At 45.6% G+C, this 144,179-nt stretch overlaps 1 protein-coding gene across 1 annotated transcript; it reads right to left on the bottom strand.

Annotated features, from left to right (window-relative positions):
• Positions 1 to 57,636: 57,636 nt before the first annotated feature.
• On the bottom strand, positions 57,637 to 124,993 carry LOC142591465 (uncharacterized). The gene is made up of 10 exons (XM_075703792.1): positions 124,897 to 124,993; positions 120,058 to 120,161; positions 110,387 to 110,630; positions 109,532 to 109,739; positions 107,747 to 107,909; positions 104,287 to 104,399; positions 86,064 to 86,226; positions 69,939 to 70,130; positions 60,510 to 60,647; positions 57,637 to 57,831 (listed from the first exon to the last, which is right to left on the bottom strand). The coding sequence occupies exons 2-10, from the start codon at positions 120,148 to 120,150 to the stop codon at positions 57,637 to 57,639; spliced, it is 1,509 nt and encodes a 502-aa protein (XP_075559907.1). The 5' UTR covers positions 120,151 to 120,161; positions 124,897 to 124,993.
• Between the last annotated feature and the right edge of the window lie 19,186 nt (positions 124,994 to 144,179).

Raw genomic sequence — 144,179 nt, 5'->3', positions numbered from 1 at the left:
TACGCTTCCCTTCCCTTGGGATCCAGTCCGTAACCCTTGATGACCATCGGTTATCTCCCCTCCTCATTACATGTCCTGCCCATGCCCATTTCTTTTTCTTGATTTCAACTAAGATGTCATTAACTCGCGTTTGTTCCCTCACCCAATCTGCTCTTTTCTTATCCCTTAACGTTACACCTATCATTTTTCTTTCCATAGCTCGTTGTGTCGTCCTCAATTTGAGTAGAACCCTTTTAGTAAGCCTCCAGGTTTCTGCCCCGTAGGTGAGTACTGGTAAGACACAGCTATTATATACTTTTCTCTTGAGGGATAATGGCAACCTGCTGTTCATGATTTGGGAATGCCTGCCAAACGCACCCCAGCCCATTCTTATTCTTCTGATTATTTCCGTCTCATGATCCGGATCCGCCGTCACTACCTGCCCTAAGTAGATGTATTCCCTTACGACTTCCAGTGCCTCGCTGCCTATTGTAAATTGCTGTTCTCTCCCGAGACTGTTAAGCATTACTTTAGTTTTCTGCAGATTAATTTTTAGACCCACTCTTCTGCTTTGCCTCTCCAGGTCAGTGAGCATGCATTGCAATTGGTCCCCTGAGTTACTAAGCAAGGCAATATCATCAGCGAATCGCAAATTACTAAGGTATTCTCCATTAACTTTTATCCCCAATTCTTCCCAATCCAGGTCTCTGAATACCTCCTGTAAACACGCTGTGAATAGCATTGGAGATATCGTATCTCCCTGCCTGACGCCTTTCTGTATTGGGATTTTGTTGCTTGCTTTATGGAGGACTACGGTGGCTTTGGAGCCGTTATAGATATCTTCCAGTATTTTTACATATCGCTCATCTACACCCTGATTCCGTAATGCCTCCATGACTGCTGAGGTTTCGACTGAATCAAACGCTTTCTCGTAATCAATGAAAGCTATATATAAGGGTTGGTTATATTCTGCACATTTCTCTATCACTTGATTGATAGTGTGAATATGGTCTATTGTTGAGTAGCCTTTACGGAATCCTGCCTGGTCCTTTGGTTGACAGAAGTCTAAGGTGTTCCTGATTCTATTTGCAATTACCTTAGTAAATACTTTGTAGGCAACGGACAGTAAGCTGATCGGTCTATAATTTTTCAAGTCTTTGGCGTCCCCTTTCTTATGGATTAGGATTATGTTAGCTTTCTTCCAAGATTGCGGTACGCTCGAGGTCATGAGGCATTGCGTATACAAGGTGGCCAGTTTCTCTAGAACAATCTGTCCACCATCCTTCAACAAATCTGCTGTTACCTGATCCTCCCCAGCTGCCTTCCCCCTTTGCATATCTCTTAAGGCTTTCTTTACTTCTTCCGGCGTTACCTTGGGGATTTCGAATTCCTCTAGACTATTTTCTCTTCCATTATCGTCGTGGATGCCACTGGTACTGTATAAATCTCTATAGAACTCCTCAGCCACTTGAACTATCTCATCCATATTAGTAATGATATTGCCGGCTTTGTCTCTTAACGCATACATCTGATTCTTGCCAATTCCTAGTTTCTTCTTCACTGTTTTTAGGCTTCCTCCGTTCCTGAGCGCATGTTCAATTCTATCCATATTATACTTCCTTATGTCAGCTGTCTTACGCTTGTTGATTAACTTCGAAAGTTCTGCAAGTTCTATTCTAGCTGTAGGGTTAGATGCTTTCATACATTGGCGTTTCTTGATCAGATCTTTCGTCTCCTGCGATAGTTTGCTGGTATCCTGTCTAACGGAGTTACCACCGACTTCTATTGCACACTCCTTAATGATGCCCACAAGATTGTCGTTCATTACTTCAACACTAAGGTCCTCTTCCTGAGTTAAAGCCGAATACCTGTTCTGTAGCTTGATCTGGAATTCCTCTATTTTCCCTCTTACCGCTAACTCATTGATCGGCTTCTTATGTACCAGTTTCTTCCGTTCCCTCCTCAGGTCTAGGACCGTGATTCAAATCCCGGTGCCGCGCAATTCTCCACCGGGAAATACAAAAAAAAAACCGTGTGTTGAGAAAATTGCACAAACAGGCCTGGAGTGCGGCCTGATCCCGGTGACCAGAACCGGTAACGCACTCTCTCACCAGAGCAGGATTGGCCACCCTGGTGCAGTACTTGGCCACAACCTCCTATATGAATACAACAATCAAACCCCGGCCCTCAGTCCCCAGCAGCCGCGAAGCAACTGACCACGGCGGCGGTCAGATCTGTAACGCTGCAGAGGGTGCTAAGAATACCTGGCTCCGGACAGGCCGCCATTGAAATCTGAACCTGGCAACGTTTAACGCTAGAACGCTATCTAGTGAGGCGAGTCTAGCAGTGTTATTGGAGGAATTAGAGGGTAGTAAATGGGATATAATAGGGCTCAGTGAGGTTAGGAGGACAAAAGAAGCATATACAGTGCTAAAAAGCGGGCATGTACTGTGTTACAGGGGCTTAGCGGAGAGACGAGAACTAGGAGTCGGATTCCTGATTAATAAGGAAATAGCTGGGAACATACAGGAATTCTATAGCATTAACGAGAGGGTGGCAGGTCTTGTTGTGAAACTTAATAAGAGGTACAAATTGAAGGTGGTACAAGTCTATGCCCCTACATGCAGTCATGATGACCAGGAAGTCGAAAGCTTTTATGAAGACGTGGAATCGGCGATGGGTAAAGTCAAAACAAAATACACTATACTGATGGGCGACTTTAATGCCAAGGTAGGCAAGAAGCAGGCTGGAGACAAGGCAGTGGGTGAATATGGCATAGGCACTAGGAATAGCAGGGGAGAGTTATTAGTAGAGTTTGCGGAACAGAATAATATGAGGATAATGAATACCTTCTTCCGCAAGCGAGATAGCCGAAAGTGGACGTGGAGGAGCCCGAACGGCGAGACTAGAAATGAAATAGACTTCATACTCTGCGCTAACCCTGGCATCATACAAGATGTGGACGTGCTCGGCAAGGTGCGCTGCAGTGACCACAGGATGGTAAGAACTCGAATTAGCCTAGACCTGACGAGGGAACGGAAGAAACGTGTCAATGCCCCCTCTTAAAAAAGCATTGACCCGACGCTGCCAAAAAACGAAAGTATAAACAAATACGCCGGCAGCAAAGAATCAAAATAAGGAAGTTCGTCAGTATGCGTAAAAGGGTCTAAGAGGCACCGCGTGGACCACTTCAGATCGTGCGCGGCGCTGCAGTCAATGCGAAATGCTGGCTGGCACGACCTCATAGTCCAGTTCGCGAATATGTCGGATGATCTTGTCGGAAGCTCAACGAAAGCGGCGAACATAGTTGGAGATCGTCGAAAATGTAATTAGCGTGTCAAGCGTGTCGGCTTTTATACATCAGTCGTTGAATGTTCTAGAGTAATCGCTGGGACCCGCGTATCTTCTAGCGCATCTAGCGTATGGCGACGATGGCGTGACGATAATGGCATCACGAAGTCCGTATGGCAACGCCAGCGTGATCATCTCGTCATTACGAAAACGATAAGGCGACGACTGCAGATGACAATGACGTGAAGACGAAGTCCCACCAAGAGTCAGACGATGAAGTCAGGACGATAATGAAGGAACAACCATGACTGCATCACTGACACTACGAACGTAAAGCACAGCGACTATGGCACGACGACAGTATGACATATCGTGACGACGATGGCATGACGCGCAACGAATTATGAAGGTGGAATGACGACGATGAATTGTGATTCCACCAAGATATCTAATAATTTGGGCATTAGCTAATGACTAGTGGCTCACGCCATTAGGTAACTTGGTCCATTTGATCGGAGTAAAAGGCGTCCTGACGAGAGCATCACGGCAGTTACACGACCAAGCTAGAGTAACGATGACTTATTGACCACAGTAATGTCACCATGATGGTTGACAAGAAATTCATGACCACTGTATGACGACAATGGTGGGACAACGATACGTCAAAACGCTGCCATGATGGCACCCAGAAGCTGGGATGGCGACGATGGAAGGACGACGACGGAATCGTGAACATGAGCATGAAGAAACCTGGCAGACTACTTGTGCCACAGGATCGTCGTAAGAGGCTGGATAGATGGATCGATAGACAAGCATCAAATGCCTGAAGTAGACAAAGAAAGCGAATTCCATCAACTTTGTACCCTTTGCATTTCTTGGTTTCTTTGTTGGTCTCAGTTTCGCACACCCTCCGGCCCCCCTCATATGTGTATATATATATATATATATATATATATATATATATAGAGAGAGAGAGAGAGAGAGAGAGAGAAGGGGAACCAAGGAGAACCCCAATTTTATTACTCACATTTATGAAGCCAAAACACAAACACACCAAGGACCACACAGGTGATAGTACTTGTACTAAATGAATTATAGCAATGATAAATTCATCGGAATGAAAGTGGATGAGACAGGAAATGCCCATCGGCGGGATGCGAACTCGCGCCTTTGCATTCCGCGTGCCATGCTGCTACCCCTTGAACTAAAGCGGCGAAGTTCTCCGATCAAGCTTAAGGGGTATTTATGTTTTATTACTAAAATGTTAGCCAGCGCCATCCCTCGCAAACCTTGGCGGCCGGTGTGGAACGTCCTTTCTGCCGCAGGCGGTGCGAGTACCTGATCTATTTGGAGGATAGCAACAGGTAAGTAAACCCCCACATGCTACCTGAAGGCATCAATGTTGCCGCATTCTGGACCCTCAATTGCTAGGCTCCATTGACCGTTGAATAATGGGAGGATACAATTGACGTATGAATAATAAAAGTCAGCTCCTCGGTCCTCTTTCATCTGGTTCAATATATTATGAGGGTCTCGAATAAGCGGCGAAGAAGCAGCTTTGCTGCTTTCTTCACCGTCAATACTACGTGACATCCAGTGGAGGTGCATTGCGTTCACGCACCGGACGCCCCCAACAAGCTGTCATCCACGACTCCGAAGAGGATACCAACGTCGCCAAGGACCACCGAGGTAACCGCAGGCTGCAAAGGCTAACCCCGAAGCACGGACTTTTGCTTAAAGGGACACTAAAGCGAAACAATAAATCAGTTTAGACTAATGAAGCATTGTTTGCGAACCCTGCAGGCAGTCATTTCAAAAAATAGTTCGATTATTAGATGAGAAAATGAAAGTCCAAATATCAGTATTCGAATTTCGCGCCGAAACCCAGGCGCCGGTACGTCAGCGTGACGTCAAGGATTCCAAAGTATGTTTTCGCATTTGGGCCGCGTTGGCTGAATAAGGTTCCCGAAACTTGCCATATTTAATATTTGGTTCATTTAGAACACAATGTAGTCAATGTGTACCGCTGTGTATAGTTAGTAGGCTCTAGAAGATGCCATAAAGAAACAATATGTCACAGCCCCCAGGTGCGGGACCTTAAGTAGGCGTCGCCACCCATATGTCGTTCTTGGGCTTTTTCTGGCTTACCAAACGTCTTATTCTTGCAAGAGTGGTGTTTTTGGTGTTGTAGAACGGTAATTTCCTGAAGCAGAAGGAATAATTTTTCACTTTAGTGTCCCTTTAAGATGACTAGGAAGATGGTGGCCAAGTCAACAACCCCAAAATCAAACCCAGCGTCAGCCATCGTTCTTTAACAACACAGAGAGCCACATACCTTCCGTCGAGCTTCGTCGTGCGATCTGGAAACCTGGCACAAGTCTTTCAAAGAATCTCAGCCTTCATCTGGACCTCTGAGGATAAGCTACGCCACGTGTACTTCTTCTTGGAAGATGCCGCGTGGACATTGTTTTAAGAAGTGGGGTATATACCCTTACAACGCGGCACCTGTTTTGCAGTAGCTTCCCTGGGAAATTCATGGGAATCGTTTGGAAAGAAAGGACTGAAGCTATATTAGAAGCCCAAGTGGAGCTACCTAACGACACCATTGCAACCTTTACGGAAGAAATGAGCCGTCTGTTACACCACGCCAATCCGGAAATATCCGAGTAGAAGAAAGTCCACCTACGCATGCGTGGTGTAAAGCAATAACTTTTCGCCGTATTGACACGAAGCCGACCGAAGCCCATCGAGGAATTTCTTTGCCAGGCCACCAGCTTCAAGAAAACACTTGAAATGTAGAACCGACAGTTCGTCCGCCACACGAACTGAAGAAGCTACGTCGGAGTTCAATCACTGGGCACCGCGTGACTATCAGAGTGGTCGTGCGGCAAGAGCTTAAGTAGTTTTTCCCTTCATAAAAGCCTCAAGTGGCTTCGAATGTCGACGTTGCAAGCGAGGACATACAACGGTCACTCGGAGTCCCTCAATCGCCATAGCATCTGCTAGAAACGATGACGTACCCTGCCGTAGACGGCCACCCCGCTTCCTCTCCGCGGCCGCGCCAGGGCCCGGTAACACCGCAGTTCTGCCGTCCTCCACTGCTGCCGCCTGCACGCTAACCTGTCACCGCGCCCTGCCGGCCAAGAAGACTTACATTTGGCGCGCCCCTGACCCCTGTTCGCTGTTACCACTGGGGAGAAGCGGGCCACGTATACCATCGATGTTCATACTGCGACAGGGGTCAACGAGGGTTCGCCGTCAGAGCGCCACTTCCACAGCTTGGCGAGCGGCCGCGTGACATCGCCGACTACATTGCCGGAACACAGTGGAAACCCCGATGACCTTCGCGTTCGCAGTCTCGAGGACGGTACCTGTCGCCACAGCGCTGACCATACACTTGTCCAGCCCGAGGCCAGACCGTGAGCCACTATACGAAAAACAATAATCAGAAACCAATGGAGGTGCGGTTGCTGTACGTCGAAATAAAGAAGATCCGCTGCCACCAACAATGAGGCTTCAATATCTATTTCGCCGACGCAGCAACGACACGCCTTCATCCAGAGGAAGCCTGGAACCCAAGGATACACCGACAAAAGACGACCTGACCAGCCTCGGGTCAACGCGATGCAGCCGTAATCTGACGCCAAGACCTAACTACAAAGGAAGACAAAGAATCTCGACGTGCTTCTCGACGGCCACGAAATCACTGCGCTTGTAGACACTGGAGCCGGCTACTACGTCATCAGTGGATTATTCGCCGCCAAGGTGGAAGTCAGTCCTACATTGGATCGTCCTCAAATTCGGACCCCCCAGCTAGACCATACCTCTGAACGCTGACTGGAATCGCGCGGGAAGAATTACAGTCATGTACTTCCTCAACCAACATGGCGCAATCATCCACCTGAGGTCGAAGTCGTAACACCGTCCACAGGCCGAGCGATACCGACAGAGAGGACTTCCACTGAGTGTGCCTTAAGTACACTTGAGGACCAAGTCAGCATCCCAACTCACTCCACCATCGTCTTTTCAGTTGGCAGCGAACCACCTGTACATGTATAAGGCGTCATCGAGGGCGACCAGCCTCTGCTGCTCAACCGCGCAATTTGCGTCACAAGAGAGATCGCTCGACTGCACGGATTAAAAGCGAAAGTGATGCTGACAAATTTAAGCCAGCATTTAAAGCGCATCAACGAGAGCATGACGATATCATACATCTAGGAAATTTTGGAAACCAGCAATGCGTTCGTCCTCTCGGATCCTGCTACACCTACCTCGATGACCATAGTTCCTGCACCAGACTCAGATATAAATCCAAGTCTCTCTGTAAGTAAGCAGTAACTGCTCAGAAATCTTCCTCGACGACACTAAGACTGATTTTCGACGTCATCGATGATTCTACAAACACCACTTGCAAAGCATCGCATATTATCCGAAGAGTGCGCTCGACAACTCCGCAAGAGCCCTTACCAAGTTTAAACGTTGGAATGGGAAGCTATAAGGCAACAAGTCGAAGAAATACTGCGGGACAACATCATCCAATCATGAAAAAGCCCGATCAGGCTGTTGAAAGTCGTCAGCTGCTTTCACGCGTTGTGTTTGCTAGCGAAGTGAAATGACTGGTCAGGACGCCCGGCGTGGTGGAGCCTCAGTCTACTCGGATATATAATTGTAATCTGCAAGTCCGGACGAAAGCACTCTGATGACGTCCGCGTGTCTCGCACTCACATGGAGCCACCACCCCAAGACGACCAAGACGAGGACATGTTTAGATACAAAAAAGCAGGTGATTGCCGAGCAGCAGCGAGCGGACTCTGAGCTCTGAAACATTGCTGAGTACTTGTGCAAGGCAAATCCGACTTTATCCCGAGGGTGTTTATGTGCGGATTGTCTTGGTGTTTTTTTAAACAACGTCCTAGTAATGAACAACTTTTCGCCAGCCCACGCAAATTAGCACCTCTGTCTTCCCGTAGCCCTACGGTTAGATGTCCTGCACGCTTTCCACACTAACACAGCTAGGCACCTCGGGTTTTCCCGTAAGCTCGCAAGAACACAAGACAAGCACTTTTGGCCACGCATTACCGCCGAGGTCGCTTGTTATGTGAAGTGATGTCGTGAGTGCCAGCGACGTAAGACACAACCAACAAGGCCGGTGGAATTTCTACAGCCGATCGAGCCTCCTTCAAATCATTTTAGCAGATAGGGATGGATTTGTTGGTGCCCTTTCTGACGTCAACATCTGAAAAGAAGTAGATCGTCGTGGCTGCTGACTAGCTTACCCGTTAAGCCGAAACGAAAGCTCTGCATAAAGGTGCTGCAGCCAAAGTGGCGAAGTTCTTCGTTGAGAACACCCTGCTGGAACATGGTGCCCCAGAAGCTCTCATCATCGACAGAGGAACGACCTGTGCTGCAGAGCACAACCAAACCATATTTAAATGCAGCCAGTTAAGCCACAAGAGGACAACTGCCTAGAACCCCTAGACGGATGGTCTTACGGAGCGGCTGAACAGGGCCCTCACCGGCAAGCTTGTAATTTAAGTCGACGTCGAGCACAAGACGTGTGATGCAGTCTTTCCGCACGTAAGCTTCCCTTACAACAAGGGGCTGCAATAAACAACACCTATCATGCTGTGCAAGATAGTTTACGGCAAAGACCGAACGGCTCTACGCTATGCCGCTGGGCGTCACTGACAAACATAATATCGATGTTGCCGCGTGTAAGCGCGCCGAAGAAGCCCGACAGCTCGCCCGCCTGCAAGTGAAAACCAGAAGACCCGCAGCCGGTACTACAATTTACGATGACGCGACGTGTAATACAAGACCGGCGACCGTGCTTGGGTTTGGACTGCGATTCGATGACGAGGACTTAGCGGGAAGCTGTTACGAAGCTAGTCCGTGCCTGCAAGATAATCCGACGTATCAGGGCGCTTGAATATGAGGTCATGCTATACCACATTTCGCAATCACAGCGGCGCCGAGCATGACCTGAAATCGTCAAAGTGGAGCGTCTTCAGCCTTCCTACGCCCGCTGATGAATTTGGAGACTTACTTTTTTCTTATTTTCTTGTTTTTTTAATTAGAAAGCATGCCCTTAGGCATAATACAAAAGATGTTAAATATACACGAACAGATACGACTCGGGCAGAAATCTAGGAGTGAACCAGGATGCGGTCCATGAATCCAACATTAAAGGTTGGGTGGGCGGCCAGGCCCAAGGCCTGTTGCCCGGAGGTGGCGGAGACGTCTTAGATGAAGTCCTGGGCACGTCCATAATACGTGTGTCACTGTCACATTTTGGATTTCTGTGTTGCGAAATGAGCACGATGAGCCGTAAGGACCATGGTGCTGTCGTGGCGAGAGAGCGGTCACAGACGGGGAGAGCGCGACCCCGACACGTAGCCTCCTCAACGTAACCTCCTCTCGGCGGTTTAACCCACCAGGGAGGTCTGACCCACACGGAGGTATGAGAGCTCGTGTGGTACGTGGGAGGTTTTCCTTTTCCTGGATCAGTCGTCCAAAGGCGTCTTCAGGAAGATGTGGAGGTGGGTATGTTGTAATCTGTGGGTGGGTTCCCATATATGCTTCAAGGAGACCCGGCAGGGCTGCTCGAGGCACCCACTGGTCGCGTATGAAGATATTCGTAGTGGCAGCAAGACGGCGAATGCTATCTGAGAATTGAGTGGACCGAGATACCCTATGTATGTCGTGGATGGCTTGAGTAGAGCCTATGCGAATGATGAGTTGAGAGTATCGAGCATCTTCAACAGTAGGTAGCAACGCGACCAAGCCCTCTCGTATGGCAGCAAGCTCATCAAGGTAGGCCGGTGGTGCAGGATCGGCAACATATGAGCCCGTCTGGCCTTCCTTTGGTATCAATGGACACATGAGAGCTGTCTCAATCATGGTGCCATTAACACTGGCATCAGTGTATGCTACAAGAGTCGCATCGTCTTGATTGTCATCCGCGCGATGAAAGCGGGAAACATGTGCATTCGCCTGACGAGGAACTGGGCTATACAGACGACCAAGAGGCTTATTGTCACTTAATTGGACCCATTTCCACGGAGCTACATTGGGTCTCGTAGATGCTGGATTGTCGATTTCGTGTCCCATGGACTGGGCCAGTGAAGCAGCCGAGCAGAAATATGATGGCTTTAGGGCGCGCACGCATCGGCGTTGGTGTACGAGTTAGTAAATAGTGTTGAGTTGGGACTCGGCCTGTAGGGTTGGCAACGGAGTGAGACGTGGTAGTCCCGTTATGGGCCGCATGGCTTCGTTATTAATGGCCTCAAAGCGAGCCCATTGTGCCTTCGTGAGATGACGAAACTGGGCTGTGTAGACGAGTCGTGGTTGCAATGCAGAACGTACAAGAAGGCGAGCCATGTTGGTGCTCGCTCCGCCAGATTTCTTCGCAATCCGACGTATCAACTGTATCGTTTCTGTGGCATGTTACTTTGCATTCTTGACCCATGGTCCCGCAGATCCGGAGGAATCCATTTCAAGGCCGAGTACACAGAGAGTTGAAGCCTCGTGTAATAGTTGCTGATCCAGCGTTAACTGAAGAGGCCGGAGTGCCAGAAGACGGCGCCCATACTTGTTCGCTACTGACATGTACGTCGTCTTGTCCTTGGAAATATCAAAGCCTATCTGAGCACACCAGTTGTGCGTCATGTTTAGGGCCTCTTGGAGCGCTTGTTTTTGGCGGCGGATTTCAGGATTAGCTGACCAGACAGTGATGTCATCCGCGTACATTATGTACTGTGCGTTATGTATCGTGGCTAGCTTCCAAGCTAGTGGAAGGAGAGCAATATAGGAAAGGGCTGGTGCGAGCACAGGTCCTTGTGGGACACCCCGATGTGCGACGAACTGACCTGCTGCTTGGCCAGCCACGCGAATGGAGAAGGCGCGAGCGCACAGGAAGGCTTCGACGAGTGTGCAGACACGGCTAGGGAACTGAAGCCAATCGAGAATTCCGACAATTGGTTCGTGACTCACATGGCCCTACGCTTTACGAATATCCATTGCTAGAGTCGTGCGAATTCTTCGGGAGTGGCCTCCGATGAGAACCATAGAAGACAGGTACGCAAGGCCCTCGCAAGGCCATTCTCTGCGCCTTGATAAGCACGAACCCGATTTGCCCAGGATGATACCATGAGCACCTCTCGAGCTACCTTGTAATACGTGTCGCGAGCATACGCTCCATCCTCTTGCCTAACGTTGAGGTTAGTGCTATTGGGCGCATATGAGCGATATTATCTTGGGGTTTTCCGGGTTTGGGAATAAGCATCATTTCTTCATGCCACCAAGAATCGGGAATAACTCCTGTAGCCCAAGCTTCGTTTATGGCCCGCCACAGCACTGCGAGAACCTTGCCTTCCGTGTTTTTATAATAAAAAGTTCTACGGTATGCCATCCAGTCCTGGTGCCTTGCATGGCTTCGACAGGTCTATTGCCGCTAAAGATTCCGCCATAGTGAAGACAGCTTTTATACCCTCGATGTCGGAGAGCGTAGGCGGCGTGCATGCGTCCGCGGGAAGGCAGTTTTGAACAACGAAGGGAGGCGGTGCTGTGTCCAAAGCCGGAAAAAAGGTGTGGGCGACAGTTTCTGCGAATATTACTGGTGTCTGGCCCGATGCTATCAGGGCGCAGCCTGCGGGCTCTGGAGGGCGCCGACCACGTTCCACTACTCGGAAGATGCGCCAAATGGAGGCATTGGACGACGAAGGACCGAGAGAAGAGCACCAGTCCATCCAGCGGCCACGTTCTAAGCGGTGTTGCGCCACTAAGTTGAGCGTTCTAAGTAAGGCGTTGGGCCTCTAAGCGAAGGGTATTTGGTGCAGGGTCGCGTTGTGATGCATGTTCTGCTTGGTGGCGCGACGGCCAGAGACGCAGAAGTTGCAAATCAGAAGCGGTTCGCGATTCATCAACTCACAACGTACGTGTCGCCTCAACTAATGCCGCCTTAAGACAATGGGACGGGTCCAGAACGAAGTTGGATACATTGCTTTCTTATAGCGCCCTGTATCGATCCCAGTCCACCACTCGACATAGCCGGCGGAGACGGCCTGTTCCGCCCGAAGATAAGCCAAGGTGAATCGGATGAGGGTCGCTACCCAGCAGTCAGGTTCACATGACCACGAGGCGGTCGTCCTTCCTAGCCACCAAGCCCGGTGAGAGTGGCGGCGCGCGAGGGTGGTCACGCCGACGAGTAGGCACTGACATTATTAAGCAGGGTGAATTGGGCGTCCATAAATGTTTCCAGCACACATGTACCACGCCCACTGGAAATAGCGGATCCCGATGTGATGTGGAGCGCATTAAAATCTCCTGCAATCATAATGGGGCAACTAGGATGTTTCTGTCGTAGGTGCGCCAGCCAGCCGAGACTCAACCGAGCCGTGCGACCGCTGTAGGGGCGGGCATAGTACGAAACGATGATATCGTCCGTGCGTTGGAGACGAACCAATACGGCCACGACTTCTTGCCATAGAGTAACCGTGAAAGATGAACGCGAGTCTGATGAAGAGTGCATCTTAGATACGCTGCAGCCTTTCCTGGAGGGACGTCGGGCGTAGCACTCCTACGATCCAGCATTGAAGGCGATGAGTATGCCACAAATCCTGGAATGGGTGGCAGGCCGTTGGATTCTTGAAGCAGTAGAGCCCAAACACGCAGCTTCTCATATTTGAGACGCTGAAGCAGCTCTCCGACCTTCCCGCGATGCCACGACAGTTCCACTGTAAGATGCCTTCTGGCACACTTGAAGACGTAGCAGCCATCATAGATTAAGATTGGCGGGTAGAACCGAGATGAGATGCTGGAGCTGTTGCGCAACGAAGCGCAGGAGTTCTTGGTGAAAGAGGTTTCGACACAGATGCCGGGTTAGGCATATGAGGACTAGACGTCGACGGCGAATGCGACGGCCGCGCTCCGTCATGACGACGCCGGAGCATTGTACGGCGTTCCTTGAGATGCTGGATTTCCTTTTCAAAGTTGGCCAGGCGAGCATGGATCTCGAACTCTTCGTCTACCAAAGAAAGCGGCGCTTCATCTATCGACTGTGACGCCCGTTGCCGTCGTGAAGTCGACGACCTAACAGCTGCGCTATAGGTACGAGTGGCAGCATCACTTGTCGCTGTACTTGCTACTGTCACCTTGCTAGCATCCTCTTCCAGCGAGGCCAGAACGGCGTAACGGTTGTACACCGGGAATTGTTTCATTGATGGATCTCGAGGGGTCCTTGCTGGCTGTCGAGAATGGCGTTGTCGAGCCTTCTTAGCGGCGTTCAACTTCGTAGGACACGTCGTGGAAGTGATGTCATGTCATTTGTTTCGCATAGGCAGCATCTAAACGATGCTGATCGTTCGGGCTCCATGGTGTCGTCCTTGGGTGGTTAAGGGCAGGATGATTTCATGTGCCCCTGTCTAAAGCAAGAGTAGCAGTACACAGGGGAAGGCTTGAACGGAGTGGGCACACTACACAGCCGTAATACAGGATACGTTCCAGTGGAGAATTAAGACCTGCAAGCGTGAGTAGGTACGTACGACCGCTGCCTAGGTAGCGATCAGCCACGATTTTGTGTGTGGGACACAATAGTTCCTGCAGGAGCCTCTGGGGTTCTTCGTCAAGGTGAACGCAATTAACCACGTAGCGTCTTAAATCGGTACCAATGGCGAGGTACGCCTGAACTGGAGGGACACATTCTTCCGAGACTTGTATTTGTTGCAGTTCTTCAAGTTTATAAACCAGTGCCATAGCAGACACCCATACTGAGACCGTATTAGTGGGTTCGTGTAGAGCAAAACCTTGAAATCGGGAAGTCTCGAGGCAGGCGTCCAGGGTCGCTTGAATGATACGGTTGCGCAGAGTGGACATGTCATATCTAGCACGAGGCTTGATAACCACTTTGTACCACGATGTTGTTGGCGACTCCGGAGACGTGCGTGTCGGTCGTGCGGGCAGGCCTTGTGATGAGCGAGGTCCTTTCGGGGCTGCTAGAGCTACATTTTCATTCGATGGAAGGCCAGTAGCTTCCTTCGTTCTGTTGGCCGAGGTGTGCGCCACGACAGCAGGGCTGTTCTGCTCCATGTTGGTGGTATCCATGCTCATGGTACCGCCTTCGCACGTCGCGCTTGTCCCCACGAAGGAGACGCTCCTGACTTGGATGGCAGTTGCATCGGGAATGTTCTGATGCTTTCGACGCAGCGGACAGCAGCTTGGATGCTCCGCGCCGACACATTGAGTGCCGCGGGGGCACTCGCACTCTCGAAGCCGTGCAAGAACTCGAGTTGCACAACGCAGTTGGAGGATGTAGATGACGACAGGCCTTGCAGATAGGCGCCAGTAGTAATTACAAACCGCCAAAGCGGTCCATAAACAACAGAGTTCCAGTAGCGGGGAAAAAGAAACAGCAAACGGGGCGAAAATCCGGAGCTACGGAAAAACACGTCCGAGCGGAACGAGCGCTCTCGTGTTTTTTTTTATTACGTGCAGTTTTGTTTTGGCTTTCGTGTTTGTAGCATCGAGGTGATTAATTTTTAAGAGGGGGATATTGACATGTGTACTTGTTTGTCGGTTGAGATCATTCACCATCTAACATATGTTATCGCTCAGCTCATGGACGCGCCTGCAGGTATCAGAAGTGTTCTGAATGACATAGATGGTTCTGTCCGTTGTATTTTGCCACCGAACCTTATGTAACCTGAGTGCATGTCTGCGCGACGCCAACTGCGGGGTACTTTGTGAAAGACACGCGGGCAGCAGCGATTACTCTTGACTTCGGTGACTCATGTAAAAATCCTACGCGCTTGACCAGCCTGACCAGCTGACCTGCTAGCTCATCAGCTATCGTTGTTCGTTGAGTGTAGCCTGTTTTTGAGGGCACAGGATCGCCCAATAGGATCCAAGTTTCGTCATTCATAGTTTTGCGGCTGTCAGCACCGTCACTACTACGTGACCACATATATACACACACACACACACACACACACATATATATATATATATATATATATATATATATATATATATATATATATATATATATATATAGCATGAACAGACGGCACTATGGTACGTACGCGGCAACGTAGCATTTGTTGGCTTTGGTGTCGGTGGCGGTAGCGGTGGAGGTTGGGTAATTGTCGGTTTCCTGGTTTGTGGCATTGGTGCTGTTGCGGTGGCCTTTTGCGTCGATGGTCGCAATGGTGGCGGTCGGGTAACCTTCGCTTTCGTGGTTTGCGCCGTTGGTGCTCCTCGGGTGGCCTTTGGCGTTGATGGTTGCTGTGGTGGCGGTGGGACCATCTTTGGTTTCGTGGTTTGCGGCGTTGGTGCTCTTCGGGTGACCTTGGGCGTCGATGGTTGCTGTGGTGGCGGTGGGACCATCTTCGGTTTGGCGGTTTGCGGCGTTGGTGCTCCTCCGCTGATCTTTGTCGTCGATGGTTGCTGTGGTGGCGGTGAGGCAATCTTCGGTTTCGGGGTTTGCGGCGTTGGTGCTAGTCGGGTGGCCTTTGGCTTCGATGGTTGCAGTGGTGGCGGTGGGGAAATCTTGGGTTTCGTGGTTTGCGGCGTTCGCGCTCGTCGGGTGGCCTTTGGCGTCGATGGTTGCAGTGGTGGCGATGGGGCAATCTTCGGTTTCGTGGTTTGCGGCGTTGGCGCTCGTCGGGTGGCCTTTGGCGTCGATGGTTGCAGTGGTGGCGGTGGAGCAATCTTCGGTTTCGTGGTTTGCGGCGTTGGTGCTCCTCGGGTGGCCTTTGGCTTCGATGGTTTCCGTGGCGGTGGGGTAGTCTTCGGTTTTGTGGCTCGCGGTGCTGGTGCTCCTCGGTTTGGCGTCAGTGGTTGGAGTGGTGGTGGCCGGGTAACCATTGGTGTGGCAGGTAGTTGCGGCTGGGGAACTGGCGTGGTCTTCGGCGTTCGTAGACTTGGGGACTGGTGCACACCCGGTATATGTGGGGCCGGAGGTACGGTTGGCGACCGATGGTGGTTGGTCTCTGAATCTCGCTGGCCCGCAGGCGGCTGTCTTGAGGCTGATCTCGCAGCAGTTGGTCTCTGCAGAGGAGGCCGATTTTGAGGAGAAATTGTGAATCATCATCATGACAACGAAAGGTATGTTTATAATCAATTTTTTGGCACCGAAGGACGAAGTCCTCTCCCATAGGCATGGTACTTTGGTCGCGCACCAGCTCACATCACATCTTTACTGCCTGCAAATAATCTAATTCAACCACTGCATCCAGATCGCGTACCTCCGCGACTTCGCTTGTCTACTGTTGCAACACAATTTATCATTCTAACATTACCACCTAATCATTGCCCTTTTTACATGCCCTTTGTTAATCTAGCTTTTCCCTAATATAAGTCCCGCTTGCTCGCTAATATACACCGCTGTTTGCCTATCCCATAACGATGAAAAATTATTGTCATTCAATTTTTGACATAGATTGTGACTTAGCACGACTCCCAGAAAATAAAGAAACGGTTATAATACGGGTATACACATAGCAATAAGATGCAGCATTGTGTCTCAGGCTTAAATATGAATGCTCGCAAAGTGGCGGAAACAATGCAAGAATTTCATATCTACATTAACCGCATACTATCAATAACACTACGAAAATGTTGCGGAAATGATAGATAATTAGGTAAAAAATTTTATATGCAATGTGAACACTTCACACTTAGGAAATATCTTATTAGATCACATACGGTGAATAACCCTCAATACGCCGTGTTTGAAACCGATATAACTTCTCTTCAATTGGGTTATAAACACCATTTCTGAGATAGGAAAGCGAAATTTTGATGATTATATAGTTTGCAGTCCGGAAACTTTTTAATCGTTGTGAGGCTTTCTCTTCATTCAATCACAGTATTTCCATGCTTTTTATATATGTATTCTTCAGTGCGAAGAATTGAATCAATGCTCAGTCTTAGCAAGTTTTACCCATTTCCGATATTTCTGTGTGTCTATAGTAGACGAGTTATTCCCTTTTACCTGTCATATTTCTCATTACATATCTCGAACAGAAAAAGATGCGGCCCTTGTGGGCGGCTAATGAGATTACACGTCCTCCTCGCGAGACGTAGGTGTGGGCTTCGTGGCGAAGCTTATAGTTTAGCATAGAACAACTTCAGCTGTGTGCTTGTACTCTGGATTGAAAGCTGAAGGCCTATTGGGCCGTCTTTTTTTCTACTTTCACCAAATGGGCAGTGCTCAATGACACCAACCAGGTATTTCAGTTTTGATTGATGTGGTCAAAAGCTGTCGGGATTCAGGTGTACGGCTTTATGAGCAAACTCACCGGCTCTCGTGGAATGCTCTTGGTCGTTACACCGCTGCTGGACCCTCCCGAACCACCAACATGTTCGTAAGAAGTTACTGACCCATGAGGACGGTCTTCATCGTCGTCATCAAGTTCACTGTCGCCTTCATAAAAGCAAAAGTAAGATCATCCAGTACAAACTGAGCCACTCAATCGTGATTCACGAATGCACTCAGATATTCGCATTCACAAAGCCTTCTATTGAAATTATTCATAGATTTGCCTTAGTGTATGGAGTTTGAGGGACATGCACTGGTGAGGACAAAATATTGCTTACATGGCAGTGAGGTAAGGTGCCCGTCAGCGACACCTGAAGGATGTCGCCTGTTGTGCACTTGGCAGCAGGTCTGTCCCCTTGATAGGATCTTACCATTTCAATAATTTACAAACAAACTTAAGCATCTTCCCCATAAGGTTTGTCTAGCGTGTCTCTGAATTTAACACTTTCTAAAGCAAAAATTGCGGCAAAACACATATGACGATGAATGTCGACGGCACCGCGTTAGATTTAAATTAATAGTCCAGAGCAACGTACGGCACTGTTGAAAACGTCTATGTATGAGGCGTTTACTGTGGCGGGACTCGTATTTCGCATTGCCCTACGAAAAATCGGAGCAAGTGGTGACTGCGACGCCTGTGCATTGCCTCTGACATCCGTGGCGCGCTCGTGCGCGGCAAACGCTAAGCAGTGCATCTTTGGACATCCGGTCTCCGGTCTCACGCTTCTTTATGGATATGGTGCGCCATCTAGTAGCGCTACCGAGAAGTCCACGCGCGGCCTCCACGACAACATGCGTGGCGCACCGATTCCTGAGAACCCTGAGAAGCGTTCCCTCACTTGTCACACACTGAGAGAAAGACACAGAGAGAAACGCAGAACACTTTATTGAAAACCCTTGCTGGGTACAAGGGAGGCGGGTGACCGGAAAACTAGCCCCACCCGAGTCGCCGTTTATCTCGCCGCGGCCAGACCCTGAGTCTTGGCGGCGTCGCCGCCAGCTGCACTAGTAATCTATGCAGCGGTGCTCCTATTTGACACTTCCCACTGCACACGCACGCTTTCTTGCGGCGCTTCCGCAACGTCTGCACAAGCTGCGGGTGAAATTGCACTGAGGACGGGAGAAATATTAGAATTGAAAAACAAGGTCTTTTTAGGGGACTTCAGAGTGATGTAGTGCATCAAGAAATCCGGTTATCTCGTAACCACTTGTAGATGCCGTATGAACATGAAGTTCTTAATAAATGATGCCCCGTCGTGCTGACAAGACGGAGAAAGAGTCAGTAAAAATGAATATAATAAGAAAACTACTATCTTTGGCTTAAATACGGTGGAATACGAGCATGTATTTACGTCGCCCTTTACTGCGCCACCGTCAAGTGCTATTTAACTCAACTGCCGCGTCCTCCGCAAGATTAGGCCGAATAGCTGAGTTCTCATCTGAGGCTGGAGCTGGTTGCCTGCAGAAACAACATAGTGGAGCAAATATGCGCAGCTCGATGAGGCAGCTTTATGCTATAACAAAAATCAGGAGGCCACTCAGCACATCCTATTAGAATGCAAAGGGATCCAGTCAGTGACACCCGTAGGTGATGTACACCTCCCAGAAGCACTTGCACTTTATTTGTTCGGAAGAACTAACTGTTCAGCAGTCAGAATAAGCTTCGGATTAAGGATTCAGGTTATTGATGGGAAGGGAAATTAGGGAGGAGATTGATACGGCCGAATCCGTTGCAAGCATAGGTACCAGTAAAAAACAGATGAAGAAGTTTTGCAAAGTAGAATAAAATATTAAAGAGATGTACTCAAAAATGCTAGAATGGAAGGCATGTAGAGCATGCATCAGTAACTCAAGCATGTAAGCGACTATTTGTCATGGCCCCGTTTCAAAGGGATGTCGATAAATCATGATCGTCATCATCGGCCGGGTGTTCAATGCGCACGCGGCACCCCGCATGGTGGAAAAAAAGTTCAAGCGCATTGACGCCTCCTCAGCTTGCTCTGAGGAGAGCTTAGTGGGAGAAGCTCGTCTGTGCATGCCTGTGGGCTGCAGTACATGAGCGCGTGGGCCTTGACACATCTCTATCGGCAGCGCGGTAACTCACTGTGTGTGAGAGCTTCGTAGCGGCATTATGCTGCCGTGTTGCAGGAGAGCTGTGTCGATCCTGGAGAGAAGAAAGGCAAGCACACAGAGGCGGCGGGCGCTATACGGGCCGTTGAGAGCGCCGACGTGCGTGAAGCTAGTCTCGCTGAACCACGCGCCAACGACGCCAAGAAGGCGGCAGATCCTCGCGACACCCGTCTCATGCAAACTCGTAATTAGTACGGGAATGCCAGGAACGTCAGGTCGTCATGCAGCGTTTGCAGGTCCTCCATGGAGGTGATTGGAGTCGCCGAACACGTACGCGTAGCTGCAGACACATCTGAAGAGAGTCTACAGCGTTGTAGTCAGCTAGGTTGCGTATTCTAATTGCGCGTGAATTATGATACAAGGAAATAGGGATAAGATACAAAATAAACTAAACGCACCGATAGAATATATATATATATATATATATATATATATATATATATATATATATATATATATATGCTACTCTAAAATAAGGAGCAGTGCAGCTGTGGCTAAGCGAGAGAGAACGACGACAAGAGAGAAAAACCTTGTTTCGGTGCTCGATCGGCTGTAATAGCTCTCGCTGCTCTATCGTTCTAGTCGCGAACGTTTACTGCCCAAAGTGCGTCGCGACATTTGGTGGCAGGTGCAGGACATTTTGCAAACCTGCAACTCCGTAGCCGGACGATCCCTGTCACAAATATCCATGCCTGAGGAAACTAGTCATATCGATTCACCCCAGGCGCCGCCTGCGGTCGTCTGTCCTGGTGCGCCACGCCAACGGGATACTTCCATATTAAATGGCACTGACGATCATGACGTAGAGGACTGGCTGTCATCGTACAACCGGGTGAGTGCCCCTAACAAATGGACTGAAGCTGACGGGCTTAGTTACGTACCATTCTACCTTTCCGGGGTCGCCAATCTTTGGTTGCGAAACCATGAGGCTGACTTTTACACCTGGACAGCATTCCGAACGACACTTCAAGAAGTCTTCGGTCGCCCTGCTGTGCGCAAACTTCGGGCTGAACAGCTACGCAGTCGTGCCTAACAAAAGGGCGAAACCTTCACGAGCTACATTCAATATGTAGTGGACATTTGACGGAGTATGAACCCAGATATGACCGAAGATCACAACGTCAAAAACATCTTGAAAGGCACAGAAGATGACGCCTTCCAAATGCTCTTGGCAAATAATCGTCAGACGGTCAACGTCCTCATAACGCTTTCTCTCACTCCGGACGTCATGCTTTCAGCTCTGAGTGATGGTGTCAGTGCCACTCCTTGCAGTTCAGCAATCTTCGGCCAAATCAAGCAGTTTGTACGACAAGAAGTGGCACGCAAACTGTCTCTTCTGGCAGTCAGTCCTGCGTCAGACTCGCCCTCGTTACCCGATCTCCGTCAGGTGATACAAGAACACCGTACCACTTTCTCATCAACCGCTTCCTACGCCTGTTCCACTTATGTACGCTGCCGTTGTCGCGAATCCAAGGCCTCCGTCTGCAGCTATTCAATCCAGACTTACCAGCGCCTTTCCCTCACCTTCGCAAGCAGCTGCAACATATGCACCCACAAGCAGCTACTGGCCGCCACAACAGCCCGTACACCCAACTCGCCAATATTTGTATCAGTCTCCACCCGCTGTTCTCAATTCATGGCGCACCCATTTCAACCGGCCTATCTGTTATTCGTGCGGCCTACCTGGACATGTTGCACGGCCTTGCCGCTGGCGCGGATGGTGTCCTCCAGATTCTCCTAAGGCAGAAAGCAAAGGTTTCGACTCTGCGTCCCGTTCCGCTACTGCCGCTCGGCGCTTCGAAGCCTCGTCTCCTGCTTGCCGAACCTTCAATACCCGTCAGTCTCCCCCCCCCCTCCGTCGGCGTTCTCTGTCGCCGCTTATCCGCCGCGAGAGGAAAATCCGAGAGGAAAACTAAGGACCACAGTTCCAGAGGCAAGAACTGCCATCAACGAACTCCTCAAGACCTCATTTATTTCCTGCGAACCTCGTTGAAGTTTATGCAGAAAACATTGCCGTTCAGAAGAGGGGGCCCCGCTAACATATCAAAACGAAACGCCACGTAACGACAAGCGCGAGAGAAGTTTGAAACGGAACACCTCGGCCTGTCGGGGCAGCTACGGATACGGCACGCTTTACCTGGCGAACGACTACCGCTATCTGCCCAGTCAGGATTTCTTGCGGCGAGCCATCATTCAAATTTTCCTCCACACTTCCTTACGAGGCATTGCCTTCTGACAAGCAGCGGGTCATGTTTGGCCTCAATACTGCCTAGATCAACATATTGAAGTTGCTGGCTGCCTCATATTGCGTGCGATATTAAAGAGTCTTAAAAAAAATGGCTGTGCGGTAAAGTATGACTGCCTCCGAAATTTCCACTTATACAACAGCGTCCCAGGCACTAATAATAAAGAGAATCAATATTAGCTAATTATTCTCGTGAAGCTCAAGTAGTTTACGGAAAAGTATACACCTTACCTAGAAACTTGTATGACTCAAACACCATGTTCGCGGAACTCATTACATATTTATAAAAAATCTTGTTTTGCCTAATAAACGCATCTTTTATGCTTGAGTAGCATTTAAGCATTTACATTGGCTTAGCTTGACTTCTCTTTTCTCTAAAACCTACTTCTCTTTATTGCAGAGATACCTATGCATGTAACTATATTGAGATATTCTCTGCTTTTTTTCCGAAAATACTGTAAGCGGTTCTCCCTTATCTCAACCGCTGACCAGACAATGCTTCCGGAAACGCTTTTCTGCACTTCTGAAAAGTGGGCGTTCCCTACAGTTCTTGCTGGACGAGTATGTTGGATTTCTCCAGCATTTTTTAGTCACCCCCGGATATTTGCATAAGTCGGTTCATGCCTAATCCAGCTTGGCCTCAGATATACAGGTACAGACTGGACTCTGTGTTATTCCACAGCTTTATTTCTGCTGATTTCTTTCTCGCCCTATTTGTAACTTTCCAACTACTTCTTTGTTTGCTTCTTTCGGTTCATAATTACCGCTTTTTTTTTCTCGCATTTTATTTTGATGACTGCGAGCCTATATATGTACTTTCAGTACGGAGGTGCTTCGTTGCCAGCTTCACAGCCCTCTTGTTTCATTTGGCGCCGAAGGTGTTTATGTACACATACTTTTGCACTTCAGCCGTTAATTTCTTTTCATTATTATTCACGGGCATTTCTACAAATCAAAATTTACTCTGTACTTTTTTTTCACAACACTCACAACGTATGTCACTCCATGCACACTACCTGAACTGTGGTTTTACCATAAGCTTCGAATGTTAATCTGCCCACCGACAATTGTTAACCCTAAAAACCTGTCAAGACATGTAATATTAGGCACAGACTGGCCCTTGCGAACGCTGACTTTGACACCATTATTCCGTTTAAAGATTCCTTGCACCTACTCATAGTAAAGGCAGCCACAAAGGGCTGTATGCCTGACTGCAGCACTACTGCACTTTATTTTCATGCTCAAAAGATTTTGGTGCATGTCTGTGTAGGTTGTTTTCTTGCTTCAGCTACGCATCCAGGTATATATATTAGCTGAATTTGGGTGCGAGTTCCTGTCAGCACCTTTCAAAACTCGGAAGCTCCCACATGGCGCGCTTCTGCTGCGCCACTGGAACGTCTTGTACACAGCTTGAAAGGAAAAACGGATGTTATCACATTGCACGAAGCCGGGGCTCCGGATGCAGGGTACAGCATTTTTTTTCGGGGTTATGCTAAACCCTCGTGGACCCCTTGCAAGGCCAGTAGTGAGTGTTTATCATTACTCAGTTAATTAGGCGACGCGCCTCTTAATTGTAATTAAACATAGAACAATTTTGCGTTTATTTAATCTACAATCAGAAAAGAGAATGAGTGCAAGTTACGATGCGTCTGACTTGTCAGCTGGCGCTCTTGCTCTGTCAATTTCACACTAAATGCGACACTAACTGCACGTTCTTTCTGTGTTAGTATTTGCGAAATGTGGAAGTTCCCATGCAAGGAAAGCACTAAACCGAATCCAAACAAGGTATGGTATGCACCAGCACTGGTATTGCTTCCCTTGCACAGTATCTCGCCACGTTTTCTATGGCGTCTTCTGCGTAAATGGGTCCACGCAACTTTAAGACATTAACTCCGTCATTCATTTCCTAACGGCGATTTTCTTGCAAAAACTTTTTTCGGCGGACCTGAAGAAAGGCGATACAAGTATAAGTTACTATATGCGGCGAGACGTGCTTCTATGGTGTGAACTTGAATTTAGGTTACAGATTGGGCTGAAATGCCTATTCCATAACATTTTTGTTTTTTCTACCCTGCCAGTACCAGCGCAAAAGTAATCATCAAGGTATGAGACAGAACACGGGTTTCCGCTTCGCTTTGTTCATTTATTGCTGCTATTACATTCAAAAATATGTTACTTTACTGTTGCGGAGGCAGTTCATTCCAAAAAGAATATCGCACACCTCGCGTGCTCGCAGCTACCTGGGTAAAGTACGTACGGTAAGAGTGTCCTTGCTCAAAACACAAGTATTTGTAGATCTACACAATATCCAAAGCATGGCGTGCCGCTTTGAGGATACAAATGAAAAGATTAATAAAAGCGTCCGTCCCAGTTCGCACGTGGTTAAAGAAATCATAACGGGTATAACTGTGAGAAAGAATGCACAAATAAAGCGGTTTAGCTCTACACGATACGTGACACGTTAAGCTACGAGCACAAGCGCAAGTTCTCAGAGATACCACGATAGACATGACCAGAGATCAACATTGAGACGCACCTTCTTTGCTTACCACGCTGCAGCGTAGTATTAAATTAATGACCCCGTGGCTTAGATGCGAGAACTAGACTTTCAGAACGCAAAACATTGTAAGCGCATCCGGCAAGTTAATCCTTTGGCGTCATCTGACGGATGGACTGCAAATCTCTTTCACTGGCCCTGTGCATGTCGTCTCTGTAACCTCCTTGCAGCGGGAAGGTAAAGTGGTAATCTCAATATTACTTAAGAAAAGTTCCTAATACCTCATCCTCTGAGTGAGATGAAGTGCAGTGATGACGATTTAAACATTTTTTCAGCACAAGACAAGGGGAAATGAAAGCAGGCAATCTTGACCGTATGGCTGCAATCATGTTATATATTCCCGGTAAGCATCAGCAGTTTCCACGGCAGTCGAGGATAATGTACGCCCTTGTGCAGGGTACATAACACACCAGCTGACCCGGTAGCCTATTGATCCCCACGCGAAGTTCACACGCTGTAAAATGAACAAGTAGTCCGAAGGATGCTACTGCTAAGGCGACACGTAAATCCTGTAGGACTTATGAAGGCGGTATTTGGTACGGCTAAATATTGGCTTGGTAACGTGGTGCCCCAATGCAAGGTCTCCTTGGCGTATTGGAGTCATGATTCATATGATCCCCCTGTCATTATTCCGATATCCTGATGTCCTTAGCGTAAAGCTAAACCACTTTATATAAAATATAAACAAGATAGAAAATCTCAGTGAGATGGACGCTTGACCTGATGCAAAGGACGTTGGTGCAAATATTTCAATAAAGGCAGTTGTCAGGCCAAGTCACCTTGTCGGAATTTTGTCTCGTGCGGTATTTCTTGTTCAAAAACCGTTAATCTCTGCAATTAAGGTGGGGCCTTGAAATTCCCCCAATCGTAACCTCATCTTAAGCTTCCGTTATGTGCTCATGCTCGCAATGCATGTGCCAGCCTCACAGACCAGTATCATAGCTAAGAAAAATCCAATGAGTTTTATCCCGAGTGGCGACCACTGGCACCGTTTTATCTTTCTTCCCTACATGGTGGCGATTCGGCTGATGTTAAAGACGTAGCGTGGCCACGACGGCGGTACCGCCTGACGATGCGAACAACGCGGTACGCACCAGCCTCACAGCGACGATGGATGGACAGAGCAAAACCCATTTGCAACTTTTAACTGCTAGCTGTGGCAGTAAATTAAAAGCAGTAAATATAGGCGGATACACGCGGAAGCATTAAGGAGCAATGAAAAGGCAGGAACTTACTAACAAACACCTGCAGCGAGATCAATATTACACACAAGATCAGGCCGAAGAACAGTAAAGCACATGCGAGCAGGAACACCGGGCCCCAGTCGTCACCGTCGCGTTCACTGTAAAGAGGAGGAGGGTAAAACGGTCTTATGATGCATATTTTTCCTTCTCCATGCCCAGGAATTTTTCGCATTGTCATTACGGCAATCTGTTGAATTCCACAGGCTTGCACCAGCGTATTTGAAAGCGCAGTAGTTAATACCCATCGAGTTAAACCATCTTAAGAGCTCAGTGATAGGAGTGTTTTGGTGAGGACCAAACGACTGCTTATACGGAGAATTATGCATTGAATAAGCACCATAAATCCACATGATATTAAAAGGATTTAGCCTCTATTCAAGGTAGAAGCTTGTTGAAACTATTAAGATCTTTTAAAAATAAATGTAAGAAAAAATGCTGCCCATTTAGTTACGCTGCGGAATTTCGGTGAAGCAGAGCAGAAACGAAGGAACAATGCGTAAAATTCATGTGCATAACTAACCTGTTGTCGAATAAGCGTAGGATAAAACACAAGGTTTCTGGACAATGCAACAACACTCAACATCACGTTGTCCATTGTCTCTGTAGTCTGTAGTTGACGGTAATTGTTTATGTTGCTTGAAGTTTTAAACAGCCGGAAAGAGAACAAGTCAATGGAAGTAGAATTCGACATACGGTTAAAGAGCCTGAAGCATTGAAGTGAAAAAAATTCAAGTAAAGTTCTATTGAAACATCGAAGTAAGGGTATTTCACGCAAGTCCAATAAAACAATACCTGACTCTGAGTTCATTAGTTACTATAGCCATTGCTACAGTATGCTCGTGGCTCATTTTCTTTTATAATCTAGTCATTTCATCATCCTTTTCTTAAACTGAGCAACACAATCCAAATCGCCAAAGGCAATTTTCTTCCCAGACTTTTGAGATTGCTCATTGCCTCTGTGCGTCATGCTCTGAGCTAAAAACTAACAAAACTGTGGCATCAGTCTTCTTGAGCATAAATAAAGAGCAGAAATATTTTTTGTAACGGAGAAAAATCTTACAAGCTCAGAAATCACTCTGACTTGACAGAACACTCATCGCGTCAAACACTGGCAAACATTTTGAAATGGATATAACAGTAAGATGGAGAGAAAGTCTTACGTGGCCATAAATCACCCGGACCTTACACAAACGTCACTGTGTAGAGCACGCGGACATACTTGGAAATCCATTTAATCATAACATAAGCAATCAACAGACCCTACAAAAGTTATCTGTGCGCTCAGCATAGAACATAAGCCGTAATCTAGACTATTTCAAGGTTAAAATTGTATGCTATCACGCACTTATACAGCAACGTTATCAAGTGCTTTATCGTTTTAGCACCCCTTAGATAAAATATTATAGGAAAGAGGTCACTGCGAGCCCTACATGTTAAAATATTTTTTAGGCATCCTTTCTACCAAGGCGAACTTTCTCGAAGAAATTTTTGAGCTTGTAGAACGTAGTGACTTTTTTACAGCTGTGTAGTGACTTTTTTACACCTGTGTAAGAAGGTCTCGGGTAAAATTTGAGAAACTATGCAAGTTTCGGACTGAGGTCGCTTTGCACTACGGAGCAAGAAACTGAAAACTCCTTTGTATACTCAACACTGCAGCCTATGTCATTGGAACGTGCCTATATTTAAATAATTTAGGTATTTGTCTTTAACCAGTGCTAAGTACTATTTCATATGCTCCTGTTAAAGAGAAGTCTGAAGCGACTTTGCCTCTTTAGGTAATCTGTGGCGTTTAACATCAAATTAACACAGTGTCTGTTTGAAATATTGTAGCGGAGCGCTGGACACTTGCTAAGGCCGCATGTTTACTTCGCACGGGTTCGCACCACGGCAAACGAGCATTATTTTTGCCCGAAAACTGTGCCCTGGCTGCCGCTGCTGAGGAGTCAAACACTCGTCCATGTGCTCAGCAGGAAAACAGTGCCTCTGTTGCGAAGTTAAGAAGTTACGTGCGAAGCTGGAATATTCTCTATAGAAGTACGCAGATCCTGCCAGGTTCGTTTTGCTTCCTTCTATTATTTCGATTCATCACACTCACGTTTCGAATATACTGTAGAAAAAAAGACCGCTTCAACTACCTCCATTTACACATACCTTGCGGTAGCCGACACGTTTCCTCATCGCATTACAGTTACGTCTTTCGCCGTCGTTCGTGCTGTTCCCTTCTTTCTTATTGCCTAGTGCCTTAATCAAGTCCACCACTTCTGGTCTGCTTTGCCCATAGCATTCGTCAAATTCATATCGAGCAACACCACCATATTTCTGTCACTAGCGTTGCTCTTATGATTTTTCTACTGCATTGCTCCTGGTGAGGTAATTCGTGAATTACAGAAGCTCTTTGCAATCCAAGTTTGAGCCCATTAGGTTACCACTGGCAGAATGCACTGACTGAATAGTTTTCTTTTAGTGGTCATCGGTAAAATACCGCTCGTGAGTGTCAGTTGTGGACGAAATATTTTTGTTAAGTGAATCAATACATAAATAATAAGTCAATAATACATAAATGAAAAGAATATTTTTCTGATATACAAAAACCAATGCAAAATATGAGCCATTAACTGAATCAACCTACCTGCTGGTCCAGTAAATTTATTTACATACGCACAGAGCCGGTGTGTCAACATGTTAAGTCATTAAGGCGTTAGGATATTTGACAGACAGTCTAAGTAAAACCAGAAGAAAACTAAATACAAATTGTTTGTCTCTTGGAAGGCTGCGGTGACATTACGCATGCTTTGAGGCACTGATGACGTACGGAAGTTTATAGGAGGCCAATTTTTCTTTTTCTTATTTATGTTACCCAATTGCGGCCGACAAGTACAAATCATAGGCAAATTGTCCATGCGGCCTCAAATGTGGTGTTATGCGCCTCAAAAATGACTAGATTGAGGAAGAATGCTATAGCAGCATTTTGTAGGAGATAAGAATGCAGTGTTTTTAACCTTCGCACCCTTCTGTAGGAGATAAGAATGCAGTGTTTTTAACCTTCGCACCCTTCTCATTTACCTGCTAGCATATACATATGCAATAGATTGGTGATTCTATAACTCATTGATTTACGCCAACCATGAACCTCGATATTAAGCCATAACAATTTATGTAACGCTAAGTTTCAAATTTTCCGATATAAATTCAACCTAACAAAATCAATTAATGATGTGCTATGCGATAATGAGTTTACCTGTTTTCTTTAACTGACCATTTAGCCTTTCTTGCGAAATGAAGCAATATGTAATAAATAAAAAGGTTGTAATGTAATTCTACATCCACTTCAACTCCGTGAAAAAACAGTGTTCCCGATCACATTGGCTTTACACTAGGGGCGGATATATTGCACACGGCACACTATCACGTAACTTATTACGTGAGGACGATGACGTCGGGCTCTTAAATTTTTGACAGCACTAAACTCGGGATTCGCACACATTTTATGAGGTGCTATATCTGGGATCACCTTAAATATTACACTGCACTATTTTAGGTATCGACCCACATGTTCCCGTATGATGACCTGTCTAGTTGGGAATGATTTCTGTGGTCTTGAGTGCTAAAATTAGTAGGAACCAATAACAGAGATAGCAATGTTCAACGTTGTGCATGGGCTCCTCGGACGGTATTCGAAGCATTCGTGAGTGCTTTATCTTGGTGCGACGCAACTGTTCAGGCGACTCCTCCTGGATTGAAGTAGGAGCGGCCTGTCAGCTACGAGACATCTTATAAGAAAAATAACCACAATCTTTTCTGATCAAAATCTAATACTTCGCACTTCACCGTGCGATCGATGATCCATCTGCTTTATACTATATTTTCTGCCTTCGCGTTATGTTTCTACTTTTGTTATTTCCTGTGATAACTGTTAGCAATGTGTTCTTTTTCTTGGTGAAGAACATTTCTGTGTTTCACTTATTTTTGGTATAACTACATGAGAGAAGGTCCCCGTAAAGGCCTGTGTTCTGGTACCTCCTCCTGTACCGTCACAAATGCGTTCTTCATATATGCAAGAAATATGTAAATAAATTTGAAGCGCTGACGTTATCAGTGGCGCGAGTAAAATTGCACTCATCGCACTTCGACAGTGCACGAGGTGAGAACTATGGTATTTGATAAAAGCGCCAAGCGTCTCTACTCACTGAATTCCATGCGAGAAATGCCTACGTATCATCAGGCGACACGCTTTTGTGGCGTAACGGCTAGGGCCGTGTAATATTGTGCAAGCAGTATTGTGTTTCAATGCCGCTGATGGTTACTTTCTTTATGTTTATCTATGACCCTATTTTGAGTATATTTACATACACATATATATCTGAGACGTCATGGTAACAAGTGGTCCCAGGAGCCCACAAACAGCAACAAATATCGACGAACGTAATTAGGCTGTACTATCCCCGGGACGGGCCCAAGGAAAAGACTTGAAAAATATCCGATAACTAAAAGTGATTGCATCTTGACAGAAGGACTTCATCTTAATAATGTACTGCATAAACCATCCTCAATGATTATGCGAGTCAATCATTTTTTTTTATTTCCTCGTGGCACAAAGCCCGAACAAACTCAAGTCCTCCCGACGAAATGCTCGCTTGAGTACCGTCACATGCTAGAGACACGACATGCTGACGGACCTATGATCGCAACCACAGGCGGCCGCAGAGGCTACACGTTGCGCCAAATTTATCTTCGACAAAGTGCTTTCGCAAACATCGCGTCTCCGAAGAGACTGTTCCCTCCTCCGCTTCTCTTTCATTTGATACTTTCGAGGGTCCACATGCTGTGCCCATAGAGTTTATCACTATACTACCTAGAGGGAAATCTCGCCCTGCTGCGCTGTGGAATGCATGGGAGTGCCGGCATATTGTGACTTCGGATTGTTCTCGGCGAGCCAGCACACCTTGGAGATGCGCTTGGCTGGCACCGTTCCATCTGTCACAATGATTAATTTTCTACTAAAACAGCGAGTGAAAAGCTGTTTAAGCTTTATTGTTATACAAAAACATTTTTCTTTAATTATTAGGGCTTGTCATTGTACGTACAATCATATGAAAGGTCAAAAAATATCAGTGGGCCGCTAAAGTTGGACAAGCGACTACGGGATTCGAGCTCGCTATGGCACAGTTTCTCGTATGTTCTTGCTTTTCTTGGCATGATTATGCATCGTAGGTTAGTCCAGTGCAAGATGTATTATGCATCAATTAAAGCCTTTTGTGAAGATTTTACTTGATGAACGTATTATTTGGGCAGTCATGGTCGCTATAACGTAAAACTATTCCAAACTTCTCTATACGAATTCTGCAATCAGCCCTCCGCGACTGGTCAAAAGCTTTTTTGGACCCCCCCCCCCCCCGACTTCACATGTCTGTCACGCGACGTCATGAAAACTGCGATAGCTCCCCATCTTATTTGACTTGTACACACAGAATTTGCATGATTTGACCGAGCAAAAAAAATAGTTATTTCTCATTCGACGCCTTTGCGCCATTGGCCCTCGGCTATTGGTCAAATGTTTTTGAGCTGCGCCCTCTTCAACTGTCTGAACCGCAATACTCCCCTCGTCAATGTTACGTGTACGCATTAAAGATGCATTAATATGCCGAACAAGACAATTTTCTTGTGAATAGCCGCAGGCTGCCCCGTTCCGAAAGGAATAAAAGATGGCTGCCACCGTTTGCTTAGGCACTGGCTACTCGCACCTGCCGTGTAACGTTTTCGAGCACTTTCGGCACGTTTACGACATCGTTCTGCCAACTCTCCTTTGCTGAGGATCCGTTTTCGCGTAATCCTTAGGCTTCTGTTTCAAACCGCCACGGTTTTCGACTAGCCACCGCAAGATAAGTAAGGGAAAGCGGACCAACCGAAGGTGGCAGCACCACCCTCCTCATCTGGTTATGTATTTTCAGTGTAGTGGCTCGGCCCCATCGAATCCCTTCACACTTTAGCGGGCTTCTCGCCTCTTGTCAGCCAATTAAATAAGACAAGCCGCTCAGTGTAGGCAATGTTATTCATTGTTCAAGCAAAGAAAAGTGACCTACTATGAACGAGGACAGCGTGTGATTGGCCTGTTAAGACAACCCTGCGGGAGACCACCCTAGGCTTCCGTCGGCGGTTACGGAAGTTTGACGTCAGGAGATTGGAACAAAAACATATTGGAATAGCTTTACTTTATAGGGGCCAATATCTACGCTTTAGACGAAGCCTTGTGCAACGCCTGCCAACAGAAGCCTCGTAGACTCATACATCATCATTCGCATGACAGTACAGTGCGTCTTCCATAGACAATGGCTCCAAATTGTTCTCTAGGTGTAATAGCGAGAAACTGTTTGGCTGTGCCTGGAAGCAGAGGCCAACCACGCCTAGTCTGCTCGGGAGCAGTAATATATATATATATATATATATATATATATATATATATATATATATATATATATATATATATATATATATGTGTGTGTGTGTGTGTGTGTGTGTGTCTTGTGAAGAGGGAGGAGCGGTATTTTTTTAACCATTCAGGTTGCACGGCACTCCCACACCGGCGCGTGTTCCAAGGAGAGGACGCGCAAAGCCAGTAACGGCGTGCGAGTGGGCACATTGGAAAGCGCGCATCGACGACAAACTCTGTAACCTTGGGCGGCTGCGCATTTGACTTTGGCTCGGCGTGGGAGAAAATTCACGATTCGCATTTAAAAGAGAACATTTCACTGGTAATGCGAATTCCGTGTGAACTCGCCTCATAAATCCTTACCTCTGCCTTATTTCTAAAAAACAAGAATTCGAAAGCGAGTTGAGTGTTAAACTTTCGTGCGCAGAAGAAACTGTTTTATATTTGGCTCTCCATTACATAGGTGTGCAATAGATGTATGCAGTATGAAGACGTTAGGTGGAAGCCACGACGCAACGACTCTTCTTGATGCGCAAGAAAGAATTACGTACGAGTTATTGCCTGATAATTTTACGCTTATATGCTAAATGGTATGCATATGATAATACCACAATCGTTACCGCATGTTACGCGACATTACTGTGACACAATCTGATGGACCAAGCACACATAATTGATAACTTTTGGTAGCATGAGACACTTCAACACAAAAAGTGCTTATGCTTCTATGTTTATATTCCTGTTCTCGCAAAGTAGGTCTAAGAATGGGTATATTTGATGCCGATCGAAACTTACGTTTTAACATAAACATGATACCTTAAAATAATTCTTGCTGTGCGAACACTTTGAAAAGTCATACGGCGCAATTTTGCTGGAACAGGTAACTGCTATCAACAAAACTGGCTGGCATTATATATACTCGAGAATATGTTTAGATTCTGTTTTCTATGCCGGAGACATAGTATGGTGAACAATAGTACCCAGTAAATATCAAAAACACAAAAGCGAGAAGGCTACTTCGTATTGATCCACGGCTACAGGCAACAAAATGTTGATTATGATTTACGGATTATATAGCACAATGGCCACATATGGAAAGAGCACCATACAAAAGGTGATGAGTTGCCAATGTAAAAATTCGTTTCTGAAGGGCAGTTGTAACATGACTGTAAAAACGCCAAAGGGTTAACGCTGTGATGGGCGTAAAATGGGTAAATATTCAGACAATCACAGTGACTAGTGATTGGTGCGATTACAACACGTTAGATTAAAACGAAATTTTACATCTATTGTGTGTGCAACAGTAGCATGAGAATCTCGCCATAGCCCTTGAACGCAAGGGCTGGGAGCAACATGCGTGCAAAAACAAGTGCAGCAGCACCCTCTAGCGGAAGGATGTGCTACGACTATCTTTGGCTGAAAACTCACGATGTACCTAAATACCTGAAACTAAGTCCCTATGCAAAATGACCCAATGTCGAGAAAATCACCGGGTAGAGGAAAAGGTGTTACCGGTATACCAGGGCAAAGAACATTTCTTCTTCGTTGACCGTCTACCTCAGAACATTCGAACAGGAAGTGAAGGAGCGTGAGAGTCTCGCCACACCTATCACAAACAGAATGTTCCATTTGTCGTAAAGAGGCATGAGTGAATGTCATACGTGTGACCTATCCTGGAACGGCAGAAAATAACCTGAGTTGAGTTTTTGGCATTGATGGCCAATTTGCCCCGCCAGGTTAATAATATGAAGTTTATAATGCGTTTCAGTGCCCCGCGCACATTTTAATGAGACCTCAGTTTCTTGAGTAGGAAGGGCTTTAAATCCTTTCAAAGTGAGCCATGGAATAATTAATAAGGTTTTGTAATTATTGATGTGGATGTATGCTCGTGAAGCATGTTACTCTCGATGCCTCTGTTGCCGGGCGCACAGCACCATATGAGGCTTTTATGAGACGCGTAGAAACCACGGAGTAATAAATAAAGTGGTGTAAAAAACAATTTTGTTGAATTGTAGATATATGAGGGCACAAAGTTCAAAGAAATGCATTTGTGTGGGTACCTATGGAGCTTTATTTGTAACTCCTAATAAAGACGTGCCACATTTTATGGAAAGCCACTGCTCCGGTGGCTGAGCCATTAGAAGATATTCAAGATGTGGAACAGTCATTGCTGCACTGAGGTTCTACACATGCAGTGAAAAGAGTTCTTGCAATGGTGGAAGCTTATCGATAAGTATGGAACATGTCATATCGTTTTATGATTTTGTAGCAAGGATGTTAAAGATTAGAGTACGCTTTCAGAAAGTACATGATACTGTAGTAGGACAATAGCACCTGGAGTAAACGCTCATTAGATTCTACATGGAGACTTTCACAGGGCTAGTTCAGAAGGTTGATGTGGCCAGAAGGATGCCTAAATGATGAACAAGGTCTGTCATTTGTATGGAACTTGGTGTAGCATACTGACACACCTCAGCCCGGTCATCTATACGCGATTCTGGAAGTTTTGTAGATACTTATGAAGCAGTTTACATCCCGGTCCCAACATGTCTGCATTCGAATTTCCATTACCTTCACTATTTTAAGTATTTTGCTCGAGGTATTTCATGAAGAGGAGGCAACTTAATTTAGAATCGAATATGACGCCTAAGATCATCTTTGTACACAAAATTGTACTGTTCTTGTAGTTCGAATGAGAGATCAGAGAGCAGCCTTCTCTGTGTGAAAGAGAAATGACAGAGGGGCTTTGATGTGTGTTCAGCTCGAATTCATTTTTCCTTGGCCCACTTGAATTCATCAGCCCAAGCTGAACTTCCCTTGGACAACTTCAAGGTTACAGGATTTCAAACCTAGTCTATCTGGAGAAGGCGGACAAAGACCCCGACGGGCAAGTGGCGGAGGGTGATCAGTGCGGTCCACTGACGCGCCTCATTCGCATACAATTTGATGTGAAAGACTGTGCATCTTTATTTTGCTTGCTGGAACAAAATATTTTATTTCACTTTCAATGTAGATCTTATCTATTTTTGTGTTTCAGAAACTCGAGAAAATGCTGGATGGTCGCCCCCACAGTTCTCGCTGCGTGGCGTGCCAGAACTTAATGTAATGATTGCTGTGACCCCACTTTGCACAGGTGAGTTGACATAAGCAGCTTTTGGAGCCGTGGCCACACTTTAAGAACTTGAAACACCAACGACGGTTAGGAATGTAGGATGTTACACGAGATTTAGCATAGCTTGTCTTGAGGGTCTGTGGTAGTACACTGGAGCTAATGTTGTAATCAGATGTCTTGTTGAAATGTTGTTCTCATTGATAATTTTGATATTCTTTACATCAATGACATTTTCATTCTTTCAGCAGTCCAATAATTCTGCATTGGCATGTTTTATATCAAGTCTGCAGATGAGATCGCACCTCGCACTTTTCAGGACGTATTCTGGTGTTAATGTTGTTGGGAAGTCGGCAAAGGCTGTAAGTATTGCGAGCTTTACGTTTGGAGCTTGTGACAAACCTCAAGGAGGAATCGACTGGGGTGGTGATATGGGCTCGGTGGTCGGTATGCTGCGCTATGCAGATACCTCGGAAGGAGGAGGTCACCGCTTTATATGTAGCTAACATGATAGCCTGGTTAAATTGTGCCACTCAAAGACTTTGCCACAAGGAAAGTTGTTATAAGTGTCACTGCTGTTTGATGTTTCGCTCTGTGCATAACGTGGCACTGTGGAAAACATTATTTCTTTTGAAACAAATATTTTATGGAGCCTTCAATCCGGTAGCAAGGCGAAATATGCTCAGCGCATATTAGTTGTAATTGTTTTGTCAGCGAAGGCGGCCATGCACTACGGAGTCCGACAAGGCGATGCGAAAAGTTTGACAGGGTAATGACTTGCACACACCAGCCGTGCAACACTGCTGTTATCCAATGCGCCATTCTCAAGACTGGTTATACCGCACCAAGTTAACCTAAGCCACCTGAGCAAGACAAGAAAAGTGGGAAGGAATAAGACACGACAGAAAGGTAAGTTCATAAAAGAGTAAAGGATTCGGGAGAGGGACAGGCAAGGGCGCCACCGATTTCCCTCGGGTGGGTCAGTTCAGTGGTGCCGTCTACGTGAAGACGAGACTAAAGGGTGCTGTTGCCTCCGACAAAGGGCCTTCAGACCAAAGCACTCAGCATCAAATCTACTCCCAGGATCAACTTTTCCCCAGAAATGGCTAAGCCATGCATGGCTACAATTGGGAAGGTCCAATTTCCATGTGCTCAGGTCCCCTGTGTCGCTACACACAACACGCCTACAGAAACACACATTTCTACGGGGCTCAAAACAGAGATAATTACCGAAACCCAAGACTAACGTTCGTGTATTTTTGTCCAACATATCGGCCGCCCATTCAATGCTGCCTCTGGAAAAACTGAGGCCACTTTAAATCCCACAAGGCAAAAAAAGTCAGTACCATTCGAGAGTAGCTGCTTAGCGCACGAGACATAGGTGACCCAGAATATTGAACATAGGTACGGACATATTTTATTGTCTTAATCTGTGGTCACAGTGGCGATATAGGTACGCAAGGACACTCGCGTATCACCTCTGTCATTAAATGTGTCTATCACGTCAGACAATGAATGGCTCTTACCCCAGTAAATGTGGCCTCCCCCTTAGGACGACAGAAGAAAGGTGAAATTCTACGCTGAAATTATGAGCGGCAAAGGAGCCAACTGTGGACAATGACGACGCTCGAACCATTGCTAAGACTATAGTTTTTAGCACAACGGTGCCAGCTGTGGAAATGGACAACGACGTCTGCTAACGCGAGAGGAGCTGTACAAGCGCGTTTGCCCGGTTGTGGCTGATAGTTTTTTAACTGTTCTTTCTGAAAAAGCTGTGCAAAACATTCTTTCAAAAACATCTATTATTCCACTTGTGCCTGCAACCTCTTTCGGTCCCATGTGTGACAAAAGGTAGTTCAAGGTTGCGTTGCAGGTCTCCGAGTCCACAGGGGTATGTGCCATTGAGCTTGGACCCTTCTTGCACAAACCCCAGGATCGGCCCACATAATGTTTTATTTTTGTGAACATCTCGGACACATTTTTTTTCCACATCCTAGCCATAGACAGCTTCGCTGGGAAAGGCGCGTATCGCGGCGTGTACAAGGCTGGTCGCCTCAAACGTTACTAACCTACCACCTGTATTCAAAATATAAGCGAAGAGCGCTTCATGTTCATTGGCTAGGAATTACGAAAAAATCGGCAAGCCTGAATATAACTGCACGTTTCATGCAATAGGTATAAAATAATTCATTTACTTAAGGAAATCCACACGGGTAAAAAAGACCCAGTGGTGAAGCCCAACTTTCTTCCTACTAACGCCTCGACACCATGACAAAAGGACATATAAATTTACGGGTTCGGTATTACAACGCCGTCGCGTGTCACTAACGGGAGCCAGGAAGAGAACATCGATACGCATGTCAACTTACCACAATGTCGCGTTCCAATGTCGCGCAATGAGCGTTAAGCAACAAATGCTACAATAAAGCTTTCACACTGAAGAAACCAAACTCACCTGTTCCTAATTCTGATTGTAGCGACTCTGAAATAGCAAAAAAGAGCATATTTTCCTCCGACATGATTACTCGTTTCCTTCCCTCAGAAGAATTTCAGTATATTTGACCGCATGCATACGTCTCTGGCTTCTCTATGCTAAACAAGGTGCAGTAATTTACGGCGGTTGTGATTTTAATTTCGGATTAAACGCTCCTTTACCCTCCATCGCACTGACTCGCGCACCTTACGTTTAAAGAAACGGTAAGGCGAGCATACTCTTCATTTACGTAGAAATCATTACAGATATTGTTATATGGCAGTAGTAAATGTTGTGCGTCCTTAAGAAATATGATAAGGTCAATTTACAATACCTATGCATGCTCTTGTTACCTATGGAAATTATTAAAATGTTATGATGTCCACCCTTACTTATGTGGTGATTGATGTTGACAGTGGCATCCGCAAAGCGTTAATTGTCATTAAAATAAAGTTTCAATTAGCAGCGTAATTCTCGAACTATAAGCGCCCTCGGGTTTTTAGTTTACGGAGACCACGCTGATAAACTTTAATGAACTTTACACAGTGACATGTCCTTTTTACTCAAGCAAGCAGAAATAGAAATAAAAATGGAAAGGTAAGGCAAGCTCAGCTATGCGATGTGGGGACCTATCAGGGTGCCCCGCCACTCAGCTGTGAAGGCGCATCAAGAATAACTACCATAAAAACAAATACTTGGGAAGTAGGCTATGTGGAGGAAATTAAGCAACGAACGTGCATGAAAAACATTTGCGCAAAATCTAAGTGGTGTATTATGGTTTCATTACTAAAGTATTTCTTCCAAAAATGCACTTTGTTCGGACTGCGATGCAGTTTGTCTAGCAGGTTTGCAAGGCTATTTTCTATGTCTTAATACCAATGTTTATTTCCGAACATAAAGTTATTTTTAAGGTGCATGTTTCGTATTTATGAATAAGTGTGCTCCAAATAAAAACTTGATTCGAAGCCTCAATGTTACCGTAAGTTTGCTGTCCTTATACTGGAGTTCAAGAAGCAGAGACTATGTATTGTAAGGCCCCGCTGCTTCGTTCTCAGTGTCCTCTCGCTTATATTCTGGAATAAAATTGTCAAACGTTTGAAGAATTACCACCCAATTGATGGCACTATTCCAAATTAAGCAGGCACAAGTGGGAACGTCCTTTGCGATATCATCACACACTGTCACTATAGATTATGCACAATGTTTCGCAAAGTGACTGACAGTGAAAGGTGAATATTGCGGATGTTGAAAAGGAGCACAAAACAAGAATTGAGACAATATACATGCCAAAATTAGTGAGCAGCAGCTGGCATTCATTGCATGGGCAACATTGAGGCTGGCTTTTTGTCAGAAAGATACCCGAAGGAGAATCTCCAGACGGATGAAGAATGGATTAGCTACTCTGTGGACTGTGACATGCAAGGAGACGTTCTGTATCTAGGAGTGCATCGACGTTGCAAGAAGTCTTAATAAAGGCTCACAGAGAATGAGGCAGCCAAAATTAGCTCGACTGATATTTATGAGTGGCTCCGGTTCTTTCCCGACGTAAAAAATTGACCAGTCACGATTAGGCACTTTGATTTGATATTGTAACCGCAAGGCTCCTAAATTATTCTCCTGGCAGCACTCACATACCTTTCAGGTTCTCTTCTTTCAGTCAGCACTCATGCTATCAGACGGTGCATGGAGTATTAGGTTCACTAGAAATATTTAGCTACCTTCATGGCCGTACTGTGAAAACTTCGCGCATTAGGTTATAAATTCTTGCGCTCTAATATAATCTACTATAATATTTAATAGGTGCCGGAAGCTAATAAATTAGTTGCCACAGCTGCCGTCAAGCGCTTGGGCACAAAAGGATCCTATAAATTTAATAGTGAAAGCCCTCAGAACGGCATGACGTCATTAAACAGAACAAGCAATATTGACAGTTTACTTGTTTATCTTTATGCGATGACCGCGTTTCACCACCTAACAGATATTTCACAGCGTAGGGCACGCCTGCATGTATAGGAAGTTTCGGGAACGTTATCGATGATTGTATCCGCTGTCTGTGGTCACCGAACCATGTGTAATCTGATTTCATGTATGCGCGACGCGAATGGTGTAGAACTTCCTGGAAGACATGCGCGTACCAGCGATTATTTTGGAACCTTCGATAACGGATCTATAAAAGCCGACGTGCTTGACCCGCTGATCAGATTTTCGACGTTTGCTGACAATGAGCGCTGGTATTGCTGTACTTTGAGTGTAGCTTGCTTTTGAGCGTACAGGTTCGCCCAATAAGGCACTAGCTTCGTCGTTCACAGTTTCGCTGCTTTTTTCAACGTCACTATCACATGACAAAATAATGTTTTTTTTAAAGCTTTCGAACAGAAACAAGTTTGTGATAATTGCCAGCTTAGTTTATAGTAAAGGAAGACACCCAGAAGAGTTCAATAGCTGAAGTTGCGCGCACAACGGTGAATTTTTTTATCACTGGAACTTCCTACATTGTCTAAATACAAGGTCCTCAAAGTCACACGAAAAGTAATTTTATTTCGACTGACAACATTATCTATGTAAATGCTTCAAGTACAGGAGGTTTGTGCAGACTGGTGCACGCAATTTTGGCGAAGAAGCAGTTAAGCCAACTCATAATAAATAACAAGAATTTAAAAAAAAGGAAAGCTGCGATTTTTTATATTTTAAGATAGGCACAAAAGAACAATCGCATTTCAATACAACATCATTGTATTAAAAATTCTCAAGCATTTATGTTCCGAGACACTCACCATAAAGTATATGAATCGGAACGCCTTTTTTCAATTCAGAGGTGGGAATCTACAAAAGTACGAAGCACCCATTTGACCAGTCTTGCATTTGTGAGGCAAAAGCAGTAGAGCTGATGTTATTTGGTCCTCGTGGCCTCATTACTGGCGTGCTAGGGGAAATCAGGTACGTCATATAAAGCATGGTTGGGGAGATTTCAGTTTTGCTTTGGAATTCTCAACTACGAATACCTAATCAGCCTTTGAGCGTTGAAATTGGTGGTGAATATCGCAAAACACAAATGGTTTAGAAATAACAAATGGAGTTGATTTCCAAAATGTTTGTCGTGCAGTTTCTAATGCAAACATTTACTAAAATCCCAAAATTAGGAAACTTTCCAAACTATGGTCACATTTCTATTTGCTGGCTCTACTTAAAGAGGTTATGTCCGTAACCATCATACGAGCAGGATTGGCGTACTTAGAGTAGTTCTTTTTACACTTACTGATGTTTTAAATATGGTGGACTCAAAATACTGGCATAATAATTTGCGCTGTATATAATGTTTTAGAACTCCTAATGTCACTAAGTAATTTAAGATGCATTTCAAAATTATAGAAAACCAAGGTAAGAGCTTAGAGTTACGAGGATCACTGAACACAAAACCTATGAAATAAACAAGTCAGCTTCGTGCTGTTCTAATATGGATACTTACCTTCCAAGAGTTCACTGCTTGGGTCATCTGAATCTTAAATAAAGAAACAGCACATTGAAAATCTTCTCACAGCGCATACTTTGGGGAGGAGAACAAATAAAAGACGGTATTTATGCTTATTTTTTTTGAAAGCAAGAAAATGTACGTCTACGAGCTTTACAACCCAATGATTCCATATTTAATATTGAAAAAAATACAGTTAGTTAAGAAAAAGTTCGAACGCCTTCAAGGGCGAATATAATTCTTTGCAGATTTTTGAGAAAATACGACAAAAACGTATACAATATTAAGAAAAATTTTACATAAGCGAAATAAATACAGGATAAGTGGAGAACTCTAGAATATTTTCTCTCTCTATGTGTTTTGCACTGTATTAAACTTGTATTGCTTGAAACAGTGTTCATTCCAGAATTGAAATAAAGCTTTCTCAACATTTGCGCAAATGGTAAAAGCTTTATCAGGCACTGTTTAGATTCTTTCATCCGAAGCAACCTTCTCTGCTTGAATAGTTAGGTTCTCTCTACACCTAAATCTCGGGTTGACGAGATGGGTTATATTGAAATAATAGACATAACGAGATGACTGCAATTCCTCTTGAATTTCCTATAGAGATCCATTTATTGAAAACCTCATTTTAACGCAAAAAAAAATCATCGTGCCCATCAATATAAGAAACCAGATTCTTCTCCAAAACAAATAAAACCGACATTTGCGCACAGAACATATCCATGTCCGCAGAATTCCGCACTCTTTCGAAGCGGCAGTTCCGTATTACGGCGTTGAATGCGCTGTCGAGCATCACTGGTTCCATCACTGGTTTCTGCAATGTTCATGTTTCATATTCTTTCAAGTTCAGCAATAGTCAGCAATCTTTCGGTGTCTTTCTCTGACGTGAGCGCTTTTCAGTGTGAAACACAAGAAAGAAGCGGTTGCACAGTTTGAGACATTACTAGCTTGAAAACACGAGTCCAACTTATTTAACGTTGTTTTTGGATACGACGGGAAATACAAATTTATTGTGAATCTTTGAGTCCGTGTCTAAGGCAAATTAAAGTAATATATTCCGTATCGAAAAGCAGGTACTTTGTTATAGCAAAACATGTCAAGGAATCTAGATGTTATCCCAGCTCTCATGACACAACTTTGCCATGACAAAAGTGTTTTTCGTAGCAGCATAGGAAAAATATTCATCTCTGGAATGGGCAAAAGCTTACAATATCTGAAGAATTTAAATGGCATAAAGATGAGATAACTTTAAAGAATGATCATCTTCTGAAAGTTATGCCTTTGCATAAAAAACAGCCTTATGAACATTTTGCCCTGATTATTATACATTTCGAATTTCATTATACACACGAACTATTAAGAAATCAGCGTGGAAACTATGTAAATAGTTTTCAATAATAAATTAGTATTACAAAACTACGAAAACATGGCTGCTGAGTAAATCGACACAACACATTTCAAACACCTACAGCGCTATAAAAAACCGCGGTCGTCCTGACCTGCCATTATTTTGCAAAATAATCCTTCTCTGGTCGCACATACATTTTATGCTATGAGTAGACAGTTATAAATAATGATGCTTCGCGATTCCCTCGACGGCCAACAACGCGGCAGAGCTTGCCTAAACCAAAAGAGAAATGCACAGACGAAAAAATTGCTTTTTTGTATCCGCACATTCAGCTCCAGTCGCCTCACCGGCTTTTGCCTGTGTGCACTTTCGTCCAACCAGTTTCTCTTTCACACGCATAAACATGTCTAACATACGTATGTTAGTGGTGCTATTGCTGACACATATATAAATATAGGTGTGTGTATGTCTGTGTGTGCGGGACTCGTGAGTTTTATGGCGTGAAGGGAAACAACGAATACAACCTGGGATATATCGTTAGCGACAGCACATTCCTGACAAAATAACTAAGATTACACAACGGCCTTTGTGCTCGTTTTGATGACCTTTACGGTCTTCCTTATGTGGGCAATGTTAGCTTTTACTTAGAGACTGGCGCGTCGTAGTCGGTTGAAGAGCAGGAAAAACAAATAGCGTTTGTGATTGCATATGGGATATCTTCATCCATAAGCACCACTACTCATTCACTCAAAGCACAAGAACATGACGTTTACATGAACACATGACGTTTACATGAACGCAACAGATGCCTATCATACCAACTTTTAACGTGGTAATTCGCTAGAAAGGTGTATCTCGTCTAATGTGTCAAACAACGGTAATTCGAGATGGAGAATGCGCATTTCAAAGGCCCATGTAAACAGAAATGCATCGTATAAGCAATTTAGGGAAAGCATTCGCCTCGCACTGACACCCGGCCAATAAACAGGTGGGGGCCGCTGCCGCAGCGCTGGAGATAAACAAAAATGGCGGGTTAAGAAGAAGGCTGTGCGCCATTTTATTCACGTTATGTATGTGGGAATGGTGAAGTCTTTGTGTATAATTCCCCGATGATTCTGAGACTCTCTAATGCGAAATTTGAGCGCAGCTCCATGCGTGTTTTCATTTCGCGAGGTATTCGCTGGCGCGGGCAATCGTCTCGTGCGGCGCATTGCAAAGGAGATGTTAGGCGCGACTGGCTCGCTAATCGGTAGTTCGTGAGAGGCAGCGTGTGTGACGCGTGGGCACGGTTTACAGCAGCCACCGCACACAGCTCCGCTCACGCAGCGCTTTGTTTCCATATATGATAACGGTAGACATATTCACGCAGGTCATCGGTGAACAGACGACGGCGTGCTACTCTGGCGCCAGATCGTAGCGGTCGCCGCCATAGAGCCTGTCTTCAGAGGCACTACGCTTTGGTCACCGCTTTTGCCGAGCCCTCCCCCGCCGCCTGCCGCCTCATGGTTCCGCTGCACTCTCGCCCTCGGCTTTCCTCCTCGCAGTCTCTTCGCTATCGCCGTCTTTGATCCCCCGCTGCGTTCCGCGTTCGCTCTTTCATCCTTCGCTGTGCTCGTTCGCTCGGTTAGGCTGGCACCCGTACTCTACGCAGGAACGGGCAACAAAGAGCTGCGTTCTCAAATGACATAAACATCGCTGAGTTGCTTGATTCACGTCATTAACGTAGTCAAGTCCGCTTGGAGGTAAAAGGAGCCGAGATGGCTGCGCTCGACTACCACTAGGGCATAGCAACCACTGCTGACACGCTTGGAAATGTTGTTATTCCAATATCATACGGTACGTTACCGCAAGATATACGTCGCGTAAGTTGTCCACGGGGACAAGTGAAGAAAAACCTGAGGAATATGGGCGTGTCGCTGCGGTTATTTTTGGTGCATTTCACAACGCGACAGCAATAGCAAGCTTATCAGTAGTAAGAGCGTTAACCTTTTAATTTGACAATATGTGACGGTAACTTGCTAGACAAGAAAAGGTGCATTCATGTAAATGTTCGCGTAGGAGTCTACGCGATACGATAAATTAATACGATACACTTTTACCATGCCTACGTAAACGCCGCTATAGGCACATGACATTACTCCACGTTTTCAAGTTGTGTCGCACCCCGTCTTTTCCTCTCCCATTTAAGGCGACATCGTGCTAACTAATACTCTTGTCTGAAGACAAGAGCTTGCACTAAGAAGTTAAAATTGCCTGTTTTGGAGATTGCCGATTTTTTTTACGATGCCTAATCCGATTTCACGCTCTCCTAGAGAAAAACTGACTAGAGCTGAAATGCTTGAGTTACCTGTATTCTACTTCCTTCCTAAATTATTACGAGTTTTCTATAAATAAAAAGGGACCTTCTTAGAACACCATGATGCCACGCCGTCATAAGTTTAGCAGGTGTTTAATCAATAGCTCGACCAAACGCCATCTGCTACCATAAAAGCATCACAGTAGTTGAACAGGCAAACTGACAGTCCCTTATTTTAGGAGCAGTCTATTACGCAAGAAAACGGTACCTAACCGAATACAGATTCTCCAACTATAACGTAATAGAAAGCCGTACAATGTTGTTCTGCCGATGAGCAGGTGCTTCCATGTTTAGAAATGCTATACGCACAAGAAAAAATAAACTTGGACTAAATGCGTCATCTTCTTATTGGCAAACTTAAAGCTAGTATATATATATATTGGGCCATATCATGCCCTTGTAAGGAAGTAGGAAATTGCAATCAGCCATCAGTCTTCGTTCACTATACGCAAGTATGTACCGGTTAGGCATACCACAGTGCGTTGCTGCGCGTCTCCTGCTTGCTACTTCCACCTTTACAATACTGTGACCGTTAACTATAGCTAACGGCATGAACTACAACCAAATATATTTAAGGAAATTTGTCTACAAATAACTCCTTTTCTGTTGTGTATATGGAGGAGCGTCCCAGCGAGCCCAAAGCTGCATAGCCGCGCCCTCCGCACTAACACATTGACGGCATCAGCTTCACCTGCAGTTCTACTGCTACGCAAACACGTCAATCTCACTAAAGCAATAGAAAAGAGTATACTTTACTGCTCGAGAATGGTCACTTCACCGGATTCTATCTTTGCAGTTTGGTTTATGCCCTGCGATTAAGCTTACTTGTTAGGAGCAAGACAGAGCGTCTGCAAATGCTGTAAAAATCTCCTCACCCATGTTTTAGATTCCGACGGCTGAGAGCGGTCCCAAGGGTTTGAAGAATCTTCGCTTCGAGAGGCGACCAAACGATCGGTAGCGCTGACGGTCTTCTTCTTCTTCTCCTACTACTTCAAGCAGGCAGTGCTCGCTCAAGCCACATCTAAAGGCTAATCAACCCATGTAGTGCACGTTGGCTGAGATTGTTTTATCCGTGCAGTGGCAGCAGTGGGTTCGCGGTTCACTAATAGTCGCGCGGTGATTTAGGAGGCTATGTTATTTGCAACGCCACGATCAACTTCGCTACTCAGTGCCCAATATTCCACAATCTTAGCGAAGAAGAAAGAAACTCTGATTGAAAAATGAATTCACCTACTAAACATAGAAATAACCAGAACGCTTTAGTGATTGCGCACCTTCAAAAAATTTTACTGCACACTAACAAATTGATATTGTCACGTGGTAGCGGCAGTCAAGAACATATTTGCAGAACTGCGAATGGCGAAACTAACTCTTTATTGGGCGAACCTGTGCGCCGAAAGACAGGCTACACTCAAAGCACATCGATAGCGGCCAACACAGATGGAGATGGTCGAAAATTTTGCTCTGTGGGTCAAGCGCGTCGGCTTTTAAGCCCGATTAATCGAAGGCTCCAGGGTAATCGCTGTTCTCCGCAGGTCTTCGAGAATGACTACAGAATTTGCGTCGCGGATACAATCAGATTACAGAAAGTGCAGTGACAACAGACTACGGATAGAACCATCGATAACACTCGAGAAACTTCCTATTCATGCTGGCGCATCCTGCGCTAAGCGATAACATTTACCATTTCTTAGTGTCTTAAAACCGGTCACCTGAGAAGGAAACACACGTGTCAATATCAAGTTGCAAATGTGCTAATATCATACGTATAGCGTAGACGAGGCGAAAGAGGAAACTTTGATTCTTTTAAAAATGTTTTCCTAACTGCCTAGAACAAGATACGAACTTGAATTTTTCAGATTGTTGCAGGCTATTGTAGTTGGTATCGTTGTCGTCACCCGCTAAGGCTAGCCAGCTCTTGCAGAATGCGAAACGTGATCTTTTTGAGCAACTTTATGAACAATCATCAATTGGTCAATACTCTACTCAAGAAGTTTATCGTTAATCTCGTTTAAAAAACGCCAACATAAGAAATGAGATGAGCTTATAACACCGTGTTTTAAAGTATTGTTTGCAGTCAATTGAGGTCTCAGAAGTGTATTCTTGCTATGTAGGCACATGTACTTTTGCATTTACCTGCGGTTTTTTCTTTAATACATTCAACATAAACCGTATTTCCCATAAAAAACAGCTTGTAGCGATGGTTTATTTCTTAAAATGCAAAGCTTTGCACTGCTGGGGACGATAAACCCGTGCATCACGAGAAAAGAAAAATTATTCCGCTAGTTCTACGCGAACTGGTCATCTACAGGGACTCATCTTGCGGCCCACTTCCAGTTCACACTGCCTATCTACCGGGCCAGGTGATCGTGCGTAAAAAAAACGACGGAACGTTGTACAATTTTGTCACATTTTAAGAATTATAATCGCAGCGAGAACTATTTGGGATCTGTCTTCATCCTCACCACCCTTGACACAAGCGATGTTGGCAGGTAAAGAAATAAGGCAATGGCCACAAACTACAAAGCCGTAGTATAGGCGGGAACGATCGCTCATTTACTTGTTTACGCGTTGACGGATCGCCGAAATGTTCCACTTGTCGTACATTTGCACAAATCATTACACCGTCGGTCTCAGCAGCCGGGTGCTCTAAACATAAGGTCACGATAGCGCGCACGTACTTCTTTCGTTCCAGAGTCAGCCGTCTTCTAGCAACGCTTGGCGCATAGTTCAGGTTCAGTTTCCTGTTTTCTGCCCTCGTGGCACCTCAAGCTTTGAGGCAATGTGTTAGATAGCAAAGCCTTACGGATTAAACCTCGTTGATTGGCGCTCTTCCGAGCTTGCCGGTGAAAAACGTCGCGAAGGGGTGTATTCCGGATCGCTCACGCTACTCACCTTTTTAATCGTAGCCACTAATGTTAGGTAGAAACTATATGATGTTATTCCACCTATATTATCGAGCCGGGTTGATGACATTTTAACAGTTGTTAGAGGGAGTACAACTATCACCGTCGTTTTAGCATAGACCACGTGGCATAGTTAAGTACATGTGATTGCGTAACACTTAGTCAATATAGCCAGTCGCAGCCAGTACATGCATCATCATGACTCCCCCTTGTTTATGGAGGTAAACGTGTTTATCTACATGTGCCTGACCTGAAATGATTGTTCGTGTAATCAGCAGGCATAGCTATAGTATGTGTCAAAGCATTAGGAAAGATGTTGCGTTCCGAACTGAATTGGCAATGTTAAAATGACTGACACAGAATCTAGGATAACTGAATCGATATGGCCAACGTTTATGGCCCCACTGGCTACGACACTCAAATCTAATATAGTGCCGTGCGACTGCCACAAAGCGGCACCCTGCCGCGACACTAGCCGCCTCGGTCTCGTCCGCGCCGCGACGGAGGGACTCGTCACTGGTTTGATCGTTTTCTTGAAAGCATTTTAATGGAAAAAAGGTCGTCATTCAGCAGAGCGTTAGGATTCAGGCTGGGTAACAACTCATCGTATTGCTCCACATCCACGGTTTACTACAGTGCCAACACTGTATGGTATTCACAGTATACACGGATAATTTTCTATGGTAATAAAGGGAAAGTTGTCGGGGTGGAAATTTGCGCTTGTATTACTACGCGAAGATGTGCAGCAGCGTTTGATAGCGCAATTGGTTTCTAGGAACAGATACTCTCCCATAGCAGGGGTTAGCCATTCATAACGGCACAACCAACAAAGAAAAAAGAAATTGAGGCCACAATATGATGTAATGTCGTGCACGAAGGACGACATCCCCAAATAAACGAAAGAACTCGTGATCTGAAACGGAGACGCCTAACCATCGATGCCACGGTTGGTACCCTTGTCGAGGTGAAGGATAACAGTGATCGGCTGGAATATTTCGATGAATGTTCGAGCAACTGGCCCTTCATCTTTGTCGCAGCAGTCAATGGGCGCTCCTTGTGGCGCACGTGCCTGACAATAACCACAGCCACGTTGTCAAGGTTTGCTCACTACCTGCGTCTCTCAGAGTCCTAAATGGATCCTGAGGCACCGCTACAGGATACAGCATCAGTGTGCTGCTTCGAAGGTCGCCGTCAACACGACAACCATGTGGTGTGTGTGGCAATTTGGTGCCAACCAGGTACATGCAAGCCTTGGTCGTCCTCGAAAGCGCATCTACGAACGTTGTCCAGGTGTGCACAGTGCAACCAGACCTTGAACTCACCGTTGCATTTGTTTGTTGTGGATCATTTTCTCTCTTTGTTACCGCTGCACAGTTGGTGCTCTATCTCACTACTCTTACTGAAGTGCGGCCGTGAAGGACTCGTCCAATGTTTCTCGTGAAAGACGCCAACATGCAAGCAAACAACGCCGTTCTCTTGAACGAGGTTCAGCAACCATCGATGCTGCAACTCGCCATTCTGCCGGCATGAGTCATCAAATGCTAGGGTAACTCTGTTGTACATCGTCTTCGATAACGAAAATTTGAGCCGAAACAGGAGGTATAAAACTACTCAACTTAGCGATCACGATGGTGTCAATGCTACTCTAAAATTAAAGGCGTTACGACTGAACTGGTCCACAACGTATTTTCTCCTCTCCCACAAATGACAACGCTTAAAGATGCTCGCCATTGCTGTGAATTCTCACGCGCCACCGTACATGCCCCGTCTGTGAAATGAGCCAGATTCCAGCTCCGTGGAGAAGCCACTGAGCTGGGAATGGGAAGCGAGCGTTGGAGGAGGATGGTGCCTGGAGGTGGACGGGAGGACCGTGTGTCTGAGCGGGCGGAGGAGGGTAGGCGGAGGCGCGCTTGGTTCATCTCCTTTGGCTTTAGCTGCGGACTCTGTGTGCACTTTGGATGCACCGGGTTCGACTGGCGATCGAAAGAGAGAGCACCGAGAGTGATGGATGGAGCAGCAGCGCAAGCGGCGGAAGGATGAGCACCAGTCGACTGATCCCCAAGTAGTGTGTAAGCGTTGCGCACGACCTGAAGAACAGCAAAATGCGCGGGCTAGGGTGCCCAGGAGACTTCCGAAGAACGTGCTGCGCGGCTTGCGACAATGCGGGTGCGTCAGGCGAGACTCATTGCTTAGAAAGCCCAGAGTAGGGTGAAGCCCCCTCCAAGTCATGTCATCGTTCCTAATAGCACTTAAAACTTTATAAAAATCGTAAAACGGGCATCACATACGAAATAAAATATCAGCTTCAAGAATTAAACAGCAACACTTTCACACACTCAAAGCATTTCTTAAGCATTGTGCGTCAAATGCACCAAAATGGAAAAAAGCACCCATTACACTTGTGCGTAAGCCGCGTTCAGGAAGAGAAAGGCAGCTGTAATTTTTTTTTTCTTTTCTTCACCCGAAGGCTGTAGTATTCGTCACTTTGTCCAATGTAAAATGCCTTTGAGCCTTCCGGCTATAAAAAGAAAACGAGGAATCGTGGCAAAACCGATCTCATAACGAATATCGACGCTACGCTGTTCTTTATTGAAGCGGCGTAGCGACACACCATGCTGTGGCCGCAGAGCACACAACGTGCTGCGCCATCTCACGGCCGCACCGTGATGTGCCGGCATGGCTAGCGCGTTAAAGAAATTCTCACAAGATTCCCAGAGTATATACGAGGCAGGCTTGGTTGTGCGATGCACTGGGGTTAATTATTAGTTTTTTTTTGTAACTGATGAGCAGCACATAGCCAATCACCCAAGTTGGCGTCAAAGGGGTTCACGGAGGAATGGCTAACACCCAGTGGCACATACTAAAAGATCCATGTTCGCGTCAATGAGGCGGGTTTGTGAGCGCCACATACCAAGTGGCTTATTACAAGTGATATAAGCTGGCGTGATAAAGGTTCATTAAAGCGCCGCGGTACACCCAGTGACTAAGCTTAGCGTAGAAGAGGTCCATTGAACAGTGGCACATACTCACTAACACTTACCCAATGACCTTTGTTAGTCCGACTGTTTATTATTATGTACCCAGTTCCATCCGCGCAACAAACCGCAACTGTAATCAAATGACCATGGACTACGCCATGAGCCAAGTAGTGGATAATGGTTAGACAGTCAGCCATACAGCCTCCTTACTTTGGGCGATGTTCCTGGAGAATGCTAATCGCAACAGAGGTTATATACAGGCATAGTGTCGTTCATATCGCCATGGTGATCTTATGAAACGTTGCCACATGCCCAGTGCAACACCGCTGGTTTCCTCCAGGAGAGCGGATAAGCAGGCCAGTTGGCATACATTCGTGGTTGTTCGGAAGCACATACACACGCAACGAAGAAGAAGGAGACACAACGAGCGCAGACTGGAACACAATTTTATTCACACGAGGAACGAATACGTGAGAACTCATGGAGAGGAGGACACAAAAGGAAAGGGATAATGGGCACCTACAATATGTGCCATCCTGAAACGACATTTGAGACTATAACGGAGATATCGAAGGTAAACTGCTGTCACTGTCTTTTGTTTCCTGAGACGGAAAGCTCCAACAACCTGCCTACTTTGCGAGTTCTGACTGGGGTACAGCACCGAAGTACGCGGGCATTCCGGAATACACCCACATTTTGTGCAAGCAGCACAGAAATGCGGACCCGGTGCAGCCTTAAGCGAATTGGTGTGATAGCACAGGCACACTTTCAAAGGGAGTCCACCTTGCCCAAGGACCTCTGTATCTTGATTCCTTATCAATTGCAGAGCAATTGCCGCAGCAATTTATTTTATATTTCATTTTCCGTCAGCGCTTGTTTTTAGTGTAATTTTCCTTACTGAAATACGTCCGCCTTTCCATGTTCTCACATGTATTTATTCCTAGTAAGAATAACATTTAGTTCCAGCCTGTGCTAGTTGTGTCTCGTTCTCCTTCCTTGTGTTTGTTTACAGGTCCAAACAACTAAGAATAAATTTTCTGCAGAGCAACACAGTTGACTTTGCGGGAAGTTAAGTTCCTTCTGTGAATATACAATATATTCCAGATTTTATCAAATCCCCACCCACCGCTTCTTGTGGCTCAGATGGCGCTTGTGCCGACAAACAACGAACCCATTGACAAGCATATTCAGTAGTAGGAATGAAGAAAAAAGGCTTTTTTGACATTAGTTACGCTCTGTTATGATACGGGAGCCCACTCCTTGCAGAAGCACGTCAAATGACTCAGTTCACATCAGGACAGGTCAGCCTCGCTGCTCCAAAGGTCTCCGCTTTCTATGCCGTCGTCTTCCCTGGGAGACTAGACAAGGGATTCTCATGACTGTACTGCGGTCAATCACAATTGTCCAATCGATAGCGGTATAACGCCCAGGATGTGACACCGTTCCTCCGAACACTGCTTCCAATGGTATGAAATAGGCGACCGTGTATCAACCTGGGAATCCAAGGTTGGCGCCGTTCTTGGATAGGCGTCGACTTGGTCCTTTTCAGGCTGTTCGGTACTGGTAAAGGGGCCTTTTCTGGACCCGTTAACAATCGGTGTCAACGCTGCGTTGAATTCTCAACAGGCGCTGATGAATGGATGAGGTTGCCTCGTCGGAAACGTCTAATGAATCGTCTGGGCCGTGTTGAGGCGTAAAAGACACATCCGTCGCCAAGAGATGTGACCAGAAGGTAACCATCTGTCAGGTTGCCTAAAGCGTCGACGTTTCCCCGTGGTCTCGGGAATTGTCCTAGAAGTGATAGCTTATGTCACACTTCATCTTGAGGGGAAAGCCCTCGCTATATTGTCGCCTTCTCCCTGATAATATACAAGCATAAACACACTCTGGTCCGTGTGCCTTTGCGATATGCCTACTAGACTCTATGCCCCCTGCATCGATTTACAAATTTTTAACCCTTTCACTGTCTTACTCCTCTTTTTTCGTGGTCGGCTATCGACAAGACAGAAATATGTTGCCTATCTCAATAATACCGACAGCGATTCGTACAAAACACGTTTCTGAAGAAATACCGTGGGTTCATTGCTTAAAATCCTGCCTCCGGGCGCCTGAATTCTCTCTCGCTGCCATTCCTTCACTTGACCTCGAATTCCTGCAAAGTCAGACTCTATCTAGGCAGTCTCACTCTTTTTCCTGACATTTGCTTAAGCAATTCAAGAGGGCAATGGTCGCTTTCTACCGTCAATTTCGTGTCTTCAATATAGTATACCAGCCTTTGAACGGTCCATATAGTGCTAAAACACTCTTTCTACGAGGTGCTAAACGCCATTTCTCGCCGCGTCAGTTATCGACTGAGGTATAGCACAGGATGCTCTCAAAAGCGTTCGTTAAGTTGGTCAAGGACGACATCAAGGCCATGTTCGCTGGCGTCACGCCAGACAATGAGTCTTCGGCAAAAGTCTGGTGAGACAAGCACTGGTCGTAAAAACAAGGCTTCCTACTCAAAACAATCCTCAGATTCCGAATAAGGCTCCACAAGTCTTCTACTTTTGTGCAACTCGCGCACTAATATTTTCTTATTTTAGAGAAATAACAAAGAAAAAATTGGAGGACGCTTAAGCTTCGCCTTCAAGAGTGGAACGCGACAGCGTTCCCGTCGACCCGCCAAGGGGTGTAAGACAATGGGCTACGGCGCAGCGACTACGCGCCCCGCATCGGACGCGGTGAGCGTCGAGCAACGCAGCGTTCGGCGCGACAACGAAATGTGCGCCTGAGCAAGCGACGCACGCCTGAGCCTTAGAAACAGCTCGTTTCTAAGGCAACACCGCGTTCACTAGAGGCGCTTTTGTACCGCTTTGAAGCATCGAATTTGTGGCTCAGTGGTAACGTCTCCGTCTCACACTCCGGAGACCCTGGTTCGATTCCCACCCAGCCCATCTTAGAAGTTGCTTTTTATTTATGAAGTGCCTGCCGTGATTTATCGCTCACGGCCAACGCCGCGGACGCCGACGCCGACACCGACACCGACGACACCGGCTTTTCTGCGACACGAGCTCCTTAACGCTATCGCGTTAAAACAAAGCGTAAATGACGCGCTCGAAATTAAACGAAAATTGGGGTGTATTTCTAAGTACTTCCACGCAGGCTCTAAGCGATACTCAGAACACTATTGTCTTATCAATATACCTGCGAGACACGCACAGACGCCTTGCTTCTCTGTGTCCGAGCAAACCACGCCTTACAGCAACAGTACAAACTCTTCCTAAATTGCTCGGTTAAACAATGGCTCCGCTAACTAACGCGTTATTCTCCTAAATAAAAAACGTCGCGACCACTTATGAAAAGTGAACTCAGACTCAAGGACGCCACTACAGACCTTCAAGCAAAAACCTAGACTTGGCGGTGCAAGCGTATCTCACGAAAAAAAAATGAAGCTTAACTGCTTCAAAGAAAGAACGCCATATCGATAAAACTAAGTTTTAAAAAATTATGTGCGCGCAAACTTTCTCTTTCAGAATGTTAGTGAGCTACTAAAGCAATAAACCTAAACAAAGCTCATAACTATATTACCGAAACGATCTCTCGAGCACAAAGCGTGTAACTTGACACTATAATCAAAGAAACAAGCAGCACAACACGTACACCACGTTTAATTCTGAACACGCTACGACTGCGTCATATCTTTGAGCAGTACAGGAGGAGGACGTTGTTTGTACGCTCTTGTCAAATTTGTAAACTGCGTAAATACAAAGGGCGCAAAAGGCATTGCCCAAGCTAGAGACGTCAGATACCTTCGTTCTGTCAGCATGTCTTTTTGGCATTGGTTTGCGAATTCACTGCCTGGTATGGCCACTTTGCATCGCGCTTAAGGCCGCGCTCTGCCGGCTCATACAGGTTGCACCTCAAAAGGAGCCCAACGTGGGGGAACATGAGTGCCCCCTGGCTTTTGTCGTCGTGCGTGCCGATCGTCGCTTTCTTTTCTTCCTCGTCTTGCGGCTCGGACACGCACTGACCTGAAACCTTCCAAGCGAAAAACCCGGTTTTCTCTTTCGCAACGGTGGATGGACGCATGGAAAAAACTTTATTGAGGTCCATCGGAACATGCACTAGCACGTAGCGGGCCGCTCCCACGTCGGGACGGAAAGAACTAGCCTCGCCGCCGCGTCGCGGGCCAATTGCACTGCCCAAAGGTGGGCTTCGAAATTGGGACTGTGCAGGGCAGCCTCCTACGATGGCCACCTCTTTTAGCGTTTTTCGATTTACTCTGGCGCGTTACCATCTCTACTGCATTCCTGAATTTGCGACACCTTTTTCTTTTAGCACGCTATCTGCTACAAGTTTTCGAGCATCTTTTCTTTCTTCCCTTTGGCAACTCCTCAGCCAGATCAACTTCCCGAAATTTTATCGGCGAAATCGGAAAGATTTCCTCCTTCAGTTTAATTACGTCTCCTGATCTAGCTGTTTTGTCTTGTTTCTTGGCACTGTGTTCGTCGTCGTAAATCAGCGCCGCACTTTCTTCATTAATTTTTGTGGGGGAAATCGGAAATATTTGCTCCTCCAACTTAAATACTTCTCCGGAGCTAGCTTTCTCATGCTTTGTTCTTGTGGTTGGTTGCCCCCGAGGGCAAGATTGCAACCGTGGAGAAGGCTTTTGATCTTACAGGGAGCTACGGGTCTGTCACTGGAAACCATGATTTGCCATATGCTCATCGGCCAGCAGTGCAGCGCTCTTTGCATGCACACCTTCCAGCCCGTCCTTTACAGAAAGGCGCGTGTTATCCGTCATGGTCTCGTTAAATCGCTCTAAGCAGTTTAAATGGCCCGTTTACTGACGTTATCCGCACCAGGTCCTTTCACCCACTCTGCAAAATTATCCTTCGGGCGTCACGCAAACGCGACAAAGCTCTCAGTAGACTTCGTTTTGCTCTTGAAATCTCCTCCAAAATTCCTTTGCAGAGAGCCTTTGTTTTGCGAACAAACTTGGGCTTACTTAGCTGTACACGCCTGCCTCGAGTGCACTCAGTAAAGTTACAACTTGCGACGCTCCTCCTGGCTGATACTCAAGGAACTTCTCCGGCCAAGTGTGCTGGTGAAATAATCACATCTCACAAATCCATTCAAAATTAATCAGGTAGAGACCGATTTCGTCGCCCGCTTTGTACGGCTAAACCAAGCTCGCAATTTCCACGCTTTCAGTATGTGGCGGCGCCGCATCTTCCTTGCGTGCTGATCTCCCTTGCTCTAGTATTATTTTCGCCCGCTCAATTTCTGCCCGCTTTTGTTACATCTCTTCCTGCCCCTTCTCTTTCTTGTTGTGTTCCTTCTTTTCCTCCGTGCCTTCTTATTCAAGACTGATCATTTCAAAGGCATCCGTGAGCTCGTCCTGTAACTCGTCCGTCTAACTGCTTTTTGCTGCTCCTCATTCAAGTTTGCTCGAGTCGTTAAAGACTCCACTGTAAACGGTTCTGCCTTACTGAGCCACGAAAAGGAGTGCTGCTGATCCCGGATCCACAGAAGTCACTCTTCCGCCCACAGTTTACCTCGAGCACCCAAGGTTCGTCTCTCTCAGCGCCACGTTCACACGTCTGCCGATTGCAGATCGCGGGGACAGCCTCTTGCGGCTCTTCCGTAAAGCTTCCTCGAGTCGTGCAAGACTCCATGCAGTTACTGCGACGGTTGTGCCTGCCTGAGCCACCTAGAGGACCTCTGCTGATTCCGGATCCACGGAAGTTACTTTTCCGTCTACGGCTTACATCTTGCTTGCGAAGATGGCCAGGTCCGTCGATCCCAGATGGTGAAGGACTGCCTTGTTGATCATACGGCTTTCAACCAGTTTGGTTTATCTCGAGGTGGTTTTGGGCCAAGAATCCACCAAGCACATCGACGAGTACGTACAGCAGTGGGCACGAAAGAAAAGGGATTTATTTCACATTAGTTACACCGGCTTCTGGAACGCACGTCCATCGCATGCAGGAGCATATTAACCGCGTTACGTAACATCAGGACACGGCATCCTCACTGCTTGGATGGTATCCGTTTTTGATCCCGTCTTCTTCCCTGGCCGACTAGACTAGGGAATCTGATGACTATATCGCGGCCAATCACAATCATCCAATCAGTCGCAATATCCCGCCAAGGATTTCACGCCGTTCCTTCAAACTCCGCCTCCGATGGTATGGAATAGGTTACCGTATAGCAACCTGGAAAGTCAAGGCCGGCGCCGTTTTTCGTTAGTCGTCGACTCAGCCTTTTGCAGGGTTAGTTGAGTCTGTAAGTACACGTAGAGGCGCCTTTTGTGGCCCCGTCAACAATCGGTGTCAGCGATGCGTTGACTTCTGCATAGGCACTGAAGAATGAGCGGGGTTGCTTTGTGCCAAACGGCGAATTATTGTCCTTGGCCATGTTCATATGTAAGATCCTGCACTCAGGCGTTAGAAAAAGTAATTCGTCGAGGTGTGAACTTTAAAGATTTTTCTTATGCGCCAGCATCAAGCAATGTCTTCTAGTCGACCAAAGAAATTAATAGGAAGGTCATAACTTATCCGTCACTCAGCTGGCCGGTTTTTGCGGAATGATTCAGTGGTATGAAATCAAGAACATGTACTGCAAAAAAAGAAGAAAAATTATTTACGCTATCATGGTTTCTACTCGTGCGAAATGGGTTGTTCCATTTTGCTATGTATATGAGCTAGCAAGAGATACAGATTGCAAAATAATCAAAATACTGAATATTACATGTGCCAGAACGTAAGCTTTAATCACTGAAACTACTCTTGAGCATAAAGATTATTTCTGTGTACCACACTAAGCAGGGAGGCATTCGTACGGCGCCATGCGAGGGTACATGTTGATAACTTCGGCGAGAAACCTGAGATACTTGGTGCGAGCGTATGAACCTGGCATCCAGGGCTTGCAATTGCTGGGAGCGTAATCATAGTTGACGTCATAAACAGCGATGGTGTAGTCATATGTGTCGTGGTTGTACTTCTCGGCACAGAACTGCATGGACGAGAGCACAGAGCACAGTTACCCTATGCGCGTTTTTTAATGAAAACGTACGCATATTTATATGCTCCTCATTCTACGAGAAGGTGATGAATTCGCAATAAGGCACGGATACTCTACAACGGACCTCAATCAAATGGTAAAGGAACGCACGCACACCTTCCCCCTTCCACATACATATCACGGATGTACACACGCTCTCTCTCACACACACATAAACAAACACCAATATACACACATACACACATGTTCCAAAGAAAAGTCAACCGGCAAGCGCTACACAAATCTTTATTCCGCGACGCCATGATGGGATATTTCTCCAATGTGTGCACATGACCAGCTGTACTATCATAAAAAAGCTCCAAACATTCATTGATAATGACCTTCTAATACATGCCTCAAGAAATACAGGTTTTTTCAAGTAAAATATAGAACATGGCAAAGTAACTATACGCAAGCCTTCGCAAAGTGACACTTGCACTGAATGAATCATCAGTCAAGTGCGACGTTCTCCATTCGAAAAAAAGAATTGTTCGCTCCCCCGTAAGCGATGCAGATGTATACATGAAACGACAACCGGGAAGTGTAGTGCATGTAGTGCATGTTCGTAACGGCAAACCCCACAATACTACACTGCACCATGCCATGCTGTGTACTGTTCCATATGCAATCTTTCCAGCCAGGAGAAAACAGAATGAAGGAAGCACGGCAGGCAGCGAAAGACGCCAGGGAGACTGAGCCCAGCTGGAAAAAGAAAAGCGCCTGAAAGAGCCGCGACGAAATGTCTCAGCAAGTCTGGATTCTTGCTCCGTGATCCCGACGCCGCCACTGAGGAAAGGGCTGGCTTCACGGAGTGTTCACTTGTCAAGGCTGGCTGCGTGACGTAATGCATTCTCCTAACTTTCTGCTTCTCTTATGAAGGCCAGGCAGCGCTTCTAGACGCCTCCGGCGCCACGCACCACAGCGGTGAAGGCAGTAGATCTGCAGCAAATTCCGGATCCAAGATTTGAAGCGTATGGTGTCCTGTATCGGCCTTTTGAACGTCGCTATCGGAAATGACAAAACTTCAGCTTACTATAAGTTACAGCTTGATTGATATTGTGAACAAACATAAGAAGGAATTCTGAAGCAATATTTTTTAAACCTTGTTTGGGACTAACAAGAGTACGTAATGTGGTCCTGTACAAACGGTGGGAGGACCTCGTTTTATTCTCGAAGCTTGTCCGGATGCTCCTGTTTGACTCCCACGATAACGGCTGTGGTTTTTGGCTCAAGGTCACTTGAAGGTCATCGACAGCAGCAGCTAAAAAGTATTTCAAGCTAATACACCTATGGGTTTCCTGCATACATTCGCGCTATATTCGGGGGGATAAATCATTTCTCGCTAACGAAGCAAAAGCGTTGCTGGTGCATTCCGCTTCGTTCGTTCTCTACGCTTTGTCCTTTGCTGCGCGCGTGTGTATGCGCTCCTTCATTACGCCACGCATACATCTACTAGGATCCTGCGAAGTTCCTGTAAGAGCTGCTTGCTCTCACGAGCATCGGACCTGAACGGGCGGTGATCGAAATAGGGGGCACTGATGTTGTGAAAGGCAAGTTTGGGAACGGGTTGTTTATGGTGCTCCTGGTTATTTGCACCATCTCTTGCTGTAAGAGGGACTAGTAACTGCTGTCAGACTTCGTTACCCGTGGACTACTTCGAGGTGTGCAACGGTTTAGCAAGGTGCAGCGACATAAGTGACACTTGAAAAATGGTGATAGTTTAGGGCAGCGTCTTGCTTCGTTGTTTTCGTCAAAAGTTGTACAATATTTTTCGTTTTCTTTGCCGATGTTAAAATGACAATAGGCGTTGTGATGGCATGGCTGTCAACGTAATTTCTTCAATTGGAACAGTTGCGGTGAAATAGCAAGTTTTGAAATTCACTGTTCTGTGTTTCGCTTGTTTAATATAGAATCTACACTATATTTTACGTATCACAATTAGCATGGTCCAAAAAGATGCACTTGATGATGATGATGTGTGGTGTTTAATGGTGCAAGGGCCAATTGTGGCCAAAGAGCACCAGAGCAATGTTAATAATGCTCTGAAATGGTGCTACGTAAGGTGTTTAATGTAGTATGGCTGTAAATGGACTTAATATTACCGCAAAATGTTTAAAACAATGCAATAAATGTAGGATCGTGTACGCATTGAGGAGTTAAATGTTTCAGAGTTGACGGTATTCAGATGTAAACAAGATGAGAACAGCGCCTGTGAATAGTCATGCGATTGTCTCAGTTGGTGGATATTTATGCAAGGCTGGAGGGTCTCCAGAATAATCAAACACCTGCTGATCAGGTGCAGTGAGACCGATGACAACTATGAGATTATAGCATTCTTTCCTTCCATGTAAAAGGCAGGGCTGCAAACCGATCATTCATGACTTCGTGCCTTGCTGGCGCGGAAATTTCAAGGTGCGGTCAACGCCATAGTCTCGATAATAACTAATACTGTTTTATCACCCACTCTTGTATTAATCTTTCTTCTCAATGCTGTAGAAGCACCATCAAATATTGCATTTCAGCCTAAACTTCCTTTCGAGTACACCTTTAGGGGCTCCCTTTCTACCTCGTTTTCAAACAGACTGAATGCTTATTGGCGTGAGATATATCGACTTTCTCTATTTGCTCACCCTTTCATCTAGGCTCCACATACTTTCAAAAACGAGCGTTTTCTTTCTCCCTCGAGACTTATCATATGTAGCCGCATGTAAGTCAGCGTACTGTATCTCCATGTGTTTCAAGTATGCCGAATCTGATTCGTTGCAAACCTGGAAGAAAATATAAAATATAACGTCACTGGTAAAACAAAAACTGCAGTTATTGCACCGCAAAACATTATCATTACAAAAAATATTGTATTTTGTATGGCCCACATAAATATCCGTCTTTCGCAAGATCACAAAAGCTACTACAGAAGTGTCCTTCACTCTGCAAAGCACGAATTGTTCAACGGCATTGAGTCATTCTCGTTCTAATATGCATGATTCTTTTAGATCATACAGCTTTTCAATAAGAAGTGTAAATGCAGAAAAGGTGGCATACCTAAAGGGGAATTCCTAGGCGAGTCAGAGACACCTTGCGGACAAGTTACGTGAGCTTCAGAAGACAAATGAAGAGAATTTATTAAAGTCCCTTTAGTACTGCTTTTGGAGCCGTTCCTTATGTAGTTAATTTCGATGCACTACCATTTTGTCGCAGTTTTTTTAAATCCTGAAAGTCGCATAAACTGGATGTACTCCTCATTTAATTTCAACGGTAAATTCAGGCTATATTGTAGCCTACCGACATGGTAGCACAGAAAAGGCAGGCCCGCCATCATATAAGACGGAAACTTCCCGTGACAAAACGCCCGGCGTCGTTCGAAACTGAACCTTTCGGCCAGTCACAGCAAAAAGTGATACGGCGAGTTTTTCTTCGCAAGCATATGTGGCTTGTGGAGTGTCACTATTTGCCACGATATGAAACCATTCAAGTATCATCCTACACATCGTGAAAAAGCGTTTCCCTTTGGTGTAGCAGAGGGACATGCTCAGTTATGATATAGTCACGTGCTAGTTACGGTCAAGAACACAGTTAACAACATTGAGGGATGAAACTACCTCTTCATTGGGCGACCCTGTGCCCAGAAAAGCAAGTGACACTCGAAACGGAATGATAGCCCCGACAACAACCGGAGATGGTCGAGAATCTCATCTACCTGTCAAGCACAATTCACGTCGCCCATAGAAGGAGATTACACAAGATTACACAAGGAACAACAAACAGAACAGTCGTAAACGTTCGGGTAAGTTCAAAACATGCAGGCGCGTCTTGCGCTCAGCGGTAACATTAAGCTCTTAGTGGTCGAAATGAAGTGCCCGAGAAAAGGGTACGTACACTTGTCAATACTGCCTTGAGTGATCTTTGAAATTTTATGACGCTTTTTTCTTATTAGGTGCGATTTAAAAATTTAAGAAGTACGTGTACCATGAATTGGGACGGCCTCTAAATTTGCCATCTACGCATGTGCCCACAAAGAAAAAGTATAAGGACTGAATTTCTGATGTTTATTCAGTTGAAGCTCACGTTACTACAGCAAAGTATGTCCGTTTCGCCCAACTAAAATTTGCTAACTGACGTGTTCACAGAGTTTATAGCTTTTTATAAAAATCTCTATGGTTTAAAGGAAAACGATCCTCTAAGGAAGACAAAGAACATGAGACATATTGCCCTTGAAATATCTAACATAGCAAATTATTTACTTTGTAGAGTCTCATTGGAACCATTATCGCATATCACCAAGCTCTCGAGCGCATGAATGAAGGAATGGTTGCAATTTCCCTCACTTTGAGAAGCAGCAAACCTATAGTTGGTGAACGAAAACACGCTGTAAGCGTTTTACTCCTCCGTGCGGTCTACTTTGTTGCAATATTTGAATATGCCCTCGAGCAACCCTATTTAGCGACATCATTAAATAGACAGGCTCGTTCAGCAGCTGTAATGTAGATGGCCAAGCATATTATAATGGCCAGGGGAACGCCGACGCGGCTCAGTTGTGCGCAGATGCGCTAACGTCGGGCTCCGCAGTTTCTGTGTTTCCCTGGCGGTCCAGTTCCTGCTAACCACTCAAACAGCACATAATTCCATCCATGAATTCAATACATCCGACGATACCAAGTTTGTGCACCTAGGACCGACTTCGGTGAGTTTACGACCGAAAGAAGACCTCCATCACGTGGCAGCCGAGATAAGCCTACCGAGGAGTAAAGGACGGCGGCGACAACTAAACCGTCGATGCCGGCGAAAGCGCACGATGCATCAGCGACACTGACGCATATGGCGGCCCGTACACCGTCGTCCGGAGTGGACAACAGTTCTGCGCGTGCCTCAAGGAGCCGTGAATCGACTGCAGAAGAGCGGATGGATATTTCCGACGCCCAACCACGTCCGAAACCGGCCACTATGGTCAACGAGCAAGCCGACACCGACTCCCAACGGCGGACCCGCACGACCACGCGCTTCACTGAAGCCTATGGCGAGGGCTGCGGCATTACCCGTCGTGGTTGCTAAGTGGCGATGATGTTGGGCTGCTAAGCACGAGGTCGCGGGATGGAAGCTCAGCCACGCAGCCGCATTTCGATGGGGGCGCAATACGAAAACACCCGAGTACTTAGATTTAGGCGCACGGTAAAGAACCCTAGGTGGTCTAAATTTCCAGAGTTCGCCACTACGCCGTGCCTCATATTCAGAAAGGGGTTTTGGCACGTAAAACACCATATCTCCGTTAAATTTTTTTAGGGCTGGAGGACGGCGCCACTTTCCTCAAAACAAAGCAGCAAGCTAATAATAATATTTGGGGTTTTACGTGCCAAAACCACTTTCTGATTATGAGGCACGCCGTAGTGGAGGACTCCGGAAATTTTGACCACCTGGGGTTCTTTAACGTGCACCTAAATCTAAGCACACGGGTGTTTTGGCATTTCGCCCCCATCGAAATGCGGCCGCCGTGGCCGGGATTCGATCCCGCGACCTCGTGCTCAGCAGCCCAACACCATAGCCACTGAGCAACCACGGCGGGTGAGCAGCAGCAAGCTAGGGAGCGCCAACAAGTGCCGAGGAACGGCCCTCGTAACTCAAAGGAAGACAAATCAAAATCTCGCCCAAGACTCAAAAATTTGCAAAAACTCCCACCACTGCCACACGGCGACTTCAGGGTGATTATACGACCGCCCCAGGGCCTACCGATGCGGACCCTAGCAAGCTCAATGTTAGCCGAAGCCCTCATTCAGTATGCCAAAAGAAAGTCACAGGTGGGCAGTTCTTGCTACGCATCAAACCGGCTCGACCATCGCGATAGCGTCGACCCCATACCAAAAGGTGGCAGAGCATTTGCGCATACGCACATCGAAGGTGGTAAATGGCAGGCCACACGTGGTAAACGCGTACGTTCCCACAGACGAGGGGGCAATAAGCGGGGTCCTCTATGGACTGCCGCCTCGCACTCCGCCCGAAACCATGAAGAGAAATCTCCGCGACCGTACGCAAAACGTTGAAGTGATCGAAGCTAGAGTGCTAGGAGACTCTAAAAGTGCGGTTATCACCTTCTGTGGAGCTTTTGTCCGCCAATACTTGCATTATCAGGGGGGCGAACTCGCTTTTTACCCGTATCGCAACACGGTACAAGTGTGTAAAATCCGTCAACAGGTCGGACATCGGACTGCCGTTTTCCGCAACCAGAACTTAGTCTACAAAATCTGCGGCACCCAAGAATCAACTGAAGGGCACGACAGCAGCCCGCGGTGCGCTGCATGTGGTGCAGAACACTTGACTGTGGACTGCAGCTGCAGAGAACAACTAAAGGCAGCTCAGCGCTGCCCCCATGATAACCCGAAGAAAACCCAGAAGAATGGAGACAACGCCTCGGTATCCTACAAGGACTGTCCAAGATGGTTCGCATCCGAGGACGAAGAAGCGTGCTACAGTAACTACATAGACCTTCCGAAAGGGATAAGGCAAGATCGACATCCCAATATAGGTCCTGACCAAGATCCCGCGCCTGATCAAGAACGACATTCCAATACCTTGGAAAGAACACCAAGGTCGCAGCCCACTCAAAACCCCTCCTACAAAACAAACCCCAGTCCAAAGGGGCTGCTCGCCAACCAGTGCCGCTGGCACAGCCGCAGGTTAGCTATGCTCAGGTCGTATGTCCCTATTCCAAACGAATTACTCAAAATCCGGAATATCAAAGAATATTTGAAGAAAAACGCCTTCTAAAAGCTAGCCTGGCCGAGATTAAGCAGGAGCTGGCCGCTCTCACACAATCTCAAAAACCAGAGGTAGCCACGGCCACACCAATAACAAAAACCCCGGAGCAGCTGGAACCAACCGGCGATAGTAAACAGCTTGCCGAAAGAACACAACAAATCTTGCTCCTGCTCACATAAATATGTACACTGAAGCTAGCGGTACACGAATCAATCAATTACCAAAAACAGCCGCCCGCAAGCACACTAACGACAGCGCTGGGGTTACGATCCGCCGTCCCAAAGCTCTGGAGACAACGGATAGCGAAGGCACCGATCATACCTAGTTATGGAAACAGCTTACACGAAAACCTCGAGCTGTGACAATGGAACAGATGCACACTGAAAAACAAACATGCTTTTCTAACACAATACACAGAGTCGGCACTAATACCGCCAGACATTATATGCATCCCAAAAAATTGGCAGTACGATACCGAAGCTCCGGGGTTACGACACTCCTTGGAACCCCATTTTCCCGCAAATCTCTAGCTTTGCCAAAACATGGTGTTGTGATATCTGATAAACACATCCCAGTCTGCGAGATACCACACCAGATAATCACGATACGGCCATACAAAATAAACAAAGCAAAAACAATTAAAGGAACGCTTACAGTCTGCCCAGGCAGAAGCAAGTAGACTTCAGTGGCCTCGTGGATTTTACGAGGGAGGAAGCTCTGAGGCGTGACAAAATCATGATACTTGGGGACTTGAATGCACCACACTCGCACTGGAGTTACCCGAGGGAAGACACCATCGGGGTCATCAATACAAAGGGGTCTAGAGTTAATAATATACCCAGGAATGCCCCCTGGCACGGGCAGTAGCGTAGCACGAGATACGACTCCTGACCTAACGTTCACCAACGACCCGAACCGACTCATGCGGACAAACACAGAACAAAATTCAGGCAGCGATCATAACATAATACCATTAGCTATAAACTCCCCGAAATTAAGGAGGACTACAGGCTCCGCAATGATAACGGATTGGACGGCCTTTAGGGCACAACAGGACCGACTACACGGAGAGGAAAATGCGACATCCTGGGCCCTATACATTAGGACATACATGGCAAAACAACAAAAAGGTAAGAATCACGACCGAAGCACCGGCTCTAGACAGGCGTCTCTTGTACTTATGGGAAGCTCGACGCAGTCTAACTAAGAGATGGAAAAGACGAACCCACAACAGAAGGCAACAATACGCATCGCAGGGATAGCGCAGAAAGTGATTCAGTACGCTCAGTACTTATGCAATAACAACTGTAAACAGTTCTGCGACTCGATGCAGGGGACACTACATACGAAGAAGACGTGGGCAATCCTTCGCCTTCGTAGCATGATGGATCCCGCAACTAGGAAAACAGCCACAAACTTCACGCTTAAACTGCTAGAGAGCGAATTCACGGGAACAAACACTCAGCTAACAGAAAAACTAAAAAAAATCTACGTTGGCGTAGCGGCGAACCAATGGTACCTCAACACCATCTACGAAGGGCCGCCAAATCAGGTATTAGCCGAGTCTATAACGGTAGCAGAGGTGTGCGCACCCGCCCAGTCGTTCAAGAACAACACGGCCCCCATACCCGATTGAATCACAAATGCAGTGATCCGTAACCTGAATCACAATGACCGCACCCAGATCACCAAATTTTTCAACAGACATGCCTGAATGGAGGGAGGTGAAGTCCGAAAAGAGTAGAAAGAGGCAAACATCATATTAATCCATCAAACCAGGAAAACCCAGAAACCTACAGAATTTGCACCCCATCTCACTTACTTCGTGCACAGGAGAGCTGTTTAAGAAAGTAGCACAAAGAAGATTATGCCACCACATAGGAAGTCACAGGCTATTCCCGGATTCCATGTTCTGGTTTCGACCACATATCAGCACAAGACGTGTTTCTCCTATTAGAGGCGGAAGCACTAATCTCACCAAATGAAATGATGAGACCGTCCTAGCGCTAGAAATAAAGAAAGAGTTTGACGCAATATCACATAGCCTCATCCTCGAACAAATCGAGAAAATTGGATGGAGCGAGAAAGTATACCAGTACATACACTCTTTCCTAAGCAATAGAATGGCAACAAAAGGTCTTTGTTTGACTAGGTCAGAGCGTTTCAGAATGCCAGAAAGAGGCACCCTCTCGGTTCGATACTCTCCCCAGTACTCTTCAACATAGGATTGAAGAAACTAGCTATTTAACTAGGGGAAGCAAAGGTCCTGGGACAAGCAATTTACGCCGATGATATAACGATCTGGGCACATAGAGGCTCATATGGAAACATGCAGAACTCCCTGCAAATAGCTACGTCAAAAGTAGCGAGATTCACTAAAGAAGCAGGAATGAAATGCTCACAAGAAATGTCCGAATTCGTAAGAGTCCGAGCACCATACTCGAAAAAACAGCAACGAACACATAGAGAGTACACCTAAACGGCTGGTCCATAAAGGAGGTGCAGACTAAGCATACTAGGTGAATGGATGCATGAGAACGGCAAAACAGATCACACCTCGGCTGACCTAAGGAAAACATAGACAAGCTGGCGTGCATAAGGCGCCGGGTGACCAGAAATAAGAAAGGTTTCACGGAAGAAGAAACCACAAGGCTAGTACAGGCATTTGTCATCAGTCGAGTAACCTACGCTCTCTCGTTCCACAAATTCTCAAAAAAAGAAATAATGCAGTTAAATGCCTTAATACGCACAGCATACAAAATAGCATTGGACCTACCGCACAATACAAGCACTGAAACACTCTAAGACCAGGGAATACACTACACGCTTGAACAACATGGAACGTCAGTGATACTCACGCAGCGAGCAAGGCTAAACTCAATAGAACAAGGCAGAGACCTACTATAAAGGCTAGGCTATCCCCTAAGACCGCAACATTCCGGAGTGCAGACACTTCTTCTACCCAAAAAAGTCAGAGAACAAACACATTATAGCATCTCTCATTCCCAAAACATGAGTGCAAAATATCATACGGACATACGTGAGGCCAGGACTAGAGCTTCACAAAATAATTTCGGATGCAACTGGGACACGTACTATACAGACGTGTGTAGAGTAGCCACAAAGAAATACACTATAGCAGCTACAAATCAGAACACCACGATCACAACAACCTTACAAACAGAATCGGTTAGCACGGCAGAATCGGCACCCATAGCCTTGTCCATCCGAGATGCCGAAGACAAAACCCAGGGCGCACTAGCCATATCCGAATCGCAGTCAGCATGCCGTCAATACATCGCGGGAACTGTATCGAAAATTACAGCGAAGATTCTTGGAACACACGTCCAACAATATCAAGAGATCACCTTGGTGTCCTGCACACCCGGGGCTAGAGAGTAACGAGAGGGCAGACGGTATAGCTTGGGGAATTAGTATCTGAGCGCGGATCGATACTTGCGAAGAACCTCAGATAAGCACGCGCGACATGCTGGAGGCACATAGAAAAGCAGAAATTCAGCCTGCTACACCCCATAGTTGAACTAAGGCAGGCTAGGGACTCGCGCCGACTGTAAACAAACGCGTACCCCAATCTATTATTCTTCAATAAAATACATCCGACGGAATACCATGACACATGTCCATGGTGTTCGGAACGGCCATGTCACATAACGTGGAGGTGTACACTAAAGCCACCTGAAATTAACTGAACCTTATTATGAACAAATTCATTCGAAAAGCTATAGGAGGTTAGCTTAGGAGCAAGGATCGGGAGGGCAAAGTTGCTCTGCTGGACCAAGCCCAGCGAGCCGCACAGGCAAGTGGAGGCCTGGACTAGGGGATGCATCCATTCGTGCCCCCATTACCCCCCCCCCAAAGTAAAATAATGTTTCTACTACTACTATGATGTCCACGCAATCCCACAATATTGGGAGGGTTGGCGAGAACGCACTCTCCGAGTATCATTCTCACCGACACACGTTTTACAACACCGGGACATGTGCGCTGCCATTTAAAAAGAAATTACACGCTCTTTCAAGATTTCTCTTAAGGGTGAATGGCAAAAGCCTACACTTAATCTTCTTATCATTCGCCTCCTTCTATTTGCCTCCTCTCTTTTTCTTCATATTGGTCATTTCATAGTCATTACTAGTCATTACGAGTCATTTCAGTGATTATTAGTCATTACTGCTCACTAGTAAGCATTTTTAGTAATTTTTAATGAATTGTGGTCATTACAAGCCGTCGTTCGACATATTGGTCATTTCGTAGTCAGTTGTAGTTATTGCAAGTGATTATTAGTTAGTACTGGTCATTAATAAGCATGTTTAGTCATTTGTAATTAATTGTAGTTGTTAAGAGTTGTCGTTAGACTTATTGGTCATTTCGTAGTCATTACGAGTCATTACCAGTCATTATTAACCTCTTCCGATCTAATTATAACGTTATCATTCACTAACTGTCACTTTGAATCATTTTTCATTCTTTAATCTGTCTTCATAGGGCGTAATAACGCTTCGGCGGAAACTCCGGCGGTCAGGTTCGCTGATGCAAACTTCACCAGGAGCCTAGAAAGGCTTTCGCCTTAAACTGTTGATCTTTACGCCTTCGCCTATATTTCTTACACATCATCTTCATAGAAAACTAAGAAAAGCCGTGTTATGCATTCTTTGTTAGATTTAGCTTGTGTTTGACGCATTTGTCGCGAACACACACACAATCCCAGTTGTCATGAGAATGTTGATGCTCGAAAAACGTGATTGTAACGCTTTGCTGGGCTATAACCGAACGTCTCTTTTCATCTGTCTTCGGTGCCCCCTATTCGCAGCGGTAGCTTTACAAAGCACGATGTCGCGGCATCAAAGGCCGGTATTGGCGGCCACATCTCGAGGGGGGCAAAATGCAAAGACACCCGTGTCCTCGTGCATTGGAAGCACGTTAAAGATTCCCTGGTGGTAGAAATTAGACCGGAGACCCCACTAAGGCATGCATCATGATCCAAACTTGGTTTTTACACGTAGTACCCAAGTATTCAATTCAATTACCTGCCCCTTTAGTTGTCAACATTTGGTCTTGGGAACATGGACTAGAATGATAATCTTTGTAAAAGCCTCGCCGGGAGCATCTTCTGTTCCCCAATTTGGCAGGTTCGATATCTTTTCTCACTGCTATATACAAGCTCTACGTGAAACTGCCGCGGCAGCTCAAAAATGACTATTTTGTTCCTTGGTCAGTCAACACCTAAATTGCGTTAACCAGTTTCCTAAATGTGGTGTAAGGTACATCGCCTAGCTTTGTATTATGGCGCTCACCAGTTGGGGAATCCCGTACCCTTCGAAGCGCTTGCACGGTTTGAACACAGAGTACTCGCCCCAACCTGCATAGTCTTCATCGTCCAGTTTGGGTGTGTACCAGCGACCTTTCAAGGTGAAGGAAATAGCAAAGAGCTGGCTATTAAAGATTTCTTTTTGCCGCAGGCATTCCACCAAATCCACCGCGTCATCCTGCAGAAAAAAATATTAATAAATGTTCACCTATTTTCAACGTAATTATCTGTTACAAATAACACTTACACAAGCGTTGAATCAGGTCGAATCGTCTACACATTGCCGGTGGGAAGGCAGCATGCAGAAATATTCTCTTTGGAATGAAGTTCCCCATTTCTCTTAGTTTTGAAGAGAAAGCTTGGCAGTCTTCTATTGGAGTGTGTCTTGACACGCCGCCTAGTAACGAAGTCTGATGTAATGGTCAGTTTGACGTAAGTCGTCTATCCAGGTAATGTAGTAAAACGACGAAATTGACGTTTCGAAGCCAGTACGGGTACCTTATGTCCATGGAATGGGCGAATGAAAATCTTCGCCTCATCTATGCGAATTGACTTGGTCACATACCCAAGCGTAAGTAAACTTTTGCAGCGGCGACCATTTTCCATTTCTCTTTTTATGAACAGGGTATCTGCACTGTAACCAAAACATCAATGTAGTCATTTTACTGGTCGTTGATATGATATGAAGTTGCCATACAGCTAGCCTGCCTGTAGCACAAGTAAATATCGTGCCCATAAGGGAAGCTTGTCCTTTCATCGAACCAAAGATACCTACATATTATTTGCCCCTTTCAATGAGCTGTTTAGTCTAATAAGACAAGTAAAGGAAGCCTGTTAGGTTAATGGACACCCACTTTATACATTTCAACTTGGCTGTAGTTTAGTCGCAGACACCATTAGGCTGTTTACATAATTTGCGGGAAAGCTATTGCTATAGCGGTTGATTGAGCAACTCAACCGTTCGCCGAGATAGCAAGTTGGCATGCGGTAATTCAATTACATACAGACTTACGGCTTTAAGCTTGAGAAATGTTCCATATTTGGCTGCAGCTGACTGCAAAAACAAGTTATTTAAGAAGTACACCTGAACAAGATAAAATAGCAGTTTACCCTGAAGCTAATATAATCCGTCAGCGCATTTTCTCGCACCTACGCCAGATAAAGGGTTAAATACACCAACCAATGGGCTAGGCCGTCCACAGTGACGAAGGCAATTTGTGCTAGGGCAGTTCGCCTTAACGAGTGTTGCAAATTGCTTTTGTCACAAGTACGTTATGAACCGCCTCCCAAATTTCGACGATGGCTCTCTATAATGCTGCGTCGAGGTGCGATCGACAATAGCTCGCGCAAGCACGCGAAATGCTCTCCAGTGCTATTCTCGTCGGTGACTCTGCCTACTTCAGGAGGGAGCACGCCATGTAGTAAGCATGAAACGCTTTCAGCTCCCGTTGTTGGCGACCTTCAAGTGACCTTGATAGAAAAGCCAGAGCAGTTATCAAGGCGCCTAGACGAGAACATCAGGGCATCGTTGCGAGAGTAAAACGAGATCATCCGGGCAACCAGGCAACACTTAAGAAAAAGTGGTCTCTCGCTTACAACAACTTGTACACGAATACATCCCTTGCGATAGTTACAGCCCAAAGAAATTGCAAAAAATATTGCTCCCGAGTTCTTCCTAATGTAGCTTCGCAATATCATCATCATCAGCCTACTTTTTGTCCACTGCAGTAAAAAGGCCTCTCCCTGCGATCTTCAATTACCCCTGTCCTGCGCCAACGAATTCCAGCAAGCTCCTGCGAATTTCTTAATTTCATCAGTCCACATAGCCTTCTGCCGTCCTCGACTGCGCTTCCTTTCACTTGGCACCCCTTCTGTAACCCGAGTGGTCCACCCGTTATCTAACCAACGAATTGCATTACCTGCCCTGCTACATTCCTTTCTCTTAAAGTCAATTAGAATATCAGCTGTACTTGTTTTCTCTCTGATACACATCGCTCTCTTCCTGTCTCTGTGCGTTACATCTAACATTAGTCATCCCACCGCCGTTTGCATGGCCCTTAACTTGTTTTCGAGCTTCTGTTTGAGTTTACAAGTTTCTTCCCCATGAGTCAGCGCCGGTAGAATTCGCTGAGTGTACACCTGTCTTTTAATGAAATTGGAGAGTTTTCAGTCAGGATCTGACAATGTCTGCAAATGCGCTCCAATCCATTATTATTCTGCAGTTTTCCTTCTCATAATCAGGGCCTCCTGTGAGTAATTGACCTTGGTCCCTAGAGACCCTAGAGGGACCCTAGAGGCGGACTGGCGATCCTGAATCTTTGTACTCTTGCCCGGCTATTTATGATTATCATTGTCTTCTGCATATTGATCTTCAGCCCCATTCTTAGACTCTCTGTGTTAAGGTGCTCAATCATTTGTTGTAACTTGTCCCCAGTGTTGCTGAACAGGACAATGTCATCTGCAAACTGAAGGTTGCTGAGACATTCGCCGTTGATGCTTACTCCGATGGCTTTCCAGTTTAATAGCTTGAATACTTCTTCCACGCGCTCAGTGAATAGCATTGGAGAGATTGTGACTCCTTGTCTGACCTTTTCTTTGTAGGTATCTTCGTGTTTATATTTTGGAGAAATATGGCAGCTGTGGATTCTCTACAGGCACTTTCCAAGATATTTGCAGAAGCGTCCCCTACTCATTCGCGTCCCCTACTCAGAAGCGTCCCCTACTCAGTCTTAGAGGCATGTAATGCCTCTAAGACTGCTGGCATCTGTACTGAGTCAAATTCCTTTTCGTACTCTATGAACGCCATATAGAGAGGCTGTGTGTACTCAGCGGATTACTGGATTACCTTATTGATGACATGGATGCGATCCATTGTAGCGTATCCCTTCCTGAAACCTGACGTTTCACTTGGTTGACTAATGTCCAATGTCGTCCTGATTTCATTTCACGCGGAGGTGTATGGAAAAATACGCACTAGTGTTGGGTGGTCCTACCCTTCTGTACATCAAAACATAAAGGTTTCTTGGAGTGACGATCGATAGGAAACTCACATGGTCACCTCAAATGAAAAAAACGAAGTGGGAAGACTTCCTCGGCGTCACACGTATTCCGATTTTTAGCCGGATCATATTGAGGCAGCAACTGTCGATCAATGGTGTTCCTTCATAAGGCCTACGTCAACGGAACACTATGATATAACCTACCGATCCTGCACAAAATGTCTCCCACAGGCAAGAGAAAACTTGAGCCAGCACGTAACAACTGCCTTCGCGTATGTCTTGGCCTTCCGAAGAGGTCGTCCAGGTCAGGGATTGTAGCAGAAGCTGAATTCCTGCCTCTTGAAGCGATATCTTCGCAGGAGACACTTCGGATTCAGCTCCGCCACGTCATTCATACGAAGACTCACTTTTTAAAGGATATTTCGAGAACCCGTGCTACATCTAGCTTTGGACAGGCCGTTGGAAGCATATCTATTTCGATTCCTGCTCAGGCGTCACAAGTTGTGCTACGAAACAGTTCCCCGTGGACATTGTACCCACTGGAAATCCTGTTATATATCCCTGGAATCAGTGCGATAAAGAAAATACCCCAAGCAGTGACACACCAGATAGCTTTGGAACATATGCATAAAGAATACGCAGCCGCAACACACATTTTCACAGATTGCTCTACAACTCCGCATCGATGATCGTGTGGACTCTGTGGCCTCTACAGGGCAATTATTCTCGTTTCGTCTTTAGCGACCGGCATCTTCTACTTGCCAGAGCTATATGGCATTATGAATGCCCTTGTGTATGTAGCCGCCAAAGACACGGGTGATTTTCACGGATTCAAAAGCAGCGCTACAAACTATGTGGAACCGGCATAAGCGTTGCAACAATCAACCTGCAGCATTTTACATTGCCTAGCTGCACCACAAGGCTAAGATTTCTGGGCATTGCATCAAGTTCCAGTTAGTACCTGGTCATGTCGGCATTTCGAGAAATGAAAAAGAATGAAGCTGCCCCCCACCCCCAACATGGACTCCAGTACCGCAATTTCAAACGGAAATATTTTACAAAAGCCGATGCTTCATACATGGCAAGAAAATATGCCTATCAAGAAAAAGAACGTATCGAGAATCTGCCGCTTCACGAAGATAACTTCCTGCGTTACACTGACCACGAAAGAGACCGAAAATTCCACGACCACTTCCTGGACACTTAGAGACATTGTACCATCGTCTTCGACTGAACATGGCATACACGAACAATTATCTGTACCGCATAGGGCTTACCACTAACTCCTACTGTGATAACTGCGGCAACTTAGAGACAATGGAGCACATATTACTAGAATGCCCCGCGTAGCGCGACGAGAGAGAGTTTTTTTAACAACAAATGGGCATGATTTGCCACGAACTGTTGAAATTACCGAGGATCTTAGGTCCAATGCCCGGTCCTTCAAAACAGCAGCGGTTTTTGGATTTATTGTTCAAGTACCAGTCAGAAATTTGTCTAATAGGAAAGCTTTAAAGATTGCACATTTCATACACAAACGCCTAAATTTGCCCACCATGTCACCTGTAATTATTAGTGTCAGGTCCACTTGCACATTTCATATTTATTTTTACCCTCTTTTTCTTCCACTCTCCTCTGGAATCTTTTAATCCCATTCCCCATCCCTATGCAGAGTAGCATGCCAGAGGTTGTATACGCCCTGGCAAAATTCTGTGTTTTTCTAATAGTCCCTCTGATTCCATTGGAGCTTATCTTTGCGAATATTTTGTATAATACTGAAAGTTAGCTAATGGGCCTGTGATTTTTCATTTCTTTAACGTCTTCCTCTGTGTGGATTAGTACAATGTTTGCATTTTGCAGTTCTTTGGGACCCATGAAGTCAATAGAAACTTAGTGTAAAGGGCCGCTTGCTTTTTGAAGGAATATGTCTCCTCCATCTTTGATTAAACGGAATGGTAGTTAAACTTCACCGGCCGCTTTTACCCATTTCATGTTTTCAAAGGCCCTCTAACTTCGTCGCTAGTTCCAGAAGGAGCCTGTCTAACCTGTTCATTACTAATTTGAATAGAGGTATCATGGCTGCTCATGGTTGGTTGATCTGAATCTTTGGAAAACAAGTAGCTGCAAAATATTTGAGTGTAATGACTAATGAATGCGTACCAATACTATACTTCGTAGGAAGGCAAAGAAAGCAGTTATCATGAATAAAAGCTTCTGTTTCTAGCTTTCATAAAATCACTCTCCAGTGGTGTGCTGAAAGCCAGTACCCATACCTAGCATTCGTGATTCATAATGGTTGCTTTTACTTACGTTATATTAAATAAACTATTATGTGAGAACCTGATAACGATTCTGCAAATTGAGCGAGGAAAAGGGCTGATATTTACTTAACACAAACACTGTGATTACAGATAGCTTGGCAAATGTGCAACTCAAAAAACCAAACATGTTCGCTCAGTAAATCTGTCATTTTGGCAGTAGTATGACATTAAAGGTTATTTTCTAGTAAGCAGATTGCTGCTGATGCCACGTTCTGTACCATTGTCCGGACAAATAGTCGAGTAGAACTTGTTGCTGGGCGAGTTGGTTGGGATCTGAAGAATACATTGTTGCGCCATAAAAGGAAAATAAAGACTTGACTGAAAATAAAGACTGATGTACGCATGCATATTTGTTCATTCTCACTGCCCCGCTGTAAGAATAAAATCAGTTGAAGTTCAGCGCTCAATCTGTCTTTTCGTACTCTTCCTTCTCAAGTCTTTATTTTCCTTTTTTGGCACAACAATGTATTCTTCAGGTCCGGACAAATGCAGATAAACATCCCAAATACACGCTAATGTAGCGGCAGAGGCAACTGCCGAACTAACAAGATTGGGTGGAATCATAGCCTTACATGACAGGCTTAAGTCATTTTTGCTTGATGGCTTCAAACTGCAATGCAACGTGCAATGGAAGAATTAGATTTTGTATATTCATATAGATACTTGTATGGAGGAACTATACATGGCACAATATATAATACTCCTGGTTTCATGTCGAAACATCGCAAGGCCTAATGTTCATAGTACTTCAAAGTGCCTTTTAACTTAAGAAGTCAGCTGTGCAGCCCAGAAAATATTGTACTTGGAACAAATGATATGAAGAAGTGACATACACTACTTCACATGAGTAAATAACTACATTTTCCTTTAATATACTGCGAAGACCTCAGCACTGAAAACTTGCTGACATACTGACACATGATTGTAAGATTCATGTACTCGAACAAATTTACATATTTTGCTTTGTAGCCCGGTGTGCGCAGCTGGATTGCTCATATCTTGTAAAATTACTACTCACTGCTATTCTCAAGGAATAAGGAGCCGGAATGATTCGGCCACATTACAGACATTTGTACTATCAAGCAGGACAATCTTTAAAGGGACACTCATTGAGAAAGGCAAACAAGACAAAATTACACATTCAGAACACAACGTCATGGAAACGCATCGTGGTAATTCTAGCGCAGATGCAGGTAACTCTCAAAGATAATGAAGAAACGAAGGAAACTGCGTGTAACCGGCTGCGTCTGCTCGCGGGAATGCGCTGCAGCAGTTGGCTGCAAACACATGGAACAAGGGTGCTGCACAACACATGGGACACTTTCACAGCGCAGAGATTCGTGGGCCCCATGATAAACATAGAAGACACGGACGACAGGAGCGCAACCCGCGCGTATTCAACACACCGACACGGAAGCAGTTGCGGACGACAACGGTGTAACCTGCGCCACACGAGCAATAAACCATCGTAGATTTGATGCTTTCCGACTTAAACGGTTAAAACGCGCACAGCAATATCGCACACTGCACGCGCCAGCTGTAGCAAGACATTTGAAACGAAGGGATGGCGCCGGTATCACAGGTAGGAGCGCAAAACTTCACGGAGGGGCTTCGAAACAAACGTTCCCTCTTAGTCGAAGTCAAATTGTTGAAATCGTGGGCACATGGCCCGACGACGGCTTCCCGAGAATAACATAACCGAATCTCGAAGGCCATGCTTTTGCTGGCTGCATTTGGGAGAAGTTGTTCAATATCAGAAATACCTCATAGAATTTCTTTCTGCGCTAAGCTATAACGGACAATGCAGAAAGTATGATAGCCCATTTTGTATCACAACAACATGTGTAGTTATGCGCAACATGACAAAAAGGAAAGTGTACTGGTTAATATTTTAGGCATCACGGAGGCCACAACAACCGCACACGTCTACGCACGCCCCATGCGACCTGTTGGCGGCGTCACGCACCACCCTGTTTGAAAGGACACGCTCGTAACATTTATTCGTCCGTGCTGATCTCTATTTTTAAGTGCCTGCCGGTTGTGCGTGCTGCTGCGACGCGTTTGTGTAATCGCGTGGTTTTGTTTTTGTTACAACGAAATGTGACTTAATAATAAATTGTGGGCTTTTACGTGCCAAAACCAGTTTCTGATTATGAGGCACGCCGTAGTGGAGGACTCCGGAAATTTCGGCCACCTGGCGTTCTTTAACGTGCACGTAAATCTACGTACACGGGTGTTTTCGCATTTCGCCCCCATCTAAATGCGGCCGCCGTGGCCGGGATTCGATCCCGCGACCTCGTGCTCCGCAGCCCAACACCATAGCCACTGAGAAACCACGGCGGGTCGAAATGTGACTCAGTTCGCGCACACAAAAGTGGCAGAAGATAGCTTGTTTCTCTCTAGAAACAAGCCGTATGCGTGGCGCGCCAATCAAATGTGGACCAACGACGTTCGTGCCATGGACCTTTGTGTCTGGTTGTCGTGGAAAGTTGGGTGGACCTCTCAAAGAAATGCGTATTATTATAGCGTGCCTCAGCTCCTCCACTACGCAACGGCATATGTGCTTAACAGGAGCTTCATCGCAGCAACGGAAACTTGGTGGGCGCTCTTCGAGCATGTCGTAACATTGAATAAGGTAAGTAATTGTGCTTCCTAAACACATGCGTGTTGTGCGTACTTTTCGTGTGTGCATGAGTGCCTTGCGAACGTAGGGAATAAAACTTCCATGTAAATAGTGAAATGAGCGCTTGCGGAGCGCTGATTGTCAGAAGTTAGTAACGCAAATTTAATGCCGTAGTGCGAAATTGAAAATCTTTATATTGTTTATGTCCGGTGGTAAAGACTACGTTCGGAAGTAATCGTGTTCGTAATGTGCGCCTGGGAGTAGACTCCCGCTTTTCTGGTGAAGTTGCATAACAGAGACGCATCTGCTTTTTCTCTGATTATTTGTGCAATGGACGTTTATTCACTTATGAATGCTTAGACGTTATAAATGACCTCTGCTTACAAGTTTTTCGGTATACGGGCAGATTTCTGTGAAAAAATGTGAGCATTGATAGATTGCTACTAGTACAGCTTACTTTATAAGACAAGATGTGTTCACATAAGTTTCACGTAACTAAACCTGATAGCGGAAAGTTGAATAAGCTGTCATGAAAAAAAAATAATTAATACGTAAGCAAACATTTTTTCGTAATGTGGAGTTGCTGTGTGTAGGGGATAATTTTGTGTGATGAGGGTTCCTACTGTCATTACTTTCATCAGTGACTTCTACATTGTGCTCTTTTACGACCCTAAACTAATATAAACAATGTAATTAACTATAACATAACAATGTAATAACAATGCGAATAACTATTTTAGGTGCTCCTTGCATGTGTTTATAATGTGACAGCTTCATGTGCCACTGCCATAAGTTAACACAGAACTTCTTTATTGTGGCGAGGCCGTCACGCACAACGGTGTCCACATAACGGAAGAGCCCCCAGAAATTCAGCAGCAAGGTGCATAATCTGGATGGTCGGCTCAGGTATGTATGAATAGTACGGGTTCCAACAAGGAGGGCATCGGAATCATTCACGGATAAGCTTATTGACATATTCCTAACACACCTTACTAAGTAAGCTAAATATATATGCAACTTTATTCAACTTGCTCCTTATTTTTGTTCTTAGACGTTATGCCCACAATATGGTGTTCTCCATAGAATTATATCGAACATGTCATGATGCTATACTTTATTGCATCAAATGCTTGACTGCGAGTTACTTTTATCTTTGCTGTGTGCCCTATATACATATTATCACTTCTTGAAGGTTTGTTTGTTTAGGAGCTCTTTTCTATGCTACAGCTTGTATTGGAGATTTTTTTTCTGATTGCACTGAATGCTCATGTAAGAATACAAATTGCATGGGGCCAAATATGTCACAGGTCTAAGCGTACAGCGTGCTTACCGTTGTTTAATAAGAATGACACAATTATGACACAACTGTCACTGGCAAATACATATTTGGCGAGGATGAATTCCTTGAAATTTTACACGAAGGTCCGTATTCTCTGCGCTGCAGTTATTACAGTAGTGAGGTGTTTTCTAGTAGGCTCGAATTATTTTATTTTTTGTTTCTTTGCAAGGCATCCTTATTCGTGCAAGTAGGCATTGTAATAGTTGCAAGTCTGTTCAGTTAAATTATTTTTTACTTCAAGTCAATACAGCATAAACCACTTAGTTACCTGGTAGATCTATCATTAAAGAAGCACACAATTTCTTCCATAGTGTTTAATTGTGTCCTTGCTCTTGCTAAGGCATTTGCTGGTTATTGTAGTGTTGCTCACCAAATAAATTTCATTTCAACAGCACCTCGTAAAACACGCTGCTTAGCACTGGCACTAATTCTACAGCTTTCAAAAATTACTGCTAATGTGTTGGGTCCCTTTGCATATGTTCTGTTTCATCCTATGTATTTGTTGGGCACTGTGAGCAGTCTTCTATTCATTCTGCTTAGGACTGTTCAGGTCAGAATTCGTTCAATCAGCAAGTCCATATTGTGATGCTATCAGTGAGACTTCGGGGACTGGACCAATAAATTGAAAATAGTAAATGCAATCCTAAACCTATTTTGACAAAAATACTTGTGTCTAGAACAACCATCATATGCACTGCAACTCCTATGGTTTTAAGTTGGGTTGCAAGTATGTATTGCAATTTTCCTCTGTTTCAGCTATATGAAACAGCCTATGTTTGTCTGCTGAAGCCAAATCCATGGTATGTTTGCCTTCTTGGTTTTGTTGCGGTGCACTTACACTTCTGTGGTGCTTAAGCACTGCAGCCGTGTGAGAGCTGGAGTATTGTGGCAATGTCGAAGCTTGCTTGCACCTATACAGTATACCAACACACGCCTATCACCGTATTTGTGCGGCTCCTGAACACTAACCATATCCTCCAGGTGAAAATTGTAACGTCCCTTTGAGTTTGCCGGTCAGTTCATATATCTTTCCTGGACAAAATTTATGCAGGGAAGTGAGGGAGACCAATGAAGACCACTGCTAACAATTGATGGAACAAATAAAAATTTCATTAGCACAAGACGTGTGAATATATATTGCAGAAGTTTTTTTTCAGTAGAGAGCTGTAATTTCTATTACAAAGGCACTGCCTAATATAGTAAACTTCCTCTGACAAACTCTACACAAATTTGCTGATATCTGTAAGCAAGCAAAGCTCGCTTGCCTGCTCACTTTTTTAAGTTCACTAGTGGACTCGTGTATATACTGCCTACATTATTTTTTGCTGGAAATATGTGTGCAAAATTGGCCACTAGTGAATTGATGAAGGCATCCAGGCAAGGGATCCTTGCTTAGATAGAGATGCCAACAAATTTGACTGCTGTGCGTCAGGGGTAGTGTAGTCCATTCTTTTGATCATCTTTATATTCGGTCAAATGTACATGGGGCAGATTGGCTGGTTCCTCAGCATGCACCCAGGAGAGCAGCATTGTTCACTCAAGGGGTACGTATACTCTTGTCACTTGATGATGCACTGACACGAGTGACGCTGCGCCCCAGGTTTGTGTTATTCATCTGGTCTGTTCACTTGCGGCAACCAATTGACCAACAAAATCAGCGTGAAATACCACATTATGATTCCATGACAAATAGGAATACTCTCTGGATGACATGGAATAGCAATAATACTGTGCTTATTTATTCTGTTTTATATGCAAACATGGTTACGCTTTTTGTACTATTGCATTGCAACTTGCGCTCTCTTTTTGAGAGAACTCTGCAGTAGAAGTGCACATGCATTGTAAATATTTTCTTTAATCCTTCCAGCTTAATAAATGTGGAATTGATAGCTTTTGTGTCCTCTGGTCTCCCTTCTGTCCATTATCTCGCACTCAAAAGTTACACATGGAAAGGCACCAACTTTCTCGTTACTTGTCAGTCAGTGCTGATAAACACGAAATATTTCTTTGAGCTAGAACATTTTACCATTTATGTCGCTTACAGTAAGTATATAGCACTACTCTTCTGCCTTCTCAAAAAGCATGCTAAAATGTATTGACTTTTCCATTGACGGTTTATGTAATGATAGCCTCATAGCACAAGCCAAGAGGTGTAGAGATGCAAGCTGTATTTCGGCTTTCACCGATTGCATAGACGGTGATCACAGGCGGCTACTAGGAGAGCTTTTCTGGTTGGCTGGCACAACCATTACTTATTTCTGCCCTTCACGAAGATGAAATACTCTACTTGGGCTCAAAGAAACTTCTATTGCTTGTGTTCACTTTAAAAATGTCTTTCACATAAACGTAAGGCATACAATTTTCGTGTAGCACCGTCACTTTTGCAGCTGGCGTACCTGCTCTTCCAGGTTACATTTGTAGCCAAGTTAGGCAGACTTCGTTTTGTTACTAGTACTTAATCACATAAAAGTGGTAACGGGGTAACCTTGTTACATGGAAACAACTTTTTATTGATGTCATGAAGAATGTGTAATGAGGCGTACAATTACTTGTATATTTCAGGCTGTGCTGTGTCTCTGAGAAGCATCACAGGATGCAACTGTCTGTTTACTGGCTGTTGCTTCCACACAACTTCCAAGTGCCATTGCCACATAGCAATGGGAGGCAGCGCTATCCAGCTACGGCGCGACGGACCAGCTCAACCCGGTCAACTGAGTGAAAAGGGCAGCTAAGGCCGCTGGACTGAGGAGATCATCCACCGCAGAGCCGATGAAGCATCCTACACTCGTGTGCTTTTTTGTATGAAGCTAATTCCCTCTCTATGGGCATCAAGCTGAGAAAGCACTTAATTAGAAATAAAAAGCTACGCAGCTCGTAGATAGCATTTTGACTTGACAAATTACGTGTTGCTGGGGCAACAGAGTGCGTGCAAGGAAATTTGGCGCACTTAACTTAGTTCATGCTCATATTTTCAAAGCAAAATCTATTTTTATTTTGTGTACCAAGTAAATGTTTGCACTGCTATTTCGCCTCTGACATTACAGCAACTTGTTATCTACAGAATAAATGTAAAATAATTAACCTCGCAAGTGTGCGTTTTGATGCATGAAACTAATGACGTATAGACATTTCATGCAAGCTAAAATTTTTCAAACACATCAGAAGGTACCATCATGGTCCCAGGTAGACCACACCAGGATACAGAAAGCACCAGGCAAGCACACCAAACACGACAAACACCTCAAAAGTACCAGGCCAGGTACACCAAGCACACCAGTCCGGGCTCACCATACACGCCAGGACGGGTACACCAGATACATAAGACCAGGCTCACCATGCACACAGGACGGGCATACCAGACACACCAGACCCGTGTCTGAAAACCCACTCCAGTGTAAACTATAAAGAACACCCGAACCAGTCTAGCGCATTTTTCGACTGGGTAGTTATCTGCTTGGCGGAGAGTGGGGCTCGACTAAGTGAAGCCATATTTTTAGAAGCCTGGTTTTTAAATAGGCTAGGGCAGCTATTTTTCCTATTGCCATACGCACTTGGAAGCAGGCCCTTAACAGTAGCACATTATCGGTGGCGTTCGGAGTTAACGGTATAGCACAGAGGAGAAGGTCAAGAATCACCCGCCGTGGTTGCTCAGCGGCTATGGTGTTGGGCTGCTGAGCACGAGGTCGCGGGATCGAATTCCGGCCACGGCGGCCGCATTTCGATGGGGGCGAAATGCGAAAACAGCCGTGTACTTAGATTTAGGTGCATGTTAAGGAGTCCCAGGTGGCCGAAATTTCCGGAGTCCCCCACTACGGCGTGCCTCATAATCAGAAAGTGGTCTTGGCACGTAAAACCCCACAATTTAGGGACAAGAATCACTGTCCCAAGATCGCGATTACAAAATTATAAAAGTGCCGCGAGAATTAAGGACAAAGGCTAATGCAGCTATCCCCTACTCAAAAAAGCAGATTTAAAAACGCAGGTTTTCAACAAACAGCACCATAAAGAACACAAAGGCAAATGACCCACAAAACAGGTATAACATGTTTCTGCCAACTTCTGTCATGAGGTAACGCACACGAAAAGAAGTAAATACACAATACTTTAGCAAAAGACGATAAAACTAATAAAATAAATCCCCAGAATACTAGGAAACATCCTAATATCAACAGTAACGAGTTGGATTGTGGTGCAACACGCGCGCGAGCATATTGAAGTTCTGCGAATAGAGTTGTTGTAAGATAGTGAAACGAGCCGCAAAGAATAGAACAATACAACTATCATGATTAAGAGCACCTATGGAGATAAAGACAACACTGACAGTGAGCATCACTCTAAAGACATCCAGAAGCGGTGGAACTCTGACCCCGAAGAAAGAGCTATATTCGCACTAGTTATTGCCGGTGACACATATGAATGTACTCCAATGGTTTTGAGAACACGCGCTAAGACAGTGATATTGCAAATGTTCACCTGTAAGCGACATCACAAGCACATCGGACTAGAACAGCATCGAGCAAATATTTGTTCCTGCAATGACTGCTGTGGCACTTTGCAACAGATCCCTTTCTTACCTTCCACATACTCTAAAACTGCATACGCTTTTTGGACGAAGTCTATGCTCACCAGTACTGTTTCATTGTGGGGCCCCTACAGAGGAGCTCTCGCCCTGTTCTACATTCCTTGTAGAAGAGGAGCGAACATGTTCCTCTGCAAGATGTCCGTCGTGTCACAGTGTAGTCTTGGTCTTTTGTCAAAGCCACGGTGGCCTGTGCGTATATTTATTCAGCTCATTGTGAGTTCCCGAGTGTTGTTTGTTCTTGTCAGGACTGAAGCTGTTGTCTTTATTCCAGGAACGTGACACGTATAGAGATGGTTCGAATATGAGTTACAATCTCCTGTCCTATTCTACAACATGTCACAGATAATGTGAATAGCATCTTCAAATATGTTCACATTATGTTCTGAGAACTGCAGTGTGAAAATAATTTGGTCGCTGCGGGCATGTGCCTCTGTTGGCGAGAACGCTTACAGGCAGTTATGTCTGTTTGTATACTCTAGACGCTTAAAAGTTCAGAGCTCATGGCAACTGAAGACATATGGCTACAGCTTGCTAGCTCTAGATAATGCTCCAGCTATTTCTTTCCATTGCGACCATCCAAATCACAGAATAGACTTAACAGTATTCTGCATCGCGTTATATATATATGTATATATGTATAATATATATATATATATATATATATATATATATATATATATATATATATATATATATATATGTATATATATATATATATATATATATATATATATATATATATATATATCGCCTTTCAAGTGTCGTCTCGGCCAAACAGTCATCCGCGGTGCTGCGGACGATGCCGGAGCGGTCGCGCAGCGTGGCTCCAACTCTCGAGCTTGCACGAATCCCGCACCGCGGAACAGTTGGACCGCTTGCGTTTAACAGGCAACCCTGCATCCCCACCGAAACATGACAATTAAACGTATGGTGCGTAGTATGTACCTTTTGAACGCAGCTTTTCGAAATGACAAATAAAGCGTCAGCGTCCGAGAAGTTACAGCATCAGTAATGTTGCGTACGAACCTCAGAAAGAACTTGTAAATAATTTTTGTCACGTGTAACAAGCGTATGTAATGCGGTCCTGTACAAAGAGCTGGGGGCCAGAGACCACATTTTCATCAGCTTTGAGTGGTAGCCCGAATGATCTCGTTTGTTTTCGCAACGTTGCCCGGTTGTTCTGAGCCTCGTATGAGTGCTCAGATAACGGATCGGGCTTTTGGCTCAAGGTCACTTGAAGGCCGCCGACAACGCGAGCTAAAAGCATTTCATTCTTAGAAAAAAGAAAAGCACAGTTGGTAACACTTATTTCGTACACCTAGTAAGTATCACTTGTAACTTTCTTGCCAAATACGCAGGACTCACTTATCCTGATGGTCACGGTCTAAACGTCGGCTTTTTGAACATTTGTGCCACATAGTTATGCCTCATTTAAACGGCAGAGTGCTACGTAAGCGTCGTTTTTTTAGCTTTTGTACCAGAGCACAGTTTCCAGCTAAGCATAGGAGCTTGATATTTGCGGGGCAAATCAACTACTCTTCCTTCATACCGTTAGTCGCTTAATAAACGTCATTATATTAAGCTTTTCTCCTGGATACGCACAGAAGTGTTATCAGGAGGATTTTACTGAGACTGTACTTCGCTTTCTTAAACAAGAAACCGAACAGTAAATTAGTTGCATTAAAATATCGAGCGGCCGCACGGGCTTGAGCGTGCAGCAGACCATGAGAAACATGTTAAGTGATGCCGTTTACTGGGCGGGTGAAAGAAGTTCAAAGAAAGAGGAAATCAATTCAGTTGATAGGGAAATGAATAGGTTGTTATATATGGATATATATATATATATATATATATATATATATATATATATATATATATATATATATATATATATATATATATATATATATATATATATATATATATATATATATATACATATACAAAAACCTATTCATTTCCCTATCAACTGAATCGATTTCCTCTTTCTTTGAATATATATATATATATATAAATAAAAAATATATATATATATATATATATATATATATATATATATATATATATATATATATATATATATATATATATATATATATACGCCTGGCAATTTTACTGACATTTTAGCAAATTCACGTTGAAAAACACAAATTGACTCCAACGTGCATTTGCGGAAACAGCGACACAGTTATTGGACAGGAACGTTAATCCTCAATATTCACTTAAAAGACTGGCGGTTGTACTCACAAAAGTGTGGCCGTATTTCAAACTATACCGGATTGATTCTGGAATTGTGTAAATCATAGGCGGCATTATATAGCATTCGAATCCTGGAGTTTGAGCCTGAATCTCTTGTTCTGCATAAGATAGGTGAGCCAGGATCACCAGGACGGAGGGCAGGTAAACGTTCCTTGAAAAAAACAAAAAAAACACTATGAACATTTCACAAATGCTACGTGCAGAACGAAAGCTTGATCATCATTGGGACACAGTTGTCATCTAAAAAATGGCAGAGCGAAGGCGGAGACAATATTCTAATTCCCAAATCTCATGTTCCTTGCAACAACTCTCGTTCTTGAAACACTGACAACGTGTTAGTCAACGCTGCTTCTTAGCGTACATAAGCATTCGAACGTTAAACTCGCCAAATAATGTATGTTATCACAGCGCACGTAAACTGCTGAAACAAAATAACGTTCAGAGCATGCGCAGTGATGAAAACGCTATTTCTTTGCACACGTAATGCGTTTACTTTGGGTTGCAAGCGCTTAACTTATACTATCCATTGCTACTGTGTTCTTTGCCACCACTACTGCGTGAGATCTGATGGAGCTGTTTGCGCTCACCTACCGCACGCCCCCAAAACACCGTGCCCAAGCCCGAACGCAGAAGACAACACCAACGTCTCGAAGAAACAGCGTGGTAGCCGTCTTCTGCTAGAACTGCCCCTGGAGCATGGGCTTTTGCCTCAGACGGCTAGTAAGATCGTCGCCAAGCCAACCCCAATGGCAGAACCAGCGTATCTCATCGTGCTGCAGCAACCCAGGGAGCCAACGACCTTCCGCAAATCTGCATTTGAAGACCCGGATAACTGGCTGAAAACATATGAAAGGTTCACTGCATTGCATAACTGGAACACATACGACAAGCTTCGGCATGTGTACCTCTACTTAAAAGACAGCCAGAACATGGTTTAAGAACCGGGAATTAACCCTGACGACGTGGAACGTTGTCCACAACGGCTTCCTGCAGAAATTGGCGAGCGTCCTGCGCAAAGAGCGATCGCAAGGTCTACTGGAAACCCGCGTGCAGCTGCCGAACTAGAGCATTGCGATGTTTACGGAGGAGATGACTCGCCTCTTTCGACACGCAGACCGAGACATGCCAGAAGACAAAAAACTTGTCGTCCTGATGCGTGGTTTGAGGCAAGAGCCTTTTGCCGCATTGATACGCAACCCGGCTAAGACCGCTGTAGAATTTATTTCTGAGGCCACTACTACTGGGAAGACGCTCGACATGCGGACAAGGCAATATAACAGCCGACCGCTGACCACAAATTACACCAACGTTCAAGCACTCGGCAGTGACGACCTGCGGGAGACCCTCAGAGCGGTCAGTCGTGAGGAATTGCTGACGCTCACCCAAGGTCGCAACCTTAAAGTGGTTCAGCGATCGCTTGGATTTCTTGAGGTGCAACAACATCCACCACGGTCCCAGTCGGAAGCAATCAAGTACGCTGCTTTCGTCCGCCATCAAGGTTTTCCTCTGTGCTCGTGCCAGGGCCCCATGACGCCGCGATTCCTTCGACAGACGCCGCCACACCGCCCACCTGTCGGCTAGCGAAACACCCCGGAGGTTACAGACGTTTGGAGTGCCCCTGAATACCGTCTGGTCTGCTACCATTGCAGAGAAACGGGCAACATATACCGCAGGTGCCTGTACCGCAAAATGGGAGTACTAGGCTTCGCTGTTAACGATCCGCGCCTGCAGCGAGGGGCGCGCACTCGTAATATCGCCGACAACCTCACCGCCACTGAGTGGAGCCTTCGACAACACTCTTATTCACCGCCGCCAGGACGCTACATGGCGCCGCAACGCTGACATTACGCTGGCCCCGCCCGGGACCTGTCCATATGCCCCTATACAGAAAACTAAAAGCAGCAACCGATGGGGGTACGGTTGCTGTACTTGGAAATGCCGAAAACCATCAGCCGCCGACGATGACGGTTCACGATCCATTTCGAAGATGCAGCAACGACACGCCGTCTTCCCTAAGAAGCCTGCGAGCTAACAATACGCCGACAAAACACGACTTGACGAAGCCACATAGCAGCCACAAGTCGACGCGACGCAGCCGTGATCTGACGACAAGACTTAAATGGAACGGAAGGCAGAGAACACACCTCGACGTGCTTCTCCGCGGCCACGCAGTGACCGCCTTAGTGGACAAAGGAGCCGATTACTCCATCATCAGTGGATTATTCACATCTAACTTGAAGAACGGCAAGACTGCGTGGGACGGCCCTCATATTCTGACAGCTGGAGGACATCTCATAACATCAACGAGAACCTGCACGGCAATAATTACAGTCGATGAACGGACCTATCCTGCCACGTCCATTGTCTTCGAACAGTGCTGATGAGACTTAATTCTCGGCATAGACTTCCTGAACCAACACGTCGCAATGATCGACCTAAGTTTGAGGTCGATAACACTGACTGCAAATCAAGCAATACCGACGGAGACACCTTCCAGTCAGCGTGCTTTGAGTGCACTTGAGGACCAAGTCAGCCTCCTGCCTCGGTTCAGCATTATCATTTACGTCGGCACCCAAAGACCCGCAGACATAGAAGGCGTCATCGAAGGACGGAATCCTGCGTTTCTGTATCGATTATCGTCGGCTGTACAAGATGACGAAGGAAGAAGTACACCCCTTCCCAAGCATAGAGGACGCATTGGATCGGCTCTACAACGATAAATACTTCTGGTCGATGGATCTCAACTATGGCAACTGGCAAATTGAAATCGACGAGAAATATCGCGAAAAGACCGCCTTCGTGACGCCAGACGTCATCTACCAGTTCAAGATAAGGCCATTCGGGCTGTGCTCGGCGCCATCAACGTTCCAGGGTTTGATGGACACGGTGTTAGGATCGTGTGGCAGACCTCGGGCCCCATAACGTAAAACTATTCCAATATGTTTTTATTCCAGTCTCCTGACCTCGAATTCACTTAAACGCCGATGCAAGCATGAGTCGTTCACCCACAGGGTTGTCTCAACAGACCAATCAAACACCCTCTTCGTTCACAGGAGGCCACTTTTCTTTGCTTGAAAAACGAATAACTTTGCCTACACTGAGAGAAGCCGACTAGTGCGGTGGTGCAGAATCAGAATCAGAATCAGAAATTTATTATTAGAAGTTGGGTCACAATTACAAGTACTTGGTATGCAGAAGGAGGTCCCATAGTCAAAGACTGTATTCGGGACCTCCTGTACAAGAACGGTTATTGTAGTTAACATCTATTGTAGTTAACTTCGATCAATGTTTTTGCGCCGAATTTTTGTGCCACTTCTGAGAACCTGGTTTCGATCGACGCGTCGTATCACAAGGATTACGTGGATGCCCATTTTTTGCCGGTGGGTCCATTTTTCGCCTCTTTGCAAACTGTTTTCTGCGTGCCACTTAGAAAAGGTGCCAGCCCCTAACTCTCGCTGTAGGTCTAGGCCTCACGCGCAAGACGGAGTGTAGGCATGGCCTCCGGCTTAGCTGTTGAAGGCATGGAGATCACCTCGGAGGAAGATATCGGATGGATAACAGCCATCACTCGCCGAAGCAGACGCGCATTAGCCGCTGGCGGAAAATCCGTGGCTATAAAGGATACCAGCCATGGCGGGAAAGGTAGTCGCCGCACGGCCACCTCGCAGAACGTGCTTAAGCGCGTCGCTACCGCCTCTAGGATCCCGATGCTACCGAGGGATCACATCAAGATAATTGTCCGCCCCCGTGGCGGCCCCGACGTTAAAAAGTTCAGCCTGGTACATCTCTCCAGAGTGCTGGCCATGACGGCAGCCTTAGCGCCGGAAGACACGACGGAGGACACGTACTGTCCCAACGGCTGTCGAAACATTTTGGTGGTATCGACTCCGCGGGAAGAAAACGCGAGAGCTTACGCCAAGGTACGCAAGATTCATACGAGGGATGGACCCTTCGACGTGGCGGCCTACACTGCAGCAGGAGAAGATACATGTAAGGGTGTTGTTCGCGGTATCGACCTGAACATTAGCGACGCGGAACTGAAAACCCTTTTCGTCAATCACCGAAATCCGCGCCACGTCGAGGTACGTCGGGTCGAGCAAACTACAATGGTGGTGGTACTTTTTGAAGGACAAAGAGTGCCAAACCACGTTATTTGTGGTAACGTACTCATGCCCTGTTATCTCTACCGACGACAGATAGATGTGTGCTGCGGCTGTGGTGAAATCGGACAGATTCGACGTGTGTCCCAATCCGGCAAGTGTTAGAAAGTGTAGGGGCTGTGGAATCACTTCCCCACCTGAAGATCATCACTGTGATCCCAAGTGTGCTATTTGCGGTGGCGCACACCCAACTGGGGACCGAAAATGCAGTCGAAGTTTCCAGATGCCTTATATTGTGAGACAAAGGCGTCGAAGACGCCAACGACAGCAAGCACGCTATACACAGGTGGCCGACGACATTGAAGACAGCGACGATTCCCAGCGCAAAGGGATCATGAAAGAAAATGACACCAACTTGCGCTCTCGCACGAGAGGGCGCTCCAGCTCACGAGGGCGCTCCCGCTCCAGGGGGCGTTCTCGATCCAGAGGACAACCCAGCTCTGGAGAATCTTCTGGTGTCGACCCGCAACCCCGAGTACCTGGAGCAAGATCGAGGTCCCGTTCACAGTCGACCCCAAGAGCGACCTGGGCCGATCGAGTCAAGATCGGAGGCCTTGGGAAACCAGGACAACCGACAAGGGCAAGGTCTAGGAGTACTAATGGTAGGGCACAGCCGGAAGGTGAGTCTAATCCCCGAATATTGGCATTATAACCAGAAAATCGGAAATTAAGGCAAGAACTGTCTGAGCTCAGGGAGGCTTTCAAATCATTTAAAAAAAGGTCCGAAACACCCCGTAGTCGGACGGAGACAACGGCTCCAAAACCCTTGGCCGGCAAACCTAAACGTAAAGCCCCCCACCCTGTTCCCATTAGCGAAACAGAGGAAGAAGATTTAGAAACCTCTGAGGCAGAGGAGATGGGAGAGAGTGAGGCACCCCCGAAACACAAAAAAATCAGAATAGCCTCAAGGTTAGCCGAAATCGACAGGACACTGGCGAAAATCATGGAGCTAATCACTAATCTAGATGCTCGAGTGGGTCAACTAGAAAGGCCCAAAGTTAAGGCAAAGGCAAGCGCAGAGGCTGCATCGGCAGTCCACGGAAGCACAAACGGTAGCCAGAGCACGGACTCTAAGGGTTCGGGTAATCAACCAATGGTATCATAATGGCTTCAAACGACAAGAATAACATTAAAATATGGCAGTGTAATTGTGCGAGTTTCCGAAGGCGCAAGGCTCCCCTGCAGCAGCTAATTAGATCGGCAAAAGTTAAGCCGCACGTTGTTCTCTTACAGGTAACACTAGCTAAACAGCATCTCTCTCTACCGGGTTACAACTCCGAAACCTTGACCATTTCAGGGGGTCGGGAAATAGCGACTTTGGTTCGAAAGGGTACCTCCTATGAAACTCATGAGCTTCCCAAGTACAAGGTTGGTCTAGAAGCACAAATGATCGAACTCATCCTGAAGAACAAAAAAGCAGCTAACGTGTATATAGCTAACGTTTATAGCTCTCCGCAAGGTAGCAAAGGGGATTTTAAGACCCTATTGGGCCGCATTTCCAGTAAGGCAGATACAGCCCCACTCGTAGTGGCTGGGGACTTCAACGCTCCCAACAAAGAATGGGGCTATGGTCATCAGAGCGTCAAGGGTACTAATTTAGCAACCACGGCAAGTGAAATAAAATTTGCTCTTATTACAGATGCTAACTTCCCCACGAGAACTGGTACCTCCACTACCAGAGATACAACCCCGGATCTAGCATTCCTTCGGGAAATTGAAGGGTCATGGGACAATCTGCAGGAAAATTTAGGAAGTGATCATTACATAATTGAAGTCATCTTACAGACGCAACCACCACCACTAAGGAAATATGAGTGCGTGGACTGGGATCTGTTTCGTAAGTTGCGTAAGGAAACCAGCATAGATGACGAATCTTATGAGGAGCTTTTAGATCAACAGAAGGCAACGATTAACAAAGCTACTAAAGCAGTCTCAACTGAAATCGAAGCCCTAAAAATGGACTCCAAGCTAGCTCACATGCTGGAAGCGAAAAATTCCCTTCTAACCAGACGGAAGAGTCACAGACTCAATAGAAGTCTTAGAGCCAAGATCGCCCAAGTTAATCGTGATATCGAAACATACGCGGCTCAACTTTTACGTCAACAATGGGACGAAACTTGCTCAGAAACAGACAGTAGACTGCGCAGAGGACGCAAATGGAACCTATTGAAGTGCCTACTTATTGACAAGCTCTCCAGAGGTACTACAAACCTCGCCATAAACAGACTCGTCAATAAACAGATAGCTATAGGGCGGACAGCAAGAGAGGTCGCAAACGACCTCGCACACATATACCTGCCACTTAAAAATGAATACGACAACGAAGAAGAAATAAGCGAACCTTACTCCGGAATATCGCAACCGGACTTGGACAGTGACTTCACTGCAGCTGAGATAAGGCATGTACTTTTTAATTTAAATGGGAGATCTGCCCCGGGTCCGGATGGCATCACAAATAAACTTTTGCGAAACCTGGACGATGATGCCATAGACATATTCACGGTCAAAATTAATAGTCACTGGAGATCCGGCACTGTCCCACCGGAATGGAAGGATGCCAAGGTGATGTTTATACTGAAACCCGGCAAACCACTAACAAAGGAGAACCTCAGGCCCATATCACTTACATCCTGTATTGGCAAAGTAGCCAAACATGCTCTTCATAACTAGATAATAGAACACATAGAAAACCAGGACCTTTTCAGGCACAATGTCATAGGCTTTCGGAAGGCATTATCCACACAGGACGCCATGCTCATGATCAAACGGGCTATTCTTGACCACCCTAGCAGGGTCGTAAAGGGCCTCCTGGGTCTGGATCTTATCAAAGAATTTGATACGGTTGCACATTAACATATCCTACATGAAATCTCAACCTTGAACCTGGGAAGCAATTTTTACAATTATGTGAGGTCCTTTCTAGCTAATCGGACAGCTCGGGTCAGACTCGGGATAGTCACAGGCGGTCCATACAATTTAGGAAACAACGGCACACCACAAGGTTCAGTATTGTCCTCACTCCTCTATAACATTGCCATGCACAGGCTTTCGGAGGAATTGTCCAAAATCCCCAGCTTGGGGGACGTCATATACGCTGACGATATCACAGTGTGGGTCCCAAGGGGGTCACTCGCAGCACTAGAGCAGACACTACAGGCAGCGGTACACACCACAGAATCCTTCCTCAAGGGCACCGGACTCAGGCTATCACCTAGTAAATCTCAGTTGCTGCTCTTTAGACAGGGGAGACAAGGTGTTAGAAACCTTGCGCCTTTAGAAACTCCGCCAATTAAAATCACAGACAACACAGGACGGGTCATACCCAGAGTAGAGAAAATTAAAATTCTGGGTCTTCTCATTGACGCAAGGAGCCGTAACGCTACGGCCCTGAACCGTCTCACAGGTCAGGCCAACAGTACTTTAAAGCTCCTGGGTAGGGTCTCAAATCGAAATGCAGGCCTCGAGGAGGACAATCTCATCAGAGCATATCATGCATTTTTCATCAGTCATGTGACGTACATTGCATCATACCTGAACTGGGGGAAAGGAGAGAAGGCTAAGCTAAACGCACTTATACCCTCCGGACTCAAAAGGGCTCTGGGACTCGCGCACGGAACGAGTACCGAACTCCTCAACAAGTTAGGACTTCATAACACTATAGATGAGCTCATTGAGGCACATTCGATGTCACAAATTGCAAGACTCTCCAACACTAAGCCAGGGTGAAAAATTCTAGGTGAAGCCGGAATACTTCCTCGAGGAGGAGACGTCTCTAAGTTCAAAATACCCAAGGAGGTGGAGACACAATTAGTTGTAGACCCCATACCAAGAAATATTCATCCTGTCCACAACAAGGGCAGAAGGGACGCCAGGGCCAAATGCATTCTGGGTAAAGTGCACCAACAACACAGCTCAGCTCTTTTTGTCGATGCAACTAGTTATGGATCGGGCAACCGCTACGCTATTGCCGTTGTCGATGAGAGCGGTAAATTAATAAGCGCGGCGTCACTAAGAACGAGCTCCATTCATGCCGCCGAAGAACCAAGCGTAGCACTTGCAATTACAATGAGGAAGGCTCCACGATTTTCTCCGATTCCCGTGCAGCTATTAGGAATTACTCAGCCGGCTTCGTCTCAGTGGAAGCACACAAGTTACTTATACACAGTATTAATACTCATAATTACGACCAACTGGATAGCTCACACCTAGTCTGGTTTCCGGCTCATCAGGGCCACTCGGTCAGCCCCAATGGCTGCAATCCTAATGAGCAAGCTCACTCTGCTGTGCGAGATCTCACATGCCGCACGTCAGATCAGGAACTGCTCCAGGATGACAGCGGCTCCTACAAAGACCCACTTACTACTTTTCACGAGATCACCTCACACTATAGGGACGGCAGCATGTCTTTTCCTCCCCCCCATCAGAAGCTCAACCGAGCTCAGACAGTCACATTAAGAATGATTCAAACTTAATCTTATCCCACACCTTTCGTGCTTAACAAAATTGACCAGGATTATCGCGCGGAATGTAAAAGTTGTGGACACACTCCATGTTTATTTGATCATATGTTCTGGCTGTGCCCCAACCAAAGCGCTTCGGATCTCAACAGTGAGGAGGACTGGAGTCGACGCATATCCAGCGAAGTCCTCCCAGATCAACTCCTGGCCGTACGGAGAGCTCACGACCTCGGGAAAGCCATTGGCCTACCGGTGCCTACGTGGACGGAGCCACCAAATTAGCCTCTGGGCTTGTGCCCTCGGATCCTAGTTTCTCTGAACTAAAATAAAGTTCTTGCCATACCATGCCATGCCTACACTGAGCGGCTTATCTTATCTAATTGGCTCAGATGAGGCGAGGAGTACGCGCAAGTGGAGGTGGATTCGATGGGGCCGAGCCAGTGCACTGAAAATCCATAACCAGATGAAGAGGGTGGTGCCAGCGTCTTTGATTGGTCCGCTTTCCCCTACTTAGCTTACGGTGGATCGTCGAAAATCGCGGCGGCATGCAACGGAAGCTTAAAAATAACGTTAAACGGATCCATAGCAAAGAATAGTTGGCAGAAGGAGGTCGTAAACGCGCCGAAAGTGCTCGAAAACGTTACGCGGCCACGCAAGAAGTTTCATTACACACAAATAAACCCATGCTTTCCGGCAGGTGCGAGTACCCAGTGCCTCAGTGATCGGCGGCAGCCATTTTTTATTCCTTTCGGAACTGGACAGCCTGCGGCTGTTCAGAAGAAAATTCAGTTTTGTTCGGCATAATAATGCACCTTTAATATACCGTCACACGTCACTTTGACGCAGTGAGTTTTTGTGGTTTTGTGACGTCGCGTGACAGGCAGGTGAAGTGGGTGCAGCCCGAATATTTTGACCAATAGCCGAGGGCTAATGGCGAAAAGGCGTCGAATCAGAAGGAACAATTTTTTTATCAGCCAAATCATGCATATTCAGTGTGCACACGTCATATCAGATGGCGAGCTATCGCGGTTTTGTGACGTCGCGTGACAGACAGGTAAAGTAGGGGTGGTCCAAAAATGTTTTTCACCAATCGCGGAGGGCTGATTGTAGAATTGGAATAGAAAAGTTTGTAATAGATTTACGTTATAGCGCCCCTGTCTTGTTTACTTAGATGACATCGTGATCTTCACGAGAAATTTCGACGATCACCTTAGGCGGCTTAGGACAGCATTAGAGGCTTTCAAGTCATCAGGGACAGCATTAGAGGCTTTCAAGTCATCAGGGCTCACTCTGAAGCTGGAAAAGTTCTGCTTCTCTTATGATGAGCTTCTCTTCCTCGGCCACGTCATCAGCAAATATGGAGTCCGCCCCAACCCGGAGAAGACAGCTGCCATCGCAAAGTTCCAGCTGCCCATCGACAAAAAGGCAGTCAATACATGCCTTAGCATGTGTGCCTAATCAGACGCTTTGTCAAGGACTTCTCATGCATCGCTGAGCCGCTGATACATCTAACTAAATGTTAAGTCCAGTTTAAGTGGGAAACGCCACAGGCCGACGCATTTTAAGAACTCAAACGACGCATGCATTCGCCACCGGTACTTGTACGCCGCGACGATGACGCCGATTCAGAAATACCCACTGACGCCAGTAGCCTAAGCCTTGATGCCGTTCTAGTGTGCAGGAAAGACGGACTTGAACGGGTGATAGCTTATACTAGCCGGTCACCTGTTTAAAGCGGAAGACAATTATTCTACGACCGAAAACGACGCCTCGTCAGGATTTGGACTATAGCAAAATTCCACCCTTAACTAAATGGCAGGCCATTCAAAGTAGTCACCGAGCATCACGCGTTTTGTTGGCTAGCTAATTTAAAGACCCTTTAGAATGCCTGGTGCGATGGAGCTCAGACTGCAAGAATATGACATCACTCCTATATTCAAGTCCGGACGAAAGCACTATGATGCCTGTTTATCACGGCCCTCTATTTATCGCCTCCGCAAGACAACGAGGATGACGATACCTTCCTTGATATAATAAGCAGGAACAGACGTGGAGCTAAAACGCTTCGTCGAGTATTTGGAAGGGCACACCGACGTTGTCTCTAGGCCAATTATGCGAGAATTATCTTCGTTTTTGCTTCAAAATCAGTTACTCGGAAAGACGTTCTCGCGAGTTCGCGCCAACTGCGCCCTTGTTCCCTCATCACTGCGTCCAAAAGTACAGCACGCCCTACATGGCGATCCGACCGCTAGGAAATCTCAGATTGTCCAGGAGGCTATGGAGCATATACAGGAAAGATATTACTGGCCACGTCTGACTGCCGACCTCACCGTTCATGTCAATTCCAGACGGCCAATGACGCAAGACACCACCTACAAGGCTGGTGGGATTACTACAGCCGATCAAGCCTACTTGCACACCGTTTCGGCAGATCTGGTGTGATTTTCTCGGGTCGTTCCCGATGTCGACTTCTAGAAACAAGTGAGGCCGCCGACTACCTTACCCGCTACGTCGAAACGTAAGCTCTGCCGAAAGGTAGTGCGGCCATTGTAGCAAATTTTTTCGCAGAGAACATCCTGCCGCGACATGGTGCGCCAGAAGTCCTCATTACTGGCAGAGGAACGGCTTTTACTGCTGATCTTGATGAACGCATCCTGCAGTAAAGCCAGACGAGTCACCGGAGGACCACTGTGTGCCCACCACCCTCAGACGGATTGCCTAATGGAACGACTGAACAAGACGCTGCGGACATGTTAGCACTGCACGTCGACGCCAAACGCAACACGTGGGAAGCCGTGCTTCAGTATGTCATCTTTGCTTACGTTATTTCAGTGCACAAAAGAACACAAATCACGCTGTTCAAGATGGTTTACAGAAGGAACCCGACTACTACTCTCGACGCCATGCTGCCGCAAGTCGCCAACTTTGAAAATATTAACGTCACCGCCTATCTCTAAGGCGCTAAAGAAGGATGAGAGCTCGCCGGCCTACGCATGAAGAACGAGCAGCAGGCCGACAGCTGGCACAACCATGTTTGACGGTGATACGTAGAATACCAACCCGGCGGCCGTGTTTGGGTTTGGACCTTGATACGCAGACGAGGACTCAGTGAGAGACTGTTGTGATGCTATTTCAGACTCTACAAGATCATCTGACTCATTGGCGCATTTCAGTATGAGGTCATGCCCGACGGCAGTTAGCTATCACAGCGGTGTCACTCAAAACCTTAAATAGTCCATGTTGTGCGACTGAAGCTGTTATTCCAGCGCTAACGAACTTTTGGACTTTGCAAAGACGAGTTTCAGACTTTCTTTTTTTTTACTGCATTATTTTGGACTTTGTTTTCTTGTTTGATTATTATGTTTGTTTAATACGTGTCATTTTGTTCTTCGCAGTCGTGTTTGTAGCATCGAGGCGATGGTTTTTGAGAGGGATACATTGACCCGCGTACTTGATCTTTATTGGGTCGCGTTTATCTTTATCGGCTTTTCACCGTCTAACAAATGTTATCGCTCAGTGCGGGACGCACCCGTATGTATCGCAAATTTCTCGAATGTTATCGATGTCTGTTGTCACCAAAGCTTGTGTAATCACATCGTGTGCGCGACGTGAATTGTGCAGAATTTTCTGGAAGACACATGGGAAACAGCGATTACTCTAGAACCTTCCATCACCTATGCATGAAAGCCGACGCCCTTGACCTGCAGATCAGATTTACGACAATCGCCAACATTGCCGCTATCGTTGTGCTTTAAGTGTGACTTGCTTTTGTGGGCACAGGTTCGCCAAATAAATGGTAGTTCCCTTATTCACAGTATTGCTGCTGTGTTCCTTGCCATCACCACTACGTGACAGTGTTATTTTGAGCACGAATTACAAGGCCTGAGCAAATTTCTTGACAGAGTCAGCAGGGCGAAACTGTATTCGAGTTTCGTAAACATGCAGTTGGCAGCACTTGATAACGAACGTGTGAATGTGAGGCGGATGCCTTCTGGAGACATCACAGTCATCTGTGTTTCTTTTATTGTCGCATGCCAGGCCTCGGCGATTTACATAAACGGTAGCTTACGAAATTGTTATAGGAATTTTTGAATACCCCTCTCATGTTAGCCAAATAAGATATAACACTAGAATTCTCAATATTTACTGATTTAAAATTACTGATGAGTGGAGGTTTTCAAGTTTTCATAAAAGGCTGGTCGCCTACCTACGCAGTGGGCTGTACTTCTTTGCCGCTTAGTCTCGTGAATCGGGGCAGATTCCAAGCAGAACGCACTTATCGCATATTTATCCAACAGTCTCATATCACTACTACAGGTTGCAATAGTGATAGATTCTGGACGAATGCGACAATGGGAGTGCAACCTTTCAGACATAGCGACCAAACGTAATGATGCTGTTTTAAAATTGACTGTGTCGAAAACTGGAATGCGATACTTATGAAAATTTCGGCGATATTACGTTCGTTTTTACGTGCTGTCCGAAGCTACTATAATTTGAGAAACAAAACCTTGCTTTGTACGTACCGCACAATCTCTACAGCATGATACCGACGAAGATGACAATAGACGCACAGTTAATGCGTAAATTTTGCGCCCTCTTAAATGTTCCGTCAGCTATTGCATGTTTTTCTTGAAGGTTTTCAAAATCGTAAATTGAGCCAATGACATAAACGCATCCTACAATTACCTTTCTTTCACTGTTCCTTTCGGACGCGCACCAGAAAATGTTGCATGCTCATTCAGCTTCTGCTGAGCGAAAGTTCAGCGAAGGCAGGATAGGAAACGCAAAATTGTGCAATAGAAAAATTTTGTGCCTTGAAACACCCCTGTAAGGCTGTCATGCATATTTTTGCGTGCATCCCCGTCATTGTTGTTTAGCACATTTCTGCTGGTTAAATTCGAAACTCAGATGTCTTAAGAAATGATCGATTACGTGTTGTCTTCTTATTTGAACTCTACAGTAATTTGCATCATAAATAATTATTTGGTGTACACTCAAGCCATTACTACTGATGTGCTTGATGTACTTCATTGCGATGAAGTTGAAGGTATTATAACATTTCCTACGAAAGTTACGGACACTTTAAAGACCATAATTGACATGTTTAACTTCAACGCTCAGGAATCTTTTCCTGGTGCAATAACCGCAATTATAAATTATCGGATGCCTATCTTTTCCATTCTACCAAATCAGGCAGCTCGACTAACCATGAATAAGCTAATTAAAGTGTATAGTAAGATTGACGATGGAAGCCTATGCAAATGTAGAAGCAGATGGCGTTTGTAACTCGCATGATCCGCTGTTATCTCACCTAAAGAATTCACAGAACAATGCTTTTCATAACGACGCTTTGAAGAAATGTACGAATTCAAGGAATCTATGGACACTACCAGCACTCTACAGAATAAGAAACCAAAAATTAATCAAATGCTTGCCCCTTTCACAAAACAGCATATCCAGAACCTATTCGTGAATGCGAGTAAGTGCAAAATAAGCTGGGAACTCACATCAAAGAAGCGCGGAATCAGCTTTACCTAAACAAGTTCTTAAAATAAAGCTAAAAAACCTAGACCATAATTTATTACTTATTAGGTACCAAAAGCAAAACTTCACCAATATTCCTCAATATTCACTGCGTTGACTTCACAGAAAATAATTACAAAACAAATTTATAGCACGTCTCTTTACATCTGCATGAACAAACTGCTCTGATATTAGTGATGGGGATCTTATATATTAATTAAGCTCCACCAACTCAAGCTGAGTTTTCTTAGCTCCTTGTAGCAAAATTGAAAAATTGAAATCGCTTTTTTCCCTTCGCAACGCCGACGCATTGAAGTCATCGATATTGTCATTTGGGCTATTAAGGGAATATCTGAAGTCATTGTTAACCTCGCACTCATAATATCGACAGTAGGCATACCACGCGAATTTTGACTGATGAACCTAAGGTAACTCGTGTCTGAGAGATATTTAAAAGTGGCGGAATTAGCGAAAACACTTATCACATACGATCTCAGTCCAATCAGTTTTTGCTAAAGTCGTCGAGAAGCCTATAAGCACTAACATCATTAATTACGTTGTCATGTACAAAATCTATGCTTATCATGAATTTGGGCTTCTTAGAAGCCATGTAATGGTGCTTCATCTACAAGAAGACGCTCCATGATGAATATAGAAAATAATTTTTTCCTATTACAAATATTCTTATATATTCACAAGGCATCTGACTCCATCAGTCATGACATTCGTTTCGGAAAGATGTATCAGTATGAAATTACAGGATTATCGCTGCACTTACTGAGTAGTTATCTCAACGAGACAATTCAGCACATTGCTGTAAATAATATTTATCTGATCCTGGGCACGTAGTTGCAGCTGTTGCGCAGGAATCACTTTTGAGTACAGTCCTGCTATTACTCTGCGAAATGAAATAGTTAGCATACCTCACGCCAATGACATAATTTTTACAGACTACACAAAGCTCTCCCTAACCGTGCACAACCTATGTGTCCATATTAAAAAAATGAAGAAAAGCTTTTGTACAAAAATGAGGAACATCAAGGGTGGTTCTCTGACACAAAAATGCCAAATACACAATTTGCAGGTACATAATAAAGAAGTAATAGTCGTAATATTTGATAAATTTTGACAACGCTATTTTCCTACATTGCACACATAATTATAACACTAAAAAGAAAGCGGACACAGGTCACAATATGTTCAAGATGTATGAAATACGGCAGTACTTTACATATGACCGGAACTCGGCCATTGGTTTTTCTCGATTTAAAAATAATAATTCAGCGACCATGGAAATTGAAATTGTTGAGCAGTTACACTTTTGTGTGCTTGTCCAATATACCAGGGTTCTCATTAAACAAATTCATAATTCCATAATTTATAGCTCTTTTTTCACGAGCTCTTTTCTTTCTTTTTTCATGATCGTGCACTTTCTACAACTATGCTCGTTTTATTCAAGTCATGGCGATTGTTCCTGCTTAGGAACTGACGAGAAAAAACACTGCAGTGTCATAGTATTTAGCTGGACACAGCAACACTGAGAGCCTAATTTTCCGAAGAAGGCAGAAATGTGTAATTTTAGGCTTTAACATAAAGGCCGACCTATCCATCTGATCTGCAGTGTTGAGCAGTTTAATTTTTAGGTAAAGCATAAAGTTTATCCATATAACTTATAATACCCATTCTGCACACCAACACGCAAAAATTGAGTTTGGAATAAATTGGAGCAAACTACAATTTCATCTTTAGCCTAGTTGGTAGGAAATAACGTAAACAGTTAAGCATGTTGGGGACTTGCGACTTTTATTCTGGCGTTTACATGCCATGGCCAGCTTAAGTCCCTTAAGAAAACGGACGTCTAAAAATAAATAATTAAGAAGATAAATTAATAAGTCATTGTAATTATGTTTTCCTGAGTAATCAATTATATTTTTCTTACGAGATAATGACTTTCATTTTTTGCACTGCCTTTTAGTTTGAGAGACGAGACGCATAAGTGCTCAGAACCTGTTGTTTCATGTCTCTTCGAGCTCCTCCAAGTTAGCCCAAGAGGAGGAGACGCTTGCGGTCATCGGCAGGCAAATATAGCTTACCAGTATTAAGAATATTATTATCATTCCAATACACTAAGAATAATAGGGGCCTAATGCATATCCTGGGGCTGACCATATTTACCTGGGCTACTGTCAGAATGAACAAAATCGACACAAACATATTGCAGTCGATTGCGCAGATAACTACGGATGAGGTTCTCTGCCAAAACGGCAAGTTGGGCCAGTTAGTTGGGATTCATTGTAGGGTTTGTTGCAGCTCAACGCAAGACAAGGACAACAGAAGGTATAAAACGAAGGCACGGCGCTGTGTCGTCGTTTTTCACCTTATCTTGCCCTTTTCTTGTGTTGCCCCGTAACACACTTTACTAAGGTTCGGTGCTTTTCCTTCAAACCGTTCCCTTCAAGCTTCTGTGGGAAATTATCGCGTTTTAATGTGTCAAATGCCATTTAAAAACTTTTACGTATATATTACAACTGTAAATAACCTTTTTCAATGTTTCTGATAGCTTGATTTTAATTTCCCACTAAGGACGTTTTTCTTGACTTGCCCTATTCTTGGCTAGTAAGAAACATAATAAGTTAATGTGCAAATCCATTTAAGAAACGTTAGAGAGAAGTGATAGCAGAGATACTGATGTGTAGTGAAGCAATTCGTTGTGTTGTACACCTTTATGAAGTTACGCGAGAAATTTTTAGGCTTTTGGCGTAGACAGCTGATGAAATAATTACGTTGAAGATATAGTTCAGTGGCACGGTAATTTCATACGCAACAGCCATATTCGGTGAAAATTTTGTGGGATCTTTTACGGCTGCTAACTTGCTTCCAAGATATTTCAGTATAGATGCGATTTTATCTTAAGATATGCGAGTCCAAAATAACGCGTCTTTTACGACATGGCGCACGTACTTCAGAAGCTCCGTTAACGCAACACGGGAAACGAGAACTCAGCTTCCCCGACGTTTACAACAATTGCCATTGCATTGCCAACAACAAATTGCCATAGCAATGACCACTAAATAACTGAAGACATGCTGCAGAAGTGTTTGTCAATTCATGAAAGATCATTCATGTTTCGCGGCTGTTTTGGGCTGCGCTTTCGAACTTGCGTTCGAAAAACGACAACCTTGCTTGTTTAATGTCTATGCTTAACCTTTTCCTAAACCTATTTAACTCTTGCAAAATATCCAAGTCGCGTGACTTTAGAAATTGAATTATCTTTCCGTATGTTTCATACGCTGATAGAGGTCATTCGCGATCCACGGTATTCGTGCTTTATTGTGATGAAATCTTGTTATGACAGAAAATGCAGTATCGCAACCGTGCTCTAATCTTAAAATGAAGTTAAGAAGGTGGAGATTGATTAGGCTCACTATATACGTTTGCCCAATTTGGGCTCGCTCTGCTTGTTCGTGATCGCTGTGGATTCTTCCACTACCGTCCGCCGTTTCTGTAATCTGGATGGTGTCAGGGTTCATTCACACCGACATTTGAAAGACATCACTCGACTGACCACGCCTGATAACCAATCAGCGTCTCACAGAGATCACTGCTCGCACCTCCGAGCGCTGGGTGCCCGTCGCCACGCTCAGATGTTTGGGACTGATGCCGCAAACGTTTGCTCACACCCCTATCGCTGCCCTAGTTAGGCGTGTGCCGACCTATTGTTCCTGCGCTGTTGATTAGTTTAGTAGAATGAAGGTTTGCTACTGTAGTCGCGCCGCGGAGAATTTCGGCATTGAGTCACTGAACAACAACAGTCGCTTTGAGGCCAATGTGTATATTTACGCCAATTAACGACAGGTCGCTTTCTCTCCTATCCCCTGCGAGCCGAAACCATGAATGAACCTGAAGGCCTGTCGTTATCTTAACTGTTCCGTTACCGTCTGCCCTATCACTTTAAATAAATGCCGCCTGAGATACCGCCCTGACGACAACCTCAGCGCTATTGCACGTGGTGCGGAAGCTCTCACTTTCTAAAGAGAGCATCCTTACAGAGTATAGAAAATTACTTACTTCATTATTTCTGCAGCTTCATCGCATCCACCGGGCTGTTTACCGTAATAGCCGAGGAAAGTGTACGACACTACTCTCTTCGTAGGCGACGGGTCCGATATTTCGTGTGCTCTCTGTGGGAAAGAGGTAGAGGGTCATTGCGTAAAGATCACTGGGGTCACGAATCGTTTCACACAGTGCTGCTAGAAGCCCTTCATAATATAAATTTGGACATGACTTTTTATTTGAACACCTACTCATTATCAATGTAAGTCCACCAACCACTCGTAAAACAAAATTCTATTGTATATCATATTGACCTCAAATAAAGACGGGGACAGCAGAAGAAAACACAAAAACGGAATGGGTGGGATGTTTCAACTCGTAACTTTCCAGTTGAAAGTTAGGGCCCGTGTCGTATTTATGTTCTCTTCCGCTGCCCCCGTTTTTATTTGCGGTCAATATAAGATGCAGTAAACACCAACTAGGCCAAACTGAAGTTCTCCTGAAATCCTATCATGTCGCATGAGTTCCATTGCAAGTGGCGTATATTACCCACTTTCCTGTCCCTTGACTCGTTTCTAGATCACCTAAAATTCATCCTTTTCGCATTGACATATTTGCATAAATTGCCGTTTTCTTTACCCTTTTTGGATTATAGATTTATGTTGTCTTGGTGATTTTCTTTTTCCTGTAATGTGTCTGGTTCATGTCGTGGGGAGCCCCTACGGAGCACCGAGCAGTGCAGTCTACCTAGAATTGTGCTCTGCATTTTAAATAACGTCAATGAAACATTGTGGCTGAAACCACCGAAAAGGAATTCCCATCGATTCGTAAAGAATACAGGAATCCGAGGATGTTACCAACTTTGAACTGGACTGCTTTGGCCAGAGCAACGAATCCAAACAGGTCAGTCCAAGGTGGTGCAGTCGCTTACCCGAACGCCGACAAGACATTGAAGCAACGGCTGTACCGGCGGTGCGGGCTCCGGCTCGGAGCTGTTCTAATCATGCCTGTAGAAGCAACTAGAGATTTCAGGAGCACTGGAACGCTACACCAGCAAGAATCAAACAACGAAGACGGAATGAATCAAACTCGGCCCGGCACGTTGACGGGGGTACCAAACCAAGCATATAGACGTGAGCCGACATATGCTACTTTCCATGACCCCCCCCTCCTATATTGCCAGACCATCAAACGGTGCTAACATTACGCCGACAAAAACAACAAGTGTTTGAACAAAAGCACGGCAAAAAGCCGGTCAAAGACCATCTGGAAAGGAACATGGACGCCAATGAAAACGCCCCCTCTGTGAAAGGAAGAATACAACCCAGACTGCCACCTCTACCAAAGGCAGACTTCAAGATCGTTATACACCTATCTGGGCTTATCCCTACGCAAAATCATTATAGCAGCACTGGCGCCACTACACATTGAAGCCTCAAACCATAAATTTTCTTGGGTTTCTGAAGAGTTCCAGGAACCAAAACGATACGTGGACGATTACATTAGAAGTTCTAACGAGTGCGCAAACTTCGGCACAGCCTTTCCTTGGACAACCTGAGCGCATAGACCACGGTCGCGACGGGCACCGAGAATACAACACCGTCCAAATCTCCTCATTAGGGCTCAAAACAACAAGACAAGAGAATCTCACTATATCACTGTGGAACTTCCGACCACTACAAAACAATCACGCGACTCGAATACCCAGGCACTTTGTTTCCTGATTTTGTTTTTTCCTCTTATAGTTACTCATGGCAGGTTTCTTTTCCATCGCGGCCTCCCCTGAGAGAGCGTCAGTTTCGGCGCCCCCTGCATGTTGATTGCACGCTCCGATGGGAGCGCGGCACTCCGGCGACGTGACCGCACGATCGCAACTGGTTTGCAAGACGGTTGGGCTACGCGAGAAGAACCGTTTAGCTTCCCGCACGGGAAGAGGAGAAGAAGGCGTCTGCTCTCTCTTCCGTAGCGCACGTAGGAGCGTGAGAAATTATTAACTTTCATAATTCCCACGTCCCTCCCCCCTTAAGACCCTTAAGCCCCCTTGACTCAAGTGGCACAATGTTATGGTACTCTAAGCACAACTGACCTGCTCGATTTCACTGCTTTCGCAATGCAGTCGGCGGTGTGGATGTTTTGTAGACACATTTTCACCAGAACACATTGTCCAGCAACTTCCCCCGAAGTCAGCAACATCCGTGTGAGCTGGAGAGGACATGACGCACCTGTTGGACAAACCATCGCCAGCCAGGTTCCCCGTGTCCGTGGATAACAGGAACCTGGTTCAGCGTACCCCTGATCGGAAGGCTTGATCCACTCCAGCTGAGCACTAGCACGGCCAGGGATCAAGGTGCGCCGCTTAAGGCGAACTGCAAATGATGGCTCCTCGAGCTGGCAAACTCCTCCATTGGGCGGCCTCAGCGCGTGCACCAGCGTGGTTATCTGACGGAAGGCTAGTTGTTGGCTTGACTTCTTAACCACTTGACGTGCAACCGCCGTTCCACACCCTATCCCCTCGGCTACTACCATGGCCAGCGTTGGCTTCTGCTCGGTAGCTGCTGATTGTGCTGCTTCGAGTGTGTGGACTTGTTACGGTCTGTTTCGCCGAGTGCGGGTGTTCTAAGCGTGCACCGCAGGGGCCGTTGGACAAACGTTTGCCTGCCCACGGGTAGTGCTACAGCTTCCAAGGCCCCTTCCCTTCGGAAATACCGCTTCGCCTGGCCGACGTGGATTGGTAAGCTGAAACGACCTGTGTTCAGATCCCTCAACTTTAAATCAACTTCAAAAGGCCCAAGCCATGTGGGTGCTAAACCCGCCGCGAACTCGGGCCTCGCGTCGCTGAGCGCATAGTTACGTTACCGCACCTCCCGTTTGGAATTTTGTTCTGGTGCGTTCGTCCGTAGGCGGAATTTCCACTCGCCCTTGCTTCTGCAAGGTTGCAATTCGCTTCGTTCACCACGCTCCATAGGCGATGGCAAATGTCGTACATAGTGGTAGAATGGCGTTTTTGCGACGGGTGAATCTGTCCGCTTGGCCAATATTTTGTCCGTCAGCGTCTGGGGGTCTCCCGCGAACATCAGAAAAGCTGCCGTCAAACCCGTCGAATGATTTTCCCTCGTTCATAGTGCAAAGAAGAGCGCGTGTAGGGGCTCGTTGCTGCCGTTTTACGCTTGGGCATACGCGTCAAGTAGTCACTTCACATCTTGATTCCGGTTCTCCGTCACGTTTGAATGAGGCCACCACATCAAGAACTGCCGGACTATTCTTTACTAAAGTTTCTTCTTCTTCTTCTCTTCTTGAATGAGGATACTGTTCTATTATATTCTTAGTTCTGTTCTGCTTATTCGCGCTTGAGTTGAGTGAATAATAGAATTTACGAATGTGAGCTTGCCGCTACCACTTGACAACGAAGAAACGTGCTTCGTGAAGATGAACTGCCCAGAGCAGCAGCAACGCGGAATAAAAACAGGTTACTTACCTTCAAAGTTAAAGTGGCGTTTCTGAAAAAGCCTGGTTGATTAAAAATTGTCTCATAAATATTCAGAATTCCCCAGTGGTGAATGTTGTGGTTCCACAAGTTCTCCTGCGCCCACGCTTTAGCGGACTGCTTACTCAGGTGGATCAAGAAAGCGTCTATGTCCCTGAAAACACGAACAAACAATTGGACAGCAATAAAGTGCTTTTCCAGGCAAGCAGAAAATACAACATTATGAGAGGAAGGAGTGGCAAACTATTTCAATTAATTATGATCACAGCGCTTCCTAAAATAGCGTTCTTCTGCGGAGAAAGCAAACATAAAGTAAGGTTTCTAATGCCCTGAACAATGTTCCGTTGTGCGCTATGCAACAAATTATGCCGAACACATTTCTGGAATGAAGAAATTGAATGAAGCAAGAGGAATTTCCTTTTTCAGCGCTAGTGAGCCAAACACCGATGCTCATTTCACATGGGTGATTTGCACGAGTGGAGACTACAATTTTGTGCAGACACACTGAAAAATTCGCTTTACGGAAACCTAATGCCTATAGCCCCGTTAAACATTGATGTTGCAGTTTTCACAGTGTATTTGGTTGAAGTCTATAAGTGTGCATTTGAACACATACTATCGCAATGCAACTACGTGGTCTAGAGCACCTTTCACTACGAGTTCACTATGGAGTGAACGAAGACTATGCCGATTAGGGAAAAATATTTAATGTGCAACGATGCTCTCGTGAAGCGGCTAAATAAAGGCGAAATGACAAAGTGGGATGTGTAAACTTGATATATTTACTTAATGAAAAAAGAGAGCGCTACGAAGACAAGGACGAAAGAACAACATGTACGACATGTTCGTCCTTGTCTTCGTAGCGCTCTCTTTTTTCATTAAGTATGCTCAACCAACTCGCCCACATCAAGCTTCTGCTGCTTGATATATTTACATTGTGTTTGACGTCTTGCTCACAAAGTGCATGTGCTTAGGCACTGCATCGGTCGTCTCTTTGATTATATTTGATGATCACATTATTGTGCTACACGGTTAGCAAGCTATGGAGTTTGAGGCGCCGACGCAGTTATATCAGGAGGATGAAGGTGTTGTACGACGCTTGTTTAGGGAACAGCGCAGTTGATAAATGCATAGATAAGAAGGGGAGCAGTGAAATTTAAGAGCAATTGATAAATACATTACGGTGTTATTTACCCTATATGACACAGTGGCACATATTTATCACGAAGCATTGGCCGAGAATCCCCGAGTAAATGATGGCCTAAATTCGGTGCACATAATGTTTTGTCTAATTAAAGAAACACAAAGCCCTTGTATATCTTGCGACATTTTACTAAGGGTTCATTGGTCTTTATAGAGATGCGTATGGGGATGTATTTACTGGTTTATTGGCTCATGTATTGTTTTAATGTCATGAACATAGCAGTGCTCGCAGGCTTCATTTTTTTGCAACTCTCCATGGGAATGCACTTAAGGTAGCCAAAGCAACATTTTTTTTTATTTCAACCATAAATTATGGACGTTTTCATAAGTTTATTTCAATCTTTCCGAGATATTGTGCAAAATATGAGTAGGTCTGAGCGCAATACCACGCAACGAATTCAGTTGTTCTACACAGGGGTAATTCTTAAAGAGTATGGTAAGGATATATTTCTTTTCCTGGTTGAATAAAAAAAATTTTTGAAAGTAGAATGCGTGTTTCTCGCATCTTTGGCCCATGCCTTGCGTTTGTTTTGCCCCATTGCTCTGTCGGTTCTCGAGACAGCTTGAACTTACAATGCGAATATGGAGATGCCGAACTGCGTCTTTTTCCCCTTGGCCGCCATGGATTTAAAGGTCGTGAACTTTCCCATGGACGTCTCGCCCAGTCTCAGAGATTCGTAGAACGTGAAGTCACAGACCCCATCTTCTGGCATCTCCATCTCGCCATCACTGGCCACGGTGCAGATGCAGGCGTCACGTTGCGGTGGCTTGCCAACTAAAGCTGCACACAGGGGGACATGGCGTACAGAAAGTCTACTCATGCCCTGTGATAGCATGTGACCAGGTTAGAGCGCAAACAGGGTCATTGAACTCTGACATACGTTGTATAACTTGCAACACAACAAAGAGGACTCTGGAATATATATATATATATATATATATATAAATTCCCTGATTAAGAAGAAAGAAGTATAAACGCCTCTAGTGTAACAAAATTGGGAGCTTGAACTAAAGGCAGCGTTGGTGACTTTGTTACTGAATTTTCCACAATGTCGCGAATTACTAGCCCAAAATGTTTCTATCAGATTACATTCTTACATTTTACCTGCCAAAACCACGATACGAGTATGAGGCGCAACGTAGAGCGGTACTCGGGATTAAATTTGACCGCCTGGGTTTCTCTACTATGCACATAACCCACGGTGCACGGCTTTTTTTGCCATTCCGCACCAACCGAAATGCGGTCACCGCAGCAGGAATTTGTTCCCACGTCCAGTGCTTAACAGAAAAGCACCATATATGTATATATATATATATATATATAAATATATATATATATATATATATATATATATATATATATATATATATATATGTGTGTGTGTGTGTGTACTTAGGTATATAGTTAACATGGATTAGGAAACGTACGTGCAAGCGTGGTAGGTGGTGTCGTCGACTGTGGCGTTGTAGTAACAGCCGGCGTAGTAGGAGGCGGTTTGGTTGTTGTGGGCTTTGGCGTGGACGGCGTCGTAGGGGCTTGAGTTGGTGGTGCCGGGGTGATCTTCAAAGTGGTAGGTAGTTGCGGTGGCACCCCTTTCTTCGGCGTTGGTATAATCTCCTGCTCCGTAGTAACAGGATGCTGTTCTCCGGCAGATGTCACAGGAGTTGGTGTCTGCAGAGGATGCCAGTTTCCAGGTGAAATTGTTAATAAAGACCATCATCACCACCACGGAAACCATTTTTATAATCACTAAACTTATGTGCGCCGTAGGAAGAAGGCCTCTCTCAGAGGCCTCCAGTTTCCTTTGTCATATGCAAACTCACAACATTTCATTTAGGCCTGCGAATGTTTTGATTTTATTACCCCATATACTTTGCAATCATTTAAGATGGCGCGTCCCTACTCTACGTACTCATTTCGTAATGCTAATAGACAAGTGAATCATCTCCATACTTATCTGACTTCCTCAACTGTATTGCTTGGTCAAAATGTCAACGAGAATATAGGCTACTACGGCGTGCCTCCTAATACGCACCACTTTTTTCCTTGTCTCATAACGGGTAAAATTAGTGACATTCACTTATTGTCATGTAATGTGAACTGACTTGACACGGAGTAGCACACGGAAAGTATACAAACAGCGGTTACATGCTTCATAGAGTATGCTGAGTTCTGCGTGACCCTTCAAACACCACTATTTCTGAAAGGAGTCAGCAATGCAAGCATTCCACATCTTCACCAACCACATGCTACCGCAGTACCAAAATGTTGCGACACTGAGATAACAGTGTAAAAGGAATTAAACATCTACTTGAAGAGCCGACACGTGGCACGTGTGGTATTAGTAAAACAAAGTGAACCAACTGTAGTGCACCGTCTACCAAACCAATTTTGCTTCAATTGTAGTAATAACAGCTTTCTTGAAAAAGTTAGAAACAATATATATATATATATATATATATATATATATATGTTTATATTGTTGCAGGAAGAAAGCAGGCCCACGAGTGTAAAATAAAGTATATTTGCAACTGGCGTATATGGTGTTCAGGCAACTGCCAGACTTTGCCTTCGTCTAGTCCAATCCAACTTCTTCGTTCCCTTCACCGTAACATCACCCTCCCGGTGGAGTAGCTCCGTCCCGGTGCCAATTATAGAGCCTCACTTAATGGGGGGACATAAGGCTTAAGCCGGGCGACGTGAACAACATCGCTGGTGCACTGCTGCGCTTGTGGTTGCGATGCACTGAAGGCTGACCGACTGGGGCTGACCGACTGGAGCTGACTGGGACGACTGAAGGCTGACCGACGTATGTCACGTCGGACAGTTGGCGTAAGATCTGGTACGGACCAGAATACCGGGAAAGTAGTTTTTCCGACAAGCCGACGCGACGTGAAGGCGTCCAGAGAAGGACAAGGGAACCAGGAGAAAAATGGTAATCTCGGTTCCGAAGGTTGTAGCGTCGCTTTTGAGAAGCTTGCGAGACTGTGAGGCGATGACGGGCGACATCTCCGGCCTGGGCGGCAAAGTCAATAGCATCGCCAGCGTAACCAGTGTTGTGTGATTGTACTGCGGAAGGTAGCAAAGTGTCAAAAGGCAAGGTGGGGTCGCGGCCATACAAAAGGTAAAATGGTGAAAATCCGGCAGTGTGGTGACGGGACAAGCTGTATGCGAAAGTGACGTATGGTAAAGTGACGTCCCAGTCACGGTGATCGTCGGAAACGTACATGGCCAGCATTTCAGTTAGCGTGCGGTTGAGTCGCTCGGTGAGGCCGTTCGTTTGAGGGTGGTACGCGGTAGCAATCTGGTGTTCTGTTGCGCAGGAGCGGAGCAGGTTATCGACGACCTTCGATAAAAAGTAGAGGCCGCGATCCGTCAGCAACTGGCGAGGGGCGCCGTGGTGCAGGATGACGTCGTATAGTAAGAAGTCTGCAGCATCTGTAGCGCAGCCGGTTGTTAGCGCTTGCGCGATGGCATATCTCGTGGCATAATCGGTTGCTACAGCAATTCATTTGTTGCCTTTGATAGAAATTGGAAAGGGGCCCAGGAGGTCTAGGCCCACACGAAAGAAAGGCTCTGTGGGGATATCGATTGGTTGAAGGAAACCAGCGGGAGGCGTAGCAGGCGTCTTCCGGCGCTAACACAGGTCGCATGAAGCGACATAGCGGCGCACAGAGCGATAAATGCCGGTCCAGAAGAAACGGCGCCGCAGGCGGTCGTGTGCACGAGTGATGCCCAGATGTCCAGCAGTTGGAGCGTCGTGAAGTTGCTGGAGCACGGCTAGTCGAAGATGCTTGGGAACGACTAGGAGGAGGACGAACGCTACGACGGTATAATGTTCCATCGAGCAAAGTGGACATGCGGAGGGACGGGTCATTGGGCGAGGAGCTTAGGCGTTCCAGAAGGGTTCGAATAACAGGATCTTTGCGCTGCTCGTCGCGAATATGGAGGAAGTCAGAGATGGATAGAACTCTGATGTCCGAGTCTGCATCGGTATCGTCCGGTTGATCCAAGGGATAGCGGGACAGGCAGTCAGCGTCTTTATGCAGGCGCCCTGACATACATAATAGAAAATGTATATTCCTGTAGACGCAATGCCCAACGTGCAAGTCGTCCAGTTGGGTCCTTCAAAGAGGAAAGCCAGCAGAGGGCGTGATGATCGGTTACGACGCCGAAGCTCCGACCGAAAAGGTACGGCCGGAATTTCGCAACCGCCCATATGAGCGCGAGACATTCTCTCTTGGTAATGGAGTCATTTCGCTCGGGTGTGGAAAGAAGGCGGCTAGCGTAAGCGATGACACGGTCTTGGCCCTGTTGACGCTGAGCGAGGACAGCGCCGATGCCATGACCACTCGCGTCAGTTCGTACTTCAGTGGGCGCAGAAGGGTCAAAGTGTGACAGAATCGGGGAAGTTGTAAGCCGCTCAATCAGGGTAGAAAAGGCTTTCTCCTGCAGAGGTCCCCAAGAGAAAGAGACGTCTTCCTTAAGAAGGTCAGTGAGACGGTGACCGATGTCGGCAAAATTTTTCACAAATCGCCGGAAATAAGAGCATAAGCCTAGAAAACTACGGACATCGTTTGTTGAACAAGGTACAGAAAAATTTCGCATGGCATGAACTTTCTGTGGATCAGGTTGGATTCCGGCGGCGTTTACGAGAAGGGCCGAACATGTTAATTTAACGGCGACCGAAATGACACTTGGAGTAGTTTAGCTGAAGGCCAACCCTGTGAAACACGGAGAGTATGGTTGTGAGGCACCGCAGGGGGCTATCAAGGTTCGGCGAAAACACAATCACATTGTCGAGGTAACAGAGGCATGTAGACCACTTCAAGCCGTGCAAGAGAGAGTCCATCATGCGCTCGAATGTAGCTAGCGCATTGCCTAATCCAAACGGCATAACTTTCAGTTGTACAGATCGTCCGGTGTGACGAAGGCGGTTTTCTCGCGGTCCATCTCATCGGCGCTAATCTGCCAATAGCCGGAGCGGAGGTCAATTGATGAAAAGTATTGTTATCCGTGAAGGCAGTCAAGAGCGTCATCAATGCGTGGCAGGGGATAAATATCCTTCTTTGTTATCCTGTTGAGGTGACGGTAGTCAACGCAGAAGCGCCACGAGTTGTCTTTTTTCTTTACTAAGGCAACCGGTGATGCCCACGGACTACTGGAAGGTTCAATGATGTCCTTGTCCATCATCCTGTCTACTTCTTTCTGTATGATGGCCCTTTCTGTTGCGGAGACACGATATGGCCGCCTATGAATGGGGCTAGCGTCACCGGTGTTGATGCGATGCGTGACAACAGATGTCTGGCAAAGTGGACGGTCGTTGAAATCAAAGACGTCCCGAAAAGATGACAGGAGGTGACGAGGAGCTGTTGTTTGCTCGGAAGGAAGGTCAGGGGCGATCCTCTTAGAAACATCGTCCGCAGGCGTCGAGTACGGAGGAGTGGGTGACAAAGGTCCGTTGGTACTGACGAAGGATTCAGATGTCAAAGAAGAAATCTCAAATTCTTCCATAGGAGTGATGTGCGCTATGGCGATACCGTGTGGCAGCCCATGCGACGAAAACACAAAATTGAGGATGGACACGCGAGCGCAGTTTTCGCGGATCCGGATTATGGTGCTTGGTAGGGAAATATTGTGCGACAAAACCACGTCAGTAAGCGGCGACACGACGTACTCGCCATCAGGTACGGGAGGACAGGACGTCAGGATGACGTTTGTAGCCGCTTGTGGAGACAGCCTTGCAAACTTAGCAGAACACAAGCGGTGTGAAACACAAGTTGTTGCGTCGGCAGGAAACGGCAGATCCAACTGTACAACACCTGCGGAGCAGTCAATTTGGGCAGAGTGTTTCGAAAGGAAGTCGAGGCCGAGAATTAGGTCGTGTGGTGAGTGTTCAAGGACGATAAATAGAACAACGGCATAATGGCCCCCAATGGTCACACGTGTTGTGCACATTCCAAGGACAGGTGAAGTACGCCCATCGGCGACTCGCACAGTGCACGGTACGGCGGGTGTCAGAACCTTTTTGAGCCTTCGATGGAGAGCAGCGCTCATAACTGAAAGCTGCGCTCCTGTATCAACGAGAGATCTAACTGGAACGCTATCAACTTCGATGTCCAGTAGGTTTCCACATGTAGGCCGGGTCAACAGAGGATTTGTGGGCCGGGTCGGAGTTGCCGCTTCACCTCCGGGAGCTGCACCGCCTAGTTTCCCGAAGCGAAGCGACCGGTTGCAGAAGGGTACGAAGAGCGGTGAACGAGAGGCGAACGGGACCTACGACCTTGCGGAGACGGGGAGCGGCTGGATCTTGGTGGAGCACTGTCGGCGTTGATGTTCCTAGTCGGCGTATAGGGCGAGAAAGTACGATTGTCTGGTACTTGGCGGTAGTGACTCGGAGACGACCACCGAGGAGGCGACGACCAATGGTTGCGGCAATGACGGGCGATGCGTCCAATACCGGAACAATTAAAACAGATAGGTTTATTATCCACTGTGCGCCAGTCAGCTGGGTTGTGACGAGGGGGCGGAAAGCTTTGCGTCTGGGAGCGAGCGGCCGGAGAAATCTGGTAGGTGTTTGTATGGCGGACCGAGCAGAGAGATGGAATGCCCAAGCTTGCTATTTCCTCCCGAACGACCACTTGTATATGGGAAATAGCGGGCACGCTTTCCCGACAGTCAGAACGGACTGGAGCCGGAGCCATGGCCTCAAGCTCACGCTGAACGATGCGCATGATTTCTTCCGGTAGTGTGGGCTGAACAAAGATCGGCGGGTCTTCGAAAGAAGATGTCGCGGCGGTATTGGGCAATCGGCCGAAAGTCCGAGCGACGCGGCGGCCCTTCGCTTGTTTGAAGCACCGGCACTCCTTTATAATTGCATCCACACAGACACAATCTTTGCACATCAGGAGATTGAAGGCATCGTCTGCGATAACTTTCAATATGTGACCAATCTTTTCTGCCTCGGTCATGTTGTTATCAGCCTTGCGACAGAGGGCCAGCACATCCTGTATGTAGACGACATAGGATTCTGTGGACGTTTGAGCGCGACACGCAAGTTCTTTTTTGGCCGCTAGCTGACGACCGACAGGTCTGCCAAACAGGTCTCGCATTTTTTCTTTGCAGACATCCCAGCTCGTTAGGTCAGCTTCGTGTGTCTCCTACCATTGCCACGCGGTTCCTCTTAGGTAAAATATCACGTTTGCCAGCATCATTGTTGGATCCCACCTGTTGTTGTCGCACACTCGTTCGTACATCGTAAGCCAGTCCTCGACGTCAGCGTTGTCCGTGCCACAAAACGTCCCTGGGTCCCGCGGATGAGTGAGGATGACCGTTGGCAAGGGCTGCTGAGGTGTTGTGGCTTGTGTCAGTTGATTTGCCATTGTGGCGGCAGGTAGATGATGTCTGCTGCGAAGTTCCGTGATTGTACCCCGCACCTTCCACCAAAATGTTGGAGGAAGAATATATATATATATATATATATATATATATATATATATATATATATATATATATATATATATATATATATCGACATGCTTGAATCAGTCCAAAACCGAGCGGCCCGTTTCATTACACGTAACTATAGCCATCACTCCAGCGTAACGCAAATGAAACTAGATCATTCCATACAGCCTTTAGTTCTTCGCCGTAATAAAAAAAACAGTGTTGAGAAAATTGCGCAAACAGGCCTGGAGTGCGGCCTGATCCCGGTGACCAGAACCGGTAACGCACTCTCTCACCAGAGCAGGATTGGCCACCCTGGTGCAGTACTTGGCCACAACCTCCTATATCAATACAACAATCAAACCCCGGCCCTCAGTCCCCAGTAGCTGCGAAGCAACTGATAAAGGCGGCGGTCAGATCTGTGACGCAGCAGAGGGTGCTAAGAATACCTGGCTCCGGACAGGCCGCCATTGGAATCTGAACCTGGCAACGTTTAACGTTCGAACGTTATCTAGTGATGCGAGTCTAGCAGCGTTATTGGAGGAACTAGAGGGTAGTAAATGGGATATAATAGGGCTCAGTGAGGTTAGGAGGACAAAAGAAGCATATACAGTGCTAAAAAGCGGGCACGTACTGTGCTACTGGGGCTTAGCGGAGACACGAGAACTAGGAGTCGGATTCCTGATTAATAAGGAAATAGCTGGTAACATACAGGAATTCTATAGTATTAACGAGTGGGTGGCAGGTCTTGTTGTGAAACTTAATAAGAGCTACAAATTGAAGGTGGTACAAGTCTATGCCCCTACATGCAGTCATGATGACCAGGAAGTCGAAGGCTTTTATGAAGACGTGCAATCGGCGATGGGTAAAGTCAGAACAATATACACTATAGTGATAGGCGACTTCAATGCCAGGGTAGGCAAGAAGCAGGCTGGAGACAAGTCAGTGGGGGAACAGTGCATAGGCTCTAGGAATAGCAGAGGAGAGTTATTAGTAGAGTTTGCGGAAAAGAATAATATGCGGATAATGAATACCTTTTTGCGCAAGTGGGTTAGACGAAAGTGGACGTGGAGGAGCCCGAATGGTGAGACTAGAAATGAAATCGACTTCATACTCTGCGCGAACCCTGGCATCATACAATATGTAGACGTGCTCGGCAAGGTACGCTGTAGTGACCATAGGATGGTAAGAACTCGAATTAGCCTAGACTTGAGGAGGGAGCGGAGGAAACTGGTACACAAGAAGCCAACCAATGAGTTAGTGGTAAGAGGGAAACTAGAGGAATTCCGCATCAAGCTACCGAACAGGTATTCGGCTTTAACTGAGGAAGATGACCTTAGTGTTGAAGAAATGAACGACAATCTAATGGGCATCATTAAGGAGTGCGCAATAGAAGTCGATGGTAACGCCGTTAGACAGGAAACCAGTAAGCTATCGCAGGAGACCAAAGATCTGATCAAGAAACGCCAATGTATGAAAGCCTCTAACCCTACAGCTAGAATAGAACTGGCCGAATCTCCAAACTTATTCAACAAGCGTAAAACAGCGGCCATCAGGAAGTATAACATGGATAGAATTGAACAGACCCTCAGGAACGGAGGAAGCCTAAAAACAGTGAAGAAGAAACTAGGAATAGGCAAGAATCAGATGTGTGCGTTAAGAGACAAAGCCGGCAATATCGTTACTAATATGGATGAGATAGTTCAAGTGGCTGAGGAGATCTATAGAGATTTATACAGTACCAGTGGCACCCACGACGATAGTGGAAGAGAGAATAGTCTAGAGGAATTTGAAATCCCAAAGGTAACGCCGGAAGAAGTCAGGAAAGCTTTGGGAGATATGCAAAGGGGGAAGGCAGCTGGGGAGGATCAGGTAACAGCAGATTTGTTGAAGGGTGGTGGTCAGATTGTTCTAGAGAAACTGGCCACCCTGTATACGCAATGCCTCATAACCTCGAGCGTACCGGAATCCTGGAAGAACGCTAACATAATCCTAATCCACAAGAAAGGGGACGCCAATGACTTGAAAAATTATAGACCGATCAGCTTACTGTCCGTTGCCTACAAAGTATTTACTAAGGTAATCGCAAATAGAATCAGGAACACCTTAGACTTCCGTCAACCAAAGGACCAGGCAGGATTCCGTAAAGGCTACTCAACAATAGACCATATTTAAACTATCAATCAAGTGATAGAGAAATGTGCAGAATATAACCAACCCTTATATGTAGCTTTCATTGACTACGAAAAAGCGTTTGATTCAGTCGAAACCTCAGCAGTCATGGAGGCATTACGGAATCAGGGTGTAGATGAGCCATATGTAAAAATACTGGAAGATATCTATAGCGGCTCCACAGCCACCGTAGTCCTCCACAAAGAAAGCAACAAAATCCCAATAAAGAAAGGTGTCAGACAGGTAGATACGATCTCTCCAATGCTATTCACAGCATGCTTACAGGAGGTGTTCAGAGACCTAGAGTGGGAGAATTGGGGATAAAAGTTGATGGAGAATACCTTGGTAACTTGCGATTCGCTGATATTGCCTTGCTTAGTAACTCAGGGGACCAATTGACTCAGGACTTAGGACTCAGGGGACCAACTTTTCCGCGCTCCCTACGGCCATTCGCTTGTTGAACAATCTGCCTGATCACATTGCTTCCGAGTCAGATCAAGAAAAATTTCGTCATCTCCTACACGAGCATTTTTCATAATAGCACTTACAAATCACTTTATCTTGTTTCTTACACTTGGCAATGTGCTTCGAACTTCTTGTGATTTTTATTTTTTATTGATGCATTGCTATCTAGCTCCTATCAATTGCTATTTTATGCTGCGTCACGTGCTCACTTGAATGCCCTGTATATATTATTGCTTTTTTGCGTCTGTTTCAATACATATCCCTTCAAGAATTGTACTCCCTGATATGTTCATTTTTCGTGTATTTTACTTTATAGTATTAGTACCTTACCTTGAGTTTTACTCGCGCTATTTCCTTAAGTGTACCTTTGTGGCCTTCCATTACTTCAGTTGTTCCTTTTACATGTTGTAGTGGTAATGTTGATGAGCCCTGCATTGAGGCGTAACTTTTGTATTACACTTTAGAAGGCTGTTTACTCTTTCTTTTCCCCCTTGATTTTGTACCCCCCTTACACAATGCCCCCATAGCGCCTGTAAGGTATTTTAAATATATATATACATATATATATATTTATATATGTCCGTAAAATAAGTACTTGTGTATAGGCTAGTATACAAGATATATCGTGCCAATTTACCGTGCACACAAGATTTTTCAGTCCCTGCTATTAGTGTTCTTCCGTGCTATATGAGGTATATTCGCAACTGTATTTTACTTTTGGTCATATGCATCTAGCACAAATAGAGGCTGCGTATTCGTCCGTTCATTCAATGACTCATTCTCCCCACCACCGGTCGCTAATGGACATAGCGACTGCGTTGATAATTCAACCTATGATGAGAACCACGTTTTAATTGTTCTTTGGTTTTTAATGGAAGCGACTCTATAATTTGAGTTGCTTTCTCTTCGCCAGATTCTGTTGTGCACACTTACACGCTAACCAGCAGTATCACTTCAAATTTATGTAGTCAAAAGCCGCGCAGATTGAGAGGTATTGCTTTGCGAGCAAACTCACCGGCTGTTGCAGAGTGCTCGTGACCCCTCCTCCTCCGTTGCTCATTCCAGAACTAGGAAGTTTGTCGTACGTTGGTTTGCTGTCGTCTTTCATGTCGCGATCACCTTCATAAATACACGAGAAAGAACACCCGATGTAAGTTGGGTGACGCAACCTTCTCTCCTACTTGATTCCAAATATCACAACTGAACAGTATTCGAGGGAAACAGGCAATCAGTTCTCCTTGTGGGGGGGGGGGAGGTAGGCATGGTAGGGCGTGTATGGGTGACACCTGGTGTCCAGTTGAAAACAGGTGCCTTCCATCAACTGAGCCGCTCCTTCCATAAATAAAGCAAACTCCGATGTGCTGTCTCGACGGCTTGTCCGTTCTGTAATAGCTCTTAAAGGACAGTTTAAGGTTTTCATCAGTGCTCTAGTAGATTGTTCGTTGCTCATGTGCACCATTGCGCTCTGTTGCCTTCATTGCAACATGCTTTGGGGAATCATGTCCAGCAACCGGTGAGGAGAAACTGCGAACCATGGGAGCCTGTGGACAGATGGAGCCACGACGCCTGACGGCACTGCCTGATGACAAGGCGGCCGTTCGCGTCCTGTCAAGCTCCAGAGGTTGCAGTTATCAATCATCTGACAGCCATCTTTCAAGCCTCGCACACTGCCCTAATGCGGATTCCTGCTTCTGTATGGCGCGTCTTTTACGCAGCCTATAACGATAAATTATGTTATCGCTTCTCACGAACGATGGGCTGCGGATGCAGTACTGAGAAAATATCTACCTCGTTCAGGACAATTTTCTAGAACGCATGCTTTATTAGAAGCGATAAGATGTGTTTATTACTTGTGAACTGCTCAAAAGACGCACCTAGTGGCAATTTTCAGAGGCCTCAGTGGTTTCTGCCGGAAGTTCAATGACTCCCGTCATTGCACATACGATAGGCCGCAACCATCAGTGGACGGATGGATAGATGGATGGATGGATGGATGGATGGATGTTATGAGCGTCCCTTTTGGAACGGGTCGGTGGGTTGCGGCACAAGCTCTTGCTATTATATTGCCTACTGTCCTACCTAGGTTGAAAAAGAAAAAAAACGAAGAAAAAAGCACTGTGAATTTTGATTTTGTGCAGTATCACCACCAGTCGCCTGCCATCTGGTGTCAGTGGGAAGATTCAGATGCACTCTCTTGGTTTGCATGGTTCTGTCCGCGCTTTTACGCGACCACAAATCGCCGAAAAATCTACGCAAATGGCTAAATAACAATCTATTATACCATTGACGAAGAGATTGGATTTTCGTTTAGAGGTAACTGGATTCTCAAGGATGATTGCCGTACAGTGAAGCTGGGATGTGGAGGGGGGAGGGGTATTTTGTAGCATAAACTAGCAGCCTACTCACACCGCTATGAATGTTGATTCATGTTTACTATCGATTCTATCTACAAGCAGCTAGCTTGCACCGAAATGACTGACCTCAGCCCCACAGTGCTAAATGGCGCTAATGTGCTTAATGCATAAACCCGTTCTCTTACCACTTTTGCTGTTTTCCAATGAACCAACTCGCCCAAACTTTAATTTTCGCCAGGCAAGCCATACTTGACAAAACCTGTGCTGACAAAACCTGTGACATTCCTGTGCTGGAATAATTCCAACCCATGCCTCACGTGTTCATCAACAAAAGCAGCCCAGCTGTTCTGCGCTCCGCCACGAGTGCCCGCACGTAGTTAGGGAACAATGCTCAGTGATAGCGCTCACCGCCTCAATATAAGAAACCACGCAAAAGAAGTATAAGGCTGCTATCTACCCCTGACGTAAAACGAAGCTACACAGGAAACTCATACGGGTTTCTCCAAAAGAAGGAAGATTAAGAATAAAAAAGGAAAAAGTAAAATAACCGTACAGATTTCCTTTGTAGCTTCGTCCTACTGGCGGATGGGTGACAATTTTTCTCTTGCATGAAGCTTTCACCGGCTTGCAGGATTCCGCAGAACCCAGGTGCCAAAAGTAGGGAGACTCCTTCGTGCCCGCCAGATGGCGCAGCGGGTGTGGAGGGGACTTACTTTTCGAAATGCAGTTGTTTGCTTTAAATCAGGGGTACAATCAGGACTCGACGGGAACCAAAGGTCAGCGGATGGCTTCGCATTGGGCGGGCGCTTACGGGAAGACTACAAATGAAGCTGCGCAGGGTGATATGGGCTTGACTGCTTTTGAAGTGAGGGAATCTCGTAGTAAAATTGAGTATGAAGAACGGCTGAGGAATATGGCAGAAAGTAAATGGGCTGGGAGAATGTTCAGGTAACTGTACAGGAAAAACATTGAATCACAGTGGAGGAAAGGAACTAGGAAGCTTTCCAGAGCAAGTATGCGGCCTGTAGGGTGGGCAACCCAGCAATAAAGAAGGTCAAGCAGAAAGTCGGAGAGGCTGAAATAATCTCATGGGTGGCGGCAATGGAAAAGAAACCTGCCATGAGTAACTACTTAAGAGGAAAAAACGAAATCAGGAAAGAAACCAGTTATGATAACTCAAAGGGAAGCTCATTACTTTTCGAAGCGAGATCGGGATGCCTTAGAACACGCACCTATAAAGCGAGATATAAGAAGGGAGAAGAAACTTGCGCTTGCTGCGGTAAAGCTAGGGAAACGACGGAGCATGTTTTATTAGAATGTGAAGACGTCTAACCAGCGGTCGATTTAGGCACCACTGGCCTTCTTGAAGCGCTTTGGTTCAGCGGGAGCAGTGATAAAGCAAACATGTCCGAAATAGGCATTAGTAAGAGGCGATTGGAGGATTGGTGGAAGAAAAGTAGGGAAACGACAAAAGAAGGAGACGTACAAAAACACAGTTCGCAATAGGGGATCAGAAAATTTGGGCCTAGCAGTTCATAGTGTTTCTTTTTTTTTTCATTGTTTAACCTAGGTAGGACATTAGGCAGTATAATGGCAAGAGCTTGGTGGCGAAACCCACCGCCCCGTTCCAAAGGGGACGCTCATACCATCCATCCATGCATCCATCGGAACATAGTTTTCAGAGAACTCAATTAAGGGAAGCACGTTCGAAGAGAACTGGGCTACAGTGCGCAGCTTACACATGACGCGTCTGGTCGATGGCCAAACGGTGTCTCGCTGGATTGCTCAAATGCAAGCCGCAATAACGTCGAGAGTCATCTGAGAGCAGTTCTGCCGGATGTATTTCTTTCTAAAAAGAGGCTTAACACCCAAACAAACCAGTCATCGAATGTGGAATATTGAACAGCACGGCGCTTTTTCTTCTAACACCATTAATCTTGTGCTGCTACTAGATTTCCAAAATAATCAATCATTGTTCTGCTCGAACAATCCATCGAACGATAAAGGTGAAGCCCGGTCGACACAATTTTATGCTATATAGATGTGGTAATATTGGACGTTGTAATTTATTGTGGCGTCGGCGCTTCTTTAGAAACATCGAAACATGGCAAAACGTCCACTTTATTTGAGGATATTGAGCTGGAATCCACATCTTCGAATTTAGTTTACTGTCTAAAAAACCAAGCAAATGTTTTTTTTAGTGTGATAACAGTTGTATATACCGTTAAGAAATGATTTTCCTGCAAAGTAACAATTTCGTTGGTCTTGACATAGGCCGAAGCTCCTGATCTTCTAGCCACGGCATTGACGTAAAAACACTGCCTACATCTCGCCCTTGGTCGAAAACTACACGTCAGGTCAAACTGTGGTGATGTGCGGAAAGAAAGAAAATGGGTTTTAAAGTGATACATCATTATGATATGAGACACCTTACGTCCTCGGTGGATGGTACCAAGGTACCACGGTAGAAATGCGCCAATGGCCAAGATTGGGAGCTCTACTTTCGCATGCCGTGCTACAGTGCAGCATTAAAGATATAAATTTTAGAGCGTGGCCAACAGTACTGCTTTAGAATTCCCCACGAATTAAAAAGAAAACCACGTTCCCGACTCTGGCATTGCCATGTATGCAATCCGAGGAGTGTTGAAACTATCAGCTCATTTCAATAATAACGACATGTTCTTAACAGTTGTGTTCTTCCTGAGATGAGATCTAGAGATGGCCGGTTTTAGACTTTGTTTCTATCTGGTAGCAAGGAGCACATGCGGCAAAGCCAATGCGAATTTAGGTAGGTGACCTGGGTTCTATGGCCATTATCATGTTGCATATGCAAGGTAAGTGCCGGAACCATCCACCGTAGTTCCGATGGTCTAAATATGTTCTGATAATGTTGATGGAATATATTCTGGTGGTCAAGTTATTAGTGCAAGGGGAAAGCACTATAAATAATATATAATCTAGAGATAACTCTGAAGGAAGATGCAGCCTTGATGTGGTAACCTGTGATCGAACAACAAATGTCGCTGGATCAAGCGCTTTTACGAATGAAGTTCTGATTGAACTCAGCTTCTCACAACGGATGTTAAAGCGACATCCCTTGTTCTGCCATATGTCATTCCTAGAATTAACATTTTTCCAATCCTCACACCATCCTGCCCATGCCTAACCAGTGGATAGGCTACAATCAAATTAGCTCCTGAGAATATAATATCCGGGCTAAAAAAGAATGCGTGTGTGTTTGATTACGAATGTCAACCACTGGCGTGGTTTTTCTTTTCTTAACTACGTGTTCGGAGGTTTCACTGATGTTGATGACCCAGCATGGCCACGACCATGAGAATGATGTGGCATTTTATAGCCTCTAACGACAACCAGAAGCAGCACCGAGCAAAGCCAGTGTCCATCTGTTAACTGCTACGCATCGCCGTAAATTGAAATAAATTATTAACAAGCGTACATGCGTAGAAGCCTGAAGGAGCAATGAAAATGTCCGTACTCACCGTGAATAGCCACAAGCGTGATAAATATTAGAGACAGGAGCCCGCCGATTATCAGCAAACAACACACTAGCACGAACACCGAGCTCCGGTCATCATGGTCGCGTTCACTGGGAATACGAGCAGAAGGCGATTTTGTTAACTTCCTACTCGGCAGCTGTCGTCTTCTCCACAGAGATCAAGTCAATGCTTGAGGTACGCGCTGAACAAGACAGCCACGAGACGCAGGCGGCGCTAATTTCATCTTGAACATATTTAATAGTCGCGTTGACTATAGTCATTCTTTCGGTATTTCCTCGGCAAAATTAAAGCACACATTATCTCTGAGGAAGTTCCAATTTCGCGTTTATTGCAGTGAATTAATTCTGTGTGTTTTTTTAAATATTTATGCGCTTTAAAGAATGTGGTTGTAAAATTTCTAAACATCCCTTACTTTTTCATAATAGGGCTCAACGTGAATGGGCGAGGCCAGGGAAGAATGTGACCATCACAAATTTTCATTTTTGCCTCCCATACGAATTAGTTACACAACCTGGCGATCGAAAACAGCAAAAGATGTCAACACCAAAATAAAATGATATATAGAGATCAGCTGTGGAAACACCAGATGGTGCATGGGCACGGTTAATAAATGGCGGTTCAGGTAAAATGACGCATAAATAGGAAAAGCCATTTCTCTATTTGAAGACTACGTATATCTTCAGCGCTTTACCACACTTGTGGTAGGTGAAATTTTGTATATGGGATTAGGTGAAATTTCGCATAGGAGATAAGTAAAAAAAATAATGTGGAACATTCCTGTACCACTGAATATGCACATTGGGCCATCTCTCAGTGGCTGCCAATCTAGTGTTATTTGTTCGAGAAACAAGGTAATTGATTAAGAACGTGGTGGCTGCTTTTTTAAAAAGTGTCGAATACAGCGCTTGTGCCGACTATCGTGCACTTCTGCTCTAGCTCCTAACAACAATGTGTACGATATATTTTATGTGACCCCAAGTTTCCATTTATACTCGTAATCAACAATAATAGTGATAAATTTGCAAGGTGATTCAATTTTCAATTGAAATCGACGAGAGACAAAGTCTTCCTTAGCGAGATAGAAGACTCACGTAAGGTGCACGTGAATGTCGCCATATGAATAATTTCAAGCTACTTTGCAATGGCTAATTATTCGAGCTGTTGTTTCCAGCTTCGGTGTGCTACTACTCTCACAGCGTGGATTGGAGAACACTTTGTTTCACTGCATTACCTGGGGAACGGGCCCGCAATTTGAGACTGCACAATAATCCAAATCGGCTTCTATGTTTAGACGGCACTACTGAGCTGCAGCCTGCAGCGCACACGCCGCCGCGCAAAGTTGCGACACCTGCACTGACGTAGCGTTCTTGACACGTATCGGGACCCGCCTTGCTTCAGTGCTATTCGCGTTTGGATGGAGCTCCGCGGCCGGTGTTCACACAACAGGTGGGGTTATGTTTGCGCTAAATGAGGAACGCGCTGCAGCAACTTCCCAACAGCGGGTACTGTTCAAGCCACCCTTGCACGGCTACTACGCGTGCGAAAACAGCGACACCGGCTGGGTCTGCAGAGTCGGCATAGGCTGTTGCAGTTTGTTCAAACAAGCAAAGCTGTCTCCCTTGAGGACCTTCCATGGTTGGCTTAGTTGCATTGGCACTGCATCGCTAAACACAAGGTCGTGGATCAACTCCAGGCCATGGCAGCCGCATTTTATATCGTCAAAATGCGAGACGCCCGTGTACCATGCAGTTGGCGCCTATTAAAAGAAAAAGTAGCAGTTTCGCCCGAAAGGCAAAGAATCGATTGCGAGAGCAAATGAGCAGACAGCTATATGAAGTGATGATAGTAGTTTTGTCGGCCGTATAAACATGGAAGCATTCGCTTACTAAATAAATTCACAAGCATCGTGTCTTCCCCCACGCAAATAGGAACATATCGGGCTCTATCAGCGCGGACACTCCTTGTCAAAGTGCTTGCGTGAGCAAGGGCGGCCGATGCAGCGAGTGAAGTCACCTTCGTGCTGTCTATCGCTTGAACGCTAACGGTGCGGCGAAAATCCAGTACGCGCGAAACATTGAGCACGCTGCAGATCGCTTTCAAGATACGGTGCGCGCGAGTGCGCGCAGACGCGCAATGTACGCAGTCGGGGGCAGAGAAGAAAGCTCCCTCCTCCCTCCCGCGCAGCCTCCTGCTTTGCTCCCTTTCACGAAATACGCAGTTGCTGCCGAAGCACAACGCCGGCTCCTGCCTTGCTCTCTTCTGCCCTTCCATCTCCCCATGGCCTTTCGTGCGACGGAAGACGGCGCGTTTGCTCTCTCACAACGCCGGATCCTGCCTTGCTCTCTTCTGCCCTTCCATCTCCCCATGGCCTTCTGTGCGACGGAAGACGGCGCGTATGCTCTCTCACAAACCCGGCTTCTGCCTTGCTCTCTTCTACCCTTCCATCTCCCCATGGCCTTTCGTGCGACGGAAGACAGCGTGTTTGCTCTCTCACAACGCCGGCTCCTGCCTTGCTCTCTTCTGCCCTTCCATCTCCCCATGGCCTTTCGTGCGACGGAAGACGGCGCGTTTAGTCTCTCACAACGCCGGCTCCTGCTTTGCTCTCTTCTGCCCTTCCATCTCCCCATGGCCTTTCGTGCGACGGAAGACGGCGCGTTTGCTCCCTGCCTACCTACTCCTGGCCGAGAATTTTTTTTGACTCCGGCTTGGAGCACGGCGTATGCGACACTTCGTCTGTGCTTGTCTTCTTTGAAGGTTTTTGATGTCAACTTGGGTCCCTATTATGCACCAGCAGGTGTTCGCCACACCACATGACGAATAACTCTCCTCAATTTTATCCGAGGGTGAGCGGTATTCAGACCCCTTCTCAACGGGTCCTCTAGGACAGCAATTGGAAGCTTTAGCAGGAGAGCTGCAAATGCAGTCTATTCCAGCCGCTTTTCAGAGAACGCCTTTCACGCCAACGCTTTAGCGAACTGCGCAAGGAATTCACCGGGTGGGCTCCACTCTTGAGCTTGACCATGTGCCACTGAGTGTGCAGAAAGCGAGGCAACATTCCCTAGCGTTCCCAGGCACCGGAGCGTCACGCTTCTCGTCTCGGAGACCACGCACGGACTTCTTGGAGGCGCCACTAGGTGGCGCAGTAATTGCACAAACAAGCGGGAGAGGAGCTCGGAGAGGAGCCTCATGACGCGTTTCTCCGCGTTCGCATCCACTGACACGTCATGCATTTCGGATGACATGGGAAGGGATGGCGGTGATGCCACTGAATTGCACCAGGCGTACCTAGAGAAGTGCGAAAGAGGAGTCTGGATGCAAAACACGTTTCAACTGTGGAAATAAGCGCGCTATATTGCCTACGGTCACCGTGACCCGGGTTCTCACTGATTATTTTGGCCCGAGGCTTTATAATGTAGCTTCTACCGTGCACGAGTCTTCGCAATTGGAGCACGAACACGCCTAGAGGAAATTCTCCACCTGCAGTTAAATTCTGACGTAAACAGAAATCGTATAGGTAATGTGAGTAATATTCTTGAATAAACGTATTAAGACTTAAGCAGTCGGAATTTTCATTTGCAATAACTGGCGACGCCGAAAATCGCTTGCAGTATTCAAGTAACTAACATTATAATACAACGCGCCAAGAGCTTCAACGCACTGGTTTGCGCGCGTGTTGTTCTTAAGGATGTTGTATTTCCCCTACTTAGGCTTCCGTCCTTAACCCAATGGTTACAGCATCGATGTGCTGTGCTAGCGTTGCTCTGTTTCTATCCTACCTTGAATTAATTTTATTTGTTTTCATATATATGTATGTGTATAATATGTATATATTCATCCCGAAAATCATATTAACGAATGGTCCGCAGGGCACATGGTCAGTAGCACATATTGGCCCTTTCTTAGGCTGCACTATCTCTTGGATTGGCCTACAAAAGAGGCTAGAACAATGTCTGATGCGGAAAGGTTGTGACTCGTTAGGAAAGGCTTTGTCTTTTAAAAATAAGTCAAAAGCTATAGATTCCACACTGCGCAATACAAACTTTCCTACACACTATATCGAATGACAAACAGTGCTATATAATAATGTCTCTCAGTTACCTGTACTTACCACCTTAGAATGCTTTTTTTTTAAATGTAATCTTGTCTTTCTAAACTTGAGTGAAGAAAAGGAGTATCACTTTTTTTATACTATTAATACCATATAAGGAAATGAAAGAAATGCCACATTTTACACATAAAGATGAATCCTGGACGAGCTCGCCCAGTAAGGTCTTACCCTTGTGTTGTCTCTGGAAGTGAAAGATCAGAGCAATTTGGCTATCTAGATGTGTATGAGTTGAAGAATGGTCGTTTTACTTAGGGCTCTGCGCATGGGCACGTCACAGATGTGCTTCGTAAGACAGCACGTGCACACTACGATGTAAGGACTATTTGGAAATTTCTATTAGAACAGAATATGAGGTATCCTCTGTGAGAATGTATAAGTAGACGTAAGTCTTGGCAAATGCTTATATTCTAGGAAGTGAGTATATTTGAGGAAAAAATAATTGATAGACTATGTTGAATGATATGACTCCGTTGCTGCCCGAGACACCAAGCACATGTGATTGTTAATAATCACATAGCGTGCAAACAGAAGGCACACTTGTGTTGCTATGCTTGCCACGTTTCTCTCCTTCATACCTTTAAGATACGTCTCAAAACAGCTATACTCCACACAACCCGATGTTCATATTTTCGTGCACACCTGGTAGATTAAGTATAGCCTTGTTGTGCCGAGTTTGCGTGCTCCTTCGCTGGCACAGAAAGGTTCATGGAGTTCAGCGGCCTATCACATGCTCGTGAATATCTTTCAAGTATGTTTGTATTGCAGGAGCAACTTCAAATAATCTAAAGGAAGAGAGGGGTACTTGGATATTGCTTTACGAGGCCTTGGTACTGCAATTGCCGTAAAGACACACTGATGATGATGATATTGATGTTTCCTATACTGGGGTATGTAGTAATTTGTCGTGAATAGTAATATTTCCATTAAAAAACAAGCTAAATATTTATCGCGGTCTCATGTTTAAAGCAAAGGCTAACAACGGCATAAACGAGCTACGTCGTACGGATTTGTTGCTACAGGCAGCACAGTATAGAAGGTGTACTACAAACGCCGGTATTTACATTCGCGTTTTTTGTCCACCACAGTTTCCACCAGCTGTAGGCTGCCTTTGGCTACGCAGGAACAACATGCGCAATTCTAAATCACACACGTTGCGATGAAAGTGCACGTCGCAGCAGTGTGTTAAAGCGAATTTCTTTAACATCAAGAACCTGTTACCTGAATTTATACTGGAAGCAAAAAATACATCTAGACCACCTTGTGCGTTTTGGCGCAGATTTACGATAACAAAGACAGTTTTATGTTCTCCTCGAGTAAAGAATTTGAGAGAAAAATGGTACATTTGAATTTTACAAATCCACGCTCGCTGAATGGAAATGTTGCAGAGAAATAACAATTTGGTTATACTCAAATCGTGACACCATGTCAAAAGTGTGGCCGCAACTTTCAGTTCAGTATTACCATACCTTTGGTGTCGTGCAGCGGAGCCAATCGCTTAAAATTGTAAAGTGGACCAACTTGTGGTACCGTCGCACTTGAAAGTCACTTATTGCATGCGAAGCGAGTACTGATACAACAAGCCATTCCCACTCGGCAAAGGAAAACCTACCTGTGTTCACTTGTAATGCATCTAGAAAAAAAAGGAAAGCAAACGGTAGTGGTAAATGAAATTCCTCTAACATGCCTCTTAATTTGCTTATTAAAGTGCCTCCTTACGGGGACAGTTTTTTTTATTTATCTCGTATTATATCTCTGTAGACCTGTTGTTCCAGCGTACTAAAATACATCTTAACAAACTGCAGTATCTTGCTGTTGTCATCTACCGTAAACTATATTTTTCTTCAGAAAGCGCGCACTTCTATAGCTTTGTTTTTTGCTATCTATCCTGCCGCATCAGGCCGATTCTTGGATCTTGCTAACAAAGCAACCGGAATGTCACCAAACCATTCAGGGAAGAATGAAGTACGTAAGACTTCGTTATATAATTGCTGTGATGAGTGATGAACGTAAAAAATGTCAATAATTGACAATTGCTGCGGATGCGCGTGTTACCTATATAAATTATTGTTAGGTGAGGCCGTGATCACGCCTTGCGACGTAATAAGTGAGGTTCGGGCTTTACACAGCGAAACTTTTCAATATTAAGGCAAAAGCCTCAGATGGCTGATGGGTCGAAAACTCCGACTACCGTCCAGCGTTAACGCAACAAAGCTCAAGCGCATCCGACAGTAAGCTATCAATTCCTTCTTCAACAACAAAGCTCGATTATATCTGCTTGAGTTGAACGGACACCCTTCAAAATCATCAGCGTGGCCACAAAAAAATGGCCTGCGCGTGCTTTTTCCGGTTTTGTTATTGTTTGCCAAGCAATGTCTATGTGTCTTATGACGCATGCAGGAGTACAAGTACCCGTGCGAGAAGCGGAAACAATCTTTTTTTTATTGTTGAAACTTAGCGCTGCGTGTTTGTCTGATCTACCTTCCCGTGTCCCTCTCATTCAGCCTGCGCTAGAGGAAAGTATAAGGCACCATATGTACAAGTCCCTGTGGCTAGCCTCGTGTATTGAAGTGTAAAAATTTGAAAAAGAATTATTCAGTAAACCTGCGTGTTTATACTGATGCTCGTCATACACTTGCCACGACCGTTCTAATATGCCTATAACCACTCAGAAGCAGTTGCGGTGTATAGGCGGCCGAGCAAGAGGAAAAAGTAAGGAGAAAAATAACAGGAGAGAAAACAATAGGGAGTAACAAAGCACTCGAATTAGAGTGCCAAAGTAATTTGATAAACGAGAAGAAATGGGGAAATCCAACGAACACTGACACCAAGGACAACATAGCGCAAATTACTTGTGCTTAATAAATGACATAAAGAGACTCTAAATTATTGCAAGTCAAAGTGGATGCCACAACAACTTGCAGCAGGTGGGCAACAATCCCACAGCCTTTGCATTTTGATGCAAAAATTTTGATGTATAAAAGATGACAGAAGTCCCCCTTTAAAATGTAGTAATTCATCACGATATTCCTGCAGCCCAGTGCAAAACACAAACGAAAAAGAAATTACCGGCAAAAAATGCATATAAATTATCAAGTGCATACATGGACGATCGTTAAGTCTAAGTGCACTTTCAAAACATTTAGGCAAGGGATTAATTGCCACATACGGACAGCTTGTAGTTTGTTTGGAAAATATGTCAAGTAGACATCTATATTGTTGTCTAAACGTTAGGTTTTCTGAAATAGCCTAGGCTGCTTGAAGCAAGAAGTTTGCTATACATAAGTGCCTCATTAGGCCACTGAATATGACTAACCTTAGAATTAATCTGACATTTTAATTTTTATGAGTTCTGCCACTGATCACACAAGCCTACTGTTGAAATTTATTCGAGGAACTTAGATCGTAGGTAAAAGCCCCCATGTTTATTTTCAGCCTCATATCGCTTGTTTCAAAAATAAATTTCTGAGACGATTCAAGCTGAACATCGTTGAATGCAGATACTTCGAATTAGGAAGGCATTCATAAAGAATTTGTACAGAGACAGTTACTACAAATGATCGAAAATGCGTGTTGAAGCAACGGACAGTGGAAATAATATATTTTTTAGGATGTTCGAAAAATTCATGCAGGTAAAACCGCGCCCCAAGCCTGATAGAACTCGGCAAATAACATTCATTCGTCGAGGGGAGTACAGTGAGGGTGGCTCCTTCTCAGAATGATGTCAAGTGGATTATCTCCTAAAAGATTCAGAAGGCACTGCCTATTCGGTACGCTGCGGAGTGCAAGGACACTTTCAGCTTCTACAAAAGCGTGCATGCTAAGCATAATTGAAATTGTCTGCCCAAGAATAAGATGCCAAAAAATGTTTTATCGACAATTTTTTAAGGCCACGCCGCCTTTCTTTCTACGTCCGAAGGCCTGCCAACTAAGCACAGGTATTTTGCTTCGTATTTTACCTACGAAGCTTCCAGCTTAACCCAACAACAGTATTTGTTTACCAACCTGGGCAGTGCATTTTTATTCACAATTCATAGTGCCAGCCAGTGTATATGATAACAGTCTTAGCAGACGTTCTTGGTAGCTCTCACATGTTGAGTGAAATTCACCTGTCTTGTAAAGATCTCTATGCACCCCTGATTGAGTCAGCTTTCATGCTCCATGGGATACACATGGAAGCTTCAAACTTGTATGCAGTTTCCAACGGGTTGCTGAAGCTCGTAGGTCAATTTCTATGCAATTACAGCCAAGAGCTACCGCACAAGGGTGTCCACAGGAAACTAATCCATAAGGCTGTCACAAAGGTACGACAAGCATAGAAAGAAGCATGGCAATGTAATTTTCTCACTGGGAACGCTTAAACTAAACACTAAAGTGTACAGCAGCTATTCTAATTGCATAACTATATATTATTCGCCTGGTCCCAGGGAGGGAATATCTGCGACCACACATGGAGCTTAACAGAGAAGCCGTCATGCTGCGCCAACTTGGGGTGCACAAATACCTCCTCGGCACTCTACTATACGCAGTCTACCCCTTAACATCCCCAAAGGACTGCCAATTCTGCAATACACCAGAAACCCTTTACCACGTGGTCTGGGAATGCGAAAATAACCCGAGGACACCGTCCATCCAAGCAGCCAACCCAATCAGTGGGAGGCACAGCTGACAAGCCCTAAACCCGGGGACCAACTACGGCTGATGAACTGGGACAAGCTATCAGCACAGGGCTGCGGCTATCGGTATTACGGTGGCCGCTCACCTTCGGCATCAAGAGCTTGGTCTCCGAGGTAAATTTTATTCACTCACACGTGCTCCGGTGCACCTGACTTTCAAGAAGAGCAAATCAATCTATTTACCGAACAGTTGTGTGAATAATTCAACTAGGTTCACACCGATTTTATGGCGCATGTCCATATTAGGAACCTTAGAGGAATCGACACAAAAGTCAATATCCATGCTTTCTGATATTGAAATTGAAACGTAGACAAAAAATAACTCGCATGAATTGTTTTCTTCAGTTTCCTTTCTTAGGCAACGCGACACCACGACACGACCTCTCGTTGTCGAACCCCTCCGTGGCCTAAGAGCTTGGCGTAAAATGAACTGCCACCGGATTGCCGTCTTCCCTGAGTGGAGATATGTGTACCTCATGATCGGATAGGTAACAACTTCAACATCAAGGGTGACACGGACCGCTTCACCGCGCCGCATAACCAAGCTTCATTTGATGCCGCGGCGATGTCACATAACGGTCGCTCTGCGAGGCGCATTTCGCAGCCCAGCTGCGTAATCATTTAAAGAAAACAAATAAGTTGACAACCGTTATTTCGCATAACGCGGTCGTTTTCAAATGCACAACCACGGAAGCGGACTGTTAAGACGATCACTTTGTCTTCATCCCGTATACTTATGCCGTAATCAATGTAACTAAGAGGCAATTGACGTAACCAGTTTATTTATTGCGATTATTTATTGTAAAAAATTCATTTCATCCAAAATTATTTTATTAGGCGGAACAATTGCTTTTTGCAAAGCAATTATTGTCTTGCAAATGATGTCGGCATGGGGAGATAAATATTCATTAGTAAAGTGACTCGAGCCACTTTCTAGGCTCCCTTTAGGTGTATGAGCTAGAAAAACGCAACTTCTTTCGCGAGTTCTGAGCTTCTGAAGAGAAAATGATTTAACATTATTTTGTTTATTTTTCAAGAACCACTCCATAGAAAGCATCCATATATTACCTAAATAGAGCGAGGTGCCCAAATTCAGGGACGACAGTGGCAATACTATACAACTAGTTAATACGTAACCATAAAGAAACTCCATTTATTAAATTGCTAGGCCAGCTAAGCATATGATGCTTGCGCAGGTGGGTTATAAGGCTGGTTTTCATGGACCGGTTCTGTCAACTAAAAAGTAACGATAATGATTTCCTAATTAAATGAACGATTATCGTATTTCAGGGTAACGTCACTTCATTTGTCAAGGAAACACGCATTTGGCTTCAGAGACAATCATGGTAAAAGTTTACGCTCCCTACGCTCATTTCGAGTTCAGAGGAGTAAAGCACAACACAACAACGCTCCACGCAAGTGACAAGTCTTCTTTTAGGACGCCTAAAGGACGAGAATCCATATGTTATCTGCTCTACCTGACTTCTATAAAGGCGTGCAATACAGAATCAGGTGCGTCAACAAGGGGGGTGATTATTTAACTTCAACCTCTGCTCTGTGAATACAAAATGAGCCTTTTGAAGGTCAAGTTTCATAATAAATGATTCTCACACAAACGCTCTAGAAGTGCAACATCAAATGTTGGTGTTCTAGGATACGATTTATAATCGCGAAATTAGGAAAGTTTACTGGCGTTTGTGCTGATGTACTAGCTACCTCTACTTTTTCGCAAAAATTTTTTCCACCATGCAAACCACTAAACACCAAGGCTAACATAGTCTGTTTATTCGAGTTACTGAAAATATTGATTTTAAGACTGGCAAATAATTATAAATATATATATATATATATATATATATATATATATATATATATATATATATATATATATATATATCACGAGAAAAAAGTGTTTCTGGATCCTGGCAAATATACACTGTGAAGTAGACGCGCGTATGAGGCGATTTATTGACGATGTATTGGCCAGAGCTTTCTGATCAAACTGTGATGATATTCTTCTGAAATTATGAACCAATTATACAGACAAATGATTCTGCGCTGTAAGGCCTGTGTGAAGACTCGTAATGCTATCAAATTATTTTAGGTTCAATTCAGTATTACAGGAAACCAAAACAAGAAATCATTGTAACTAGCATTGTTTTCAACAAACCTATGAAATCACTCACCAATTCGTTGGTAATCTAATCACTTAAAAAAGTCTTTGTGTTGCTTTAATGTGGACATTTACCTTCCGCAAATGCAAAGCTCGACTCATACGTATGATTGCCAAAAAGGAAAGTATCATTTCATTGAGACGAGCTCATGGTACATATTTTCTGGAGCACAAGACATGACAGTTGGAATTTTCGTTTCTTCTACAGGGGTAAAACATGAGTTGTGTACGAGTTTGGAAACTAATATATTCCATGTTGAATATTGACAAGCTTCCATTTGCTTAAATACAAGCGCGAAGCCTTTCAAACAAAAAAAGAGATGTGTAATATTTTAGAAAATACTGTGAAATGACAGATAACGTTAAGGAAAACGTAGGTAGGAGAAAAAAACCTTAAAACTAGAGCCATGCGCAATAATTTCCGCAACGCCTATTTCATTGCACAAGAGTTGCATTCCTGAACACATGATTGATGGAACATTTGAAATGAAATATTTTTATCGATTCCAGAAACGGGAAGGATGCTCTCGAGCACCATTTACTTCATTTTAGTGTACAAGCCACTTCTTACTCGAATAGTTTGCCTCTTTTCTATTTCCAGAAGTTTCAATTCTTGTGCCTGCAGTATTGTTCATGCTAGAATTGTAGAGTTAATTTTGATTCTAGTAAAATCAATAGTGTCATGTTACATTTCTATGTGCCTCCAGACTAAGCTGTAGTCAGAAATATTTAGCTTCTTTCTCCCCCGTTCATGGTTTTCTTTCACAAATATCACAAAAAAATAATGGTTGCACAGGCAGCGGCGGCCGCATTTCGAAGAGGGCGGAATGCCAGAACTTCCGGTGTTTATTGTTAATCCGGAGTGCGCCATTGCGCGTTGCCTCTTAATCATAATTGCAGTGTTGGCAAATATAACAATGGAAATGATTATTATATTCGATAAGTTCGCTGAATCATGCGTAATTTATATGGAACATTTTAAGTACTTTTTAAGGGCCATTTTTTTAATAACTCTTGCTAATCAATGCAAGGACACGGTCTCCAATTCAAGATGCAAGCATTTAATTACCTGATTACCTCAGCGTTCTGATATATTGAGTATGTCTTTAGCAGGCATGGTAACTAATAAGAGTTTGTCAACCGGTTTGACATTGAACTAACAGTAATGTCTATTACATATTTTGTCTTTTGATTAGTTAAGTTGTTTCTGCCTCTTTTTTTAGTTCTTCTTTTATTGCAAGAGCCATGACGATTAATTACCCGAGCTTGAGTACGCTTACAGCACAAGCAAGAAGTCACTCGATGTGCATCTTAGAAAAGAGAAGGCGTTCCATTCCAAGCATTACATAAAAAACTGCTACGTAACGATGAACTACGTAGGCAACGAACGAAGGCGCGCCGTAACAATGGGATTCGTCTTCACGAGCACTCAAATGCATTGCATTAACACTGATGTACATGGAGAGTGAAAGACAACTGCTGAGAAAAGAGAACCGTGCATGACACCTAAATACGCGCTCCATTATAATATTTTTTGAAAGATTGAGTTTTGAGTATTCAACGGGAGAGCTTTTCTTGTAGTCACATGGCTGATTTGTATCCACATATTATGAGTAAGTGTTGATTAAATGCCATTTCAGTATTCTCACTCACACGCTTCCGAAATGTACATCCATTGGAAGCCGTTCAACTTCCACCAAATTGAACAGATAATTCTGTCACTCATTCATATAAACTAATGCTTCGGGAACTCAAAGGCATTGGAAATATCTAGTTGAGTCGTGCTTTCTAGCAACTGCAAATGATGGCACATTCACAAAACCAATACAAGTGTATTTCTTGGTAATGTGAACGGCAACGCACAAGCCGCGAACTTGACAGAGTTTTGCCTTCTTCAACCCTAATTTTTGAAGGCTTGGATAACAATAAGTCCTTGAATAAGACAGATTTCTTTAAAGAAATAGCCATTAGGAGCTCACTGGCACCCGCCTCCACTCACAATCACTGGCACTTAACCGCATTGACCTCCACTCACACACACTGGCACTCGCTCCCACTGACCTCCATGCACACTCACTGGTACTCACTCGAACTCACGCCTTTGAAATGAGTGGGAATTAGTGTGATTGAGCGAACTCATTCATGAGTGTGCCGACCTATGCCCCGTATATAAAGCAAGTATCATGCCGGAAGCTAGATGAACAAACGTGAGTTTCACATCCGGAAATCGCCTGAAGATTTAATCTGGTATATCTAGGGTACAACATATAGAAGGTCGCTAGTCGCCCTTGGCAACTGCATGAAGGGGGCTTTGAGGAGGGGATGTCTGCAAATTGATCACATGCTCTAGTTTCTTCTCTAAGCATTTGGGTGCTGGGTTCCGAGTGAGACGACGCAGTAGGCGGGGCGTTCAGGCCAATTACATCACCTGCATTGTTATCCATTTGAGTCCACAATGAGTATGAGATGCAATAAAAGCAAGAAGCACAGTTTCGGTAACAAGACTGTCCAATGTGCGAACGAGATTATTTTGATATGAAAATTAAGCCATGTTACACTGAATGCCCATGCCCGCAAACTCTGGGTGTGGCTTCTGAGATCCGCAGCGAGCGTGTGCACGCGAAAACTTGAGAATTTATTGCTGCCGTGTAGTAGGAACCGCTTTGGCGCCGCCTCGGTTCCAACTCGCCCCCCCCCCCCGTCAAATGATGACGTGAAATAAAGTGAGGAGAATATCACTCTTCTTAAACTGCACTTTTAGCTCACTTTCTTTGTCGGCTTCTCCCTGTGTATATTCTAGCTCTCTCTTTTTGTTGTCCGCCATATATATACACACACACTCATACACGTATAGACGCATGTCTATGCCAGTGTGCATGCGTGTGGGCCTATTATATATACACATATGTACGTGTATATGGGAGTCTACAAAGATAGCGGGGAAGAATATTCCAAAGAAGAGAGCCCTGCGCAATCGTTAACGATAACCTACTCCTCGTCCGATATTCTTCACAGGCAATGAACTCAGGCAAAAAAAAATTGACCTTCCGATTAAAACAGCACATGAAAGCGTTTACTTACTGACCGAGTAGTCGAATTCACCTGAAAAGCCAAAGAAACAAAGAACATTGCGAATTAGATATCAAGTATCTTGTTTGATAAGTACCACTAGAGCTTCGCTCGAATTCCGCACCAAAACACCTACGCGCCACATTGGCAAACAATTCGACATTTCGAAACTCTCTCGAACTTTTCCCCTTTTGTGGCTACATCGTGGAAACTTGTGAACTTGTTTTGAGACCAATGCCTGTTAATATCTCGCATTGCCTATGGCAAATTATAATATGTTTTGACCAGAACCTCTACCACGGAGTTAGAAGTGCGTGTTTCAGATATGGCTGCGTTTGTTTTGCTAACATACAGAATCTGATAATGCGTTCTCCTATATAAAATGATAACAGAGCAATAAGGCTTGTTCTATTCAACTTCTGCTTAGGTCATTAGGAGGTTGGTATAAACAAAAATGGGAAGTCCCTAAATCAACAGGCTGTCACGCAGTAGTAAACATATTCAGCATGTAATGGAGAGGTCGATAGAACTAATCTGCTGGACTGAGAACTTCATTGTAGTAACACAGGGAAGTGAGCAATGTCTTGAAACAGTTCCGCCAGAAAGGGGAAGCACCGATTGCGATAGCAAATTAGTAGATAGCCTTACGAAATAAGGATAGTAATCTTATCGACCGTATAAAGTTGTAAAAATTCGCTTACTAACAAATCTAACAATTCTATATTGCGCAAGCGTGACTCAACCAGGACGTAGAAAGAAACAGAAACACGGAGCGAGCGCTATCTTTGTGTGTCTGCTTCTTTCTACATCCTTGTTAAGTCGCACTTACACGTCCAATAATAAATTCAAAGTAACTGGTCCGTCACCGTGCTTTAACTAAATAAACCAGCACGGTGTCAGGGCGCGCACAGATAAACATGAACGCACATGGCTCGACGTCAGCGGAAACTGCCTGTGAAAAGGCTGAAGTTACGAAACGTGGCAGCAGCAACGAGCCAATTCAGCTCCGTGCATCTGTCGCTGCACGTCGTACGACACGTCGAATGCACAGCGCATACGAAGCCATAGGCACTACACGCACTCTGCAAACATCGCAGATCGCTTTGAAAATGAGGTCCACGCGGGCGCGCACTTTAGCCACGTCGCAGACCGCTTCCCAGACACAGAATTGCCGGCAAAGCGTCCCTGCGGCTTCCACCAAAGGCGCCTACTACGGCGTCCGTGATTCGCACGGCCAACGCCCTAGAAGACGCCGCAGTTGTCTCCACTTCGAACGAAGCGGCGGGCGGCGACGACATCCAGGCACCCTAGCAGGAGCGAGAGAAGAACGGCCACTCTCCCTCGCCTCACCCCCCGGTCTCGCTCGCCACTGGAGAAGGCACGCATCCACGCCGCCGTCCTCGCTCGCGCACACGAAATTAAAGCGCGTTGGCCGGCTCACTCTCACACGCTTTCACTCATACCGAAAATCACGGCGACGGCAGAAATGCGCATGTAGTGTCCATATAGTTGCTATCGCAATAAGAAGATACCATTCGGCGTACGTGCATGTACCAAAAAGATTTTTACAGCGAAGCTATATAGAGCTAGGGCGAATGCGCCGTCCTCGAACAACCCGCAAAATGGCTCATTGGCGCCCATCAGCGCAACCGCCGAACGGGCTCGTGCCACTGCTCGCGCGTTCGGCATCGTCGTCTCCTCCCACAGCTGGCTCTGTCGCCGCCCATCATTCCAGCGTGGTACAAAACGGCCACGAGTGCTTCGTACGCCCGAGGAACAGCAAAAAAGGGCGCCCCATATTCAGCTTTGTTGGCGGTATGTTCTGGCGTTGCGTCTCTCGGCGTCGTCGGGTGAACGCCTACACAGAGCGTCCAGCCACGTGAGCGGCACACGGACCAGCGCTGATTGGTCGGTGCTCATCGAGCCGCTTCCGGCAGCAAGGGCGTGATCTGCTCAGATGTCTCTTTACGCCGAGCGACGCTGGGTGACGAAACGCCAGAAAACATCGGAAAAACGCTGCGGGGCGGTTTTTACGGGGAACGACTCCGAGAGCAGCGGCGGAAACGCGACCGTCGGCGCCGCTCCAACTGCGCCGCGGCGCGCAAGCGTTTATATCGCGCCGCAGACCCAGCGGTACGTAGGCTCGCTTCAGCTGCATCGACTATACTTCAACAACACAAAGGGAGATCGCAGCTTCTACTACGTCCGAGAGAACCTAGACCGCGACCTGCTGGACGAATTTGGTCGGCAAGAGAACCACCACGTTCACACCATCAACGAAGCTTGTGCGCCTAGACTCGTCAAACTGTTAAATTTGGCTGATGTTTAAATATCGTGAACCTAGTTATCGTGAGCGAAAGGTCTGTTTGGCTTTGTTTTACAAAGGCTATGCACAGCTGTTTCATTAAAATTAAGCCACAGTCATTCACAAACATATCACACTCTGCCGAAGCGGTTACCCGTGAAGTCGTGGTGAAACCTGGCCGTCACAGTCGAGCTTGCCGGAAACCGAAGGGTGTTGTTTGGCAAACGTCTGTGTGGCTGCCGTTACTTGTATCTACTGCTTCGTGTCCTTCTGCTTGTTGTTCGTGTTGCTGAACCATGGTTACAGCTGCAGTAGCTGCTATCTTGGCACTCTTCGGCGCTTGGTAAGCTCATCTATAACGTGCTAATGTGGCCTCCATTTGGTCCCGTTTTTCAGCAGGCAACTTTGCTGTTGCTTGATATTTCGCGCTTGCCTTCTAGCTATATCGACCAGATGACTGAGTTCAGCCTGTAGCTTGCGCTGAAGCGCACGCACAGACGGCCCAACCGGCGCGCCATCCATGGCGAGACTGAGCGACGAAGCGGCGACAACGCAGCGGTTATTGCCAAGTTACGTTGTGCCACCTCGGCGACGCTCCTAGCGAGCGCAGCTCCAAAACTTCTTCACTGCAGATCGTGTGGCGTGACGTCACAACTGCCACGTTTGCTTTCTGGCTGCTCAAGGTAATCTCGATGCGATGAACGACCTTGCGAGACAAGGCGTAGAAGAGCTTTCGCTCAAATATACCTTCTCGGTGGCTGCTCTGAACGTCAGGTCGGTGCGTCTGCACGCGGTGGACGTGTCTCTTCCAGACATGAACCGACTTCTTCATGCAAGTCTAGGGGTACACCAGCGCCGCGTGCGACCATCGAGTCTACTAGCAAGCGCGCGGAGTTGCCATAGACGTGAGAAACGACGCAGTCGCCACCGACGGCCCCACGTTTCATCCACCACCCATCAACTAGAAAGCGCAGCGTCTTGTGCCGACGTGTGTGGTGTAAAGACCGGCGACCGGACGGTCGTTGCCACCATGTACAGTGGCGCTCCTAAATTTGGAGACCGTGCGAGCCCGTGGCCGTGTGCATGCGCGCGCCATCGGGCGGCTCGGTGCCTGCTGTCGAGAGTATCGCAGTGCGCATGCGCGTCCATCCTATCTCGCTGGTCTGTGTGCTCACTCGCTGCGCACCGGCGCGGGGCCTGCTTATCGTAATTTGCGTCCGTTGCCACCAGGGGCGCGATCGGAGATCTTCGTTCGTTTCGCGTTCTGTCCAGCTTCTGCAACGTCACAAAGTGGCAGTATGTAAAATTTCTGACAAGGAAGGTGGAGAGCTGCCAATTGGCAAGCAGTGAACTCCCCGGACGACAAATATCCGGGGAGTTTGTTGTTTTTGGTGACGTCAAAATGACGACATGCTCTTGTCCGTTAACTTGGTTATGAGCACGTCGTCTGCTAGGAGCAGAACGCGACTAGAGATGTGAAGTTCGAGCGGTAATCCGCTCGGCTACGAGACTGGCTTCGCATGGCACGAATGGTTCACCGCGCGCCTGCTGATTGGCTATACTCTCACTCCCGTTCTCACAAATTTTGCATATTGCAACTTTGTGACGTTGCGGCAACTGAACAGAGCGCGTCGAGATCGTCGAAAACAGTGCCCAGATTGAGCGCGTTGAGCGCGTCGAAAACAGCGCTGAGATCGGACCAAGGCGATGGAAGATGCCGCGCCGCTGCTTCGCGAACAGCACTACTGGCGGCGGCGGCCACAATTTCCTGTGAACGGCGCGCTCACGGGTGCGCAGCGAACGAGCGAGCGAGCAGGCCAGCGAGATAGGATGGACGCGCATGCGCCCTGCGACACTCTCGATAGCAGGAACCAAGCCACCAGACAGCGCACGCATGCCCACGGCCACGGCCTCGCATGGTCTCCAAATCTATGAACGCGACTGTATGTTCGACCTGCCTCTTCCAAACGTGACGTAGACGACTTTATGAACACGCACTTTGGATGGGTGCTCGGTCCGGCTGATGACGATGAAACCCCCGTTCTCGTCGTGGGCAACTTCAACGTGGACGTGTCGCAGGCAAATGGCAATTGTCTGCCCTCGTTCGTGCTCGAACAGTTGGGGCTGCAGTGCTACAGCAATGCCAAGGTGTGAACGACTACGACACGCTCGTGTTTGGGCTTAACTTTCGCCAAGAACCTCTCCATCTTCGTCACTGAACCCTTGGCCGTCTACAGTAGTGACGACAAAGTCATAGTAAAGCGTGAAATATTAAACAACACCAAAATAGTTACGCATCCTTGGGTTGTACATTTAGATGTACCATTTGTAAGCGTCGCTGGTCACCCACCTTTACAGAGTGGAATGGCTTCCAAATTTTTTTTTACTTTGACATATCCCATGCGAAGATAATAAGCAAGCGAGTAGATATTCTCCCTTAGAATGGTTACAAAAATCGCAAGCTCCAGTTATACCGCGAAGTTCGTGGTTTTAATTTTATGGATCAGAGCATGTGAAAAAACTAATTGAACGAAATATGTCAAATCTATCGGCAAACCTCAATTCGGTCTTCACGTTGCGTCCTCAAATGTATTTAGCAGCAACACTAAACTTCCTAAGAGGCATCACTCTCATTTCACTAGACGTGACAAGCACACCCTTGGCCTGAAGATCGCATCCTACTGCGCATTTCCTGCACGTTCACCATACGTTCAAGCTTGGTGTGTAAAAACAACAGTTTTCTACGGAGGCTAAATGAGCGTCAAGAGAGCGGTAACTGTAAGCAATTTCATTCAAGAACATTTGTATACAAATCACTCATTCCCTTTACCGCATGTGAAAGACCCGTTTGTGCTAACCGTAGAAGGCGTCACTGTTCCAATGAACACTACGAGGACGTCTGTATCACCTGCAGGTGCATTGTTATCCAAACATGCT

Source organism: Dermacentor variabilis, chromosome 8 (genome assembly GCF_050947875.1).
Source record: "Dermacentor variabilis isolate Ectoservices chromosome 8, ASM5094787v1, whole genome shotgun sequence".
Lineage (NCBI taxonomy): Eukaryota > Metazoa > Arthropoda > Arachnida > Ixodida > Ixodidae > Dermacentor > Dermacentor variabilis.
Note: the sequence above shows the minus strand (reverse complement) of the source record. Positions and strands in the feature narration are given on the sequence as shown.

Bases quoted from the DNA above. Each gene is read 5' to 3' on its own strand.
- LOC142591465 (XM_075703792.1), bottom strand. From the start codon at position 120,150: ATGAAAGACGACAGCAAACCAACGTACGACAAACTTCCTAGTTCTGGA. The intron at 104,400-107,746 runs GTAAGTAACCTG...TCTTTCCCACAG, and splicing joins ACGCCACTTTAACTTTGAAG to AGAGCACACGAAATATCGGA. The intron at 70,131-86,063 runs GTGAGTACAACC...TTTTTTCTGCAG, and splicing joins TGAAATACGGCCACACTTTT to GATGACGCGGTGGATTTGGT.